The 144,179-nt window shown below is 39.6% G+C and overlaps 1 protein-coding gene across 1 annotated transcript; it reads left to right on the forward strand.

Annotated features, from left to right (window-relative positions):
* Nucleotides 1-1,419: 1,419 nt before the first annotated feature.
* CDH2 (cadherin 2) lies at nt 1,420-116,168 on the forward strand (the record flags this gene model as incomplete). Its single annotated transcript, XM_080339082.1, has 16 exons — nt 1,420-1,494; nt 12,217-12,328; nt 77,697-77,923; nt 79,723-79,869; nt 81,059-81,214; nt 82,951-83,095; nt 84,170-84,342; nt 88,728-88,865; nt 89,229-89,414; nt 91,660-91,916; nt 93,284-93,426; nt 94,533-94,766; nt 95,085-95,318; nt 97,181-97,320; nt 108,582-108,746; nt 115,962-116,168. 16 exons carry the CDS (start codon nt 1,420-1,422, stop codon nt 116,166-116,168), a joined length of 2,739 nt encoding a protein of 912 aa, XP_080195208.1.
* Nucleotides 116,169-144,179: the final 28,011 nt, after the last annotated feature.

Here is a 144,179-nt window from a genome sequence, read left to right on the forward strand (position 1 = left end):
GCTCTGCAAATGACCCAGCACTGATACTTGCTTTTCTGTAACTGTTCACTCAGCAACACTCCTCCCCAGTTCCGTTTGACGTTTTTGGACTCGCGGACCGCAGCCCTGTCCAAGCTTTTGAAAACATTTGCTGATAAAATTCAGCAGGTAGTTTGGGGGGGGGGAAAAAAAAAAAAAAAAAAAAAGAAAAGAAAAGGAGTGAGAGGAGAAGGGTGAGGGGTAAAAGACTGAAGAGAGAAAAAAAAAGAGGGAGGGAGGGAAGAAAAAGATAACCCGCTAAGCTGTAACAGTTAAGCAAAACTTGCCGCACCGCTAGCACTGGCTGGCGGGCAGGGGCGTCCCAGCGCCCCCGGGCTGGGCACAGCTGGCGCCCCCGCAGCTTCTCACTGCATCCACTGTCCCCTACCGAGCACAGCGGGGACGGGTCCTTCCTTCCCCAGTAAGTTCGCCACTCGTCCCTCAAACAACTGCAGCACACCAAGTTAGTGGGCTGGGATTTATTCCTCCCCCAGCCGCCTTGGCTGCTGGCGTTGCAGGGTGAAGTGGTGCTGCCGACTGCCCCAAACGCCGGCTCTCTGGGGACCGCAGAGGGGCAGCACTATTTGCAGGCGGCAGCGATCTCCGCCGCTTGCTGTGCCGTTCTGTTCCCATTGGCCGTGCGGCCGACAGGGAGCGACGGGAGGCGGGGGGGGGAGCTGCCAGCAGCAGGCAGGCACCGGGCGAGCGCATACACACACACACGCACGGCAGGCAGAGGCTGCTGGGGTATTGTTATCATTGTGCTTCAGCGGAGGGTTTTGCGTGCAGGGGGAGGGGTGGAGGGAGGAGAAGAAAGAAGGAGAGAGAAAGTGCGGGGCGAGCATGCAGCAGGGCTGGGGCCGGCGCAGCGGCGGTGCTGGCGTGCCCGGGCTGAGGCGCTGAGAGGAGCCGCCTGCCCAAGCTCGCTGGGGGGCACCGGCGGGAGGAGCGAGGCGGGCACGATCCAGGCGTGGGGAAAGCAGCTAGCCGAGGGGAGCCTCCGCCGCACCGGCCTCGCAGCAGCGACTACTTCATTCTTATCTCCCAGCCTTTTGTTCGCCCATCCTCCTCCTCCTCTTCCCTGCCCACCCTCTGCACCGCGGAGGGGGCTCGGCAGAGAGAAAAGCAGCCTGACCCAGAGCTGAGTTTCACCCATCCTCCGCCCCTCTCTCTCTCCGGGCTCTTTTCTTCCCCCGCTGCATCGCTGCCCATGAGCTAGAGCGGCACCCGGCAGCCAGCGCCGCGGCAGCCGGCTCCGGCAAGGGGGGCAGACGCCGTCCGCAGCCCCCGGCAGCTGCTGCTGCCCGACCCTCTCCGCTGCTCCCCTCGCCCCACTCCGCGGGCTCCAGCCGCGCTCCGGGACTGCTGGGGGCCGCCCTGCCGCCGCCCCTCCTCGCCTCCATGTGCCGGGTAGCGGGAGCGCCGCCGCGGATCCTGCCGCCGCTGGCGCTGATGCTGCTGGCGGCCCTGCAGCAGGTAAGCACCGCCGGCGGGGAGCGGGGCTGGGCTGCGTCTCTTTGTTCCCCTGCGGGCGGCGGTGCCCGGGGAAGGCGGGAGAACCGGGGCGGGGGGGTGGCTCCGCTACCGAGGTTTGGGTCTCGGAGCGGGGCAGTAGGAGAAGGCGGCGGGCGTCGCTGTCCCTATGGCCAGGGTGCCCTGGGGTGGCTTGTGGCCGCTCACGCGGAGCCACCTGCTCGGGGCTGCCCCGCTGCCGGGCGCTGGGTTCTGGGGAGAGGCGAGATGTGCCCGGGGCCGGCCGAGGGAGAGAGAGGGTTCCCCGGGACCTGAGGGGTGGCGGCGCCGCTCATGAGCGAGACGCGGATTTCCCCCCTCGTTCCTGAGAGAGCAGGTGCCGGCGGACGGGATGTGCGGCGCGGCTGTCCGGGATCCGCTCGGCCAGCAGGACAAAGTACCGGAGTGGAGAGAGGGAGGGAGCGGACACCATCTCCTCCGCCCCGCGTGGGGATGGGAGGCTGGTGCTGCCAGAGAGGTGCCGGGCACAGGGCATACCCCGCGCCCCTCCTCGGGCGGGGATAGCAGCCCCTGCGGGCCGCGGCTCGGCCACCCCCGGTTCCCGTGCCCGCTAATCCTTTCCCGGGAATAATTTAATCAGCCTCCGCCTGGGCGCCGGGCTTCCCCACCCCCTGCCGTTAACGGGAATTTCCACTGGGACGGGCTTGTGCTGCGAAGTGTTCAATTTATTATTATCAAAGTCCTGCCGCTGCCTCTCCCCGGCGGCCTCGCCGGGGCGGCCCGAGCGGAGGGTCCCGGGTAGGCAGCCCGGGGGAGCGGGGCAGCGGCGGGCACAGCCGGTGGGAGTGCCCTGGGGAGGGTCTTCGTGGAGAAAGTAGGAGTCTGCGGGCCGGCGCCCCTGCGAGGGGGCGTGTGGGGCGAGATGGGACTAACGGGACGCTGGAGGGAGTGGGGGGGACGGGGACAAAAAAATGGATCCCGGTTGCGGCAGCGCGGGGAGTGTTTGCGGGGCGGTGGTCGGGCTGGGCTCCCCTCTGGAGCCGGGGGCTGTCCGGAGCCGCGGGGACCGCAAGCGCCGACCGGGGACAGGTGGGGAGGGTGGTGGTGGGTTCTCCCCTCGCTTTGTGCTCGCTGAGCTCGTATCCGGCGCGGCGGCGGGGGTGGCGAGGGCGGTAAGTCTGAGGGGACAGATGGCGCAGATCATCGCCTCTTAATGGTATTTACGGTTGGGGCATTTCTGGCGGGCCGGGGGAGTGGGTTAAGGCGGCGACGGGGTGCCGGGGCGGCCGCGGCGCCCTCCCGCAGCGGCTGGCGCAGGGCAGGGGAGGTGGCGGCCACTGTCCATGGTGCAGCGCACTCGCTGCCCCCGCCCGCCCCGCCGCCTCCGCCGCAACGGGGGCAGGAGGAGCCCGCTCGTCCTTCCGTCTCCTCTTCCTCTTGTCTGTGACACCTCGGTACCCTCACGGGGTCCCCGGGCGGTTGAGCCCTTCCCCGCAGTTTCTACGGCATTCTGGGGGGCTGATGGCTTGCACCAGGAGAGCGAGGTGCTGAAACGCTCCTCCACGGCAGCCGGGGATTTTCACTGAGTCTTTAAGAGGACACGGGGCTGATTGGCGTGACACTGGAGCGTCCGGCTGGGCTTCAGCGTCTTCCATGTGAAAGCAGCCACCGTGTTCAGAAACTTGTGATACGCCACTTCCAGACTGCTACTGTGTTGGGTTGTGTTTTGTGTGTTTGTTGTTGTCGTCTTTTTACTGGTTGATTTTTGGTTGGGTTTGGTTTTTGCCTTTTTTTAAAGTCCTTGTGTACTCTTTATTCCATGTGCTTTCTGTTCTGTTTAGTCTTCCTAGCTCAATAAATCTTTGAAGCACAAATTCTGCAATAAGCTTTTATTATTTTTTTTTAACCCAGGACAGTTTTGAAATTAAAGCACAAGCTATGAATTAAAGACAGGAACTAGCCATATTGCTTTTATGTATCACTCAGTGTCACTGGCATGTTACGGTTGGGGAATCCAATTTCCCCTTGTTTGGGTATCCATTAAATCAGGTTAGGGTTGATTTTTAATAGTGTGTAACAAAATTGGAACTTGGGTATGAAATCAGATTTATAGACCTGTGTCTGTACAACACTTTGATTTAAAAAGCTTTTTTTTCCCCCTGCTTCTTTCGTGCATACTGCAAAGAACCCTCACAAGCTGGATGCAGTGCCAACTTTTTTTTTTTCTCCTGTCATCATGCTTACTAGTTTTAGTTTATAGGTCATCTGGATCAGGTTCTTTTGAAATGCTGAACCTTTCCACTTAGTTTTTCCTCTCTGCAACACAAGAGCTCTCTGCCTTTATTTTCAGGAGTTATTGGTGACTTTGCTATTCAGTGGTATAGAAAAGCTGCCATTATGGAATTACTTGAAAGATCATAACTGGAAGCAGGTTTTAAGGCAGATCTGTGGGTTCTGTTTATGTTCAGGAAATAAGGCTTTACATTCTTGGCAATATGTAATATGTATGGGACCTAAGAGAATGAAAACTGCACTTTATTTTGCTGGTTAACAGATCAGTATGAGCCTGGAAGTATTATGTGAAAAAACCTGTCAGAATAGAGGAGAAAAGGAGTGAAGCTTCCTTTTCTGACCAACAGTTCCAGTTTTTGGAATTGGGATAACAACAGAATTGAGGAAGGAATAGGAAAGCTAGCATGAATTTAGAGGGATGAAAGTACTTTTAGTTAGAAATGAACTGGAAAGGGAAGTAGAAATTAAGTGTTTAAAAAGGGATTTTTTTTTTTTTTCAATGTATAAGTTGGTTGGTTCACTCTATGGATGTTGTCCATTTCTAAATCAGAAACAAGTAAACAATAAAGCAGTTTTGGAGCCGTTCGTGCCTAGGTGACTGGTTTGAATTCAAGTTATGATGACAGAGGACGTAAGTTATTACTCTCTGCAGGCAGTTTTGGTCCTATTCCAGGTCTTAGTGAATGCATCCAGGTGATAAAGCTACTACCCTAAATGACAGTCCTGTTAAGCTGCCTCTGCTGAGAATCTGGCGATGGCATTTCTTGCCAACTGCACCCCTCTTGTAATCACCCCCAGCAGCAGTCGCTGGCAGAACCGGGGGTGAGGCGAGGCATATTAATGTGGTTTTGTGCAGAAGTGGCGGTGAGATCTCCTGTTGTGGGATCATCTTCTGTCTCTCATAATACACCTGTGTCTTAGATTATTATTTTAATTTTTTAAATCAGCCTATTTTTAGTAGTATAATAAATAAGTGATTATATAAACACAAAAACAAGTTTCTGAGTGTCTCTGTTTAAGAAATCAGACTCCAACATCATTGACTAATTTCAAAGTGAACTGAATGCATTTTATAACACTTTTCATAAGCCCCTGCACACGATAGGTATGTGAGTGGCTCAGCCTTTTTGGATGTGGATCTTTCTGTTCTGGTTTTGCTTTGTCTTCAAAGAATCCATCTGAAAAGTTAAATGTGGTAGGATATTGCAGCAAAGAGATCTCTAATCCTTGTCTGTCTGGTCTAGGTGATAGTAATACCACTGACACATCCTCAAAATTCAGATAATTGCAGAACTGAAGGAAAAAAAATAGAAGTATCTCTTTGGATGTTAAGCTGGAGATATTTTAAAAATCATTTTATGAAAAGACTTTTTTACAACTGCTTTTTACATCTATTATAGGACAGATAAAGTTGTGTAAGTCAACAATTTATGGAATTTTAAATAATTGGTTGATAAAACAGGAGATAATTTTGTATATTAAACAAGTTCTGACTATCTGAGAAGATATCATAGCAAGGTTAGAGATATATATGCTGCTCATGTAGCAGAAGGTATATATTCTCTTGTATTGTCAAGTTATATATTTTTAATAAACGTTACGTGTTTTCTAGAAAGCCTTCTGCTTGCTCTCCTCGTGGATGGCACTGCTACCTAGGCATGCAGTGTAATGTGCTAGAAAGATGAATGTATAGTTTTTCTGATACCGGTTTTGAAAACATTGTCCAAAATGATAATATTTTTGAACTATATCTAGTCAAGAGTGTGTAATTCAAAAGCCTCCCATCTATTGTTTTTCTTTCTGCTCCCAGAAATTGGAGGAACTCCCAGAAATGTCACTGGAAGAGCCCGTCGTGTCCCATATATATTTGTTTCAATGACACTTTTATGTCAATTTCATTTATTAGTGGTGTGGGGTTTTTTGTTTGTTTGTGTGGGGTTTTTTTTAAATAACTGGACCCTGTAACAGATAAGAAAATTTAGCTGTGACAGAAGGGCATGTGTTTATTTAAAAATAGCTTGAGGAAGTTGTGAGTAAAGTTATTTTTACTCAATCCAGACAGTCTTGCGTAAGGGACTTTTTGTCATGTGGCAAGGAGCAGGAATTGTTGAATGGCTTTTCTTGACTAAGTAAGAGGATGATTTACCAATTAAACGCTCTTTCTGTGTCTCAGTGTTTTTGTAAATGCTTATTTAGGTCAAAAAAAATTGTTCAGAAAGCTTGCAATAGTTTCAGTAGTCCACCAGCCCTCCCATAAGGATGAGAATTTGTTTTAAACAATGTACACGTCCAAAATGTGAGTCTGGTCCTCAAAGGCTGTGCAACCTCTAATATTTCCAGGCATTTTTCTTTTAAATTGCTTTTTCTTACACAGCATAGGAGGAACCTGTAGTGTCCTCACTGAATATGCTGTGTGCTTGCACTAACCCTGTGGCACTAGATGTGCATAAGATGCAACGAGACATATCGGGGTGGAGGGCAATGAAAGCAGAACGAATACTTGACGTTTTTTGCAATAGCAATGGTAATTATAACAGCGCTTCTCCTCACCTGTCACTAAACTGAGACTCACTGGTTGGCCAAGTTAATACTGGCATATGTAGAGGTGAGTCTTGAGAGGAAAAAAGGGTTGTATGTTATTGCAGGTTGAGTTTAAGAAGGATTTGTATTTTGCCAAAGCAGGTTTGTAGTTTGTGAGTGATCTGAGAGGGACCTTTTTTATCTGGGTGGTGGGCCGTGCTGCTGTTCACCTTGAGAGGTATATAACCAAATCTGTGTGATTCATCATTTGATTTGATCCTGCAGTTCTCACTGAAAGATCATGGGAGCTCTGTCTGAATAAAGAGGGGAAATTAGGCTTTCTATTTTTAAGTGGCTAATGAAAACAGATATGGGATCAGCAGCTTTCAAGATGGAAGGTATATCGCTGCCAAATCTTTTCAACGTTTCACTTAAACTATTTGGTTTTAGTCTGTATTCGTGTATTTAATTAAATATCATGTTTCCAAAAGGCACGTTTATCCTCTCCTCTAGGCACTCCTTGACATATTTAAAAAATATATTTTTACCAACAGACTCCTCTAGGGACTCCTCCATTCCTTATAATTAGCATATAATTATCACCCAGCAGCTGAAGACATAGTTAAAATTTTGTGATCCCCCAAAAGAGTTCTTCCAAATAAGTCTTGCAAGGCCTCCCCTGAAGGCCAGGAAAATGCAGCATCCTCCTGTACGCCTGGGCGGAGATATTCCATGTGAGCAATACAATGGCTATTATCGATTCTGAGAGGTGGGGTTTTTTCCCTCTTTTAGAGAAATGAGAATGTATAGTTAAACATAGGGCTGGATTTTTTTTTTTTAAGTGACTTAGATCTACAGAAATTCCTTTTGTTTTGTTTTATAGTTGAGATTTTAAGACGTCCTTCTCTGGTAGGAACTGTGGCTTGTCTGGAAAACGATGTCTTGGAAGATGCAGCACTCTGTGTTCTCCTAGTTGAGAGAAAGGGAAAGTCCAAACTAGGTTGTGGGTGGCTTTGTGCTATGTCAGATATGCCAATAAACATCTCTGTGTTTAGTAAAGCAAATCAACAGAGTCCCTGTTGTCTCAGCTGGGCTTAACAGAAGAGGCTACGAACACGGTTTGTGAGACTCTCTAATCTACGGTAACCTGTGTTAACCAGTGGTTGTTTAAGGCAACTGAATTTAAACCAGATGGTAGCATAAAAGTTGCAGATCCTGTTATTTTGGAAAGTGTTTAAGAGCGTTAAGTGTTGGTTTAAGAAGCTGGATTTTCTGATCTGGAGTCTCCTAGTTCATTAAATAGAGCGCTAATTAGAAGTGAAGATGGTATAATGAAAGCCATTTCTGGCATAACTGAATGACCTCTGTGAGGACGTAGCCTGGCACCTACTTTGGAAACTTTTGGCTTCCAGAACAATTTGAATGAAAGGCACTTTTTCTCCAGTTGCAATCTACGGTTGGAAACAAATTGTACTTGACTACATTTGCTGGAGTACTGGGTACTGTGAGGGTATAAACTGTTGCAGCTCTTCCTTGCCGCAAGTCAGAGATTAAGGAGGAGTTACTGAATGTTTTAAAGTTCAGCATCCAAAGCATTTCAGAGATGTGTCTATCATCCTGCAGAGTATCTTTTGTATGCCTTATGGTAGTAAGTAGAAGCTTGTCATAAAATAAGACCCACCTTGTACAGCATATCTCACTGTGTCAGATGATGCATGTACCCAAAACTGAAAAGAGCGATCCCTAGAGTTACCTAAATTGTGAATGAGTATTTGGGACCATCTTGGCCTTTAAATTAATGAGGAAACACCCAGTCTTTAAACACAGTCACAAATGTTTCAGTGATCTGTGTTTAAGTTCAATATTACTGTTGTAATTGCAAATTAATGTTGGTTATTAAGGAGGGAGAGCTCAGATACCGCGTGCCTGCTCTGTTATACATATAATTATGTCAGACGTTGTTTTGAGCTTCGCAAAATAATGCGCTGTGAATTGGCTGGACTTGGCAACTAGCAGCTGTACCATGTCCAATTATAACTGTATAGTATAATTTTTTCCTCTGCATACCCCTCCTGATACTACCTAGGCCTATTTTCCTATGGGAGTAAGCTACATAGAGCATGAAAAAAAAGCAGTCTTTCAAAAAAAACTTTCCTTGTGTTTTGGTACAATCAATAAGAAATATAATGTAGCAAATGCAGATGCAAACTGGTGAAACAGAGACTTTGATATTTCAGATTAATAGCTACTAGTGAACTCCAGTGGTGTATAGTGTATGCAGAGAGAACAAGATCAGCCCTGTTTGAAAACTGTGTTTAAGAGCCAAATTCTGCAAATTTAGGATGCGTATTGTGATACCAAATTGCTTCTACAGTCATGTGGTGAACTTGCATTTTTAAATAAGTGTTTCTTTACAGAATTGCATTCTAAATGTCGCTACTTTTTAGAAAGTATGGAAATTGGAAAGAAGTATTAGTCCATAACTGTCAACACTAAATCCTGTCTGGCTTTATTCTTGTTTTAATTTACAATCTTTTCACAGGTGTGCGGTCTGTGGTGTTGGAAGACTCTTACTGGTGGCGTTTAGAAAAAGACATAAATACAAATACTTTGGAAACTTGAGGTTGAGATTGTCAACAGGTTGTTGATTGGTTGTTGTTTTGTAAGCTGAGCTGGAATACAACTTGAAAATTAAACCACACGTTTCTAGATACTCAGATATCTAGATATGAAATGAAAGTAACTGAGGAGCAGGACATGAAAACTGCAGGCTTAATTGCCATGAGTTTATCAAAACGGCCAGTTCTTTTAATTGGTTGAATAACTTTGACAGAGAACTTCTAATTTACATCATGTTGCTTCATAATTGCAGTTTGCCTATTGCATTTAATCTGAGATCTACAGTACTGAGTTTATGTGCATGATCTGACACCACATTTTACTAGGTGTTAGCACTTTAGCATCTGGAGATAGTAATGTTGTTACTCATTTTGCAGTTAAAAATGACTGAATAAGCCATAAAGGATGAGGAAGGCAGAATAGTTTTTTGGTAGTAACCCTGTTTTGCTTTAGCAAAGTCTGTTAGTACTGGAGAATTTTCCCAGTGCTGAGCTTGTTCAAAGCTTTGTAACCCCATTAAGTAGGTTTTATATGGGTACAAGCTAAGGTAATTGCTTTCCATCTCAAAAGATAGGGTTTTTTGGTTTGGTTTTTTTTTTTTTTTCCAAGTACTGTCCTTCTGTAGATGAATGTACAAGTAATATTATCTTATGTTTGAAATAATCTTGGGAATTGTACTAATCACACAAAATCCTGTAAATTACAATAATGTTCCCCATAATCTTCACTAGCTTTCCCCTTTTGTCCCAGATAAGAGAACAGAAACATTTCAACATCCTCTTTTGCTTAGTGTTAAAATGGTTTAAGTCTTGCAGTACTCTTAGGCTGAACTTGATGTGACCTAGTGTGTCTGAAGCTACAACTTCTACTTAATTCAAAGTGCTTAACATAGGGTGACTAAGAATTGCTGAAAATTTGAATTCTTCTTTCCCTTGTGTTTTTATTCTCAAACAATCTTTACAAAGGGCTGTTTTTGGAGAGCAGAGTACAGTCTTTTGTTTCCAGATAAAATTGATGGCTGCAAATGAAAGAATAAAGAAGGCTCTCTATTCATGTCCCCCAGCCTTTGTTTCAGTGGGCATTGTTTCAGTTTATAAGCGCTGTTTAGTACATATAGATTGCTGGAAGGTCTGGAAGATTCCCAGGCGCATCAGTGCAGACTTGTTAAAAATCCTGCTATCTCCTCAGCTGCCCACCCAGGACCGTTTTGTTTCAAGGATACCATGAAAGACTTTTTTTTCCTTCTCTATCACATTTGCTTTGAGGTCACCTTTTGTACAGTAGTTTAAACAAGTCTTATTATTATTATTTTGAATTATGGAAACCTCATCCAAACCTGTTCTTTGAGTTCTAAAGCTGAGGAAACTGGCAGTTGGAATGGTAATTATTTTTGATCTACCAACCTTTTATCTTAAAAACTCAATGTGTGAATGGACTGTTTGGGCTTAGATACAGATCCAAGTTCCAGCTTTGCAGGTAACATGGTCCTGCAGTAGCTTAAACTGTTGCTGTATGTTTGTTTTCTCTTTAGGGTCCCAATATAAACTTTTTAAAGTACATAAGTAATTGTACACAGGTGAGATACCCATGTAGTACTTAAGTCACAATTAAATCCACACTGCAGTTTAAGTTAACATGATATTTGATAATTACAGGTTCTCTTACCTGGATAGTCCATTAACTTGGGAATTAGATAGTAATGCGTGTTTTTTTTTTTTCGAGTGGCAATATTGAGCTGCTTAGTTAGGACTTAGTGTAAGTGCAACACAATGTGTTACACATGCCTTCTTGTATTAGTGACAAAGTTATTCTAATAGGGGTAGCATGCTGAGCTTGGCTGTGTGTGTCAGTGGAGAGATGACACTTCTGCCTCATCCTCCTTCCCTGAGGAAACCCTTGTAGTTTTAGGTACTTCTGTCCCATCTCTGCTCCAGTCTTCTCTGTCCCTGAGGCTGCTGTAGTAAATGGGTATAACACCATCACCTCCTGCTTCTCCATCCCTTTTTTTCTTCTTTTTCTGTATGGCTTTCTTTGCCAAGTGTATGCAGACGTGCTCACATGGCCTTGAGTAGATCCACTTGATGGAAGCCCATCTGTGAAAGTAAAAAGGAAAATCTAATTTAAGTCTTGACCAGATTTAGGTACAATATAGCAGCACAGTTGCTCGTGCTGTCAAAGACCATATACTACATCTGGGCATGCAGATGGGTAAGGCCTTCACTTGGCACGTAGGCGTGTTTGAGATTGTGCAAGAGCTCTTGGGATTTCTCGGCTATGTCTGAGCCCAGGCTGGCCTGGGAGCTGGTCTCGCCGCCCTTTGTGGCGTGAAAGGGGTTTTGCCACCTATGGCCGCTTAGCCACATCTAAGGTGGGCTGTTGTCTTGTGCAGCTCTAAAATGAGACAAAACCACCCCACTGAAAATTAATCTTAGTCCTTTGCCACAAAGAATTCGATTTTTAGTTGTGTTTGGTTGGTTTTTTTTGTTTTGTTGGTTTTTTTTTTTCAACCAGGCAACTAACTGTCCTGGAAATGAGCTTAGCTGTCAGATGTATCTTCCGAACAAGGAACACCTCGGAACAAAAAAGTTTCCAAATGCTGTGTTATATTTCTTAATAAAAAGGCATTTATGAAACTTAAAGAATGTGATTTGAGAGGAAACTTTCTTAACAAGTGAGAGAACAAACAGTTTCAGTGGCTCTTCTCTTCCCTTGTTGTGCAAATTTAATAATGAGCTGCTCTCCTTTTAACTTAGCCTGCCTTTGAAATAGGAGGAGATTGAATTGGAAACATTTGGCTTTATATAGTATCCTTTTGAATGCTAACGCAAATATAAGTTCTGCTAAGTTACTGCAAATGTAGCATTTTATCTTAGTTTACTTGTTCTGGTTCAGCCTCACATAGAAATACTCTAAATAAAGCATTTTAAACCAGCAGTTGAAGTCATTCCTCTCAAGTAATCTGCCTATGAAAAAGTTGCCGATGGGTTTTGTGCAACATTTATTTCCAGAGAAAGGAATGCTTTTGTTCCTTCTATCATTCCCCTTCAGTCTCGATGGCTGGTTTAGTGGAAATGTTCGGTTGTCAGAAGAATCAAGATTGTGTATTATTTAGATCTTACCAGACAAGTGGGATTTGTTCCTTCCATTCCAGTTATCAGAAAGATTAACCCTTTGCCCTCGCGGTCCTAATTGCAGTTGTTCAGAAACAAGGATGCTGCTTGTACAAGGCAGCAGCAAAATGGAGTATGTGAATGAAGGTTGCGAGTATTACATAAATTTTGTCTTGCATTTCAGGCACCGATAAAAGCAACCTGTGAAGATATGTCATGCAAGACTGGATTTCCTGAAGATGTTCACAGTGCAGTGGTGTCAAGGAGTGTACATGGAGGACAGCCTCTCCTCAACGGTATGATTAGAAAAGATGTAGCATTGGGGTTTTTAATTTTTTTTTTTTTTAAAGTTTATTTCCTCTGGTTGTAACCATAAATCACTCTGAAGCACTTTCATCCTTAAATAGGGCACAAACTCTTGCAGGAAAGACCATCAGCTGCTCTGTTATTATTTTTTTATTGTCATAGGACTTGGAAAATCTGTTGGCATTAGTGGTAGCACATACACCTGTGACAGTAATTTGAAAATACTGAGTGTTGCGAACCATCCTGTGGTTGTCCACTAATTCTCTTTCTCAGCACAGCACTCACACTGAGGTTCCTTATTACCACTGATGATATGTATGCCATCAGTCTGTACTTAAAGCCCATGTCTGAATGATGAGGAGGTAAAGAAAACTTCCCTTCTGCTTTACATCTCCCACAGAAGTACTGCACCTAGATTTGGTCCTGGAGTTCACATTAATGCGGAGATAGTTCCCTTAACTGCTTTTCCCTGGCAAGCAAGACCCGAAACAGGCAGGAACACCCTCGGTCAGCGATGGCAGCACTGGGGGCTCTGCGAGGAGCAGTGCAGGGAAAGGCAGCACGGTGCCTGTGCTGTCTTGTGGACACCGTGCTGCTCTCTCATCTCACCCTGGCAGCGACCTGCGTCTGAATGGCACAGTGCCCAGGCTGGGGATGGCCCCGCTCCCCAGCTCGCGGCACGCTCGCAAGTACGAGCCCCAGCCTCCACCAGGGATGCACTGTGGCCACCACATCTGCCCACGGGTCATCCAGGCTGGGAATTCAGTTCATTGCTCTCTTTGTGTCTTTATATTTCAGGGATATGAGTAGTCCTCTGTAGGACACAGAGGCACATGCTCTGAATCTTTCCTGGATTTCCCAACCAGTTAAGTTTCAGTATATAAGTTTGTGGAAGTAGAATTTTTTTTTTTTAAGTTTTCTGAACTACTAACATTTTTTTCCCATGTAACGCGGAAATTGTGGAACTAAGAATATCAATTTTAGATGGCTTCAAATACATCTTAAATAAGGACTAATTTAATTTCTTGTTTCCTTTACAAATAAATATGGCTGCACAGATCAAGGTATTTAAATAGAAAAAACCTAATGAATCTGCAAAACAAATGAAGTGAAAGCTGTAGTCTTGATTTTACATGCTGTACATAGCGGTCTTTGGGTAATTATATTTTACAGACCTGTTTTGTGCTTTTTTTAGAAGTATAATGGAAACTTTAATGCAGAGTGAATTGATTAGCTTTAGTGTATTTAAACTTGAGTTATTAAAGCTTTTTCTGTTCAGTTGCAAAGAAGTATTTTTTTACCACCACAGACTTTCCTTTTATTAAAGAATAGCTTAGAAATTTATGTATTAAAGTAAATGTTCTGCCAATTGAGAAAATAAAAAAGAGGAAAGAGAATTTTCCTCACTTTCAAACAGAATGGGAGTTAATAGATGACTCTACTATGAACTCCTCTAGTAGCAGTGCACGCTTAGAACTCCTTTAGGTGATGCACAAACTTGGAGAGAAAGACAGAGCACAGCAGGCAAATGCTTTCCAAAGGGTCTGCCTTCAGACCACCAGATGTTTGTTACTGGTTAATTATCATGCCATCAGTTCATCTTAAAATTGAGATCACAGAGGTTTTGAGATGTACCCTGTCTTGTGAAAGTTCTCTTCACTCTTCAGGGAATCAAGACCCTTTCTGCAATTTCTTCCCCTTTATTTTCCCCCATCAGCTAGAAACCACAACAGGCTGCCCACTAATTCTCTGTTGGCATTGCTGATGTGAATCTGATGATAATGACTGACCCGCCTTAACTGGGTCTGAAGTAGTAACATAGGATGGCAGCCTGGCTTCCTCTTTCATTACTCATCGCATTCACACAGTCCCTTCCCTTGCTTCTCAGAAGTGAGTAAAGCATGACTGTTGGTTTGTCATTGAATGGTATTAAAATGCGTAGCATTTTAGGTAAGTAGGAATTTGAAAAATTGTCTGAGGCATACAGTATGTATCACATCCTATCAGCTGTTTTAAAAATGACCTAGGGGAGTTTGTTTTTTCTTTTCCTTTCACTGTTTCCTCAGTTGAATTACTGCAATGGTTAATTCTTTTGAAAATTCAGACATGCTTAAAAGCATATAATTTGCTGGTTACACATAAACATACAGTCCATCATTGCATAGCTTTGACTTAAATTTAATTACACTGTCATTTTGAAATACTATTGTTGTCAAAAGCCTATTTTCTGGTTATTAAACTGGATTCAGATGACGCTGCAAGTTAAGTATAGTTGTGTGACATTTGCTTCTTGGGGATAACCATGGGCCTGATTCTCATATCAGTTGCCTCGCCTGTTTAACTGCATGCTTATACTGGTATGAGTTCTGAAATGAGGCATATAACTGTAGGTTTTCTATGTGGTGTAGAAGTGAAAGCTTTAATTTTATTTGGTTTTGTGCATTGATACCATAAGCACAGGGGCTTTATGGTCTTTTCAGCTAGCTGCAGAATAGTGTGAACCTGACTTGATGCTTTCTTGACAAGTTACTTCTTAAAATACTGAACAAGAAAATGACCATATGTTTATTATGTCTTGTTCGTTTGCTTTTATCTTACACAGTGGGGGACAAGCCTCTCTTGAGGTCTTCAGTTTCCATCTTACTACTGAATCTTAAATAAAAACAGAGGTATCATATGACTTATTGATCTGTTCCTTTCAGTTTTTACAGTAACATATCTGTTTTAAGAAATATTAATAGCTTAGAAAAAATAATAAATATTGGAGTATGGGGCAGGGTGCCACCATGCAGTACATGATAGTGTATTTTTTGTGGAGGTATTTCTATTTATTTCTGTATTCAGGTGGTGCTTGGCTGTGAGGGAAAGTCAGACTTGGTCCTATAGCATCAAAGAAAAAAACACTTTACAATTCATAATGGTTTTGTTCACTCATATAGCTAGGACAGTATGTCAACATCTACTAATTTCTCCTGTGCATGAGGGCATGAGAGGCCACTACATGTTCAGTTGGTATCCATGTGTTCAGTTGTCACAATATGTGAAAAGTTGGTGGTGCAATGTAACATAAATTGGAAAAGGGGAAAACCGCCACATTTATTAATGTGTCTAGAGGGGAAGAAAGAGAAAGACAGCTGTTTTCGGTTTCAGGATGAGGAGACAGGGAATCCCCTGTGTGGAAAGGATGCAGTTAGTTGGGAAGGCACAGCAAAAGAAGTTGGAAACTACTCCTTTAGTGGGTCATGAGTGAGCTGTGTAGGATGTACCCTGCAGTAAAGGTTGTGTCTTGTTGCCTCCTGGCATGGTGTCACTCATGTCCTGTCCTGCCCTCGTACAGACTTCACTGGTCACAGCCCCAGAGGCTCTTCACAGCTCATGAGCTGAGAAGACACAACTCATCAGATGCTTTGTCTTGCACAAAGTCTGGCAAGTCTGATTTCAAGATGCAATACGCTCAGGTGACTAGCCACATGTAAGCTAACTTCTATAGGTCTAGTTTTGAATTTATTTATAACGTTTTACATGTTGCTCCACTTGGTACCGGTAACTGCAGTGAAACTGGAGTGCTTTTTACCAAGGAACTAGGTGAGCTCAGAACTATTACCTTCCTTTCTCTAAAGGGAGGAAGAAGAAAGCAATAATTTCTGAAACAAAATTAAAAGAAACTTCCAAACTTCTAAAGTGTCTTAACTGGTAAAACTATGGATTTATTTGGGCCTCCAGTTCTTTTAGAATTTAATATGCTTTAAAGTATTTCAGGACTTCAATGTTCCAACATAAAAAAAAAGAAAATAAATCATATGCAGATAACTCACCAGCTATCACCTAGTAGAAGAAGTAGATATCTAACCCAAATTTACAGGCACGGTACTTTGGACTTGTTTCTGTAAATAAAATTTGATTACTGTTTGGAGGACCATTCATAAGATGTAGTATTTGGAGAAGAGGTTAAGTTAAAGAGGGAAGTGTGTTTAATATATTAAATGCCCTTGCTTGTGCTGGGTTTATTGCAGTTTTGTAGTTCATGCAGGAAAAAATACTTGTGGTAGTCTGATATGTGTATCCAGCCTGTTTATCTGATCTTTGTTCTATATCCTGCGAATTTTAAGATACAAGTAATGCATTTCTGCTAAAATCGTTCACCTGGGAAGGTTACTTGAATGGTTATTTGCAGAATCATGTCTTCAAGTTAGAGATTCTTATTCTGCTGATTTATTTTAGCAGTTTCTTATCTTTCAAAGATTTCATTTTAACGTTCTTCTGTTACTCAATACATGATTTTAGTTTTCTGCTAAGCAAATTAATTGTCTAGACAAGATTCTTAAATGTATCCTTCAAGTGTTGTTTAGCTGTAAAATATTTTGCAGCTCTTTGAGTTGCACAGTGATAAAGAAAAAAATGTTTTGGTGTTGATCACTGTGGTAAGTGATGATTATGGATGAGTAATAGCGCAGTTTCATGAGCCATTTCGGCTGGAGGGAGCCGACAGTGTTGCCTAAAGAGGCTCGTTCGCGCCTTCCCTCCTCTCTGAGCCTGGTATCAAGTGCTCATGAAACCATGAAATGAATGAAGTTGGCCACTTTATCTGGGGTAACCTCTCACTCCTACTCCTTTAGGTTTTTGCTGAAAGATCTTGTGTGCTTAAACAGAGCCGTGGTGTCCCTGCTGCCTTTTCTTTTCTTAGCAGTGAAATGCTCGCAAAATAATATTTGTTTTGATGCTTTCAAACTGAGTGACAAAACTTGATTTTGGCATTCCCACTGACTCATTTTTGTAGCATACCATTGAAAACACCAGTCGATCGTGAAACAACCCAGAAACGCATTGCTGGGAATGCAGCGCTCGAGCTTTGCCTGCCATTTAAAAGTAATGTTTCTTCTTGATATCGTGGAGATTTGGTGGGTCCTGTCTGTCCCAGTTGAGGCCACTCAGCTTTTTTTGCCGCTAGTGGTGTTTTATCATTCTGTGTATAAAAAATGCCCATCATCAGCTGAGAATAAAATTCCTTTTTAAAAAACGCATCATGCTTAAAACTGAAGACAGGACAGCAGCACATCTTTTAAGGCTTATGTCTTGTTCCTTTCTATAAACAAATCTTACAAAATTGTATTCTTACTATGGTAGCATGCACTGGTGGTGGATTTGATATTCCAGTGCACATTAACAGTAGAGCCAGGGAAAGTATTTTTAGCAGAATTATATTTTCCAAGAGGGAAATTAGTCTTTCCCCACCAAAAAAAGAAAAAGAAAAAGAAAAAAAAAAAAAAGACTTTTTTCCCCTATATATATAAAAAAATGAAAATAGTAACCACTTTGTTTGAAGTCTCCTTGCCTTAAGCAAAAAGACAAGTTGACAAGTTCCTTCCAGGCAGACAGCCAAAGAATCTCAGATGGATGGGGTCTCTCTCTGAGCTGCTGGCAGGCTGGGGAGAAAAAATGTTTTGATTCTTCCCAAATGTATTGTTTTCTGAAATTCTCTCCCTATACCGTTGCCCTGGTTCTCCCTCCCTTCCCCTGCAAAGGACAGAAGAAGAATTTAAAAAAAAAAAAAAAAAATCAAACCCACAACCATCCTTCTGGTTATTCTTTTAAACCCTAGTGGGAGTGAGAATTGTTTTTGCAGAAGCTTATGTTGGGAATATATTTATATTATTTTCCCCAGTCCTGCCTAATGTTTAGTAGGTTTAGTTTTGTCCTCTTCCATGTGAGGCAGAGTAAATTCTATTGCTGTTGTTTGGTGATGCTTGGCCTTGTTGATTTATATTATTTTGTAGTTGCATTCCAGTTCTCAGTCTCTTGCCTTTTTAATCATTTTCCTTTTATTTTCTTGAACAGTTTTCCTGTTTGTCCTCTTTCCATACCCCGCAGCATCCTAAATTCTCCTGTGTCAGTACTGAGCTTACTAGCCTGGATTGGCAGAGCTGTTTCTGTTTGCTTTAACTCCACTAGCACAGTGCCTGCTCTATGATGCCTGTTGTCTATTCACATTCCAGGCTCTTAATGTATTCTCAGATACTTTTCCCCTGAAAATCAGAGGGTTTTTTGCTGAAGCAAGAGATTGCTTTTCTTGAGATGTTGTTTCCTTACTCCCTTTTCCCCACTCCTCACTTAAACATAGAATGTATCCTAGAGCATACATAACAGGTTCACCTTACTGAAAATAATTTGTGTAAAGTTATACATCTGATTTGTACATGATACCAGATTTTACTCTTTAATATTAGCTACAGATTAGTGTTTGTATTTTCTCATCGCAAGCTTGTATGTAGAACATTATGTATATACATAAATAGAGAATAAATGTAAATAATGAAATTCAGCAATGTTTTGGATGTGCATAAAGGGCAAATGTTTCAGAAACATAGTTCTGTTATCTTTTGGTGGATCCTAAAGCTGTTATGGAATTGTAGTATTTGGATCAATTTGTATATCCAGTATAAAAAAAATTATCACTTGAGTTCTAGATAAGCAATCATTCTAAAAGTAACTTATGAACAGGTGCTAAATAAAATGTTTTCCTTTTGTGGAATATTTGGGTTAGAGGTAAAAATATATTTTTGTAGTTAAAAAAATCCTTAATGCACTATACTGTCTGCCTTTTTGGAGAAGGAACTTGACTCATCCTTATTCCTTGCAAAAGGAAGGCTGCTTCTGTTTCCAGTGTGGACTTCAATAACTAAATTTTGATAAAGATAAAAAGACACTTATGGAGAAATTATAGAAATCTTGAAGGGTTGCAGTGTTCTGGGATGTGTAAATTACTATCTTAATGATTTCAGCTCTGATAGTACTTTCTCTTTGTGGTGCATTTACTTGGAATGCACTGAATCAATTAGTACTTATTCCATTTTCCTATATTCAGGTGGTTACTTATGAGGATCTCAACTGTAGTGACCTTTCTATGTGCAGAAATACAAATTATGAGAGCTGAGTTGTCAGCTGCCCCAGAAAGCTTTGGGCACAGCTCAAGGAGGGGTGGCAAAGGAGGTGTTTGTTTCTGCCTCTGAAGCCAGGTCTAGCTCTATACTGTTTCTAAACACCATTTAGTGTAGCCTTAGCTCAGTTCTAAACTATGCCGTCTGGCCTTGATTCCCACGGGGCCGTTATTTCTGCTGGAATCGCTGTAGTTAGAGCCGTTTCCAAGGCTGACCCGTGCTCTGGGGGAGGCTGGGAGGAGTGATGGTTACAAAGCTGTGCGAAAAGCCTCCCCAGCAGACAAAGGTGCCCTTAGCTATGGGAAATCTATTTAGTGAGAGAAGAAAAGTTGCTGTTGTTTGCAACAGCTGCATTAAAAAAAAAAAAATCTCTATATGGATAGATCAGTATATAGAATACAAATACTCAGGTGAGGCTATCTGTGAGACGCATGGTATGTATAATTATGCGTTCAAATTTTCACTTACAATACATCTTTTGTTGACTTGTCATCTTCTTAACAGTTGGGAAGATGAATTTACTAGAGCGTCCTATTGAACCTATATTATAGGAAAATGCCCTTTATTACAGAACAAATTTGCATACTAAGTAGAGATAAATTCTGGTAGTATTTAAACACTTAATAATTACATTAAATCAGATACTACTGTGTTGAAGACTTGGATGTCAGTCAACAAATCCAAGTACAGTCTGGGCTGCTCTGATTTTGGCTGAATGCAGTGAGGCAGATTCATTGCTTTTGGTTGAATATGTGACACTCAACATGGGGGCATTTTCTTTAATTTGGAAATGATAACTTGTGGAAGAGTTCACTTCCAAACTTCCATGGCATGTCCTAGGCATCAGAGACAGCCCTGCTGAACTGAGAGACAGGAGGGGCTCAAGGAATGTTCAAGGGAACAGTGTCAGAGTTTGGATGGAAGGCAAATGACTAGAGTTTCTATTATCTTCTAATCAGGCTCTAGAAGGAGTAATTGACCATTGGTACCCTGTAAATCTTTCCAGTTTAACACAATGCAGGTGGTTTTCCACTCTTCTCCACATACCCCAGCTGGATGATCTGTCTTCCAGAGGGCAAGGAGAATAAAGCTGGGGACAAGTGGGCTGAAACTCAGGAGTGGAGAGTGGGGCTGAGGCTGGGAAAAGGATGGAAGCAGAAGAATCCAAGAGATGAAAGATGCTTGAATGGGGGGAGGAACAAATAGAGACCCTGGTGTAGTTCAAGGAGGAAAGGAAATCATAAGTCCTCCACAGCTCTAGAAGGAACAGAGAAACTTGGCATTGGTTGAAAGAAGAGGGCAGAAGCAACCTAATGTACAGAAGTATCTTGGAGCACTTTTGGATTTCCTCATCACATGCAGTTTGAGCTGGCCATGGTCATCTGATATCCACCCTAAGGGAAATGCCAGGGACCCAGTGGAGCTCACCAAAGGGAATTAAGTGAGCAGATAGTGCTGAGAAGCTTTTCTAGGAGGAACTGCTTGGCCTTCTCAGCATTAGAATGACAGTAGGGTGCCCACATCTCCCTTTTTTTTTTTCCAATTTTTACTAATATGAAGGAACTTATCTGAGTATTCAGCCAAGATCAGAGCATGCACAAGGAAGAGTCTTTTGAAGATAAATGGATCTTATAGCCAGAATATGAGGTTCACTAAAGAAATACCTATGGCTGCATATCATGGTTTGTCTGGTCTTCTGGAAGCAGCATTGGGTTTGAGCAGAGTCCATCGTGTCTATAGAGTGGTCTCAAAACTCACTGCTGCTTCTTGCTGCAGGTGAATTGGTACCAGTAGCATTTTTTTTGTTGTTGTTTCTCACCTTGATCATAGATGTGCCGTTTTAAGTGCATGTGAAAATACCAGCCTTAAGTAAAGCTAGGAGATGGTATACCAAAAATGGAACTTTCTTACCCGGAGTTATAAATACATCACAGTGATGTGGCTGCAGGATGAAGGAGTTAGATTGGCAAGCTGATCTGACACAAAAATATCCCTGCGTTTCGTGGTGGGCCAGTTCTCCCTTGGGTCAGCTTGCTTTGTCAGTTTACTGGGACCTGCTGTGGAAAAGGAGATAAGTTAATGAGCAAAGAGGTCTGGTAGGGGTGATGAGGGAAAAAGAGGTTACATCTGAATGAGACTCCACTGTTAGGTTTTTGGTTTTGGCTTTTTTCCCCCCTTTTCCTCCCTGCAGTGCAACCAGGAGCTTTCTTCCTGCTGTTTTAATTTATTCCAGGATTGGGCAGCTGAGGATCAGCTCCCTGCCTGCCCCTTGCTGCATCCCAGCCCCGTCCAGGCGTAGCGGTGAATTGTTGCTGGCGGTTCTTAGCCGGGTTGCAGATGACAGCGAGCAATCCCATTAACCCGCCAGCCCGGCTGCGGATTATCCCGGAGAACCAGGGCACCCGGTGCCGCAGCCCCTGCCTGCTGGTGGGCACCGATGCTCTGGGCAGAGGAGCAGCTCAGCACAGCTCGGGTGCATCTCCTCCTCCTCCCAGCTGCCTGCACAGCTTTGGAAACTGGCCCGTTTTGAATTTTTCCTCTTTCACTGTCTGCTGCGTTTTGGCAGACCTGTGAGCAGTGGCAAATATTACGATCTTGTCTGCTCGCCTGCAGGAGCAAGCTGGTTTTTTTGTGTGTGCACTGTGCTGCCTTTTAAGAAGTAGGTTTTGTTTGGTTTTGAAAGTTAATGGCACATGCCTCTCAGGTTGTAGAGAAGAGGAATTATTTAAGACCCTCTGTGAGTTCCAGTTTAACATTCTCTTAAATAGGAAAGTTACGAATCCCTAAAAGCATAATTTGTAACATAAAAGCTATCAAAATAGCAGTACAATCTGTTAAAGCGTTTAAAAATTTGATTCTCTGCAGTTGAAAATGTGAAATAAATGTACACTAATTGTTTTGAATGGAGATGAAGACGATGTTTGAAACCAGTCTTTAAAGGAATTAGTGAGATAGCACTGCAGTTAATGGCGGAGCACTATTTTTCTGTAATGGGCTCAGCAATGTTCTCTAATTAGCTTGCAAATTGATATTCAAATACAAGTAAACTGGCAATCAAATACAAGCAAAACATCTATGTAAACAGACTCTGGTTTCTGCGTTTAGCATACCTGTATCAAAATTATGTGTGGGTGGAGGGTTAGCTCTTAGTTGGTTTTCAGCATGAAGCTTTTATTAATGGTGGCTCACTGGCTATATTAGGTCCATATTTTGGTTCAAGCACGTGAAAAGAGGAAAAAAAATCCCTTCTCTTCCACGAGTGAGTGGCTTTTAAACATTAGTAACATAATACTGAACATGTACGAGGTTTATTTCTGTCTTGATTTCTTTCAGGTTTTGTCAGCTAGTCATGCACATACGATTGAATATGTAGCTGAGTCAGTGGAAGTTATTCTGTTGACTTTTCTGGATTTCAATCATTATTAAAATTATTGCTGTTTGGTACAGCCATTTAACTTTGGTGTCTGTTGTGCAGTATCTTCTTTAATGCTGAAAATTCTTTGGAATGTGCTTTCCTGAACCAAATTCTTATCACTGTGCATTTGTTAAATCCAATTATTGTTTGCACAGATTTCACCTTCAGTGCTGGTTATCGTCTGAGTTCTTCAAGGAAAAAAACCCAAACAAAACCGAAAACCGAAATAGTTGTGTTAAGACTTTTCTGTAAAGCAGCTAGTAGGCTTTTTACATGATAGAAATAATATGACAGTGAGTCTGTGGCTTTCTAATTTGATATGTGCTTTTCTGTTCAAATAACTGCAATTTTCCCTTTACAGCGCTTTAGTGCATATTTGTGCTTTTATAAAAAATTCATTAGTTTGGTTCTCGAGGGATGGCTAATGGGGGAGTGTGGGTCCCTTCGAGGTCACAGGTTCAGAGCCAGTCTGTCATCAGCATCCAGTAGCTGCTAACTGATAGCGGCTTGCTAGGTTATGCAAGGAAAGCCTTGGTTGCTTTGGTTTCTTCTGAAGATGTTTATGCTGGAAAGGGTAACCATTGCATAAGAGCAGAAATAGTGCTGAAATTAGTGGAAACTGGGGCAGCACATGCGGGCAGGGAACGTATGTGTGTATGGAAGTAGCTGGAGAAGGTCAGTATTGCAGTGTTTTCCAGGCGCGAGTAGGGGAGCAATGGAGTGGAACTGTAACCTCTTGGAGTGCATTTATGCGGAGCTGAGACGTATTAAGGCAGGAGCAAAAAGCATATCTAGCATTTCAGGTGTTGGAGGTATTTCTTTCTACCTGTAATTGATTCAACGTATTTCCCAGAACCGGGATGAAGTCTGTATTTTATTGAAACTTAAAAAAAACAAGCAATGACAACAAACCTCTCTAATTCTTATGCTGCATGTCACTATCTGCACTTCTGATTCTGTCAAGTCTCATTTAATTAAAATCCTGTCATTATGGTTGTGTTCAAATTAAATATTTAAGAGTGATACTGTCATTATTTATAGAAATGGATCATTTTCTCTTCAAGAAGGTGATTTTTATCAATTGTTACAACTGCAAGTGATCTGTTAGTTATTTCCTCCTCCTGATTTTTGCGGCAAAGGCTCTGTAATTTACAGATGCTGAACAGCATGAAGAACTAAACAAAATCCCCAACTGAAGTAGTCACTAATATGAAAGATTTTGTTAGCCTTCAGTGAGTTTGTTACTTGAAGGAAGCAAAGCCTGGTGAAATCACAGATGTACCTGGCTTTGGGACCCAGAGAGAAATCTGTGTTTTAGTCCCAGCAAAGCTTCACATGGGTTCTCTGGTCTGCCAGAGCAGGTCATAGTACAAGGGTGAAGCCTGGCTTAAGGTGGCCACCACCTCTGAATGTATGATTCAATAACTTTGCTTTTCATTTGCAGTCATAATAATATTGTGTGTTGCCTCTGGGAAAAAAATACAGAAAGGTGATTTTTGGTTTTTGATGCTAGTTTTATGATGTAGGACATTAACAATAGACTGAAGGATTGTTCCTATAGGTGACCATCAACTTTGTGGTACTTAAACTTTTTGTAGGGTAACCACGTAAGATCCTCAAAAAAGCTGTTTTTGAAGACTGCCTGCTGTCTGCTCGGAGGTGGCTGTGTGACTTCCCTTGCATACAATAGACAAATGCTTTGTCCGGGCCTGGCCAGAGAGGAAAACGTGTTGTGTTACTTGTCTCGTTGAGCGATGCCCAGCTGGGCACCGCACAGGGCTTCGCTGGAGCCGATCGATGGATGCAGCCCCTTCGTTCAGCAGATCAATATGCTGTAATGAACTCAGTGCCTCAGCTCCCCGTGAGGATCACTGTGGGGGATAGGATAGGAAGGTGCTTGTTTTTCTGGAATGAGTCAAAATGAAAATTATGTTTGAAGATTTTTTTTCCTCACATAGGGATTGAATAAAGTCTTATTTTCCCCCACACACTGAAAATCCTATAATATGAACCAAGTTATCTACAAACTGGATGCTACATGTTTTTCATGGTGACTTCTTTTTGAAAATACCATGATATAAATTGATAACCACATTAGTGTTTAAAAAGAAAGCAAGCTAAAAGAGCTTTGGAATACTTAGTTGTTGATTTGTTCCCTGATATTTGTTGTTGGAGGTGGTCTGTGTTTGTTCTTCTGGGTCAGAGTTGTTGTTCGTAATTTGCAAACAATTAAACTGTTATGGATGTGAGCCTAGCACATGAGCAGAGTCTGGTAAGGGTTTTATATAGGTCCCTACATGTATTTTTTTTTTTAATTGCAATACCTTCTTAGAAAACATAATTTTGTAGAAGGTGTTGACATAGATAAATTATTTGATAAGCTCTTACATAGATGTTTTAATAATGTCTGTCAGCCATGTGTATTTATGATGCAGGGAATTTTCCAGGTTATACATAGTGTCAAAATATCACTGAAGGTCAAAAAAAGAGTTTGTTTGCCTAGGGGTCTTTGTTTTTATTTGGTACTAGGCTTCTCAAGTCTCTGTTTTTATTATTGCTTTAGTAAGAATCTTGCTGTCTTTCACTTTAAATTTTTTTGCTAGACATGCACTGATCTGCTACAGGATAAATTGAATTCTGAGACTACTGTGCCATAAACTAAGAGAGGGAAAAGGTCACCTTGGTGGAGTAAATGCTAACTGCGTTGATACCTTATTCATTTTATATCACATACTTTGTTGCTGGTAAAATTAGCAAAGTTAACAAAGGGTAAAATGTTTTCATAAAGAAATACTAGTTCTAGACAAGTCTTTAGAAAGAGCTGGAGATGCCCAGAGGACAGTTGGTTCTGGCAAGTGGTTTTGGTTTGTTTCAGAACCTGCTTAGTTCTGATAAAATTATTGGGGGTCAATACTCATGTATACTCAGTCTCTTCACAGCCTTTCCTAACTCAGGTGCATGCAGACACATGTGGCATTTCTCATCTTTTGAATTTTCTTCAATATAGTGAATATGAAAATTAAAGTTTAGCTTGTAAAATGTTTTTGCTGCAGGCTGCAGAATTTGTAGCCAGTTCCGTGACTTGAATCATCAGGTGTCCTGAGGCCCTCCTAGATGGATGTTGAGCTAACTGTGATTGAAAGACTTAAAGGTGCTGTCATTTGGGGTAATTGACAATGGCCCGGAAGATTAGGAAGCGCATTTAGGAGACTGATAGCCCCAAGCCCCCTCACAATTAGAGGTTCCCCGATCTAGAGCATATAAGAATTGCAGAGCAGCAGCTCCCAAGTAGTGAAGCGTATCTTGCTACTGAGAGACAAACAAAAGTAAAATAAATCAGATGTGCAGTAAAATAAGGTTTGGTGGTGCTACTCCTGCTTGTGCCACACTCTCCCAGACCCAAATTCGCTGAAAGGTGTGGTGCAGAGGCACTTGCGTGGCTGTGGATTAGGTGGGTAAATTAAAGCTTGGTCTCTGTTTTGGTACTGTAAAAGGTAGCAGGACTAAAGGGTGGGGGACAGAGGGAAAGACCTGTTTTGATGAGGGACTGCATGGCACTGCTTTCCTGATGTGAGTCACACTTCAGAGAAGAAGCAAACGCGGTTAATCTTCACTGGTTATAGGAGGAGATCAGGCAGATTTGCCTTCTTACATCCATGGCTGAAATTCTGTATTAAAATGATCTAAGGGTAAATTACCATTGGAGAGGGCAGTTCCACATCTTTTCCTAGGCCTGCCTGGAGTTCCTAATGCTTCTTTTGCATGAGGTATAGTGGTTGTGCAGCCTTAGTATGAATCAATGCATGGGGCCAATCAAACGGCAGGCTTACCCTGGAGCAAAAGAGGAATGATATTCCCTCGGATTGGATGGATTAATCAACTTTTCCTGCGGCTGTGTCCCTGCAGCTTCTGGGAGAAGAGAGAGATAGGACCATGGGCTGTAAGACTACCTTGTTTGGCAGCATCTTCTGCCTAAATCATTTTAATTGTCATACCAGAAGTGCATCCTGGCTATGTCTGTAAATATCTATCGTGCTTTACTGAGGTCTTCATCCTGCATCTCTCACTGGCCAACAGTATTGCTTTGCTGTCATTTTAGATCTACTAAACCAGAATGGTTGATTTGAGCATCTAGTATGCAAATGAGGTGACCTTTTTGCTGTGATTACATTTTGTTTTTTATGAATGTATAAATCATGGATGTTTCACCATTAACTCAAGCCCTTCTGTGAAATATGAGGACAACGTGCCAGCATTTTAATCTTTTCTCCAGTCCGTCCACTCTCTCTCCCTCTGCGGTGACAATCTAGCAGTAAACCCCTGAACATGTTGCAGTCTCTTCAGGCAAGAAGAGCCTCGCTGCAAATCTCTGCAAGACAAAAAGAATTACTGACAACTGACCCCTTGTAAGCCACTTTTGCATGCATCCCCTCTTGAACTCTTTCTTTAGTCACCTGAGTTCATGTAAAACGTGACAGTCTACCTGGAGCTTCAGCAGGATGCTCTTCTATGCGAAGAGCTTTGAGGGACAGCTCTGCTGGAGCAGCTGAGAATGCTGCTGCCTCCCTGTATCTATGCTGTCCCAATGCTGGAGTCATCCAACCCGCAGCAAGGCTGATCATGCAGTCTGCCAGCCCAGGCTTTGCCTCTGTGGGTCAAAGCCTCCTGTGAATCACCAATAAAGATGTACTGGCAGCAGCAGCAGAACTGGAGCAGCAAGAGAAGGATGCATGTGCCTTGCTGTCCAGTCTCGTCAGGCAGTGTCCTCATCAGAGAGGCAAGAAAAGTGGCTGGGGGTGGTAGTGTTTTGTGGGGGGATGGCAGAAGAACCCCAGAGCTCCCCACTGGGCCACAGGGACTTCTGAAAGTGGTCTTCAGAAGTGGTCTACAGGCCTTGTCTGCAGTAATTTCTGATGTTGACAGGGCTTGCTTCTCTTCTGGCACAAAATAGCCAGAGCTATGGTTTGGGTCTTGTTCCAGGTGGTTTTTACTGTGGCAACTGGTGTTGGGGAAAAAAAAAAAAGAAACATTCCTTGTGACCTGTAATAATCAATTTGATTATGTTTGGGTTGAAAGCAACAGGAGTGCTTCCTTTTAAACTAAATGCTGTGATTTGTTGTGAACAGCATTTTTAAAGCTTCCCTTTAAAGGAAAAAAAAAAAAGAAGAAGAAGCAGCCTTTTAAATTTTCTATTCCAAAGTTCTTTATATAGCACAGTCTACTTCTCTTCAATTAGTGGTCAACATAAAAGTAATTCATCAAAACTGCTAGATTTACGTAAGTATAAATGTGGTATAAGCAAGAGGAAAATTAGTTCCAGAGTTTCTGAGAATACTTGAAATTCGAGGCAAATCTGGCTAGTCTCAAATCAACCACAAGCTTAGTAGATTTCCAGTATTTACATTTTTTGCTTTTTTGGAATATCTGAAATGGAAAAGATAGGCTCTGTAGAATCTTCTATAGATCTTATGTTCTGGAAAATATTCAAAAGTTATTTTTGTGTGTTATGTGAATGTTACAGGGAATGACAATGACACTGGTTTCCTCTTAAGGGACATATGGGAATAAGCATATCTCCGGAGACTAATAATTAGGGTGATTTTGTGTATGATGAAGAACCCAATGTATCTGGTGGCATGGGTGTGTTTCTTCAGATAAAGATTTTTTTTGTATTTGGTTTTATTTTAACCTGAACCAGTGGTCAAGAGTTCTGTTGCTTGCTTTTTCTTATGACTTCACTGTTTTCCTAGTATGGATTTTCACTTAAAGTTGGATGTTTGGTAGTACATTTTCTTTTTAATTAGAATACTGATATGCAACTATATAATCTAAACATCCAAAGTTACATTAACATTTCATACTGGCTTACATGGATTATTTTTTTTTATTTGCCCTTGACTTGTAATGAGCCTATTAGCTACAAGCTATCTCCGTGCCCATGGGCAGATCCTGATTCTAAAAGTAAAAGCTGACAGCTGTGGCCAGAGGGGGCTTTTCAATGCAATACAGTGTGGCTTTGCCAATAATTTTAATTTACTAAGCAGACTTTAAAAGGAGGGGTGGCTTTCATTGTTGAGTTAAAAAATTAATGAAAGAGACAGTCATTTTTTTTATAATTTTTGCTTTACATTTGACACATTTTGTGCTTTTATGAGAACATAGTGAAAATAAATCTGCACTATTTAGACAGAAGTATTACAGGATTATTTTCTCATCTGAATTCTGTGACTGCCTGCCTTGTGTGAGTGGACACTTGTCATGGTCCAAAACTTCAGTAGACTGTAATACTGGAAAAAGAAGAGCAATTTCAAGGAGTACTAGAAACATGATAATGTTCAGGTGTTCTGGAATTCTGTACGAGGTCCTGAATGTGAATATTCAAAGATAACAAAAATCAAAGCTTACATTTTAAAAGAATTTTTATATACTTGTTTCTGTGCACCTATTAAGTGGAGGTCAATAAATAGTTCATAACAGTTAATGTACATCTCAACCTTATTGCAAGTATTCTGGAAGAAGCAGGAGGAAAGCATAAGGGGAAAACACTTGGGAAACGAAGTCTCAATGATTTGATTAACTTTACCGTGGTAACTCTTTTAAGTCACAAGTTGGGAAATTCACAGTGAGACAAAACATGGAAATATGTAGTTTAATGTGTGCTTAAAATTGCAGTTTAAAACTCATAGTTACACATTAGTTTTGTAATTTTTTCATATTTCTGTTAAACTGCGATAGATCCGAAAACCAGGGAGTTTTGTTTTTCTCTAACAATAAATGCAGTATGTCAGTGACACTTAAGTTATATATTCTCAGCTTTTGTTAAATGCATAGTTTTGGGTTTTTTTTTTTCTATTTACACTCTCAAAGCAGCAGAAAATAGTAAAATTTCATCATTTTCAGTCAGCATAGCTGTTGCATTCAAAGCTTCAAATTAATTTTACTTTGTAGAGGTTCATGGTTAACACCAAAAAGGTTGTCAGGCATTGGAACAGGCTGCCCAGGGAAGTGGTTGAGTCACCATCCTTGGAGGAGTTTAAAAGGCGCATAGATGAACTTCTTAGGGACATGGTTTAGAGGTGGACTTGATGGTGTTAGGTTGGACTAGATGATCTTAAAATCAGTTTGGTTGGAAAAGACCTTTATGATTCTCTGGTTCTCTTATTGGCCAAGGTAGCTTGTGTCCCATCACTGCTTCTATACCGTATTGGTTTTCTGTCTTACCACCACTGCACTACTGCAGGTCATAGCAAGATTTATTTCAGCAGCGGTCCCATCTGAGTTCACTATTAGTCTGGTAGGCTGATCTAAGAAACCTTTGTACCGTGCACCTGGGAAGGAAAGCCCTGGGATCAGATGGCTCTGAATGGAGCCACACATACTAGTGGGGTCTTGCTGCCCACTGATGGGTGCGATTCCGGAGGCAGAGGCACAGGCAGCCCCCAGGCATGGTGGCATTTGTGTGCCATGGGAGGAAGGGCAGCAGGGCTTGCTGAGGCGCAGCTTGCCACCAGCTCTACCAAGCAAGGCTAATATCTGTCTAAGGAGATTAGACCTGTGCTCCAGCCTTGCACTCGGAATGAAAGCTCAATCACAGTCTTCAAAGTCTTGGGTGACTTGAGATGTGTTTCTTAAAAGTACGTTTAAAAAAAAGAAAAGAATGAATAAAAAACAAGTCTCAAAGAAGACAATCTTTCTATTTAAGAAGGGTCTAGCTATAGAATAACTTCCAGAGACTATCTTGAGTAGAATAGCCTTTAGAGAGGAAAAATAAGTCTTCTCAAGGAACAACTCCCTCTTTCATGCATTGCAGCATAGGAGACAATGTAAGAAAACCTACTATAGTGCCTTTTTAAATGTTTAGCTGAAATAGTCCTTTGTAAAGAAAAAGAAGTAATAAAAATGGGAGAACCTCCCTCACTTCAACAGAGGCTCAGAGTTGAACTTCTCACAGAAGACAGATTTCAGTAACTGCTGACCTTTTGCTGTCAGTATTTTTAGCATGGAGAAAGCTGAGGATGATGGTTTAACCTTTTTTGTTTTTCTTTTTTTTTGTGCCCCTCCTTTTTTTTTCCTCCCTTCTTGTTTTTTAGCCCCTATCTAGTGTTACACTTTGGAGAAAGAAGTTCTTTTTTGCTAACAGTTAGTGTCTGTTCTTTAATACAATTCTTACTCTTTTTAAGTCATGGAAAATGAAGACCAAAAATAAGGTGTTGAGGGAGTGAATTCAGAATGAGACCAGAAAGTGCACGTGCATCAGACTCCTCTTGGAACGCTACAGATACCGAGGCTATTTAAAGCAAGTGACATAAGAGTTGTGGCAGTGAGTTGATGTCTCTTATCTCCAGCCGTCCCCTCGGTGTTGGATATGATGGGACCGTGTGCTGTATGCCCAGCTGCCGTCCTGCCGCAGCTGCACGCAGGTCCCACGCTGGAGGCATCTCTGGTCACCTCCAGGCAGTTCACGGGATGGAAACAGCAGAAAGCAGCTGTCGTTTATTTTGGCCCAGTGACTTTGTCTCTGACCACAGAGCAGAGATATGATATAAAAAGGACTGCGTGCCTCCAGGAGCCTGCAGTGGGTGTGATGTAAGTAGTTATCTGCAGGTGGCAAGGTTTTCCGTAAGTTTCAGATTATGGATATTGGCTGTCCTTTCTGCTAGATCTCTTATTAGTTGGTAGTTACATTTTAACTTTACTTAATGCACAAATACAAAAGTTAAATTTTCAGTCAAAAGTGAAGCAAAAATTAAAACCTCAAGGGAAACAAGCAGGGCTGATTTAAATGCCGAATACTTACAACAGCATAGTGAAGAGCTGAGCATGTTTCTGTGGGCATCCTTTACAGCTAAAAGAGGAAGAAATGGGGTCAAATCCTGCCATGCTGAATGGCAAAGTCATTTGTTTCTCCACTGACACAGTCTGTAAGATAGGACAATCAAACATGCAAAGGTGGCACAAAAAACACTGTTAAAATAAATAACATAATCTTAAAGTGGGAAGAAGAAAACAAAATCATAACAATGTGAGCAAACGTCTTGTGCTTCTCATGTGTTTGTTTGTTTGGCTATGTAAAATAACGTAGATCTAGTAATTCAGAGTTACCAGGCGATAATATGGAGAATCTTTGGTCCCTAGGTGATTAGACCTGACATACAATCCAGCTGTCTGTACTCTTTGCCTGCTGAATTAACCCAGCTTTTAAAATGCCCAAAGGAAACAGTACACTACTCCCCTGTGACTGAGGTGCAGCATCCTGGAATTATTTTTGATGTAGAAAGAACAAAAACTAGAAATTGTGACAGTTCTGGTAGGGAGATCGAACTTTTAAGCAGTTGTTGACAACTGAAGTTTTTGTGGGCGAGGGTTTTTTTGTTTTATTGTTTTTACAGGTACATGTTACTGCTGGAATATATTGACTCAGAGGGGATGGATCCTGTACACTGCTAATTCTGTAGAACTGACCTTGATGTTCCCTGTCCTAAAAGAAGGCTCAAACCCTCCATTTCCCAGCGTTAGACCTGTGAACCACTGGCAGGTGTGGTTCAGAGGTTTGAAACAGAATTAATACATGAGAGAATTAATGAGCCATTGCGTTCAATCAAGGTGGTCTTCTGTCATCTTTTACACTCCCTGAGGGCAAAGAGACTCAAGTTGGCATGCTTATTTGCCAGCTGGAGTCTAAAGAGGGATGTGGTCAAGAAGGAAAGTTGGGAGGAAGATGTCAAGAGTTTAAAGCTCTTTCATATTTTTCCAGGCAAGGTTTTGTTAGCGAGGATTTTTTGGGTGATGTGTTGTGTTTTTTCTTTTTTTTTTTTCCCCACAAAGTTCACTGGCAATGAAAAGCCTTGTGTAGCGCAGGCTATCATTGTCGCTATTTGTGGTCTAACCATTGCACACTACGCATATTTTGTGATGTCTATAATCTTGTGACAGAACAAGGCTTTTGAAATGCCACGTAAAGTTCATTCCATCCTTTTTACCAGTTAGCTAAATTATCTTCAGAAAGCTGGTTTTGCTTCGTGGCAAAGCTTGGAAGACATTCTCTAGGGTTTCCTGTATGTAAGAACTAATGACAGTGTTACAAAAATAGCCTCAAACTTCATGGAGTTGTGTTGCTCTACTCTTGTTGTCAGTGTAGTTGCATGAAGCTGGTAAGGAGCCTGGAGCACAAGCCGTGTGAGGAGCGGTTGAGGGAGCTGGGTATGTTTAGCCTGGAGAAAAGGAGGCTGAGGGGAGACCTTATCGCTGTCTACAGCTACCTGAAAGGAGGTTGTAGCATGGAGGGTGTTGGTCTCTTCTCCCAAGTAGCAAGTGATAGGACAAGAGGAAATGGCCTCAAGTTGCAGCAGGGTAGGTTTAGATTGGATATTAGGAAAAAATTCTTCACATAAAAGGTTGTCAGGTATTGGAACAGGCTGCCAAGGGAAGTGGTGGAGTCACCATCCCTGGAGGTGTTTAAAAGGCGTTTAGGCAAGGTTCTTAGGGACATGGTTATTTAGGTTATGTTATGGTTAGACTTGCTCCTGAGGGTCTTTTCCAGCTGAAATAATTCTATGATTGTACGTAGGCTAAACTGACCTTTTTGACTTCAGCTTGCACCATGCAACAAGAGGCTTGAAGGACCCCCAGATCTGTCTTTCCTATACTCCTGCTATATTCCTACATCCTTTAAAGCAGGACTCAGCCCTGCCCCTCTGCATGTTTTCATCTGGCTTTCCTAAATGCAGACCCCGGCATTGCTTTTTACCACCATTCCTTCCATTGCCCTCATCTGTACCCCCAACATGGCAAACCAGAAAGGCCATCTTTTCAGTGTGTGCATCAAGTGCATCTTTGCTTCAGCATTTTCCTATGGGAACAGGTTACTCTTGTCACCTAGCAGCTGGCAACCTCTTTGGGCATATGCTTGAGTTGTGGCACATCCAGAACGTGGGAAACTGAAAGCTACCATTCATTGCTAGTGTATGCCAAAAACATGGGTAGGTGTAAGGCACATATTTCTAGTGCTGTTGGTTCTAACAAGATCACACTGCGAATCTACCTCTCCTTACTTGTACAGCCTTCTCATCTCTTGTAGCCAGCCCTGTGAACTGTGTGATATTGGGAGCTGGGACATCAAGCCCCCCTCGTGAGGCTTGTGTGCTAAGAACTGATCATCTCATAAGGCTTGTAGCAGAGTAGGGAATGGTTTTTGTTCTTTCTCAAGAGTTATATGTAAATTATATGTTGAATAGTGGTATTATTCTTAACAGGAGATGATGTGCATTCTTGAGAGTGTAATGAAAGACCAGAAGAGCAAGGGTTACATAGCAAAGAGGCATAAATGGTTCTTCAGGAAAAATGAGAAGTTATGCTGCAGTTGCCTCCTGCTCTCCTGGGGTGTGGTGCAAGACCATAGTTAACTTATTTTGTCTTAAAACCCATAATCTGTCAAGTTACTTAAATGTTTGTGGTTTTGTTTTGAAGGAAGCCTTTCCACAAGATGCTGTACTCAAAGGACTCTGTTCATTCTCCAAGCGAGATTACAGGGTGGGGAGAGGTGGTGTCCGCTTAAAAATAGGGAAATTCACTCCCTATTTTAACTTTCTTTGTACCAATGATAAGGTTAACTAGACTTTGAAGTCAGCCTGCATGTTAATTTGGTGATTTGCTGAGGGGAGAAAGTGTGACTTGTTGGCTTTTCTACAAAGGTGTCTGAGATGACCAGGATGCTACAAGTTTTGAAAAGTTTTTATATAAACACTGTACCTTTTTAGAGTACAAATGAAGAGCAGAAGTCCAGCCACATTTCTGCTCAGAGCAAACCCGATTTTTAGTGGCTTTGCCTTTGGCTTTGCTGCTGAGGTCTTCCCAAATGGGCTGGCAGGAGTTGGGATGCAGCCCCGAGCACCTTGGGGTGCACTGGCAGAGCCCCAGGCACGGGCAATGGCATTTCGGCTGCTCGCTACCACAGCAGCTGGACCTCTTCACCTGGGTACTTCCCCTCTGTCCTTTAGCACTGGCTTAAAGAAAAAAAAAAAAAAATGCACTGATTTAGATTGCAATTAGAGGAAAAAGTTAATGAGGGCATATGTTAAGAATGAATAAATGTCCAGAAGTTGTTTATCCTTAGAGATGTTGTGAGTGGTCGGTAGCTTGCAGGGCTTCATTTCCTTGCCTAGAAGGGACCTTTTGGTCAAACGCCAAGACTAAAGTGCTAGAAAATGAGTCTGTTTATCTCTTCAACATTTGTTATGCTCACTGAACATGTAGACTTTTTTTTTTTTTTTAATTAACTGGCTTGCAAGCCCCCTCTCCCCCATATTTCTCACTTTCCAAACTCCTGGCCCCTCCCCACCCGTTGTGCATTATTTTGTTTGTTGACCAAAAGGGCACTAGTGAATTTTTCAACAGTTTCCATTAAAAAAAAAAAAAAGTCTGGATAATTTTGTTTAATTCATGAAAGAATAATATCTGCATTGTAAACAGGAGTTCTTCCAAGATAAATCTTGCCAGTAGCTCCAGGAAGGATACTAAAGGAAAATCACTCTTTAATGCCCAACATGGGTAGATTTTCTTCTGATAGGCAGCAAGGGGTGAGCTACAGAAGATGTTAACAGTTTGTCTTAATCTACTCTGTGGTTTGCAAGCTGCCTAATTAAAATCTTCAAAGAAAGTTTTTTTGCTTATCATTTTCAAGAAAGTGTTGCATTAGAACGAGGCATTTGCAATCAATTTTCTCTATTTTTTTTTTTTTTCTCTGAACAGCTGGGCTAAAGAAGCAAGTTGGTGGTTGAGAGCAGTTTTAGGAACATAAATGAATCAATGTACCTATATAATTGTCAATGGTACATTTTTATACTCGCTTGTAAAACATAAAATGACCAGAAGTAAGCATTTTTGAGTTTCTTTTATAAGTTATGTTTCACAGGTATATTAACTTGAGAAAAGGTAGAAGGTTATAATTTCTTTAATGGCTTGTGTTTGCAAAACTGTTCAAGAGGGCTTTTTTAAACCTAAGTTTATTTGGATTCTCTCATGGCCTTGACACCAAACCATGCTTTCCCCAACATCTCTGTCAGCTGTTTGGGCATAATTTAAAGCTTCCTGGTTTTGAGAAGTTGATCCTTTTAAGGCAGCAGGTGGCTAAAATGCTGTGTGATGTGGTATTAAAATTAGCTTGTTTTTTTTTTGTTTGGTGTTTGTTTTTTGTTTTGTTTTATTCTGTTTTTTTTTCAAAGAGCAAACTTGACATGCATGACGCCAGCTCAAGAAAGCATGGGTCTGTTTGACCCATTGGTCTGTGCTTTCTTCCCTTTTCCATTGCGACTCAGATTATCTCATTTCTGATGCTGCTCAGAGTTCCATAACATAATTCCGAGTAGACTGAATGTTCAGCTTCATTTAATGACTTCCGTGTACTCTTGAACTGACTGCATAAATTATATAGTAGAAGATTCATGCACAAAATATACAAATACTGAGCAGCAGTAAATGGGGCTTGTGGATGAAATCCACTCCATACAGACAACCAATTTCAGATGCTTCTACTTGACAGTCTCTGCCAAAGGTACGTTTGCAGGAGGCAGGAGGATAGTAAAAGGATGAAATGTAATCCTGGCACAGTCTAGCTGTGAGTAAGCATCTTACTTGACAGCCTGTCCAGGATTTGGGGATCAGATAACTTGGGTGCATTTCTTAGTTTTGCATTTGTTTTGGAGACTACAAACAAACAGTATTAGAGTAACAGAATGAAAAGTAAAATAATGTGAGTTTTGCTTAAGAACTTGGTTATTAAGGGGGCAGCAGTCAAATTAAGGAGTGATCACATGGCAGTCTGAATGTCATCCCTCAGACAACGTAAAATCTAATTGCTATCTGGTGTGCAGAGCCAAGGGACGCTATATTGAATAAAGACTTAAAATTAGACTCCAAGAAGGGAAATGTAAATTCTGTGAACTGTGCCTAAGTTACAAGGGAAAATCAGAGGGAACAAAAGAGTCTGAGACGGCTGCTGACAGGGCTGCGGGGGTGCCCCGTGGGACTGCACCCTCCTGTAAAAGGGGTAGGCAAAAATGATTATGTTGCATTGTTAAAATAAAATTGACCTTATTGATAACGTGTGTGGGGTGGGGGGGTTTGTGGAGTTGGTTTGTTTGTTTTGTCTGGGTTGGTTTGTTTTGGTTCTTGAAAAACATCATGTAAATCTGACATTACTTGGGGCTCTTATTTATCTTTACAGCTATTGACAGATAGCTATCACATTTAGAGTTAAGTAATGATGCTTTGCTCCTCCTAAAAGAAAATTACTGCAAGAAGCAAACATCAAAGGTCAGCGTTGCCAGAAAACTCTTAAGGATATTTGAACAAACTATTACCAATTAGGAGGCTATATCCTATACCTAAGGGGTGATTTTTTTAAAAATACAACCCCTTAGGGTGGAGGGAAGTCTAACGAAAGGTATTGTAATAGCCTTTTATCTAAAATAAGAGGCTCTCACAAGCATAGTAACATTTCATAGAATGGGCCTCACTCTAGAAGTTGAATTGAACGCTCTGGTATGTACACGATTCAGCCAGCCAATTAACAAAAAGTCAGCAGAGGATGCTCGGTTCTGTCCTCACCCTAAAATGTGTGTGTTCTGGAAAGCGTGTCTGTAAAAATGTTTTTGTACTTCCCAGTGTATTGTTTGTCAGTGAGATCTACAATCGAATATGCTTACTGTACAAGTTTAATTATGTGCCCTCTAATTGCTAGCATTGCGTTTTCAGTCTGGAACGTAAGTTTAAAGTGCATTTTTCTTTGTCATCTTCAATATTAAAAAATCTGTGGATTCAGCTAAGCCTTTAGTTTTGTAGCTCTGGTTCTGGCAAGATTGCCCAGTGGTGGTGGTGCAGCCGTATTGTTAAGAGACAGACTATATGCTTATAAATAAAATAAGGTGCTTTCTCCTGGTACTTAGACAAACCAACCCATTATGCTCCAAAATTAATTTTACTTACACTCTCATAGGTGTATTAGGTTTTTGCATTTGGCTCACAGTTTATAATCGGTGCATCACTTGTTCAGGAAAGCATGTTTCTAGAAAGCATGCTGTAATGCCATTCTTTGTTTTTCCTTTTGTTTGTATATATATCTATATATGTGTGTGTCTCCTTCATCCCTATGAAGTCTATGTATCCAGTAGTGTTACATTTGTTTGTTTAGTTGTTTAAGGTTGGGATTTTTTTTCCTGGACAATTATGTAACTTTTCTTATTGCCAGATATTTTTGCTAGATTTATTTTGCATATATGCATCTCCCTATTTAGTTCAGTAAAGCTGAGAACCACAGATCCTTTCAAAGACTAGATGTGAATTTGTTCTCCTGGAGTCCCAGTGCTGCTAACCTAGGCCTTAGCAGACATCTCCTTGATCTTGTGGAGTCATGTAGAGGTTTTCATTAGCAAGACATAACCAAAACTGTTGTCTATTTTTTTCCCATCACAGTTTTTCTAAAGTGGTCCCAGTTAGAAAGCCCATGTGAGGAAATTACTACATAGAAGTACCTGAACTGCTGGGATTTAGATGTTGCTGTTATCTGCTCTATCTTATGCTGGCTTGACATGTGCAGGATCAGCAACCCTACTGTTTTGCCTCTGCCCTGTTCAGTGATGTCTCTGCAAGGTGGTTCATAAAACTGTTTTCAGGGATGCTTTTCAGATGTTGATGTAACTGAAAAAAAAAATAGACTGAGATCAGTACATGGTACTCAACACCTGAAGAAGGAAAAGGTAATGTGCTTCTTATTTCTCTGACCCCATTGTCTGTGGTAACGTGTTCATTCCTGGAGCACATCAGTCTTACCTCCAAATTCTTCTGGGGAAGTAGTTGGAGATTTTTTTGCTGTCGTTTTGTGTCTATGGTGGGAATTTTTTCTTCAAAGTTTATGTATTGTGATTTTTTTGTTTGTTTGTTTGGATTTTGTTTGTGTGGGTTTTTGTTTTGTTTTTGTTGGTTTGGGTTTGTCTGGGTTTTGGTTTTTTTTCATTTGTGAGAAAGATTGTTTAAGGGTTTTCTCACTTTGCTATTCCTGTTTATGTTTTTTTACTTAGAAAAAAATAGTGATGATTTAATACCTTCTGTTATTCATCTGGCCAGTGATAGTGCCTTCCAAATCCATATTTTATAATTGCTGCTATATCAGCAAAGCCCATGTGGGAAAACACCAAAACGGCAGAGAAGAAAATAAATTCTGCAGGTGAATGACCCAGATTGGCCGCTATCACATCGCTTGTGAAGAGCCAAGAGCTGGTTTTTTTTCTAGTGATGGTGCAGGGTTTTGAAAGTTAAGGTAGAGTCAAGGGAAGCATCACTTCTCTAAATGCAAATGTGTGGTAACTGATTCTTATTGAAGACTTCTCCCCATACTCTGCTTACGCTGTCCTTATCTGTGCAGGCTGGTGCTCTCCTGGTACCCTCATGCGTTATGCAGCCTTACAAAATTCCTCCTCCTCCCTGTTCTGTGTCCTTCAAATACTTTGCAGATAATTATCATGACTCCCTCATTTGTTGCTTGGCCAAGATGTACAATGCGTTCAGCTCTTTAATCTTGCAATACAATTTGTTCTTGCCAGGCTCCTTTTTTGCTTAACTACTTTGGTTTGTCTTTGTTCTGCTCTTTCTTAGACTTGGACAAACAAAGGGTTTGGAGGACTAGAAAGGGAAGATAATAGAGTAGATTGGGCCTTTATCACAAGTTATCCTGCCTCTGAGCTTCCTGGATGATGGAGCCACACTGTGTGCTACGTTCTTTCTCTCCTGTAGGTCATTAGAGGAAAGTTGTCTCTAGTATTACTGCATTGACTTGGAATGGAGTTTTAGCATCAAGTAGAAAAGATGCAATGAATGCAAGGGTGTTTTTGGTGGAGAGGAGAATGATTTAAAGAAGTGTAGCATCTTATCCATACTCTGGTCATGATGGAGGCTGTAGGCTATATTTTCTTGACCTTCTAACCCTTAGTTGCTTTATATGTTTGAATGGTGTTTTTAAAACAAAAATCAAGGAGCAGTTGACAGAGAAGGGGTTGTTACAGATGTGTAAATGATGACAACTCTTATTCTAGTGAGAACTAGTAGAATTTTTATGACAAGTTACAGAAAAAATATTTATGTCTTACTGCTAGACATTTTATGTCAGACAATTAAAATTATTTAGGAAAGTTGGGCATCTGAAACGGAATCGAAAAGCAGATCAGTCTGGGGAATAGTCCCATCTGGCAGCTGTCTGTGACAGATCACTGCAAGCAAGAATGATCTTTTATTTCCCTCCAATAATACATAATTTTCCAAATTTAACAGCAGCCTTTTAAGAAATGTGTTTGGATTTCATTGTCCTCACTGGGTGGAAGTAAGCAATAGCGAGTAAAGATGGATCTCCAAACTGAAGCAAATAAAAGGATCATTGCCCTCCAGAAGTATTAAATCTCTCAATCTGATACTTTTCTGCCATAGCAGATTTTTTTAAAAACATCTTATGGCAGAGTAAAACAATAAATATCATAGGATTTGAAATGCATTGAGCAACTATGACTTCCTTGTCTCTACAGCCAGCTGCCTCTGTTGTTCCAGATCTCACTTTTAATACAGGTACTTAATTGCCATGTTTTCCATCCGTTTTTTGTAGATTTTGAAAGGTCTGCTAGAGAAGTATTAAGTTCTGGTGTCAGTAGGCTTAGGTTTGTTAGATGGAGATCTGCATGCCCAGTGGAAAATGTCTTAGGCTTCCACAAAAGGAAAAAATGTTTCCAACAGCTCCTTGCTTCCATGTGTTCCTAGCTCTTTTTGATGTCCTGAGGAAGGAGATGATGACTCTGCCCATATTTCTCTCTCTGGAAACTCACTTTTGAATTGGTGGGGGGGAGTGTGTAGAGAAAAAGTCATTGTTCTGGGTATTATTTGTGAATTTTTAACTTCCTGATATTAGTGCCCATTTCCAAATCCCATATTTCCTTTCTTGTGACTTGAAAGAGGCATGTAAGAACATATAATCATTGACAGGTAGGCTTCCCTCTGACAAGCTTGAGTGGGTGGTGTAATACTTTACAAACCTGTTGGTAGTACAATTTTAAGTGTTGTCTTCATCTGTAAATAATTGTTGGATTTTTTTTTTAATGTAATTTGCTGGATATCATGGTTCTATGTTAAGTATTTTTCCCTGTGCTTGGAACAAACTGCCCGAGTGTTAGATGCTGGATATTTATCTATTACTGAAATAGTCTTTATAGATACTGTATCTATAGATACTGTATAACAGTATCTATAGCAAACAGTATTCAGGATAGCAAAGATCTATATGCAAGCACCCCTATTTTCTTTACATGGGAGATATTTTTTATACACACTTTACTTGCCATGTTTTGGCTTTCTCCAGCTCGATTATTTCCTTTTGGAAGTCATCAACAGTCTATTGACTGCCACACATAGAGCAGAGCTATCTTTCATAGTAAGAAGCTAACTGATCAGATTTAAAATTATTTCAGCCAAAAACCTTGTCTTCTCTGTGACTGTATATGTTCATACTCAAAAAGACTCAATACTTAGGGAAATTATATAATAAGAGAAGAACTGTGGGGCAAAGAATTGTGACAAGTGTTTGGGCCACATAAATCAGTACAGTTTCTCTGAAAGTTTGTAGTTCAGTATTTTCAAGACAACAGTTTTTCTTGCTGTTTTTATAACAATCATGAGTGCATTGATTTTTTTCGCTGTGCTCTAACAGCACGGAGGTGGTGTCTTGCGTAGGGAACTGAAGAACTACAAAGATAGAAACCCTCAGCAGAAGTTTAGACTGTTCTCTGCATGTAAAGAACGAATTCTAGTATACATAACTGGTCACTTAACAGCAAGACAAGCTCACCTAATGAAATCATCACCCTGAGATGCTTTTAAAAAAAGGACAAAGAATAATGTAAACTGGAGAAGGATCTTTCTGGAATCCTGATTCTTTTCCTATAAAACAGTTGTGCAATTTTAGAAGTAGTTTATTGTAATCTTGTTCTCATGCTGATGGAAGTTATGCTTAATTTGGGCCAAAATTAAATATTCCTTATTTTTTTGTGTGTGTGTTTTTGATTCTGAAATGAGCTCCAGGGAGAACCATTTATTACGCCGCAAGTTTCTCTGCCTCAATCACATCCACAGTGTTCCTTCCCACCCCAGACGTCCCTTAGTCACGTACCAGCGCTGTACAGTGCAAGTTCATATGAGGAATTTTAGCTGTTGTGATGGAGCCATGGGACACTTTAATTGTGACACAGGATTTATACTGAGGTCTGCAGCACTGTGAAAACGTTATTCAGTGGAGTCCTATACTCATAAAGAAGTGTGTACTGAGGTGCTCTGAAGGGAACAATACATTGCCTTTCAGAAAAGGGGTTTTCTTGTCTCTGTTCATGTAATTATTGAGAAATGAAAAAAAAAAAAAGAACAAAAAGGAAACCCTTCAATTCACTGTGTCCCAAGGTGATAAACTAATGTGTTCTTAAATGCTTTTAGTATTATATTTCAGGCTTTTTCCAATTTTAAGTTGGAGTCCCTTCCAAAGTTGAGAAGATTGGATGGCACAGTGGTCATCATTATGTCCTTAATAAAAGCCTAAGATCTTTAAAGCGATATTTGGGGTTGATACTGGCAAAAAATTACTTTCTTTTTTTTTTTTTTTTTTTAATGTAACCATGATGGTAACCTTTTGATTAAAATTTATTAGTGTTTAACTATCCTTGAACTGAGAGATAATGATAATGTTTTAAAGTTAGATCTGGTATCTCTTTGATATTGGCTTTTTATTTATTATGACTATGCAAACAGCTACAAGGCATTTTCTTGCTGTGTACAGGAAAAGTGTGCATTTCCGTGTTCCCAGAAATGGAAAAATGCATCATCCACAGTTCTACTCTTCAGAGGGTTTGCACTTTTTCTGTTGAAACTGTACTATGCACAGATAATTACCACAAAAAACCACCACTGAACAGATAGCCTTCGCGAAACACTTAAGTGAATCTACTTGAAATGATTTGTGTTTCCTAAACAAAGCCTTATAAAGGCAAAAACTTAAGGGGCTGGAAAACAACGCTGATTTTTTTTTTTTCATTGCAAATCCTGTCCTGTGATGTTTTGGTAATGGTGATGCATACCTTTTGCACTGCTGTAAAAATGTGGCATCCGTTATGTTGTATGAGCTTGACATCAGTGCAGCTGCATTTGGTGTGCAAAAAGAACCACCTCACAGCAATTAAAAGACCTTCCATAGACATGAGGCCTAAACCTAGTTCTCTCCAACCTGGATTTTTGTTGCTGTTATTGTTCCTGTTGGTCGTTCTCTAAGAATAGGAACAAAGGGCTTTTATATCTGAGTAAAGAATAGAGTTTCTAATAAGACTGAACCACTAACTGAGAATTAACCTGATAGTTTGAAGAGCCAGAAGAAGGCGGGGGTGTCTTCCAATTGGGAGACATCTATTAACAAAGCAAAACACACATGGAGACACACATGAGTTTATTAGCATTGTTCCAACCATCTTTATCCCTGTCTTGAAATCTAATTTCCTGTAGATTTGCAAGTTTTGCTTTGGCAGGCTGTTAAATGCATGACTGCTTTGCCACATAAATTAAACAAATTTGAGACTTAAGTTGCAGAAATGAGTCCTATCTGACGTCTTTGTCTAGCATTAAAATTTCATTGACCACTACTGCTAAATTTTAGGAGTAAATTCTTATTATACCCATTTAAACTTTTATCTACATGAGGAAGCAGGCTTTCACATTTAGTTTTCAAACTGGAGGAGACGGTAAAATGTTCTCAGGTCTGGTACATCACACGTTTAAGCAATTTGAGTTTAGCACAAAAATGTCATCCATTGATAGATTGTGAGTCAACCAAGGTTTTTTCATAATTCAGTTTACTTGCATAAACCATGTTAAAAAAATGGATAAAATGGAAGAGTAGAAAATAATATGGAGAAAATGAATGCTAAAGAAACAAAATTGGATGTTATTAAAGTCCTTTGCAAATACTGAAGTAGAGAATTATGTGTAGCTTTGGTCAGGCTTTTTATTTGTTCTTTCAGGGGAAGATTGATGTAATCAGTGATGCACCTTGCGTTTTGTTTTGTGGGTTAGAAACACTGTGTATACTATTTCAAAAATATCTTTTCCAGGCAACTGTGCTCTGGGAACTTCTGAGAAAACGTGGTACACATCAGCCTGAACCTTATGCTCTTAGCAAACAAAGTGGTCTCATCAGCTGTGCTTTAGTTGTGTGCTCATCTGGATTATTGGGGGAAAACAATTCTGAAAATAGTTATGGGGGTTTTTTTAATGTTTGGTGAACGTTTTCATTAGCAGTTGACCTCACCCTTGTCTTTTTATCTGCCCCATGTACTCCTCCAGTAAAAATGCATTTTACATGTGAATGATGATAATCAACCTTTGCAAATCCTTTTGACTCAGTTTTAAAGGAGCAGAACTGGATTGACTGAAGAAAGCAGAGGATCCTTGAGAAACTCACATGTAATTCTTGATATGTTGTCTTTTTTTTGTGTTTTTTAATATAAAAATATATGGGGGGAAAATGGAGAATTACTTATTATGACTTCTGTGCTTGGGTTTAAAGACATTGCAATAATTTTTCTAAGAATATTCATGTTTGATTAACCAATTCTTTAAATGATTGAGAACTCATTGCTTCTGAAAGCAATTCTGCTTATGAACTTACTTCATTATAAGTATTTTTTTTCAAATGAGGATTAGTTTTAATATAGTGTGATATACTTAAATTGGGGTTTTATGTGGTAGTTTTGAAAACTACATTTAATAAGCTATTAACATGGAACACTAGAATAGTACATTAACAAAATGAATGTTTGACAAGCATGATTTTTAAAACATGTTGTTTTTTTCTTTTTATATGATTATAAAATTAGAAGTGCTCTTAGTGTTACAACAAATGGTACTTTTAACCAATTGAAAAATAATCACTTTTTCTTCCTATTAAGTAGTTTATATGTTTTTACCAAGCAACTAGATTATTAGCTTAATGTGTGTCAGTTATTTTGACCAACATAGGAGGAAAAAAAAAGCTGTGTAGTTCTTAATATATCCAGTCCTTTGTAACTAAAAAACCCTAGAAGTTTATGCAGCAAATCAGACTGCATTAATTTCGTAGTATTAAAAATTATAATTTTGTCTTACTAGCACAAGTTTGCATAAAGAGAATGATGTAGAGAGAGTGGGGAGGTAAGTCAGAAGAGCTGAAAACTAAATGCCATGTCTGTTTAAGCTGTTCTTCACTCCATGATGTTTTTGGAGAGGGTGGGTGCAAGGCTAGAGGCATCAATATGTATGGAAATGCAGGTTGCTGCAGGTAAGGTGACCACACTGACACAGTCTAATCTGAGAATGTTTCCATACTAACTTGATTTCAGTTTTAGTAACTTCAGTCTGAGGTATATTTTGCTGTCACAACTTTGCACTTTTGCTTAACTACAGATTAAAATGAGCAGGTGGATGTATAATAAGTATTTACATGTCACTTGACATCAGGCATGATAATTTAACATTAAAGAAGGTACTCTTCTTAAAATTAGTTTCAGAAAAAGTAGTTTTTAAAGCCAGTGTTACAGTCAACAAGTAGAATTATTTAAGTACAAAAGATTAAAAATTTGCAGTCTATTGCATTTAGTAGCTCACAAAAGAGTCTGTCTTTGTAATTCTCTGTCAAATGAAGCAGGGAGGCCCAAGTCTATGAAGCAGCATAGGGATCTCTTCCTTTGTGCATCCATTCAGCATAGTTGAGTGGATTTGTGAGGGATCCACACTGTGAAGGTGGAAGGGCCCATTTGACTTCGCTTCCAAAGTTCTGGTACCTCATGTGGGCATGGAAGAAGGATGATGTCCCAGGTTGTGGGTTGGTTGTCTCTCTGGTGCTGCTTAGGCTGGTTTTTGTCTTCCTGCTTACAGTAATATAGTAGTATCTCTGTAATATATGCACTATTGTTGTTTATGTAACTTAAAACACAATGATGAAAATAGGATACTTCAGAAGAAGAACTTGCCTTGTCTTTTGGGGTGATTGGTTAGTATCTTTAAATGTTTTATTTGTTTAGTATTGGCAGTGGTTTCTTCTTTCCTGGAGTGAGACCCTCAGTTTGGTTTTTGTTATGTTTTTGTGCATGCTTTTGTTCCTGCTTTAGTTGATTTCTTTGATAGCCTTGATTTACCCCGTGACATCTTCATGGTTCATGTCGGATCAGCAGCAGAACTGCTTTGTCGCGCTTTTCTTTGGGCAGATGCGCAGCCCTTTGTGCTCCTGCCTTCCAACTTTTCATCCCGCCTTTTGTCTCTTGGGCATGGAAAATGATTCCCCTTAAAGAGTGCTGCCAAATTCAGCGACTGCTAAAGGGATGCCATCAAAGCTGGGGGAGAAAATCGACAGGTCCCAGAGGACGAGCCTGTCTCAATGTGGTTGCTTAACTAAAATTCTGAAACTGATGGTGGGCAGGGAAACCCCTCCGTACGTGCCATCTTAAGAATTTTTCAGTGTGAATAGGCACCGACCCTCTGACTATATGCAGAGCAAGGAGGCCTGAATAACAGCTTTGTGCTGCACAGAGTAACACAGGGAGCAGGACTAAAAGCCGGGTTTCACTGGCTATTTTGGACATTTAGCATTCAAGTCTAGTAAAAGAAAGAAGCTCATTATGACTCAGTTCCGTTAATTAGACTAAATTACTGTCTTTAATGCCTTAGCATGAAGGTAAGGGGAGTTCTGCAGGACCAGAGGACACAGAAATTGTAATGAGATGAGGACATGGGCTGGGAGGGGGTGGCGGAGCACAAGCCCCCATTGAACTCACATTGAAGTGCCTATGCGAGGACTGAAGTAAGAATAACCAGTTCTTAACCTCTACCCAAATTTGTTGTGTTTTATTCCAAGATGGCCGTGGTGGGTGACTTTAAATTATGTGATAAACAGATGCAGTTCATCTAGTAAAGATTTTATCTACTACAGAAAGCTTTAAGCAGTCTCACTTTTAAAAAGGGGATTAGCCTTTAGTTCTTAAAAGTTCAAAGGGAGATCCAAAATACTTCTGACTTCGCATGGTACTGGAACAGTCCTGGGCTTCTCATAGTATTTAGCATCTCTTTATTATGTATTGGCTAAAAACATTATGCCTGTTACATATTGCATAGCTTACCTTGCCCTATAATTCTTTTTAGAAGCAGAAAAGTTAAACTATTAAGGAAATAAATGAATATACCTGTATCTCTATTCAAGAGGATCGAATAATTTGAGTTGACACTAACAATCGTTACATTACATGCTGGGGATTTTTCCTGTTGTCTGCAAAATTAACCATATATAAAACGTATGACTTAAAAGATGCTTTAATCCACTAAAAAGGATTCCTGAGAAACATTTTGAAGCTTTGATTTTTGGTTGCTTCAAATTCAGAGCTGAAAGGATTGTTTTCTGTAGTGTGAACATAGAGATGTTTCTTGTCCACCTTAATGATAAATAACAATAGCCACAAACTTACCTTTTCACTAGGATTTTGTCTGGTGTAAGCACTAACAGCCCTCTTACTTGTACATTAAACAGTCTTCGTAGTTTTGTCCCACTCTTGAGTTGAATTCAGAAGTAACATATTAGTGTAATGTCTAAAGGATCAGAGGGAAGGCAATGGAGTAGTCATTTTTGAGAGAGTAAAAGAAATAGAAGTACTTAAACCAGCATTTGCTTTGCTATCCGGTGAGGAAAAGCTAGTCTTAGAGACATAATACAAAATGATGCGGCAGCTTCATCACTAGAAGATGGACATGGTGAGCAGTTTTTTTTGTTTTTCTTGCCTTGTTTGCTGTTCAATGAGTAGTTTTTAGGGCCAAACATTAAATCATTCTGGAGCTTTTAGGCTGCTTATCTTAGAATAGTTTTCTGTTACGATAATAAACTGGGATTTGTGGTCTCGCCTCCTGATATTTACACTCTTCAGCAAAAAGCTACTGAAGTATTAATAAAGACACAAAACAGCAGGTTGCTCAGCACCATTCAGAAGCCAGTGTAGCAGGCAGGAGGCAAGAAGAGAACACAGAAGGACTTGCAACTAAATATTAATGAAATGTAAAGTTTCAGGCTTCCTTTGAAAAAGAAGGGACAGAATTAAAAACCTGCGATGAACTGGTCATTTTGGGCAGCCGACACGCAGTGTATTGCAGAATACATAAAAAGGGTACAGAAAATACTAATGTTACATTTCTGTGTAGCTGGCTGTTAAAGCAAAAGTATGATCTGCTCCCCTCATAAGAATTACTTTTGTATTTATTTTTAATTGATACTCATTTTCTAAACCGTAAACTACCTTTGAAGGAACAACCTAAAAAGGACAGAAACAGTTTCACAAATCAAGCAAATCAGACCCTCAGGCACTTACTTCTCTGCAGGCATGTTTGCTACTGGAAGTGCTAAGGGTGACTGAAAGCAGCTGTCTTGTATCTATGCTGTAGGAGAACTATAAAACCTTAACTTGTTCTGAGGTGTCCTAGAAAAAGCAAACAAAGGGATTTCTTTTGTTCTTATCTCAAACTGCTTGGCTTGTAAATCCCATTTCAGCATCGTCAGTTACTTGAGCAAGTTAATAGGGAAATACTATATTCTTCACTATGCAATTTTATTTGTTTAGTGTGGTTGCTGTAAATCATCAACATAGTGATCATTTGTTAGTGATAGGATGGAAGATACCATGTTTGTTTATGCAGCTGGAAGGGCATAACTGTTACCAATAAAGGTCATTTCTGAATGCAGAAAGACTTATGGATATATATTTTAACAATTTTTGCATGGCCAGTGTTATATGTTCCATATATCCAGATTGTGAGACTGTTTTGTACAGACAGCATAGTTTTTTTTGTTCTTTTTCCTCATTGCAGTGCTGCCAGCTGAGAATAGCCTTATAGGTGTTATAGATGTGATTCTTATTTTATGCAGGACAGAATTCTGCACCAGTTCTTTCTGGTCAATCAATTTACCATATAGGCCACTTAATAAAATGCTTATTAAATAATAACTCTTGTGAACTATATAAAAAATTACATAAATCCTGGATCAGACCTAGAAGCCTTGCTGTAACAGCCTGTGTCCCTCATGTCCCAACTTCTGCATTATCTGACACTAATTAATATACAGAAGTACATAAAACATGAGCCTAAAGTCCGTAGTTCTCAGGTTTCTGTTTATGGAAGGACCAGCCTGGTACTTACTCCTGTGTCCTGGCACGTATATCTCTCCCTCCTATTAGTCAGTGGAAGAATGACTTCTGAAGAGGTTGAGTCAAAGTAATTAAAAATATGAATAGAATAAATGAGGAAATAGTCAAACACACATGATTTCTTTCTTAATCTCAAAGCACAAATAGCAGGGACACCTCCCTCATACATAACTGGCACGGACCCCCTTCCAAGCAATGGATCTTTTGCAGTTAGGTATTTGTTAAGAGTGAGTATGTGATCTCTTCTGCCAGCTTGTCTGAAGGGCTCAGCTTCCAGCTCCTAATTTTGTTCCCTTCTGTCTGTGTGCATTTCGTACCTCAAATCTCAGAAATTTTCAAAGAGAATAAATGCTCCTTCTCTAAAAAAAGAAATGTCTTTCTCTAAGGCTGGCTCTTCTAAGACTAGGAGTGCCAGATAGTGGTTCTTCATTAGCCAGTGTTCTGCAGCTGGTACTCTTTTAAACCCGAGTAGGTCCTGATTGGGAAGTACCATGTCGTAGTTGTCCAAATTTATGTTTTGCTTGGTTGCTTGGGCATTTTGAGAGAAACAGTGTATTTTCAGTGGTTGCATAAGTTCTTCCCAACTCAGAGGGAAGAAATATATCCAAAGGTTCTGAAAATTAAGAAAAAAATTACAGGATCTCTTCCATGTCATAGTTGATTTCCCTCTGTAATCATGTCACTTTTTTCCATAAATGGTAAATGTATGAATTGGAAAAGTTTGCACTGTCTTCTAAGGGAACTTCGTTCAATACTCTTTAGTCTTAGTAGCTTCCCTGCCACCGTAGCACTGTGAGGTGGTACCAAGAGCCTCTGCCAAGTGCAGACAGTGCTCTTTGGGAAGGTGTTCTTTCCTGGCCTGTCTGCAGTGCTTAGGAGCATGGTGCCTGATTCTTAAACTTCAGACTTAGGTTTTAGAGGTATACTGTGCAGGTTTTGGAAAGAACAGGAGAAGGTAAAGCCATCGGCAGTCTGTTCTGTTGTGAGCATCCACAAGTTTGAGCATGAGTTTGGGGGGGAGCTGGTGGCACAGCCTATTGCTGTCTGCTGAGGATGAGGTGAGAGGAGCAGAGTGACATGGTGGGGCAGCATCCCTAGACATGCAATGAAGATAAATGCATCACAAGCTAAACATAACGGGAACCTGGTATTTTTTATCTGACTCATTGCTCTAAGAATGGCATTGTGATCTCTCCTTTCCAGCATTAGCTCCTTCCTGCTTCCAGCTGGCACATCTCATACATTAGGCCTTATGCCCTTGTTTTGCAATCTTACGCTATTATTTCTATTGCTGTTTCATACTTAGCTCATCACAGTTTTCTTCAATGGCCTATTAAAGCTTCCCTCCAGATTCTTCCTGCTCAGTTGGGTACAACTCAACAATTTATGGGAAGCTTTTTGTTTGTGCCCATCAACTGCAACACAAACAAGAGAAGTCGTTACTCCTTGTCAAGTGGCCGTGCTAATTGCAACCCACACTGGGTATATGATCAAGGCTATTTCAGATCCGGTGGTAGGAGTATTTGCCAGGCCAGCTGGTATCCATCCAAGGTCAGGACTCGTGTACGAGTCCCCGATGGGCAAGTGCACAGACAGCCAGCTATAGCTCATTGGAAGGGTTATATCAGATCAGAGAATTTTGAAAGGCTGGTCATCCTCAGACACTAATTCTCATCTAGACTCTTTACCTGTAGGCAGTCTCAGCCTCAGAACTGTAAACAGATTTTTCAATAATTTTTTCCCCTCTGGATATCTGTATGTATAAACCACTTCTGATCTGTACTGACTCACTCCTTTACAGAAACGCTGCCTAGAATCAGGCTTTTGTTTCAGTCCAGTTAATCTTGCTAAGAACAAATCTATTATCATTTTTATGAAAAAAACAAACAAAAAAACACACTCAAAACAACAAACAAGCCCTACTTTGTTTCTCCTTGCAGGTGGGTGCTCTTTGTGGAAATAATTGCATAGGTGGATTAGACCATTTTAAAAACATACACAGTATTGGTGGGGCATGATGTTTTCTTGTGACTTGAACTTGTTTCATTTATCATCATCAGCCAATGTATTTGTTTGGATGACACCAAAGTACCATCATGATGTGAATGTACCCTGCAAAAACTCATTTAGGTCATTTTCATGTCCCTTTGTGCAGCACAAGCACTCCAGAGGTAGGAGAGAATTGATGTTAGCTGGGGAAGGAGGTCCCCAAATGTACATCCAGAGCCACTTGATCTTTGATCTTAGTTTGCTGGTGGTTTGTGCAGTAGCCCTGGGCAAATCTTTTGACTTGGTGTGTCTGCTTTCCCTTAGCTCCAAAATAGGAATACTTGCCCAGTTGAGAATAACACTGTGAGGATTTTAAAACAAAAAAGGGTTTGTGTGCCCCGAGTATTGTGTAATTTTTTGAAACTATGCAAGTTGGCTTAATGAAAGATACTTGTTCATGTAAAACTTGTCCTTCATTGTTGGGCATCTAGTGTATGTTGTCTGGGCTTCTGGCCTCTCCAGTGGAGAGGGAGTTATTTTTAGGCGGCAGTCTGCCCAGCCTGTCTTAACCCTTTAGGAAAGCAGTTCATCTTTCAGCTGAGTAGAGAAAGTGTCCAGATGATGAGATGTTTGGACTCACTACAGTGAGTTGAAGTGATTTCCACCATCTTCAGCCAGTCATTGCCATCTTTAAAATGTTTGTATTTATTTGATAAATTGAGTAGAAAATGCAATAAAGAGTGTGCCAAATACTTACTGGCCATCTGGGTTTTTTTGAGGATCAGCTGAGGACATGAGCCTTGACAGGAATACCACAACATCAACACCATCCCTATATCAGGGATTTAAATATACTGTTAACTTAGGCCTGGGATAAGTAGCACTCAGTGTCCTAACACACAGATGTATATCCATGTATATTTATTAGTATGTGTGCATAAGGCATGCCTGTGTATACAGACAATGCAAAAGACCTAAGATACAGGAAAACCTGTTTCACATTCTGAGTATGTTCTGCATTTCTTTTTATCCTCAACTACTAATATTATCAAACTTGTTATGGTTAAGCTGTAATTCTGAAAATATGCTTGTTGATGGTCCTTTTGAATGTTTGTGAAGTTCTCTTATGTATCTAGTACTTGTCTTTGGATAAAGGCCAAAGAGAACATTTTTTTAATGGAAACAAGTTAATACAAAAAGTTTCAGTTCACTGTTGGTCTTTCATTCTTTTGTTATGTTCTCAAAATGGAAATTGATCTTTTAATATCAATTGCAGATAGAGTCTTTGAAAAATCAAATTTTTCAGCGGTGTTAGTAGCAAACTTTGACTCTTTACCAGAGATTTTCTAATGGAGGAATGTGACCATTTTGGAATAAGTGTAGCAATAACCTGTATATTTTGAAGTTTTAAATGTTGTAATGATCTTGAAAATAAGATTTCCATCCATCAGAAACTTTAATGATGCTCCTGTGAGGAATGAAGTTGTTCTGAGTCTTTTCAACAACTTCACAGGCAACCAGATCTCTTCTGTGAAGTGTACTTAGCTGTGTCTTTAGCTGAAAAGGAACTTGTCAGACTCAATGTTATGAATGTTGCATTAGAGGCGAAAAACATTTAATTGTTAATGTATAGTTTATTTGACATTACTGAGTTTAAGCAGTGATTTACCCCCAACTCCATGAGTTATGCACTATACCTATAATTTGGAAGCAAACTGGAAGACGGTTGATTATAGAACTAGCATTCCTGTTGCTTCTGCTTAGCAAGCTGTTATGCACACAGTCAACATCTGTAATATATATTATACACCAGGATTCCCATTTTGCTTTTCCCCACTCATACATATTTGCTGTATGATAGAGCTTTGCATCTCTGTTCCCTCCTGTACAGTAGGACTCTTTGTGAGCATCGATGGGAGTAGAGCAGAGCTGACAGTATATAATTCTAGTGAACTTCCCTCTGCTTCAGTGACACAATCCTACAGCAGGAATACAGGCTCGTTTTGCATTCTTTTGCATCTGCACAATAGAAAAGGTATTTAGCTGGAGAAAATGGGGAAGGGATATAATACACAGATTTTAAAAACTAAGGAGAAAATGAGCTAGAGAAGATAATGTTAAAATATAGTTTTAAGAGTCTGCTCTGATGCATTTGATTTTTTTCCGATTTTGGAAGCAGATAACTAAGTAAAGCAATCAGTCATAGATACCTTTTTACTAGCATCTACCAATTTTTTTATCCTGCCAGTTTCCACCACAGGAACAGCATGGATATAAATACCAGCTAGAGCTATAAAAGTGATCTTAGCAGCAAGAGCATAAAACTTCAGTATTTCAGCTATGTATGAATACAGAGATGTGTTAACAGTCCAGGACTGCATCTCCACAAGAATTTATACATAAGTCCTGTTTGAAGCATATAAATAGTCCTGTTGACTGAGAGCATTTGTATTAATACAAAAACGATTTTGGTGGTTCAGGCTTTGCTTTCCAGTCAATCAGGCAAATCCTACAAATGACCTCATAGTGAGCTGTATTAGCTAGATCTGCAAAATATGCTTTTTGATTGCGTGATATAATACTGTGTATATTTACATTACAAATATCATTCCCCTGTGATCACCCTTTGTTCCTGTGATTCTTACTTTATCTGTTAAGATGGAGGTTTGGCTTTGGAAAATTGGAAACAGACCTGGGTTAGGAATTGTGCCCATAAAACATGCATCCCTTAGTGCTGAAGTCTAAATAAGGAACAGAATTCCCATAAAACAGAGTAATGGAAGCAAGTGGATCCTGCTGCAAAGAATTAGAAGGCTTGTTCTACTTACTAATAAATGTTTCAATATGGTAGTTTGCAAATATTTATTTTGGGCATCAGTCTTGTAAAAATTTAGTCCATTGGCTGGTTGCTGCTGATACAGACAACACAGAGGTTTATTGCCTAGATGTTAATAAGTCCACAGTCTCATTTTCTTCTATGAGCAAAGAAGGGAAGAAAATATTCTAATCTCTAGTTTATACAGTTATGCCCCTTTTTGTTGTTTTTGGTTTTGTTGTGCCAGGACCTAGCAGGTGAGTCAGTGGTTAACTTTGAAAGTTGGCAGGGTGTGTACATCAGGCACGTGGAGCACAGACCCTAACAAAAGGTCTGGGAAACTGGGCTGCAATGATGCTCTAGATTTTGAGGTGGGGCAGAAGGGAATGCTCTAAGGAGCTAGCCTCTAATTTGCTTCTTCCCAGCCTTGCTGTGATGAAATAATTTTAATAGATGTCTGATATGGCATAGGCACAATGGAACAATTCAGCTCTCAGTAAAAGTATGTTATCTTTTCAACTGCATCTGGCTATAAATAGATGTGGTAGAAGATCTTAATTATAGTTTGTCTTAAAGTAGGATTAGAACTTGCAGGGGTTTTTTTTGTTGTTTTGTTTGCTTGGTTTTGTTGTTTTATTTTTTTTTTTTTTTCTTCTGGAAGTCAAGAGGAGACTTCTGTTTGTGGTTTTGAGGTTTCTGAATTGGATGTAGGGAGAGATTAAAGGACGTGCTAAAAGTTTCCTTACCATGGATGCACATTACGGTCATTGTATAATTGTTTTACCAAATGCCCATGGATTCAATGTGTAAAAACATCTTGTGCCCCAGTTCCGTTCAGCATTTGAGAGCATCCTCTGAGAGAGAGAGGCTGTGGATGGGCATCGAACCTAAAAAGTGATTGTGATGCAAAAGCGTATGCAAGCATCTAGTTTGTTAATCCGCTGAGTGATCTGTCTGCCTGCTAGCATGTGTCCTGAGTGCAGTATTGAGAAATTTATGCAATTGCTGTCTATACGAATCACCTGTAATATTTCTTTCATTTATTTGTGAAAAGGAAGTGGATGGAGAAAGAATGTTGTCTAGCGTGTTGTGCCTCATGCATCATCATCAAAACATACGCCTGTGTCTTCTGAGCCTGGTCTCCGCTGTTGGGATCAACATGTGAAACAGAGATAGCCCAGCTTGACTATTTAGTTCTTATTAGCTTTACAACAGGAATCGTGATGAGTGTGAAATTCACCTGTATTCATATCAGAGGACCCCTTTGTGGGAGAGAGGATCTTGCACTATATCACTGATGTTCCCTGTTGGATAGCTGGGTTTTTAATCTTACTAACCGAAGGAATAGAATATTTTTTCCTCATAAATCCTACTGAATTGTACTGCCATGGATGCTTCAGGTACATGAAGTAGCTACACCAAGGAATTGGTCAGCTGTACATGGATCATATCGATTTATTCATCATGAAAGAAACTCTAAATGATGCATCAAAAAGGCATTTTTACTCTGCCAGATTTGTTCAGCCTGGGAAACTAATAGAGTTTTCACATTTATACTTGCACTGCTGAATTTTTTTTAAGGCAGTGGTTGCGGATTTGCATTATATGTAGTAGGTGTACACTGTATGCACCTCTTCAACTTCTGAATGATTGACAAGTCAAAGACTGCACTTTAGAATGAATGACCAAGCACTGGTCATTAGGATGCTGCAACCATAAGTGGTCTGTCCAAATTCCTTAGATTTTTGGCTTGTACCCAAGAAAATGATGGGATGATGAGTAGATCTTGTTTGTTTCAAGAGCCTTGGAAAAGGGTACAGTCAACTGGTGTCTTGAATGTTGTTTGAGGTACACTTTGGAGGAGCAGGATTCCTGGATTTTTTTAACATTGTTAAAATCACAGACTCTACAACTGAGGGGTGTTCTCTTTGATGGCATTTGGCCTGATCTGGATATGCATAAGCTATCTGATGACTGAAGTGAGATTCCAAAATCCATATTGTCATATCTCTAAACAGTTTGACTTTTAGTAGTCCCAAAAAAACACAGCTGCTGTCAACACTTGAGTTAATACAATATACTGGTTTGCATTTAGTAGCAAGACAAATGAGCCAAAATTAAGAGAGGTGGTTATCTTAATACTGCTTTATTGCATGGGCAGATATGATTTGGAAATACACCAGCAGCAGTTGATCCTATCAGGTTGAATACCTTTTGCATCGTTTGACCCAGGTTTTTTGCTATTGCCAGTCACGCTTCTGAGAGGGCAGCAATCACCTGCTACAGATGCGTAGTTTTGCATAAAGATGTTGAGTGGTCTTCTAAGGCGTGATAGTGGCAGCGCTGATTATTCCAATATCTGTTTGTCAGGTACCTATTATGTGTCCGTTTTATAACCCTTCAGAACAGACTGGAAAGGCAAGGAGTTAACCCCTATTTTTGCATAGCCTCAGCCTTTCCTTCCTTTTCAATACACTGTGCAGACAAAAGAGAGGAGCAGCATGAAAGAAGAGGACGTTATGATGTGGAAAATTATCAAATTTTTCCTGTTCGTCTCATCTTCACCCATCCTACTGTCAGTCAGAACTAAATGTTGATATATCATGCACAATTTCTGGTGTACTCACAGAATTTGAAAGCAGGCATATAAAAGCCAGCAGCCTGTGAAATTAGGACATTTATAAACATTCATGCAAGCAGGCGACCTGAGAAAGGGTGAGACTTTCCATCTTTTTTTTTTGGTGAGAAATAGCTACAACCTCTGCACTCTCTTTGCGAGTAAGTGAGTATCACACCTGTCCTACAAGAGGTTTAGATGTGGAGACAGGGTGACAGAACCCTTGCAGCATATATATTTAGGCTTATGTTAATCATGCTGTCCAGCTAGACCTAGCTGTTGTTTAATTCAAGGAGTGATAGGTGCATGTGACAGCGTGTGTCTAAAGCCAGTAGTTACTACTGTTGTCATGACATCCTTTGATGTAGGTCTGAATTACATTATAAATGAAAAGTACTGCAAATTGAAAAGATCCTTGTACACGATGCACATATTTCAGTGCAGCACAGAAGAGGTCCATTCAAAGTGAGTGCTGCTTCAGGGTAATAGCTTTCCTCTACAAGCAGGTTAAAGGGGGACAAAAAATAACATGCTCTGTGTATCTCCTTACAAAGCTAGGATCTGACAGAGTCTGGTATGAAAGTTACACATTGCGGAGTTACAGGAGTTACTCCATAATTAGAATAGGAAGGATTTACTGTTCATAGCCTCTTTAAAAAATAAATTACCATTGACATTCTTTTCCATGTATATCTCAATTGCAGTGAGATAGAAGTTGTTGTTTTCATAGTTACAGCCTAATTTCCACTAGCCATTTCTCTGCTAGCTGCTGAAAACTCGTGGCTCTGTTACCTCAAAGCACATTGCTGGATTTCTGCCTGTACTTTGGAAGAAGCCCAGCAGAAGCCCACTTGGATAAATGGAGAGAGTCCCCAGAGCAGCTCCAAGGCCCTTACACAAACCAGGAGATGCTGCTTGTTTTATTTCTTTTAAAGATCCTTAAGTGGAAGAGTTCAATGATCATGCAGAGCTAAACCCTCAAAGTGAGCAAACCTCAGTCTTGTTTGCTGGAGCTGCCATGTTGCACATTCCCGGAGATAAAGGGTGCTCTGGGGCTGCTCGAAGGGCCATTCGAAGCAAGTGTGGATTTCTACCTCAATGAGCTGGTCCTGCTGCCAGCATTCCCCGCATACCCATCCCAGGGAGGCCCTCCTCCGTAAACTCCACATGAAAGGGAGCAGACTAAAAAGCCTTAGAAAGTGCATCCAGCTTTTTGTTTTCTTTGTCATCAATACAGTGTGTTCTGGTGTCTCCAAGACAACCATGTCTAAAAGGCTGACTGCATCTTTCACTGCTGCTCTATAGCCAGTTTGCTGAGATGGACTGTGAAGGCCAGCCTCTAGCTGTTTTTTTTATCCCACGAGTTTTCTAGGTAGTACCTAAGTATTTCACGTGCTTTCTTTGGTTTCAGTTCTATTGCAAAAATTAAGCTTTGGTTTATCAGTTTTAAAAATATTATTTTGAGGTTGTCTCAGCTCATCTTCGAGTAATTGTAATGAGCGGTTAGGATGTTCCCAGAAGCGCCTGCAACAATGCTGGCTTTCTTCGCATTTCAGGCCCATTCTGCATCTGATAATAGATGCCTTCCTGCCACTGAATAGAGATGTACTGAATCTTTGTTGCCCATGTGTGCTGCCTTCTTGAATGATTGCTAGTTTCAAATTTAAGTTAGATAAAATGCTTACAGTTTTAGGATTTCTGTATAGTTGTCAGTTTGCAGATTTGCAAATGTGCAGAATTGGGGCCGGGAGGAAGGTGTACATTCAAGGTACTTGTTTTCTGAGCAGCAACATCACAATCCTTTTCCAGTGCTCATCTGCCCCAGAACTGTGGCCTTTGTGTCCTCTTTCGTTTAAGGTACTTCTCTGCCACATGCTTAGAGAAAACTGGTGATGAAATACGGTTTCAAGGGCAGCACGTGTTGTCTCCCATGAGGTCAGGGGCTTTGGGAATTACGGTTGTTCTGCTTCTTACAGTTGTCTGGGAGAAGCTGGATCCAAGACTGGTGTCTTTTGACTAAAGTGAAGTCAAAGATAATGTAATTATTTGTGTTTAAAAGCTGTGACAGTAAAGAACACCACCCCATCCCTGCGATGGGCCTTGTCAAGATAGTTAGCATGGGCATCTGTAGGAGGGAAGCAGCTATTTTTCTTGCTGTTACTTTCCAAAATGGCAGAAACCTGTATCCTGAGACAAAATAAAGAAATAAAATTCTCTTCTGGCATATTCCAGCCCGAGTGGTTGCAATTGTGTTCTATTGGCAACCTCAATGTACTGTAAAAATATATAGATAAACATCTAGATAGGTAACAGGTTATATATGTTGGGAAATCTTTATTAAGGATCTTTTGTCATTTCTGCTTGCGTTATATATGCCTTCAAATCCAATTGAGATCCTGATGATACTGCATCCATTTAGTGTTTGTTGTAGACGATTAGTTTATTTGTATGTCAGAACTGAGTATCTTTAGATACAATTGATTTCTGCAAGCATTGTGTTGGTATAGTTGAAAGGATAAGTAAGGATTTGCCTGCAGACAATAAGGAAGGTCTGGGAATATTTCAGTGGAGCTGTAGCCTGCAGTGGAGCTGATCAGAGCCAACCCTGTGTGCTCTGTGTTGAGACCAGTTGTGTATTCCCTTAGCACTGTCTGTTTAGAAATATTTCCTCTGGTTTTCCACCTGTGTCTGCAGAGCAGCCTAATTGAGGGACAAGGGGATATACCATCAAGGAAGGGCCAGACTGGCACATTGCTTCATGCTTTGGTAGCCTTGATTTCCCACCCCGCTCCCTCCGCCTGCCTTTTTCTGTTGGCCATGAGAAATTTTAGGAAAAGCCACAGGAGCAAAAATCCCCCATTTGATGGAAGGATTCCAGGCATCAGAAGCTGTGTTGTAGCTCCTTTTTGTTTCTCTAGGATGCAGTCTTGCAGTTCTCGTGCCTACCAAACTCCCAAATCGATACCAGTGTGTAGTACAGAGATTTCTGGTATCTACTTGTTTCTGTTTAGTGCTCTTTTTGCAAACACAGTGACTTTGCTGTGGAAAAGCTGGTGTTTGAGTGTTGATGTTTTACTTATTTGTTAAGTACCAATTTGAGATGTCAGGAAGGTATTTTTTGTTTAATTTTCAATTGAAATCACAAATGAAAACTTGTGCATTTCTCTTTTCTGTAGCCTCATTTAAGGCGAGTACAAATAATACCAAGATTACTTTAACACTTTCAATCATTGAAAGTTTTTTGGGAAGTAACGTGAACTCAAATTTCAAGTAGACGCCATGCAACAATTTTAACAGAGCAGTGCAGTAAGTAATGCCTAGAAACTGGGATCTAGGCAGGGGAAGGCTTGTTTAAATTTTTGGGGGGTTTCAGAGTTTTATATAGGCTTGTAAGAACTTAAGATTGATTTGATTTTACTTACTACATTAACAGGCTATGACTGGTTGGTTTAGGCTTTTCAGATCTTGCTTAAATCCAGCCTAATATTGTGGCTGCTCTCCTTTAGTTATTCAGTTGCACCATAAATCATTTGTTTCATGTGTGTGTAATGTTTTTAGTAAATTGACTGATGTGGACATTGAGTTACGTAATGATGAAGACCTTAAAACTATAATTAGTTTCAATCTACTGTGCGCTATCAAAATAACCTAAAAGGCAAAGCACTCTTCTCCAAGTTATTGTTGGTAGTTGCAGTTAATAATCAGAATTTATAATCTGTTACATTTTTAATCATTTCAGTGTTTCATGTTGAATGAACATTTTTGGTTTTGAAAGGTGAATTGTTCCTCTCTGTAAACAGATCAGTACTAGCCAAAGTCACCTTCCTATTCGTCAAAGAACGTAATATTTTACAGTTGACGCCAGTTTTGAGATTTTTGGCAAAAATGGCACTTTCTCCTAGATAAGGGTTGGAGGGAAAGATAAAATGATTGTTCAAGCTAATTACTAAAATTCCCTGTTGTCACCAGCTGTGTTGTAATTTCTCATTAAGCATGTGATAGTGGTGCAGCATAAACTACGTAATGGTCCATAAATAAACTTTAAAAATCCATGTTCCTAGTTTTGTCATTTGTATCGCCTGCTTTTGGGTCCTGCCACTTCAGTTCTGCCAAGCTGTAAATAAAATTATTTTTCAACCATTTATTGTGTCCTTCAACTTACCATGCAAATCTTTAGTCTGAGATTTTTCTCACGAGGAATCTGCATGGCATTGTGTTTTCCTGTGAAGCTGAAGGCCAATTCTCTCTCAAATTGTAAACCTTTGCGAAAGCAGCTTGATAAAAACTGAGTATTGGAGGTGGTTTGTTTGCCTGCTTTTTGTTTGCTTTTGGACTGGCATGCTTAATATTTTTCTGGACATGTTATGGGGAATAATTAGGACGAGAGGAGAGAGGAAAAAAAATAAAAGTGTGCCACACGTAGCGTACCACTTGGCAAACTTGATACAGAAACAGACTCAGACTTCAGCCAGTTTTCCCTAGACACCAGTCAAGTACAAATGCTTTTCTAGCTTTCACTGCCCAAGGCAAGCTGGAAAGAATTATTGCCCCTCCTCGTCAAAAGCCGCTTGCACAGTAAACAAAATAGTCACTAGACAATTTGCTGCCCTTGATATTTTGTTGACCTGCCATCACCCCTTGTCCTGCCTGCCTGGCAGAGCTGCCCCTGCAGCCGCATCGCTGGAAAACTCAGGTTCCTGAGCTGTGTGTTTGTGTGTCAGAGCATAAATCCTTGTCTGAGGAGAGGATGAGATGGTTTCTCGTGTCTGGAAAGACAGAGATCTGTAGCAATCACAGAAGGGGTGGTGAGCCCGGGATGGGGCTCACTCTGTGCTATGCAGAGGTGCCTGGCGCAGCACTTGGATCCTCCTCACCTGGGGCTCACCCAGTAAAGCAGCATTAATAGGGGCAGGGATAGACACTATGCACTCTTCCCTGCCTCTTTTACTCCACAGGTTTTTTTTACCTTAGATCTTGTTCCCTAGTAGGTGCATTTGAAGCCCTTAAGAAGTTTGTTGTTTGTTTTTCTTCGCATTTATGACCCGTGGTCAGGAAAGGAAGTAGTCAGATCATTACTGCATGTGTATGCTGTTTATGAGCAGATGAGAAATGTAGACTTGGCCATAGGTCCAGGAAATGTAATAAAGTACTGTGTCAGGAAACATAAATACACCTTTTGACAACTCGGTAAATTTCATTTTGGAAAGCAGCAATATTTTACAACATAGCATTAAACTGTATCAAAACTACGCTGGGGTTTGATGAGCCAGTCTTCTAATTCAAGGTTATATACATTTGTTGACTAGGCCTTCTGAATATATTTCAGGCTTGGATGAAAAAAAGTAAAGGACAAAGCTGTCTTTTCTATATTAATAAATAGCCCACATCTCATCCTTCTGCAGTTGATGACCACAACCAAGAAAAGTACCAAATATTGTTAATAAATATTTTTAAAATAAAATCTGCTACCTGACTGAAAAGACATTTAGGGAAAGGTGAATGTTTCCATTTTTATCTGGAGAAATGGCATAGCTTTTTTTTTTCCTCTTAAATATTCAGTTTTCCCTTCAGGTCAGTGAGCACCACAGACTCGACTGTGCTTCTGACCTGATGAGGCTACAAGGAGAGAATGGTTCTATTTGACAAGAGACAAAACATTTACATGAATCGTACTCGGGGGTTTTTTTTAAGTAACACAAAGATTTCTTATACATAGGTTAAGTGTTGACATGTTTTCAGGACAGTGTTTTGAGAGTGGTGTTTTGTTTTTCCTCATTCATTTTTGATTACTCAGTATTACTTTCCAATTTTTCTTTATAGACCTTTGTGCTGATTTCTGATTCCTGTGTGGATGTCCTGTGAATTTAGGCCGTGACCGTTTGTTACAATGGCTTTAAGAATTGTTTCTGAATCTTTTGTAAAGATAGCATGAGTTACATTAGATCTTCATCGTTAGACAAGAGCATCTCTAGTTTTGATGAGGATAATGTATTTGACGTAATAGTGGAAATGCGATGTGTGCCGTGTTTTAATCTCTTAAAATACCGTGTGGTAAGCCATCCCAGGTGAGGAAGATCAGTTTCCTAAGGCATTGCTGTTTGTCTTGACTCTGCCATTCTGCATCAACATTTTTGGAAGATCACTGTATCTGCCACCTTTGGAGCTGACACTTTTCTTCTCTCCTCGTCTTTCTCATTTGGGAGAATAATAGAAGAGATCTTAAATCCCCTAAGAGACAAGGACCTATGCCCTGAATAACATGGACACATTTTATGGCAAACACCACCTCTTGGAGACATCTAATTGAAAAATGTGAAGGCGGAGGATTGTTAGAGTCACATATAGAAGGCAGGTTAAGAAAAAACATGGTAGAAACAGAATGTATTAAAGAAAAGGAGAGTAAATAATACTAAAACAAGTTAATATTGCAATACTAGGCAAAAGAGCAGAAATCCATCAGATCTGAAAGTAAACCAAAGTAAAAACAAAGCTGTGCAGCTGTACATGAGACAGTTGAATGTGATTTGTAAATGGATTGAATGCAGTTACTGATTTTTATCCTGAGGGCTTTTTGCATACCACAGATATATCACAGTTGCATGACTAAAATATCAGATGTCTTTAAGTTATTCTATTTCCTTGGTGTTCAAAGAAAAAGTTGACTTGTAGTATTTGAGACATCCTGCAACAAAGGAGTTAGGGAAAAAGCATGTAGATTGGTGATACCAGTTTTTTTGGAACAGATAAGTTATGTCTATAATGGGCAAAATGCCAAGAGTTGCACATTAGAAGTGACATCTCTGCATTTTTAAGAAAAAAAGCACTGTAGTGAACTTTATTGGAAGTTAACATTCTGATAAAGAACAGCAGCCATGTTGCGTGCTTGTGAGCCAGAAGTCTTGTTAATTTTACCCAAATGCCTTTCTCCATACCCAAGTTACTCTACATAATTCATTTGTGGTATCACTTTTACGTTACTTGGTAATTTTTCTGATTTAAGACACTACTAAGCATGAATCTATTAAGACCTTTACAGGAGTATTGTTGTTTTATGACATCATAGTCTTGTTGTCTTTTGTGACAGCCTCAAGTTATGTACACAGTATTACAAGGACTATTGAAAAATGGATGTGACTTCTAAATGGAGTTCAATTTTCAGTGGCTCTTTGCTTTCCCTTGGCAGCATATCAAAGCAAAGTAATAATGTCTTGGTGCCCGTATTTTAAAATGTAGCTCAGATGTTTAGTGTAAGGTCAGAACTGTTCAGTTTCACTTGCTGCTTCCTCCTGGTGCTGGCAAGGCTGCTTTTAGTTTGCAGAAATCTCTTTCTCCTGGGAAGGTGAGTTTTAGATATCACGATCTGAGCCCTGAGAGGCAAATCAAAATAACATGTCACTCATTTACTATAGGCGTTGCCCTACTTAATAAGAGTTATTCGGGATTCAGAGCGCTTGGCTGAGACAGCTGCTCAAATTGATTATATTGCTTGCTAACCTGTCTCATTACTTTATCAAATTGTTACGCACCAGCTACGTGGACTCTCTGCTGCGCAGGAACATCTGCAGTACCATCCCTGTGAGCAGCCTGTCCCAACAAAGCTGGAGACGTGTGATGCCACGTGTTTTGGATAGGATCTTTTGGATAACGACTGAGCCTCTGTGTTCAGGCTCTCAGGCTGTGCTCCTTGGGACCCTTCTCCTGAGGGCAACTAATTCCCACCTTCAATACAAAATGAGGTTGGGTGATGTGGATATGGGTCCATTCTCCAATTACAGTGAGCACATTTTAGTGGAAAGTAGATTGTGGTGGAGAAGCACTGAAGTTACTTGAATAGAAGACATTAAGCCTTGGTTTTCTTTTGTTTTGATTTTTCAGGATGTGTGTGTGTGAGGGAGGGGTTGTTTCATGGCTTAGTTGGGTTGGCTTTTTCGTCCATAGATTTTTTGGGGGGTATTTGTTTTCTGTTGTTGCTTTACATTGTTTGGTTTGTTTGGTGTTTTTTTTGTTTTGTGTGGGTTTTTTGGGTTATATATATACACTATTTAGAATACAGTCCTAAACCCCAGTGAAATGGATCCTCAACAGCATGGCAAAAGCCAAAGCTCCAGTCCTTGCCCGCAGGTTGCAGATTGGCCAGACCTGCATGCACATGGCTGTCAATTCCCCCAGACACAGGTGGGAGGAGAGGGTGGTTTTAGCTGCTGCTTATGAACATCAGACTCCCAACATCTGATGACAGGTTGCTATTTCACGCTCTACAGTTTTGTTTCAACAGAAATTCAGTATGCTGTCTCACCGAATGACTTAGTCTTCTCTCAGTAGGTGAAAGTATTTAATTTATGGACCGAAAGCATTTTCATTTGCATGCAAAGACATGGCTTGGTGATAGTGAGTGTCTGAGATTTATTGGAGAAGAGCTGCACAACATGCACCAGGAAAGGAAGGAATTTTGCCAGGAGTAACTTTCACAATCATTTAGATAGATCATGAATCCACTGATATTAGCTATCAAAGTACAGCATTTTGGTGATCTTTGTACAGGATGTTCACGATAATGCTTATCCTAAGGAAAAATATCTCTGCATCATTGGTCATTAATGTAGCACACACTGGGTAGTATTTTCTGAAGTACATAGCAAGTGTAGCATGGCTTTCTTTATTCCCGTTGCAAACTGGTATTGTTTTGGGGGAGAGGAAGTGAAAAGAGATGTTTGTTCTCATGAGTGAATGCCACAGGTGTCTTATTGGGGAATTCAGACATTTGAGGAAAATAGAGAGGAATACAGATGGCAGTTGAAATAACCGTTGACATGTTTAAATGTTTATTACGATGGGGCTTTTCCACTCAGATTCCTTTTGGAAATGAATATTTAGTATTCTGGTAAGCAAAGCAAGGAATGCCTTCCTGTTGGAATAAGACACTACTGGGTTTCTAAAGGCAAATTTAGTTTTCATTTTTGTGATGTGTTGATTCTGCAAGTTACCACAGAATGTTTCCATTATCCAGGTGCTTGGGATGTGTTTGATTCATGTAAATGCTATCAGTTATTATCAATATTTTCATCTAGTACCTAGGACTCTCAGTCAAGGATCAGTCTCATTATACTGGTTGCCATAGGGATAATCCCCAGACACTTTTCAGTCTGGGTGTTTGGAGTGTGATGCTGCATAATCTTTACTAAGAAACTTAGGATGTCGTGACTAATCAATTGAAAAATTCAAGACTACATAGAGTATAATACCTCACTATTTTTCAGCAAAATAGTCTTGACTCAGATAGTAATAGGTTAATTGTCATATCCAGAAATGAATTGTAATGGTTCCCTTTAGGAGCCATTATCGCATGTGAGGTTTTAATTGCGATATTTATAACAGTAATCTTTGGTCTCAAAGCTCATGTAACTTCAAACTAGCAAAAGGGTTCAGAAGGGTAATATCCTGTTCCTGTCCTTAGGCTTTGCTGAAAAGTAGAATTTTCAGATATAGTTCAATTAGTCAAGCCCCTGCCATTTTCAGGCATTATTCTAATATAACACAATTTGAATGCCAAGTGTCTGGTGTTTTCTGCTCAGAAGGCCCACAGGAAAGTCTAGACATGCACACACAAAAAGCTGAATTTATGATAGGAATCATGTCTTCAAATGTATCAGAAGATCTTTTTTTCTTTTCTGTTCTTCTGTGGCTGGACTGAATCACGATTGTTAAATGAGAGTCTGTTCAGCCAGGTCTGTCTATGTCTGTTCCCACCTGGAATAAATTGCATAAATTTGCACAGCATTGTCTTGGCATAAGATCCTAAAATATGTCTTAATTTTGTGGCGGCTGTATTGAAAGTTGCCTCTTGAATAAAGTCTGTCTGTGTCCCTCTCATTTGTCTGCATATTGTATCTGGGGATTACTTTTTCTTTTTCTTCCTGTATTAACCCAGGTACCATGTTGTGCTGCTGTCACCCTTGTCTGCATTTTGTGAAGAACAAAAACAAACAAACAAAAAAACCCCACCAACAGTTTTTACCATCGTTTTTTTTTCCTAGCATAACACCTTTTTTATTCCTGTCAATTTTATTCATAGCAATTTGAATTTAAGTGGATTATTTGAGCCTTGTAATTTTGTAATCCCTAGACAAGGTATGCAAAGAATGGTAAATATTCTTAAAGGAAAGTAGCATCACTTGAATTTTGACTGAAATTGTGTCAGGTGTTACATGAGTGCCCTCACATTGGTCATTGTAAAGAGTTTACACTGCATAGTGCAGTCAGGCATGAAGCAACGATAACTACTGCTTGCAGCTAGTGTTTCTCTAACTTACCTAGAGCCGGGTGGACCTTATATGAAATAAAATATTTGAAAAGACTCAAGTCTGAGGTCCTGAGTCCATAGCTCAGACCCAAGAAGTTAAATTTCTCTTTGTTTTTTTCCTCTTGTGCTGTTGAGATTTGGTAGCCTTGCAATGGTAGACAATTTTCATCTCATTGAGAATATGGTTGAGGTGATCAACCAAGGAGATAAAAGTAATTAATAACCATTTAAGAGTATTCACTAAGTGTTAATCACTTAAAAGTATTCCAGCACTGGCTTTTTTTTTTTCTGATCAAAAGGAAAAACATGTAAAATACGTACTAATTACTTTTCACTATGTGTAGGACTGAATACAAATTCAAGGTTTCACTTATGGTGGTGTAACGTTTTGGGTCAACTTTCATGGTCAGCAGTGTCAAATGATTCCCTCTGTCTTTCTAATTCATTTAATCAGGATGGCTAATACTAACGGTCCTTTGTTTGTTTTTAAGGTATCTATACACATTTATTGCATCTAGGGCGAATATGAGGTGTGTTTGGAAAGATGCAATAACAAGCTGCTGGATGAACAACACAGGTGATAGAGGTACCTTCAGATACATGAAATTAGGCATTATCCTGCCATTTCTCCTGGTATTTCCCTTCTGTAATGATGAAATAATTAATGATTAATTAGCATGTCACCTTTTCAATTTTAAATGGTGACAGCTATACATGGAGGGAGAATACCCATGTAGAGGTTACTTTCACCCACAGGTACTCTCTTATAACGAGACGGACATGTGGCCCTGGCTTTTTGAGTCCTCTGCTTTGTCATGGGATGTACCACTGAGGCCTGGCTGTGAAATACACTGTGCTAGCCTGCACTAGGCACCAAGTGCTTTTTATGATTTTTAAGGTCAGATATCTGTGTTTAATAATAAAAACCTGAGGTCTGACTAGATAACATTAAGCTGCCATGGCAACTAGTTTTCTGCCTGAGGCCTACTGGACATGATCCAGTGATAGTATAATCCCTGGGATTTATGATTTTTATTGCTATCTAACACATCAGTGTAAATACTGCTAGGCTGTCTCTGCTCTTCTTCCACCTCATTTGGCAACCGCTGGGTTTCTTGCCTACAAAAGCACTACAATAAGCAAATAGGATGTTTTTTTCACTGGTATCCATTTGCTAAGGCAATGAGCACCCCTGTATGGATCTGCTCTAAGATCAGCTGTGCCTGCTGTTTGCCGTGGGGACGCCGGTGAAGTTGTGTTTGAGTGTCCATGTCCAGCTGCACTGCCTGGAAGGATCTCCAGATTCCTTCCAGAGGCAGCAGAAATCATCTTTTAGGAAAGAAGTGGCACGCAGAGGTGCCACAGTAACCAGATGTTGACTAAGAACCTTTTAAACATCATTAAAAATAATTGCAGCTTTGGAAAATTTGACTGTAGTGTGCCCAGAGAAATGACCTGTAAGGGAGTGACAAAAGCCACCAACAGCATTGGATAGAGGAGAAGAGAGGCGAAAAGCAGTGCTGGTGTTTGCGGAGGGTCTTCACACTCAAATATGCACTGGCTTATGAAACCGAAGAGCAACTTCAGGGAAAACTGTCCCCTTTCCCCTTGCTGTATCCATAGCCACCTGGGAGGGACTACAAAATGGCTCCCAAATGATGGGTAATATCCTGTGGTATGCAGCAGAACACAAGATATTAAATGGTCCTGTGTCTGTTTTGGGACACTTTTTGGTTTTGTTTAATGGGTAGCAGGGTTGTTGACAGGACCACTATGTTTTTGTCAAAGCTTGGAATTCTTCTATGTTGCATTGCAAAACAAATAGAACACTTCTGCCTGAGCAGTCCTGTAATTTAATGACAAAAATACCTTTATTTTATTTTTATTTCTTTTCATGCTAAGAAATGACATATAGTCTAAACGTGAAAAATGCATGCTTCTCCCCTGTGTTCTGTTGTTCCTAAACCCCTCTTAGTTTGGGGGCTTAAGGCACTGTGGAAAACTGCTGACCAGTTGGATTGCTGAAACAGATCATCAGCTCATTTGAAAGTACGTGCCTGGTTGATATTTCAGCAAGTCCTGGCTCTTTACAGAAACTCCAGGAGCCTGCATTTTTATTTATTTAGTTAGTTAATTTTTTGTTTTAATCAGCCCTCCAGTGAGGGGCCCATTCTGTCTAGGTGTGCTTGAAGCCTCGGTTGTCAGCCTGAAATTCGTAATGCTCTGGCACCTCTGTCGGGAGCAAGGTTGAAGGGGCAGGGGGGGCCAGGAGAAATGGGAGCATCAGGGAATAAAGTAAGTTAAAAAAAAAAATCTAGAAAACAGAATACCTAGGGAGCGGGGGAGGAGAAGCAATACAGAAGAAAGAAGAGCTAGAATAAAACATGAAACCTGAAGCCTAGAAGGACTTTGGGCCAGGAACAGTTCACAAAGAGAACATCTAAAAGCATCTATTCTCTGTTTTCACTCCTTATTTCTAATGGGGGGGGGGGGGAGAATAAGCTACCGTTTTTATTTTTTTTTCTTAATTTTCTAAAGATAGACTAAAAGGCAAAGCTGCTTATCTAGTTTTTACTAGATATTTAAATAATTTACTGTAGCAATAAAACTGCCCTTTAATTGCTGCACCATAATTTTAGGTATTTGTTTCTTACACTGCTTAAGGTCACGTAAAAATGAATAGGTTTGTGTTAACTGCCTGGATTTTGAAACTGTTTTCTGCTAGCTATCTGCAGAGACAGGACTTTTCCTTTAGTCTCTTGGTTTGACTATTCAATAGATATATTTTTTTTAATTACCAAATTGGATTTTACAGGTATAGTCAGTTGATGCATTATGGGTATAAGAGATTAGTGTTTAATCCTTCTTTTTATTACTGTGTAGACTGGTATACTTGGGAAAGTATTAAAGGTGCATTGCATGCTCCCGAGTACAGAAATGACATTTATTACCAAATTCTCTTTCAGCTAGCATCATTTAGAAAAAAAGCTGGTGCAGAACTCTGCAGGGGCCTATAGGCTCATCTGTAGTGAAATTTCCTTTAACAATAAAGAGTAGAGGAAAAGGGAAAGAAACCTTTTTGTGTTTTAAAACAAAAGGAGTTGTCGAAATGTAAGTACTTCCCCTTCTCAAAGATGCTTATTCTCTTTTTCTGCATTTTATTTTTTTCTAAAATAAAGACAAAAGGGGTGTCCAAGCGCAGAAGATCTTTGTGTCAGTGAGTGGTAGAGGCCAGGACTGAAAAGGGTCAGTGAATCAGATATAATTTGGACTCTGTTTGAGATACCAGTCCTGTGTTTTGCTGACGGCTGGTATTCCCGTTTTGAAAAGCTGCAGAGGCATGTCTATCGAATAGAAAGAGCATTATCCCCATTTTCATTCTGGCATGCCTGTTACGACTTTGTTCTGTAAACAAAGAGGATTATGGGAACTGGAAACTAGATGGCATTTTATTAAAGAACTGTGGGAGTCTTTCACTGTGAATGCAAGAATCAGACAGTCTGGTGATAGCTACCTGTGAAACAAAATACTTCAAAAATAGACCTTGGCATGTGTGTTTGAGTTTGGTTTATGAGGAGGCTGTCCTCTAATGTAGAACGGAGTATGCCCTGGGTTTTAATATTTCCTAATTACGTTAGATGAATGTTAGTTGCACTAACCAGCACAAATTATGTTTACCAGCATATCATACAACTTTATAGCTTTTCTCCAGTAGATCACTCACTTAGCATCTTAATTCCATAGAGTAAAGTCATATATTAGTACTAGGTTTTACCTAATGCCTGCTGTAGATCACTCCAGAACTGCTTTCAATTAATAAAATAAGTGTAAAGTATGAATTAAACCATAACTCTTGCAAATCACTTTTCCTTTTAATTATTGTTTTCCTAACCGAATAGACAAATGATTAAGCAAACAGCACAGCATGGAAATATGGGAAGTTAAGCTGCTGTGAGTCAGATTGTGAAGCACCTAAAGTTGATAAATAGCGTGAATATAGCGCCAGTTTTTCTCTCAGTTGAAATATTCTGGTGTAACTTTTTCTCACCTCTTGCAAGCTTCATAGCTTGGCTTTCACGTGGCACGAGTTTGCAAAGCTTGTGAAGTCAAGTGAAAACAGGATTTAGAAGCAAATGGCCATATCTGGCCCTTGGTAAGTGGCAAAGCTCCCATTGGTTTCATATGACCCACTGAAGTAGCCTTCTACTCAGCATGGGCTGAGGGGGGGCAGAATACTCGGCACAAAGGCGGAGGTTTTCGGAAGCAATTACTGAATTAGCAGACTTGCCTTTTACAAAGTGGTAGGCAGCTGCCTTTTGACAGCCAGGCTTTCTTTTAAAGTGTCGCAGGTTTGTTACTCCAAGAAGGCTCAAATTGAGTGGCACTTTGAGATTTCTTCTAGATGGTCTGGAGTATGGGATAAACTTCAGTGCATGAACATAAACATAAAAAAGAAAAGGGAATTAGAAAAAAAAGACTAGAAGAACCCATTAGCGACAACACTGGTGTACTGAAGTATCTCTAAAGGATATAATGGCAAATTGAATTGTACAGGTAAGTAAATGTCGTTGTCTAAAATAACCTAGTTATGTTCCATATTTATTTTGCATCAGCAATTTCTGTAGCTAATTTTTCAACTTACAGGTGAGAAGAAGACATTTTCCTGGCTGCTGTAGACCAACCCATGTATCAAAAAATGAAAAATTAAATAATGTTTTTAAGCTGGTCTCAGGAAGTTCTAAAATCAGACCCACTTTAAAAGTGCTGCTGGTGATAGAAAAGGCAAGTTAGAATGTAGTTCACTTTGTGATTGTAATAGTCCACCATGATGTCAAAACCCTATTTTTCTTGAAGGTTATCTATAATTGTAACGAAGGATGTCTCATGGGCATTTCACATGCCACTCTAACAAGCCATGAGCTGAAATATGAGCATGTGCATTGTGTTAGTAGGACTAATGGATCACCTTACAGATAGAGAAGTAACCAGTCTGAATAAATGACTAATTTATAAAGTAGTTAATTTTTTTAGTGTATTTTAGTGCAGTTTTCTACAGTTTCTCTCTCTGAAAAGTAGGAAGACTTGTTAAATACAGAGTGTTCTTGGAGAAGGTTGTATTCAGATATTAAGTATGCAGATAGCTAGACAGTTCAACCAGAATGTTTCCATATAATTTCTTGTTCTGTCAAAGGTAAAAGTGGTATCTGGCAGGTAGTTGTATGTAAGCTACTTTCTTATTCTATTTATTTTATCTGCTGCAGAGTGATCCTGAATGGATTACATAGACCTGGGTTTTTCATTTTATGATGCATACTCTTAACTGTATTGCTGGAGTGCAGATGATGCTAGCACTGGGAATTTGTTGTGATTTCCATAATGTCCTCTAAGTGAGTCTTAGCCTTGAGGTTGACACTTAGGCATTGAGAATAACATTCAAGGGACTGATCCTGTTCCAGCAAATTCACAGAAGGAAATACACTTTCCTGTTTGTTTGTATGCATGTGGATGTTATCTAGAAGTTAAGTAGGTATTTTCAAAGTGCAGAAACCCAGATGGCAAACTCAATGCAACTGTCTTGGGAGCAAAGCAAGTAATGAAAATTCGGTATTAATATTCCGTATAGTACATTAATATTTTCACCAAAAATGATGTTAATAATATAACCCATTATATTATTCTATGTCCAGGCCTTGGGTCAAGTAATTCTGGTGTTATTTGCCTAAGATAAAAAGAGGAGAAACAGATTGTCAGAGAGTGCAAACCAGCATGAGTAGCTGAAAAATGCTTTTTATTGTCTGAGAAATTATTCTAGGTAGTTGAAGATTACTAGTAAGGTACATGAAGTTAAACGTGTTTTATAGGCATTAAGAATCATTCATCTCGTTAAACCTGAGTGTGATTGGTGTAGCTCTCTAGTGCACTTTAAATTGATTTCCACGTTTAGTTCTTAATGTTTTGTACATCACACATGCATACATACGTTGTAATTACTTCCATACAAGAGTGTTAACTTGAAAGCTTGTTTTAATAGCACAGAGCTGTAGATTTTCATTTTAGAATGTTGTATTCACAGAGGTTCTTTTTCTTTTTTAATAGATTACACTTGTCTTGGTTTTAGGACAAGACTCCTACATTAGGACACTAATAGTCTTTTTTCTAGGCTCTAATCATAGAATCATGCAATGTTTTTTTTTTTGGTAGGGACCTTAAAAGATGATCTAGTTCCAACTGCTGTGCCATGCGCAGGGACACCTTCCACTAAACCAGGTTGCTTAAAGCCCCATCCAGCCTGGCCTGGAACACTCTCAGGGATGAGGCATCCACAGCTTCTCCGGGCAACCTGGTCTGATGTCTCACCACCCTCATAGTGAAGAATTTCTTCCTTATCTGAATCTACCCTCTTTCAGTTTAAAGCCATTGCCCCTTGTCGTATCACTACATGCCTGTGTAAGAAGTCCCTCTCCAGCTTTCTTTTAGCACCCCTATAGGTACTGAAAGGCTGCTATAGGGTTTCCCCAGTGCCTTGTCTTCTCCAGGCTGAAGAACCCCAACTGTCTCAGCCTATCTTCATAGGAGAGGCGCTTCAGCCCTCTGACCATCTTGGTGGCCCTTCTCTAGACTCTCTCTGACAGGTCCCTCTTATGTTGGAATCTCAGAGCTGAACAAAGCACTGAGGGTGGCGTCTCACAAGAAGGGAGTAGAGGGGGAGAATCTCCTTCCACAACCTGCTGGTCACAGTTTGATGCAGCCCAGGATATGGTTGGCTTTCTGGGCTGCAAGCACACATTGCTGGGTTATGTTGAGTTTCTCATCAGCCAGCACCTTCAGGGTCATTCTCCTCAGGGCTTCTGTCAATCCATTGTCTGCTCAGCCTGTGTTTGTGCTTGGAACTGCCCTGACCCATGTGCAGGACCTTGCACTTGGCCTTGTTGAACTTCATGAGGTTCACATGGGCACACCTGTCAAGCCTGTCAAGGCCCCCATCCCTCTGACGTGTCAGCCGCACCACACAGCTTGGTGTTATTGGCAAACTTGCCAATGGTGCGCTCGATCCCACTGTCCGTGTCACCAGTAATGATGTTAAATAGCACCGATCCCAATACCGACCCCTAAGGAACACCACTTGTCACTGGTTGCCACTTGGACATCGAGCTGTTGACCACAGCTCTTTGAGCATGACCATCCAGCCACTTTCTTATCCACTGAGTGGTCCATCCATCAAATCCCTGTTTCTCCAATTTAGAGACAAGGATGTCATGCAAGACAGTGTCAGATGTTTTGCACAGTTCGGGTAGATGACATTTAATAATAATCATACGCTAATACGAAATATGATTTTTCTTCTGTTCAAAGATCTGGTTTTGTAAATCCATGTGCCTGGTCTTGTTTTAAGCATGTGGACTAATTAAACTTACTCCCACGTGTCAAAGCTGGTGTACATATTATTGTTCTGATAGGACAAAATAGTTGTATTTCAGATCATGACTGAATACATCATAGCACTTTCAAATAGTATGCTTAAAAATCTTTTTAAAAAGCAGATACTTTTCAGAAGGTGCAGAATATACTCAGAAATACTTAAAAAGCTGTTTTTACTGATCATGTGATACTCATATCTGGTCATTCATGTGGAGAATGTTATTAAAAAGAAAAATAAGATACTTGCTGATAAAGTGACTAGATGTTCTATAGTGTATCTGGTTAACACTTTTTAAAATGAAAAGAATCTCCACTATTGATGTGTCAACAGAAATTGACTTTTCGAAAGCATACCTTCCTTCCTTGTCATTGTTAGAAAGAACACGGTTGGTGTAAATAGTCATTATTCTCAGTGAAAAAAAAAAAATCACGTCATAGTTTTGCAAAAATATTTGCCTAAAGAACCTGCAGTGAGAAATTGCTCCTTGTTTATGCCAGTTGAACACTGAAAAATGAAGCAAAGTGATTTAAATCGAATTTACAAGACTGATAACCATCCAGTTGGGGGGAGACTAGCTACTGCACAACCTGTACTCTGTCAAGGTAATTTAATTATGGATGGTTATACTTGAATATAATTTGTTAATGTGTGCTCCTTGCAAAGGGAGAATAATTCTCGCAAAGCATTGACAATTTTATACATTTTTACCAGGATACTGTCAAAGGAAAGGGATTTTCATTGAATTTCATGATCTACAGTTGCCTGGAAGAGGAATATCAATGCAGTGGCTAGCAGGGTGTTTTTTCCTTGATTTTTTTTTGGCTACTGGAATCCATATGTAAGAAGATGGGAGGAAAGAAATGTTCTTCTTTGTGGATTTGAATATATAAAAAATGAATATATTATGTTACTGTGCAATAGTTGGGAAATATTTTTTTAGAAAATATTGTTGTGATATATTTGAGTTTTGGGCACTAATGACTGTAATATTCATTTTAAATTTCACTTTTTCGAAAAACAGTAATGCTCAAAGTCTAGATTAATATTAATTCTCTTTCCCACTCCCTGCTTTTCAGAAGTAAGTCTGAGAAGAGCCAGAGGTGAATCTGGCTGGTTCTTTGTCGTTTTGGTCAAGACACACTTTTAAGAGCAGATTTGGAGAGCAGCTGTAGCTGAGATGAGAGGTCAGCAGAGGCACAGAGCTATGGGGTATATTACTGGCTGATTTTTTTTTCCTTTAATCTTTTAACAAGAACTGTTGAGAGTTTTGTTTGTGAACAGCGTTGATGCTTGGAGGAGGCTCAGCGTTCTCCATTCCTGGAGTATGGGCAGTCTGTGCCTTTGAACCTTAGTAAGAGCAGAGCTATTTGGTGGTCCAGTCAGTAAGTTCTTAAATCATTAGATGTAGTGACTTTTGAGTGAACTCTCCTTGGTTATTAAACAATATAGAATATCCAGCTAAACACTATAGAATTTTTAAACAATATAGAATATCCAGCTCTCAAGGTGGGCTAGTCAAAATTACAGAATTAGGACTGTGGTAATGATTTCTGGGGACTGGTATAGTTGCTTTAACTGGTAGTTCTATATCCTTGGCTTAGGATCATGTGTTTTCTCAGTTGACTGTTGTGTTTCAGCATACCATCGTGGTAAGTTGAGTCAACGCGTGAGGCTCTGTATTGAAAAAAGTGGGAGATCATTGGATTGTCAACATCTGGGAAGTGCACCTTCTCCCCGTCAACTTTCTCCTCCCACATGAACAGCAAACCAGAGGTTCTGTCACCTTCTCCAAATTGTTCAGATATGCAGTCTGTAAATCAATAGGAAAGGAAGTCGGTTGTTGTACTTTATGGAGCAGGTGGGATGGACTTGAGGAGCAATATGGATTGCCTAGAGAATAATATATATGTGAAGCAGTCTCACGGCTAATGAGGAAGACCTGAGGCAACGTATACCAGGAGAGCCACCAGAGAAGCCCTAGCACTGAGGCTTCAGCCTTTTACCCAGGCAGATGTGTTCATCCTGGGTTCAGTGCTTTGTGGGACATAGCCAGCTCTTCTCCTTGAGGTGAGGCTGGTGTTTCACAGGGGGAGAACTTCAAACTCTGTGAGCCATCTGGCAAGAGCATTATCCCTGCCCAGCCCAGGAAGATCACTTTTGAGAAGGTTGACGTCTTACCATTTATTTTGAGGCATGCTGTGCTTTGTTTCATTCTTGTACGTGATGGTCCCTTTCAAAGAAGTATTTTGTACAGTCTTTTCTGTCGGAGGAGGGAAGAGGGGGATTCTGGATAGCTAAAAGGCTGCAATAAGGAAACAAATTTCATATGCCATCTGAACATTAGCTTGATCCTTGGAGTTCAAATACAAAAAGGTATGATTCTTCTTCTCAGTACCTTCCTGGAAACAGTGCATTACAGAAAAAAGCATATGATCCATGACATTTACTAGTGATTTTTCTTGAGAGGGACCTTTGGGTTTGGAAGCTAAATAGTTTGTGCGTGGTTTAGCACAATGTATAAAGTCCAATAACTGATACAAGGAATAAGGCCTCATTTCATCTTCACTGTGGGCATTTCAGCACAGCCTTCATAATGATATTTTGCACTTCTGTTGCCCATAGAATCAAAATATTTCATAATGCTTAAAGAACGATCAATGGTTATAAAAGCACACTTTCATTTTTTTACCTACTATTATTTAAAGTAACCCTGAAGATAAGTGGAATTGAAAGCAACTGCGTAAAGAAAGCAGCAACCTGTTAGCAGTTCTGGTTTGCGCACTTCGTATCATTGTCTATACAATTGGTTTTACTGACTTCTTGTTCCAATGTATGTCTTTCAGACAGAACAAAAGGAAGGAGGGGGGAATTAAACAAGAAGGAGTAACTCCTAAGTAGATGAATGGATGTGTGTGGTACATGAAATAGCATTAGGGAAAAAAAAAAAAAATCAAGTATTTAGCTTTTTTCTCCATGAGGTATTTACTACTGCCTCCATCTTGTAGATGAGGGATGAGGAAGCTCAGGGCCAGAGCTCGTAAGTGACCTACCTGCGATGATACAGCTGAATTGCATGCTGAGCTGAGCACAGAAGTTAATCTCTTAAAGGACTTCTGGGTTTCTGCCTTTCCCCTGTTGGCAGAGAAGGAGCTGGAAGCACAGTTACGTTTGTGATTATAGTTGCAGCATAATCAAATTTGTTGAGTGTTTTTAATTAATTGACTTGCCTGGATCTTCGTGAGGCCTTGAGGTTCAAATCCCTGCAGCTGTTGCACTGGAAACTGGCTGAAATGTAGTGTAGGATGTAGAGGGAAGTGGTTTTCTTGCTGAGGGGACAGGTCTTTGGGAGCGAGGCAGTCTATTTAGGGTGAAAACTCTGCCTGGCACTCCACAGGATATCGCTTTTATGTGGACTGACCCTTGAAGTACAACTCTTAACTCATAATTGCGTGTGATAATAGCAGCAACAAGTTAAGTCTTTCTGCTGTTGAATATTTCCTCTTAATGCATTTTATGTCAGGCTGAGGTCAAGTGGGCTGCTTTTTCATATTTTTTTTTGTTCTTCATTTTGTGTCTGTTTTACAGTGAGGTTTCGAAGCTGTGATGGAAACAAAAAAATACACTTTGGAAGCAGCGAGCCAGAAGATTTCAGGGTAGACGAAGATGGTGTGGTCTATGCAGAGCGAAGCTTCCAACTTTCAGCAGAGCCCACAGAGTTCATCGTGTCTGCTCAAGACAAGGAAACCCAGGAAGAATGGCAAATGAGAGTGAAGCTAACCCCTGAACCAGCCTTCACAGGGACTTCAGAAAAGGTAAAACAACAACTAAATGCATCCTGGAGAAATGTATCTCAGCAACAGGCCTAAAAATGGGGACTTTATTCTGTCTGTCATGTACCTCTTCATGAGGTATTTTATTAATTAATAACTAGTGCATGCAAAGCTGGAGCCTCAGGAAGGATGTTTTTCTAGCCTGTTGTTCAGTACCTTTGCTAAGGCATGGAAAAGCATGCCTGTATAAGTATACAGGTTTCATTTATGTTAAAGCTATTTGTTTGTGTAGTTCGAGATTTATACCTGAATTTAAGTCGGACATGGTCATTTCTTTATTTTAAATTGCTTAAAAGTGTTACAGTAGTTACTCAAGCGGTTAAATATAACCACGAAATAAACAAATTTGTGCTAGAATGCATCAGTCATGTTTATTAGATGGGAGCTGTGGATTTACAGCAGTAGTAAGAAAGCATTTCTGGCAGGGAATATTGGCTTTGTCTTGTCCCTTCATAATCAAATGGAGATTGTAAATTATTCATTATTCCAGCACTACTTGCTAAGGAAGATAGTCTCCCTCTGCTGGAAGCTGGCATAGGATAAACCATGTACTATAACAAAAATCAAACCTAGCAATATCCAAATAACAATGTGTTTACTTTAGGAAAACAGTATTAGGTCTACTACTTTGTTATATTGCTGCCTGCTGTTTCTTACTTTCTCTTATAAAGTGCTGAGTTTACAAATACAGAACCAAATTTATTCATAGATTAACATACCTGTAATAGGCACGTATTAAAGATTTAAGCATAATGTCAGAATAGGCAGTATGGTTATGCAAGACGCATTTCCTAAGAACACACTGGAGACCCAAGTCGCGTAAGCCTCAGTTTTTCTGCTTACTTGATGATTGTTTTACATCTTTTAAGGCATGTTTTTAACAAAGGAAATGTCATTTTGTCTGTAGAGGTCTAGTAAAAGAGCAGATGCTTAGGTATGCTAGGGCATGCCCTGTTCTTGCCAAAGATCCAGTTCAGGCATCCTTGCCATTAACAGAATGTAAAGTCATGGAACCTGAGTATCTGTTTTTACTCTGTGGCATATTTAATTAGAGCTTTTAAAAAAGTTTTTCTCTTAAAAGAATTGGAAAACGTTTTTGTCACCCTGTCTCCCCCCTTAAGCCAAGCTAGCATGACTATATGTGTACTGGCATCCAAAGGCTGAAATGAGTGCAGATATAGAAGGGAATAGAAAGGGAATGTTGACACCCAGCAGGGATTAATGCCCAATGTGTAAAGTGGGTCATCTACTGCATCCATCATGGCTGACATAGGTTTAAAATAATTATGGCATTAATTCTATGGGATTTAATGGGGTCATAAATATTTGAGACATTCCTTACCAGTATGTATTAGACTTCTCTTGGAACTCAAATTATATTTTAGTACACCCAGATCTAAATTTAATGTACAGTAGCACATTACCTGAACTGAAGTTCTAGCTAATGAGAAATACATAAAGGCATACTATTAAATTTTGCAAAATATTAACTACTTTTCAGAAAGTGCAGAATAGTTTACACAGTAGTACCATGTTATAAATGGTTTGTAATTCCATTTCTCCTCCAACTTGAATAAGGAAAACAGGAAAAGTATGCAGTGCAGTAGTAAATAATAATGGTTATTTTCATACTGCGCTGTGAATGCAAATAAAACAGTTCTATGAGCACAGAGGAAAGACAACCTTTCAGTCAGTTATGTAATCGTATCTGAGTTATTTTATAATGTCTGCTAGTAATTTTTTTCTAACATGTACTTAATTTTATCTTGTACATGGGAAAGGACCAAAAGAAAATTGAAGACATTGTATTTCCATGGCAACAATCCAAGCAGAACAGCCCTCTGAAGAGGCAGAAGAGAGACTGGGTTATTCCTCCAATCAACCTACCAGAAAATTCCAGAGGACCTTTTCCTCAGGAATTAGTTAGGGTAAGTGAGTTAATACAAATGTGGTTTCAGTATCCCTTGGAGAGGTCTTGAAGAGGTTTTGTGTATAATAAATGATGCCTTGTTCGTTGTCCAAGCAAGGCTGGGCTGCACTTACTAAGGTTTTTTATTAAGTTGTCCCTATGGTCCTGTACTGGTGGAAGGTGACCTTGGTTCAGGTGGTGAGTGCTGTGATGACTTCCTTAAGTGGTTAAGGAGGATCTCGGCTGGATCAGAAGTTCTCCAGTCTTCTGCACTGGAATTTTCTACCTGGAAAAGGTGTGGGGGTGAGCAGGAGGAATGCACCAGGAGGCAGGAGGAAGCGAGATGTGGAGGGGTGAAAACACCATAGAATCATAGAATGTCCTGAGTTGGAAAGGACCCACAAGGATCATCAAGTCCAAATCTTGTCCCTGCATGTGACAACCCCACAGTTCACACCATGTGTCTGAGGATGTTGTCCAGTCTCTTCTTCAACACTGTCAGGCTTGGGGCTGTGACACCTCCCTGGGGAGCCTGTTCCAGTGCTCCTCCAACAGCTGCTCCACAGGAGAGACTTTCCAGCTGTGTTACTGGTTGACGATAATCAACATCTACAAGGATTTGTTGGAACTTGGTAGAGCATTAGCCCAAGTTGATAGTACAGTTTTGCTCTGCTTTGTTGATGTGTATGCTGGTGATTCACTTGATCCTCACAGATGAACTGCCCTTCTATTTTTTTCCTTGGAAGATGAGACCAAAGTTCATTCTTGGGGAAAAAAAAAAAAAGGTGAATTTCTAAAGGGCTTCTGTCAGTAATGGAATAGAGTCTGTGGCTGGTCTGGGAAGATATAGGAGGTGGAGGGGAACCAAAACAGATTTTTAAATTTTATTTTATTATTTTATTTAGTATATGCTTTCTCTAGGCTCTAAACAATTCTGCTTAAGGTAAGAATAGTTATTTTTTTCGGTTTCATACAATTTATCCTATTATGAGAAACAAGCAGGGACATTTTTATGTTCCTGAAAATGTATTGACGAGCCTTGTGACAATGAGTGCAATTGAAAACTTCAGGCTTTACACTAAGTTTTTACTATTTCCAGAATAATTACTTTTACAAGTTTAGAAAAAGGAGCTGCTGATTGTTTCAGCAGCAGTCCCATCTGCTGGTTGTTTGTAGCTAATGTAAATATTATCTTTTTTGACACATAGATTAGGTCCGATCGTGATAAAAGCCTCTCACTACGGTACAGTGTGACTGGCCCAGGAGCTGACCAACCTCCAACAGGCATCTTCATCATCAACCCTATCTCAGGACAGCTGTCTGTGACGAAGCCTTTAGACCGGGAGCAGATTGCTTCTTTTCATGTAAGAGTTTAATTTACCATAAATCAGATTATCAAATTGAAGATTAACATCTGCTTCAAACATGACTTGAGCAGCCAGCATTTAGTTTTCTATGAGATATGATTTGAAGAGTTTGTAGCAGATTTGTATTTATTGTACTTAAAAAGGCTAACTCTTACTGTGTTTAAGCAGCTTAAATACATTAACGTACGTAAACAGTGATTAAATGTATTTAGATAAAGTAATGTTGAAAGATTGAAATATGGATACTGTAGCTTATATTTCAAATACAGACCATTGATCATAGTCTCCACTGTATTGTATGTTGTTCAAAAGTTTACTTTTAATTCAGCAACTTAAATTAGGACATGACTGCTATTAGAATTGCAGCAGCTGCGATTTGAGAAATGGATGGGAAGAATAACCTACTGATTTTCATTTTCAGGGGCAAATCTAAGCATTTTAATGGAATTGCAAATTAGCTCTGTCAGCTTATGAAAATGATATTCTTTGCTCTAAAGAAATTGCCAGAGTAGACCACTGATTCCAGTATTAGTGGAAAAGAAAGGTTTGAAGGAAAGGGGGAGACCAGGCTGTAACTAAAACTTGCCTCTGCTTTTGAGAGGCCATGCTGAAATCATTACGGAAGTCTCTCAGCTCCTAGTGAGGGTTTCCAGCATGTCATGGATTAAAACATTCCTTGCCTGGTGTTCCAAGAAGCCCTTCGAGTGCTGCTCCAGAACAGAGGAGGCAGCAGGAGCATCTAGGGGAAAGCGAGGGGGAATGACTCTCACAGGAGCACAGCAGCTCCGACATCCATAAGATTTTTACAGAGAATTTGGCATTGGCATTCAAGATTTACTGACTTAGGAATTTACATTTAAATGAGTCATTTCCAGAGTGGTGAGTTAATAATGCCCTCTTGCTCCATTCTAGTAGGTTTGTAGCCAGAAGATATATGCGTATAGATATAATGGGCTTCAGCAAGACCGCTATGGGAGAAACTTGCTCTTTTGCTTAACAGTTGCCAGGCTCTGACCTGGATACAGAGGTTTATGTTTTCAGAAAGTTCTGTGTTCCTTTTTTTTGACTGTCCAATTTAAGATGATTTAGGTAAACCTTAACTGTCAAAGGTAGTTACTCAGTCCTTTTTGACAATCAGGGCATTAAATTTAAGTGTCTCAGTATCTTTGAAACTCAGTCCATAAACTTTAGCTTAATTTATCCTGGAATTTCAGTGTGTTTACTGGCAGTGATTTATCACAAGCTTTACCTTCCTGTTCCAGTTAACGTAAATCTATCCTGTATGCTTTTCCTATGCATTCATGTCTATTCCATATCCATGCTATCAGTAAAGAATATTTGGAAGGGGTGCCAGTGTTCATTCCGTATGGATTGTTAATAAGTTGCTGTCTGTTTGATATAAATCTGCATATTTCTAGAGTCTGTTTTCTAACAGTCATTATTAAAGAGGTTTGTATATGACAGAAGGCATTGGTATTAATTGAAATTACATGACTCAAAATCATTTTCAGCAAATCAAAGAAATAAATTTGCAACTTAGAATAGTTTCGAAGCCTGAAAAGCGGTTCCATTAGCAACCCGAAGACTCAAATGGTCAATATGAGGGAGCAGTGGCAGATAACAAAATGCACTGAGCTAAAAATGTCTGTCCTGAAACTTCCTGTCACAATTATCGTATCTATTTGTGCCTGTATTTTGTGCAAATTTTAATACTTCAATGATTTTTTTTGTAGCTGAGAGCACACGCAGTGGATGTAAATGGAAACCAGGTGGAAAATCCTATTGACATTGTTATTAATGTCATTGATATGAACGACAATAGACCCGAATTCTTACATCAGGTTTGGAATGGGACAGTCCCTGAAGGATCAAAGCCAGGTAATACATGGGCTATCAAAATGTGTGTGTGGGGGAAGGTATGCAGTAACCTTTTGAAGGTGATGAAGGGGGTACCTTTAGACCTTGTAACACTTTCAGAGGTGTCTTTAATAACGTGATGACCAAAATCTCAGATACTGTCTTATTATTTCACCTTATTTTTAATTCACTTTTTAACATGGTAGAATTACTTCCAAAAGAAGAAAGTATTATGTACATAAACTGAAACAGAGAAGTCTTTCAGAATATGACTTTTAGGTTCCTGGTTTTGAAAATTCTATTTATAGTGTCACAGTACTTACAGTTATGTTCATGATAGCCACTGATGTTCATTTAATTGACAGCTCAGGGTATAAGAAACTTCCAAAATATCAGCAGGTCCAGTTCTAGTTCTGATCTCAGAGGCTTTGGAAACACTGGGATTTGAAATGAAACGGTTTCATTTGAATTCTCAAGAAAACACTAAATGCTGTTAACATCTCATTAAAATTTTAATCAGCTCAAACTAAAGTTTGCGGTATGGCTGAAACCACTTTTTTAATTTGTCAGTAGTGCAAAATGAATTTTTAGAAAGGTTAGCACAAAAAATATTTTTTTTCTCACTTTGCAGTGTTGACTTGGCATTTGAGATGGAAAGAACATGCGTCTCAAAGGCCTTTGTAAAAGAGTATTATTTACATTGATTTTCAATCACTATCAGTATGTGCATGATTTCTGAAAATTAAGTGTATTTCCTTTGGCCCAATTAATAATGTTTTTATCTAAATGCGAAGAGCTCTGTTGTTACAGAAATGTTATTTATGGCAGAATTGTAGGATTTTATTGTTTATGGAGCTTCTTCAGTTAAAAGCAGATGTCATATTTTATAAACACAAAGTATTTTTATCTCCTCTTATGTATTTTAATTACTCTGTTGGTGACTCTTAGATTTAACCAGTTTGTTTTAAGTAAGAAGGAATGTGCAGAGTTTACCAAAAGAAATATTAATACATGCTTTGACCAATGCTTGTAAGTGATCTTGTGTAATCTGAGTAAACTGTTTATATAAACTTCAATTATTTATCCTGCTGCTAGGAACCTACGTGATGACCGTTACTGCCATCGATGCTGACGATCCCAATACACAGAACGGGATGCTGAGATACAGGATCTTGTCGCAGGCTCCGAGCAGCCCCTCTCCAAACATGTTTACAATCAACAATGAGACTGGTGACATTATCACTGTAGCAGCTGGGCTTGACAGAGAGGTACGGCAAGTCCTAATTCCATTGGCTGGGTTGTACTTAATATTGTGAAGAAGCGCATTTTTGCTAGTAACTTGCAAATACTTCTCTCGCTCCGTGGTTTGAACTTTCTCCTCAGAGAAGAGGAAGAAAGCATGGGGATGAAAATTGGAGCCATGTGTTCGTACATGTCATCGCTCCTGGTTTCACGTGCTCGTGGAAAGGATTTTGGTTCCTAAGCCTGTTTGCTTTTAAGGAACAGGTACACACTAAAGCAGAGTGATGCAGATGATAACCTCAGGTGCTCGGCCTGGGTGCTGAGATGGGAGGCAGTCCTCAGCTCCAGCACTTTCCTCTTGCTGAGCTTTGTGGGAAAAGACTAAATGGAAAATAGAATTGGCTGTACATTTTATTTCTATTGGAAGCTCCGGGAGAGCTTCTCTCCTCCCTCTGTCTTCTTTCTTGCTGTTCACAGCGAGGTGGTAAATATTTGAAAGCTTCTGGATGCTCTGTGCTAAATTTACAATAATTCCCTGACCTGAATTTTGCTTATTAAAATAAACCAGGTTTATTAAAATAAACCATTTTAAACTTTGAAAAGCACATTTCTAAGAAATAAAACGGTGAGTATTGGAAACTATAGATAGGTCTCAAGGCCTGGACACACATTCAAAAACTTAAATAATAAAGTGACTGTCAGTAGTTCCGTGCAAGTCGCATTTCATCTAGGCAGTTCTTCGCTGTACCCATCACCAGAGAAGGAGGCTGCCAGATCCTATGCTCTGCTTCACCCATCTGTGAGGTGGGAATAAAAATATTTCCCTCCTAGCTGCAGATCTGTCACATGGACTAACTGTGATTTTGAACCACTTCAAAACTTCGCAAGAGATAAGCAATATTTTATAAACAAACTATAAAATCCAAACAACTCTTATTTCAACACGTCTTGTTTCAACTTCTGTTTTACTAACCTCATTTTTAGCTCATTAAATCTGAAGAGGTTTTTTTTTTTAAACTGGATTTGCTGCTCAGCTTTTAGTTGTTTGCTTACACTTATTTAAAATGGAGAAGAAAAATACATTCTGATGCTCTGGGTTGGCTATTAATATTCTGGTGCATTTCAGTTTGAAAGTGGCTAAACAGACTGTTAGATATTGCAATTAATTTTTAAAGTTTTATTAACATTCATTCTATTTAAGTTGAAGAGAATGTATTTGAGAAAAGGAAAACCCTGAACTTTACAGTATTGCCCGATTAAATTAAAAGAATGATGGGCAGCTTTGCCCTTGTTTTTAAAATCCCTTGGTCATCTTTGACAGGTGAACTTTCAGAAGGACATAGTGATAACTCTTGACTTTTATTACTTAGTGACTAGCTGTACCGGAGTGATTTAACTTGGAAGAAACCAGCTGTCTGTGGAGCTTAGAGCCTTTTATTAACAGCTGGAAAAGGCCTGTCATTTGCCATCAGTTTTCCTGATGGATCACTGTACTGATACCCAAATGAGTATTTATAAACATTTCTTGCACATGTTGAATATTAATGATGAATGTTAAATCATTCAAATATTAAATTAGACTAATATGAGATAAAATGGTTTCCTTCCCAAGCCATTCCTCTGCTTCCTTCATTTCCTGAGTCATTTTGTGAAAGTCAATTAAAGTAAACTAACCAGGAATCTAGGAAGCCAGATCTAAATCTAAATCTGGCAGGTCTTCTGACAGTGGGCTGGGGAGTGCCTGTTTGCACAAGATTCATTGTTGCCCAGGAACCTCAGCTGATCTACCTGCTTCTGCCATTCCACTGTTTTCTCTAAGTCTTGACTCTCTTTGTAAAGCTCTAATTAGACTTATAAAAGACTAGGCACAATTTTCAGTTCTTAAACTATGTGGCACATTATTTATGGAAGTGTAAGTATTGCAGGCATTCAAAAAAGTGTGGTTCCTCTGATAGTATTCCTCATCTGCTAGTATTTTACGTTAACATGCAGAGTGCATTATCTATGCTAACATGGGAGGAGAGTTGCTTAAATAGGGGACTAAGCTAAAGGCAGAAGTCTTTCACTTTCATGAGATCCAGCTGTTCTTATTTCTTCTGCTGTCACTGGGGAATTCACGTCAGTGTTAAAACATCTGCCTTACTGCTGGAGGTGCCAAAGAAGTCAGGCAGTTTACTTAAATTTACACACTGACATTCCTACCTCACATGAGGCTAATTCAGTGAAGTGTTCTTTTATTTGGCTTGTGTTGAAATGGAAAGATGTGACCTGATGAGGTCAGCATTCTTTCTTGAAGCTGCCAGTTCATTTTTGGGTGTGTTACTGCAAAGTCTCCGTGCAGGCTGCTGACACATGCTCTACAACTTATTCCTGGCTGCTTCTCAGCCTGCAGTAAAAAGAGGAGAACCACCTCCCCCAATTTGTATGCTTGTTGATTTCTGAAATTTAATTCTCAGCAGTTGATCGTTGGTATGAAAAACAAGCAAAACCACATATATGCTTATCTTTTGGGGCACTTTTTAGAGGAAGTTTCTAGTACGCTTCTGCTGTTTGAATTAAATAACCAGATTGTGCAGAAGTTGAGTGTCCATGTAATAATAATGGAGTTTACTTAATGAAATTTGCTTCTTGAGATCAGTGTGTTAAGACCAGGATGAATCAGGAGCACCTGCTGTTTTGCTAGCATAGAATCATCTGGCTGCAAGATTTGCTTCCATACTGCTCTAGGTTTTATCGCTTAACAATAAGTAAAGTATATCTTTTTTTCCTGCATGAAGATGGTAGAAGTATTTATTTGATTCCCTTGGCACTGCTTCTCTTGTTGGTGTTGTGAGAGAAACATTTAGGGTATTTATTTAAGCCTTTTGAAGGTCACTTTGCAAGTATGTTTTCCAAGCCAGAATGTGTATACATAATTATGCATTATTAAACATATATATTGCATTTCTGTATAAATAGTATTAGTCTTGCTTTTTTTAAAGAACTGTGGGATGCATATGGAGTAATACGTATTTGGTGTGTTGCAAGGGTTCCTTTGTGAAAAAGGACATGAGCATCTTCAGTGGGAGATAAAGATTCATACAGCATATTTCAAATACCTTTTTTTTAATTCAATGGGTAATATTTGCTGCTTGGAAGTGTGCACAACTATTAGATCTCTAATGTCTGTCATAGTGTCTGGCCAAAACTTGAAAGTAAGTTTGACATTTCCAGTGGAATTGTCCTTGCTTATTTCGTGTATCAGTACCCTTTTTGTAAACACTTTCCATGAGAAGTCATCTGTCATATACCCCAGTCTTTAAGCAGTGGGAGAAAATAAGGTACTGAGTGGAAAAAAATGTGCTTTTCTTTAAGCATTTTTATTTTGCCAGAAGGTTTTTTTGCCAGTGTTAGTAAACCATTCATGAAAGTGATATTTCAGAGTAATAGCAGCTTCTTATGTTTGTGCGTTTTCTTTTGGAAAGAACTGAATGATAACACCTAGCATTTCCCAGCTCGGAGAGACCTAAATTTGAAACCAAACTGGTAAATGAAAAATCATGCACAATATTTGCCTTTCACGGTAGAAAGTGTTGATGAGTTAAAATCAACTTCTCAGCAACTCAATACAAAAAACATCTTTCTAGGTGATTTTTTTTTTTAACATAACCTTGCCGACTTTGTTTTTTAAACAGCTCACCAGTCTGAGGTCAGGTCTCCATTGGACATTTTTTTGGGCCTGAGGGAGCCCTGGCCCCGCACCAGCCCTGAGGGGAGAGTGGAGCGTGGGGCGCAGAGGAGGCCTTTAGGGCGGGAAAGGGCGGCCATTTTCAGCTGGGGTGTTTAACGTTTCTGGAAATAGCCCTTGTGGTTATTCCCTCCTCCTTTCTACCAGTGCCCTTACTAGTCTCTGTTAGCCTCGACATCTTCAGTTTCCATAGAGATCGTAAGAAGTTTCAACAGTGGTTTTATACTTGGGCTCGGCTGAAGCAAAACCTTGGCAGTTGTGGCTGTTTGGCCAACAAACCTACCTTGGCTCAGTTCTCTTAAATGCTTTTGAGGACTTAGCCGGTTTCAGGATAAACTGCACTCTTGATTTTTATTTTTCTCCATTTGAAAAGCATTGTTACATCTGTTGTAAAAGCATTAACTGTATAAAGTGGTTTTGATTTTGAGAGTAGGAAACAGGCAGGCTGTCCTCATCTCAGTGATATTTGAAGAAAACAAAGCAGTAGTTCAATATAGCTGGATGCAACCTGGTGCTGTATTCCTGTGGCACAAACTTTGCTCCTGTCATTTCAGGTGATGCTAACTAGAATAAACAGTACGACAGGCTCCATTGCTTAGCGAAGTGCAATTTCAGACGCACCTGCTGTCCTGCGGTAATGTTAGTGTTGTCTAAAACTTATGTTGATGTCATTTTGTGTTTTAGAAAGTACAACAATATACATTAATAATTCAAGCTACGGACATGGAAGGAAACCCAACATATGGTCTTTCAAACACAGCAACTGCTGTCATCACTGTGACAGATGTCAATGACAATCCTCCAGAGTTCACTGCCATGACTGTAAGTACACGGTGGGAGTAACTGAAGAATGTGCATATTTATAACTGTTCAACACTTTTCTCATTATATTCACAGATGGTAAATATTTATTACTTATTAAATAGCGTACTGGCAGGCAGGATTGATATATGTGCAGAACAAATATCCCTTAGGTGCAGTGTTCTGCTTAGGCCAAAAGGCAAAAGCTGACAAGGGAATAAAACCATCAGTTTTCTGGGTGGCCTGAGGTAAACTTCGTTAGATAAATTGTCAGAGCTCCCGTGAAGAGAGATGCGCTCCCTAATGTTGATGGAATGTTCAGTATGGCATGGCTCTTCCATGCCTCTGCAGCTGAGGTGAAATGTTTTCTCCTTTTTTCCCCAGTTCTACGGGGAAGTACCAGAAAACAGGGTGGATGTGATCGTAGCAAATCTGACGGTAACGGATAAAGACCAGCCTCACACGCCTGCATGGAATGCGATGTATCGAATGACCGGAGGAGACCCAACAGGTCGATTTACCATCCTGACCGATCCCAATAGCAATGATGGGTTGGTGACTGTTGTGAAGGTAAGAGATGCTTGTGCTTCAGAGAATTAAGCAGAGATGGATCAAGTGGGAGACCACTGAGGGGGGAAAAATGTGACCTCCTGAGGCCAGCAGAAGTCTGGAGAGCAAAATGGATGGGCACCGTCTGTCTTGTGGAAGTAGGCCATCCATCTCTTGGAGCATTTTCTTGCTTATACTATCAATAGTATTCCAACCAATCCGTTTTTTAAATCAGGCGAGGTTGTTGAAAATGACAGATTTTGAAGCTTTATTTGCCAAAAGATAGAAATTAGTCTGTGAAAAAGCACTTGTTTAGTATCTGTTGCTTGTATAAAGGAACAGCTTCCTGCCTCCTGGCCTCCTTTGGTAGTCACGCTTGTTGTCTGCGGTTTTTATGTCAACATGTTTCCATTAAGGAACAGATACAGGCAGTCAAGGCACAGTCGGAGAGGATAAAGTGATAGATGGGAGGCTACTTCTACAAGGTGCTTTTAAAGACTGGCTATTTTTAAAAGTGCATTTAAATACCATTTATAGAATAACCAGTCTGTCTTCATTCTCTAGCCAACACAGCTCTGTGTTGAGTGGTGGCTTACTTCAAGTGATAATAACAGTGTTGTTCTATAATTAAACCGGCCTAGGCAGTAGCCATCTTTCCTCATGGCCCTCTGATAAGTGTCTTGTGTCTGAGTTGGCCTGCTCTGGTTTTGGCTGATCCACTTACAAAGTCAAATGTGAGATGTCAGTGTTCCCATTTGGAAATTACAAAATCACTTTTTTATTTTCTTAGTTCTTTTTCTTTTTTTTCCTTATATCTTCTCAGTATCTAGGTGATAAAAAAGTACAATTTTTGTACAGCTACAGTGGTAATTCACACTAGATTTTTTTTTTAAGAACTGTGTCTGTTCTATAACTGCACTTCCCCAGAGGTACCAATTGTTCTATTGCAGTCTTCCAGCAAGAATTATGTGAGTGTCTGTGCTTTGTAATTAGGCACATAAGCATCTTTTTCAGACCTAGGAATGGTATCAAACTAGAAAAGTCTGGAAAAGTGAATTGTAAAAATGTACAAGTTTAAACTAAAATATTATAAAGGGAAACAAGACTAACATTCCAGATATCTAACTTGTTTGAAATAGGTTAGCTCACTTAAAAAATTATTTTTAACAAATTCTATGCCCTCTTCTGCCAGAGTATTTGAGTGCTTTACTACATCTGACCTGGTTTAACAACAGAGTAGCAGCATGTGGGTGCCTCATTGGAAAGGAACTTTTTCCTACAAATGCAAGGGAATGATGGGGCTCCTCAGAGCGGGGCTAGCTATACTATCTGAAATCAGAGGCTCTTAAACAGCACAGGAGAACCAGCCTGAGGTGGTAAATGGCAGTTCTGCAGCCTAGCCAGCAGCACTCCTTTAAGCAGCCAGACATGGGAACGGCTGGAAGCCTGCCTGCAGTTTTTATTGGCAGTGCAATGAGTTGATCTCTCAAGCTGTAAGGAACATTGGATTGTCTCTTGTCACTGACTTCATACTATCAGGTGCCAACTGCCCCTGTAAGGTACAGGATTCCTTCAAGTCTGAAATCGGTGCAAGGAGTACAGTCCATAGTGCTAAGGCTAATCAGCTCTTGGGAAATGCTTCACCCCTGTGGAGCACGGCAGAGGAACCCTCACCTCAGAATGGTTTTACTTCTCCTTAAATTGGACTTCTGGCTCAGTGAAGAAGTTCCCAAACTGAAGGCTGCCTGGACTGTGAAGTTGGGAGCTGTCAGTATACCAGCAGTGGAATTAGCTGAGATTATAAAGTCTTTCTAATGAAACATCAAGAGCATGGGAGTCTCCGATCTATGGGGCTAGATACGGTCATAATCTTGTTTGAAGGAAACCTTCGTCCTCATAATAGAGATAGACAGGTTTCTCTCCTCAGGAAGCACGTCTGCTCATGTGAGTGCCTGGCACAAAGCTGGGGGTTTCTACATCGTTTTCTGATGAAACTACCTCTTTCCTCAGTTAGTGCTAGTGGCAGTACTGGAGTAAGTTAAATCCAAGAATTACAAAGTTTCTAGCTGTTCTGACTTCAAAACTGCGTAGCAGCTGCTAAGCAACACCTAAACTCAGTCTTGTGTTGAGCTGTTACATTGATTAAGTTCTCTTTAGGATCTGTGCTCATTTTTGAGAAAAGCACTGCAAATGATGTTTGAAAATGTGCTTTAAAGTGCTTTATTCTGAATTAATGTTAACACTTCCTGCTCTTTGCTTTTCCCAGCCTATTGACTTCGAGACCAACAGGATGTTTGTGCTTACTGTAGCTGCGGAAAATCAAGTGCCTTTGGCTAAGGGGATTCAGCATCCTCCTCAGTCAACAGCAACCGTGTCTATTACAGTCATCGATGTGAATGAGAGCCCATATTTTGTTCCAAACCCTAAGCTTATACGTCAAGAAGAAGGGCTACTACCTGGTAGCATGTTGACAACTTTCACTGCTCAGGACCCGGATCGTTACATGCAGCAAACCTCTCTGAGGTCTGTATAAACATTTTACAGTTATTTAATAATTAAAATGCAATAATTGTGTTATAGAATGGGTAAAGGAGCAAAGAGACTGTATATGAGATGACCGCATTTACTGTAGCACACAGCTATACCAGTATCTCCCATGTGGCTCTCTTCAAAGGGATCTTTGGCTGTAGGGAAGGTGACCTGACCAGCATTCATACATGCATAAACTGGGTCATCTTCTAATGCTGAGTCTCACTTCATCGAGGTAGAATGAAGTTATGCACCTGTGTTACGTGCCATCGCAGTAAATTCAGTCAGAGCAGGCACATGCTTGTGTGAACTAAGATCGTTTGCGATGTAAATTAACCAATAATTTTGATATGGCAGCAAAACCACATCAGGTTGTTGACCAGATTTTAAGGGTTTTATGCTCCAGCAATACAAAGTGCTGTTGTTGCCCATCTGTGAACTCTTGTACTGATAGCTATGATTGTAATTTGATCATAATTTGTGTAATGTGTAAAACTATGCTAAATGAGAAGAGTGAATACAATATGGAAATCTTGAAGCATATTTTCACGTACCTCGTTTAACACATGGTCATTGACCACAAAGCTAAAGCACAGTAAATAGCCTTGGGACAGAACTCGGGTTCCTAGCCTATCCAACAGCATTTTTAGGTCATGTGGAAGAAATTCCAGAACTAACTTTCTGTCTTTCCTTTCAATATCAAGGTTCTTACAATTATATTTTATCTTAATTTTGGCTAACTCTTGCTAGTATTTTGCTCATTTCTGGACATAACCATAATAGACATGATAGCATAAGGGCTTCAAGATATATACATTTTTAATGACTTAAGATGGTTTGCACTTGGTTAATGTCAAAGGGCAAACTGGTCAGACAAAAGGATGATTTTGAAAGACACTTCTCTTTCAAATTAAGATGAGAAGCATGCAGTAAAACTGGGGCCTCTAAAAAATTAAATAATATTGCAAGTGCCAGAATAACATGAGTTAGTGCTACTCTAACACTCTTCATCCATTGTTACTCTGATAAGATAAAAGTTGGTATGAACAGTTCTGTAGGTAGAGAAGAAGCAAGAGGGGTCCTTAATGAAGTACTTTAATTGACTCTGAATATTAATGTTATGTAGCTTATGGTAACTGAATGATTTAACTTGCATGACAGGGCTCTTCAAGAATCTAAATGTAGGACTGTTTTTAATGTATTCTCAAGAATTTTAGCAAGAAGGATAAATACATGGAAATTTGTGAAATATTGTCTCCAAATTCCAAATATAATTTAAAGAAACCAAAATACTAATACTGTCTTTGTTGTCAGTATTTACGTTGGCAGAAAAATAACACATCTTGTCATCAAATACACAGGTACTCAAAACTTTCAGATCCTGCAAACTGGCTGAAAATTGACCCTGTTAATGGGCAAATAACTACTACAGCTGTTTTGGACAGAGAGTCAATATATGTGCAAAACAATATGTACAATGCAACATTTCTTGCTTCTGATAATGGTATGTATCAACATTGTATTTGTTTTCAAAATGTTTTCTTCTTTGTAATTGTATGGTATTCAGTTTTACTGGCTCAGTAAAGAAAATGCTATTAGAATACATCCACTTGGAAGTCTTTGTTAGCGTCAGACTTTTTATGTTTCAGAGCTACTTGGGAAATGGGCTGAAAAATAATTCTATGTGACTGAAGAAAGGCACTGGTTTAGTTATAATACCTTAGTGCTACAGCACTGGAGAGGGAAAAGTGTCTTTTCATTGTCAGTTGGTTAATGACAATTAACAGTCTCTGCTCAGAAACAAATGCTTTGAGTTTGGCTGGAGTGCTGTCCTGTTGATAGCTGATACCAGCAAGATACGTGCAGTTAGGAATGTTCTTGCATTAGAGAGGAAAACTGAAGCACTGGGCTTATTTACTTTGGAAGCAAGACAAATGGTAAAATTTTGCGAACTGATACAGTATAACAGACATAGATCAACTACTTCTGTCCTTCTGGCTCTCTTCTGGAGAACAAAATCAAATGGAACTGGAAGGTTATGGGTGGTGGTGGAATAAGAACTATTGCTAATTACACTGAGAAATTCAGTGCCACATGTTCACATAAATGTGTGACTTTAGCAAGGTTTATGGAAGCATCACACATTCAATATGGATAGCAAGAATGTCTAGAAGTAGCATGCTGAAAGTCAGCATTAGAAAGAATTTAAATAGTGCACTGTAGTAAAGGATGATCATAAGTCTTCAAAGTTATAAAATCATTTATTCAGAGCATAAAATGCCTCCATTTTGCACCTTTTTCTCTGAAGCATTCAATGTGGACTGTGTCTGTAGAGGAACTGGTGGTCTAGTCAGTAAAGTCACTGAGTCCATGTTATGGGGATCTGCAGTTATTTCCTGATTCTTGTTAAGTAGGGCAGTTTTTCTGAGGACAGACTACATAAGAATTTGTGTGTTAGCAAGAGCAGTGACAGTGTTAGATTGGCTTGTAAAGACAGAATCCCCAAACTAAGTGAACACATTTACGTGGTAATTGAAAAGCGTTAGTACGATTTCAGTTAAGTAACTTCCCAACTGAAAACAGGCTCAATACCATTTTCTTTTCTTTAAGGAATCCCCCCGATGAGTGGAACTGGCACACTTCAGATACACCTGCTGGACATCAATGATAATGCCCCCCAAGTGAACCCGAAAGAAGCCACGACTTGTGAAACACTACAGCCTAATGCTATTAACATCACTGCTGTAGACCCCGACATAGATCCAAATGCAGGCCCCTTTGCCTTTGAGCTGCCTGACACACCTGCTAGCATTAAGAGGAATTGGACTATTGTGCGAATCAGTGGTAATTAACGTTCTAGAAGTCTTAATCATTTTAAAGCAACTCTTGCTTATTCTTTTCTGTATTTTACTTCTGTGTTATTTTCCAACATACATCAGTTTGGTCGATGTGAATAGGAAAGGACCTTACTGTAAGTAAGAACAAGAAGTTTTAAGAAACTAAAGATCTTCATAGTAATGAAGAAGTCAGTTATCCTGGGTGTCATATAGTGGGTTGAACAATTAATTTAATGGCTCAAGGATGAGCCATTTTTCCAGTACTGTTTTAAACCCATATGAGCAATACGTTACTTTTTAACCAGTGCCTTATTTTCACACACAGGTGATCATGCCCAGCTCTCTTTAAGGATCAGGTTCCTGGAGGCTGGTATCTATGATGTGCCCATAGTAATTACAGATTCTGGAAATCCACATGCATCCAGCACTTCCGTGCTGAAAGTGAAAGTTTGCCAATGTGACATAAACGGAGACTGCACTGACGTTGACCGGATTGTTGGCACAGGGCTGGGCACTGGTGCCATCATCGCAATTCTGCTTTGTATCATCATCCTGCTCAGTAAGTAGATAGATATCTTACTCCTAACTTTTTTTCTTTTGCAAGTACCATCTTAAGTTTTAGTCCCATGTACTTTGACAAAGACAGGGCGGTGATTAAAGGCTAAAGTCCAAGAGTTGTTGCTGCTTAGTTTAATGTCTTGGACAAGTATGAAAACTTTCTGATGGTAAAGGATTGGGAGTCTTTGACACAGATCGTAACTAGCACTTGCATGGCAGTTAAGCCCCACAGTGGATTTGTGAAAGAGGTTTTCCATCTATGCCCATGGGCACTTGTTATGCTGCATCACCAGTGACCAGGTTGAAGATGTGAGTATCCCCTAGACCATCTGGTCTCTCTTGTGGTTCTGGAAACATGTGATTTGATGCCACCCACAGCAGGTAATGGTGCCTTTAGGGAGTGCTCTGGTGTTACTACTGTTGTGCTTCAGATTAATATAAGTAGGCTATTTGATGATTTTGGAAAGTAATATATCATAGCCCTTCATCTAAGGCCTGACAAGCAGGCAGCCATGCAGGAACAGAGATGTGTGTGTGTTTAAGTATTACATAAAGCTGTGCTAGTATTTTATTTTTGTGTCAAGTTCATTCAATAGGGGCAATGACTAAACATCATGACTAAGTGTTTGTCGAGTATAGTAAATTAGATGCTAGCTCTCCTACACATTATGGTTAACTGATTTCTGATTGTGGTGGAACACAAGAAGGGGATTAATCTGTTCAGAGTATGCTGAGATCCAGTCTAGAACATACAAAATGATGGAAAGGGGTAATTGGAAAAAAAAAAAAAAAAGGGAGTATTTGAGCCTGCCTAAGCCCATGACTGTACACAAGTGCAGTACAATTATTTTCCTGATACAAAATACTCTTAAAATGTTAGATATTGAATTAACAGAGCCTTATTGAAACTATCAAATCATTTAAGATATTCTTCATGTATTGACATTCTAGATACGTTGGAACTTCTTTCCATTAAGATGATTGTAATTGGAAACATGCCTATTGTATTAGAAATTCATTTACTCACGTTTATCCTGGTTTGTTTCTCTTTTGTTTTTCTTTAACAAGCTCTAGTTTGTAAACAGTGTAACTTTAAATTGTTAAGATTAAAGATTAACAATATATGGTTATAAATGCCACTGTATTTTCCTCAGTCTAGATTCATCTTCCTTCTAAACATGAATCTAGACTTAGACAACAATATGGTCTGTTCTCTGATCTGCTGAGTTGCATGCCAAAATGGCCTAAGCTTGGCAATGTTCAAACATCAAAGCTACTTAAACTGTCTGAATTGCTATACATTCTTGGGACATAGCAGAAAAAAATATAAATAATATAGTTTTTCAGAATTCTTGCCACTACTGGAGAAGATTCCCTTCTGAAGCCACTGGTTTATGAAGCTTGACCTTTCTTTCTTCTTTTCATTACAAGTTTATTTTGCAGATGTGGGATAGATTTGTGACTTACGACCTTGAATATGTGATTGATTTCCAAATCAAATTGCCTCTAGTAGCCTGAGTTTAAACTTCTTTTGCTTAAGCTGCCTTCTATGATTTTTTCTTTTTAATTTAAAAGAACCAAGCACATCCAGAACAGTTAAAACCAACTTTCTTGGCTTTTTTCTTTTTTTTTTTCCCTTGTTTTCTTCTTTTCCTTTTTCTCTCTTTTTTTTTTCTTTTCATATTTTTTGTTCTATTTTTTCTCTTTTTCTGTTTTTTCTCTTTATTTCCTTTTTTCTTTCTTTTATTTTCCTTTTTTTTTTTTTTTTTTTTTTTAAAAAATCTTGGTGTTAAATATGTACAATTTCCCATGGCTTTACTTCAGAATCAAAATGTGGTTTTGTCTTCTCTTTTTGCAATGTAGTTTTAGTTTTAATGTTCGTGGTATGGATGAAACGCCGTGATAAAGAACGTCAGGCAAAGCAGCTCTTGATTGATCCAGAAGATGATGTGAGGGACAACATTCTGAAATACGATGAAGAAGGTGGTGGAGAAGAAGATCAGGTGAGGAATGATTAATGGTTTGCACTTTACTCTGCACTTTATTTTTTTTCCAATGACACGTTACGATAGGTAGGTAATTATTGCATTAAATACTGAAGGCGCTGAGTAATATTTTAAAAACCTGAAATATAACGTTGCTTTCTCCTTGGGTTTTTTTTTTGCAATTCCAGAAAGACCAATTGCTTGCCTTTTGGATGAGATATAAAACCAGTATCTGGTCCACTTGCAGTGGCAGCATTTTGTCCATATTCTAACTAAGGCTGTTGTATTTAAATGAAAATTAATTTTCACTCTCATTGCAGTTTGTAAAACTTCTTCACTCCTTGTCTGAGATCCTGTTGTACATAATCACCAGTGCAGAGTGCCTAATATAGTCTATTCCAAATATGACCTTTTTTTTAGTGGTGGCTGGATGCCTTTCTAGGTACATAGTAATGTTGGCTATTGACAGATTGGCCACTACAGGGATTTCAGCTTGGAAACTATTTATGTTACAAGTAGCTGTCAGGGCACATCTGTGTTCATTCAAATACCTTCCCAGGCAGGTGCCATATGCATTTACTCTCATGTCACCTCTGGTTGAACCAGTGCTGATAAGTCAGAGGACTAGGAGTGATGTGTATATGCTAAGAATAGCTTGTGTTTCCCTCTCTCTCCAAGTCAGTGAATTTCCAAGCAGTGTGATTTCCTTCCTTCAGAGGAGGTTTATTAAGTGCTTTATGGACGTGACAAACACTAGACTTATGCACATTATTAGTGGTAGAATTGTAATAATTATGAAGGGAATAGTGCATATAATAGAGCCTAGGAAATTTTCCAGTAAAAAGCCTTGAAAAATTTAGTGTAATTCTTCCACATGTCCCCAGTCACAGTCATCTGGCACTTGAGTTGTCTGAAAAGTGTCTCCCTTCACTGGTACAGACATTTATAGCTTCCCTCTGCTTGTTTGTTTGTCTGAAATTTGTGTTCCTGTTAGTAATTTCCGTGCTTCCTACATTTCCCCAAGTACCGTTCTACTTCCTGGCATTTCTGCGTAACTCTTTTTAAGCAATTTACAAAGGAAACTTCAGTTTATGCAGTTATGGAAAATTGCTGATGTTACTGAATAAATTGATGACAACCCTTTGAGTCTATGTATGTATTCCAGTTGTTTGTAGACAGATAGTTTGAATACAAGAATTGCATCCTGTTTGTACATCTGTTATTGCATCAAGAGTTACATGCTTAAAAAAATATCAAGGAATCTCAGTCCTGTGAGAACTAATTTTCCAGTTCACATATCCCCAGCTCTTCACCCACAATTCTCTGGAGGATCTGTTTAGCAATTTTCATGTGGGTTTTTTTAATTATTATTATTATTTTTAATTGTTGTCCACACAACCCTCAGGACAGAGTCAGTGAAGTTCTCAGAGCATGTACTGTTCATTGGGAAATCGTAAGTGATGCTAGAGTAGTATTGGGAGAGGTTGAGCTGCAGATCAGAAACTGTAAGCATAGTTGTAACGGTACAATGAGAGTAAAATACTAAATAGTTTATAAATGGTACTGAAGTCACTTCTGTCCAGCTTGTACTGTGCTCCTCTCCTGTGAAAGTGCTCTCTTTGTGAGAGGTGTAGTCAGGGTAGTACAGCAGGAGGTAACATTGTGTGAGTGCCATAAAGATTAGCAGGATGTAAACCATCCATAAGTGCAGCCTTTCACCAGCAGTGAATGAGTGTAGCGTATCCAATGAAAGGAAAAACTCTCAGTGGGTGAAGTAGCAGTAGAATGGTAAGAAATGTGAAATTAGGGTCATTTCCTCTTACAGTGAGCAGAGGAAGCACCTAGACATGGTGAGGTTTAAGGGCTTTGTAGAAACTTGAATGATTTTTAGCCACAAATCCCCTGTTTGATTTCTTAAGACAAATTGTAAGGCTGCTATTGCAAATTAATTATCTGAGCTGCCAGCAACATAGTGCAGGTACTCTGGTCCCTTTCCTGATCCAGTCAGCAGTAGACCATAGTGTCTGAGGATCTAAAGGGTCTTTATACATTCCAAACATAACAAACATTGCAGGAAGAGAAAATAAAAGCTTATACAAAGTATAGCAAGTTTTTATAACCATTTCTATGGCGAGAGTTTTAGACTACTGTGTAGGCAAAAAGGGAGTAGGTAGATTCTCCCACAGCTCCAAAGTTAAGAATTTGTTGCTGTCCAAAATGGCTGAAAAGAGAGCAGAAACCTTTCATGTAGGCACTTAATTTTCTATCTACAATGGATAATGAAAATAAGTTCTGTCTTGCTTTTCAGGGAGATGATTTTACTTTATGTTGGTCTGATGTTTTGTAAAATCTAGTTTCCACTGATGCTTAGCTAGATGATAATAGTTCCTGGGTTCATTTCTTCTTGGTTTCTTCCTTGCCCCCTCACCTCCTGTGCCTGGGGGAAAGAGGGAAGATTGTATTTGCTTGGGTTATATTTGGTCTTGCATGCATTTTATGTGAGATTTAAGAACTTGGAATTCTAAGCTTCTGAAATGTCCCAGCAAGTTCTTTACAAGTAGTCATCTCATTTTTGCAAACAGCGGCTTAGCAAAGTCCTGTACGGGCAAAGCTGTGTGCAGAACATCGTGGGCAAAAGGCATTGGCCATAAAGGTCTTTAGATTTTTGTCAAAGTTAAAGTAAGCATTAAAGTGTCGAAGTTGAAGTGTTCTAAAAAAGTATGAGACTGTTATCATAAATCTGTTTTCAGAATGAGGCCTCATAGGATAAAACTGACACTGTTTTATTAAAATCAAGAAAAATTATTTCATGTCAACCTTGCATGCACAAGTCATCAGCAAATGACAGAGGAAAATACATCAATATTAACTTTTTATGGTGCACTCTCCGCAAAACCGCCAGGATTGATTGAACAAGCAGTTTTAGTAGAAGGCAGTGTACAAGGTGACTCAGAAACACAGAACCAGCCATCCCAAGGTGCATCTCATGCAGCAAAATAGAAGAGAATGCTCAAAGCTTCATGTGAATCTCAGTGAAAACAGGATTTTAGAAGCTTCAGATATTTTCATAATCTGTACCTTTTAAAATTACTTACTTCAATTTATAACAAGCAAATTACTTAGACCTTTTTACAATCATCTGCTTTTCGGGGTGAATACTTAGAAGGTTTACCCTGTTTGGCCTCATATATGTCTTGTTTATCCCAGATGTTTCAGTGACTTGAAAACATGGCTGGCAGGGTTTGAAGGGCTAGAACTTAGGATTCTTTACAATCTGAACCAAACTACTTTTAGACTTGTGGTTTTGTTTTTGGAGTAGTTTATTTATTTAAGAGGGTTTGTTTATTTATTTATTTGGAAGCTATGCAGTTGCATTTCTTAGCTGTCACAGCAGACCCAGAAACTCCTAAAGCATGCTTAGCTTGTTCCTTTCAAACTCTTTGTACATTCCATCAGAGTAATGTCTCCTGCAACAAATTTGGTGAGTTCCGAATTCCAGCTAGTTCCTCTGAGTCATAGCAGCTGTCAGCAACAAGGTGGGATTCCTGCTTGGTGCTTGGCGTTTTTTTGTTTTGTTTTGTTGTTGTGTTTTTCTTTTTTTTCCTCCTGTGCTAGCATTTCCAAGGAATTATGATGTGAAGTCTGTCATAGAAGAACAGTTTATTCCATTGTGAAGGTCTCCTGTTAATCCCATCTGAGACCATCCTGGCCTGCTTTGTTCACTCTGCTAGACTGGCTGCTTGTAAAGAAAATTAAGGTTTTTGAATGATTCATAGTCTTCCTCTAGCCTGACATGAGGTACACAGGGTCATGTGATCTCCACAGCAGCTGAGAAAAACACTTTTAATTCCCTAAGCCAGAAAAGCTCTTGAGTTGTGGGTCATAACTGAAGTCAATCTGCCCCCCACTGAAGAGCGTTGTGAACACCGGGAATGTTCTGGACTCTTTTCACCTGAACTTTTGTTTTTCAGAAATTGGGCTGAAAAACTGGCTCTGAAAGCTGTATAGCACTCTGGTTGTCCAGGCAGAAACACTTTTTCCAGGTATCAGGAAAGATCACCGTACTAGCAGAAGCTGGGGACAGGAGAGGAAGGAGAGAGGGCAGAGGTATTCCAGATAGCATGTCTGTGATTCTTCTCAGGATTTTGTTTAAGAATTTGGCTACCTGACTTACAGGGGCTGGGCCATGAGAGGTTTTAAGTCAGCATCATTCCACAGAAGTCAATGAGACTGGTTTAGTTACTAGCTTGGGAAGAGGGTAGATGTTGTGGAATTCTTTTGTTTGCTTTGGGACTTCTTAAAATTCCACCTGCAAGTTTAACCCAGCAGTTCTGGGAGGATGACACACTACAGTTTGCTATATTCTAAAATAGATGTACCTAGTTTAATTACAAATTATGAAGCTGGTGGTGACTGTCTCGATTATTAATGAACCGCATGATCTAGAGCTTGTAGTTCTTTAGTGGACGGGAGGTACGAGATACAAATGATGGATATTCTTCCCTGACATGATGTGCTCCTAACTTGTAGCACTATTCTCAGTTCAAAATACCAAAACCTCATGTTGGCTGAGTGTTAAAACATTTAGCACGTGTTTGCAGCACAGTTCACACGCATAGCAGATCACAGCCCATAAGCATCACTAATTCGTTTTTATCGCATATCTCAGGCTATTCGTGTGATTTACAGCAAGGCAGTGAGTGCTCAACTGGGATACATGCAGCATATGTCAGCCTGATAACTGTGATATGGTTTTTTTTTTCCATTGAACTGCTTTTGTATACATCTCATTGCAGATGATCTTCTCATCTCCTTTGAGCCCACTTCTGTAGTGTATTCTGAATTTTAGTAGTACATGCTCACTCAGGTGGTCCAGTTGAAGCAAGTTGCCCAAGGAAGTGGGTGGTATTCTTCAAAAGTATTGCACATCAGCTCTTTTGAACCTGTATTTTAATATTGCTCTCAGATTTCTTCAGCACCAGACTTTCTAATGCAATTATTTTACTCCTATTCAAAGTATTATTCTTTGTAGCGATTCTGCTTGTTCCTTTGTACATCACCTTTTCTTACAAGCATATTCATACATTAGTCAATAGCTTGCATTTGTCATGTTTTTATTACGCATTTATATAAAGACAAAAAAAGTAGAATTTATTTTAAAGATTATAATAGCATTAAAAATAAAAGTAATGGTTTATTTTTTTATGTGTACAGGATCTAAATTTGAATTCTAAGCAGAAATTGTTCCTTTGTAGAAGGGGTAGCTTTGTTCCACCATTTGTGTGTCGTTGATAAAAATTAATTGCGTAATCCTTTGAAATTTTTTTTATTATTATCATAAGTTTCTGTATGCCTACATCTTAACATTGCACTGGTCTTGTGTGCTGTTCATAACCTCGGTTAGAAACATGACAGTGGTCCTTACCTACTTGATGATCTTTATAAATCCACTTGATTATTTTTTATTTTCACCAGCCTATCTGAATGTTATTCTGATCACTTACTCTCACTTTCTAACTGTTATTTTGCATTGCATTATTGAATGAAATAATGAATGAAATAATTATTGCTAAGATATTCCTAGGAATATACAATATGATAATTAGAAGGTAGTTATTTTGGATATTGTGTTTGTTTACTAAGACATTAACTTCATTTTTTTTGTATGAGTGACTCGTGCAGTGCTCCTGTGGAGGAATTACTGTCATTCCATGGTGAATCTTTATCTTATCGTCCAAAAAGTAATGTTTCCATAATTCCATTACAAAATTGTGTTGTGTTTTATTTTATCCTATCTAGAACTGATGCATGTTACTGTGTTTTATCGGCAGCTGGAGTTTAACCTTTTTATTATTAAAAAAGATAAGCTAGCTTCTTGGTTATCTTAAAAATTATTAACTTGTAATACTCCAGATGCATCTATCATAAAAAAATGGGAAAAGTAATATGGCAGAAAGTAATCAAAAAGTGAGTGGCAAAGAAAGAGTGACTGTTAGCGCAGGCATTTTAACCTGCAGCCTACATCTAGTCAGTCCTCTGTGCTTTGCCTTTTTTGGAGTCTCATTATTTCAGCAGATACAGGATTTAGGGCAAGTTGGAACATTTTGCAGAACTTGAACAATATTTTATGTGCAAATTTCTCATAGCTTTTAGGGTGATGTTTAGTGGGTTTGGGGGTAGAATGGTAAGAAGTTAGCAGGATTGTTTTTCACTTCAGTTTTTGCTGTTTTTAGAAGACCTTGGCAGATGGGAACAGTCAGCTGTGTAAAATATTTCTTCCCTTGCTTCCCCATCCCATTTCTCTATTGGAGTTGACATTAATTGTCTTTGGAACACAAAGGCAAAGCAGAACATGTGTTTTATCCATAGGTCCATCGTCATAGTTTGCTCTGTTCTCTTAAGCTAACAAAAAAATTGAGCACCATCCTGTAAAAGGGGTGGGTGAAATACGAACTTCTGCCAATGCTGCTTTCAGTGCAGCTGATTTTGTTCAGTGAATGACACTTCCAGCTCTCACCATCAAATTAAGTGATCTTGTGACAATTAAATTGATTATTTCTTGCACGGGGATAGATTCAAACTTTCATATTCCTTTGCAAAGGCTACATCCTTTGAAAATGAGAAACAATTATAGTGCTTTTGTTATATTACTCATCTGTCCAGGCCTATATTCATACATTGCCAAAGCTTTAGTTCTGTACAAAGTAAAAAAAAACCAAGTCATTCCAAAAAGTGTATGACACAGTCTAATGAATGGCCATGAAATATGATGAGAGCTCTGAGATAACAGAGAAACCTGATTCATAAATCGTTAATGAATACGTCACTCAGGTCGCGTGTACTATGTGTCAGTGTTATTGAAAACACTCGTGGAAAGCTCAGTTGAGATATAATTCCAATATTTTCAGAGTTTTCCTATGTGGAGCAGTCAGTCCTGTATATGTGTAGCAAATTATACTTCTACTGAGCTGTGGTTTGAGTCTGCTGTTCACAGTTGTGCTCTATAATACTCCAGTATGTGTTCATATAAGGCAAGTCCAGTTACTGTAAGGTTTTTTTACTTTATTCAGCTTTTGCCAAGAACTTAAGTACATCTTCTAAAATGCAAACACAACCAGAACAGCTAATCCAGTGGGGGGGTGAGGGGGGTGTTAGCTTTATAAAACCAGAAGCTTCCTAGAAACTCTTATTTCCTGGCCTGTTGCCTCAGGTTTGGTGGTTGTTTTTTGGTGTTTTTTTTTTCAGTGATTGTAGAATCTGGTAACTGTCAGTCAGAAAGCAAGGTACTTTTTTAAAGAAATCTCTCCTACTGCTGTAACTGCTGACTGCTGTATGAGAGATTATTACTTAAGTGCTGCTAAATGAATAGCTGCCTTGCACAAGAGGAAGTTGTTTAAGGGAAGAGATTTTGAAGGCTGCATTATCTTGTTTCTCTGTAAATCAACAATTACTGTGAAATATAAAATGGCAGTTTCTTCTCTTCTGGATGTTTCTTCTGTTCAAGTTGAGATACTTGCACTATGCTTCCAACTACTCTGTAGATGTTCTTAAAGAAGTGCTTTGGGGGATTTTGGACCCTTCTGCCTCCACATCTGTTCAGGTGATTAATTTGTACGGCTTGGGTAGCTGTTTCTGACATTTAGCACTGTCTCACTGGGATCTCACGTTTCAGGAATGTGAGGTGGGAACTAGTAGTGGTCTCAGTCTTTGCTTAAAGCTGTCTAGAAGTAAGCGAATAGCTAATAAAGTCAGTATAATCAGCTTGGAGGAGGTTGGTGCTGTTTTGTGGGGGGTTTTTTTGGATTATTTAATTTCACAAGATGCAAATTCTGATAAAATGTCCTTTTAGTACATCATGACTTTATTTTTTCTTAAAAGCAAATCAAAAGCAGAACTTTTTCTGCTTCAATGCAGATGTCAGGGCTTTTTTTGGTAAGACCAAATAGTGATGCCAGAACCAGAGACAGAGAAGTACTGGTGGTTACATAAAGAAAAGTATAGAATAAAGCATTAAAGTTGTCATCTCTTCAACCACCAGTTATCTAAAAAGTAGCTGTACGGTCTCATCCAGTGAAATCAGATCCTTTTATAAACCAGGGGAAAGACAAGAGATCATTCAGCTCGCTTCACTTAGGTCCCTGTACTAGAATGGGGCATTTCTGTTTCCCTGTTGACTGCAGGCTTGGACAATCAGACTAATTTAAATTTTTGGTTTCTAAAGGCCTGAGTTTTTGTTAAATGCAAAATGAGGGTAAACTAATATGTTTTAGCAACCTTCCAGTAGAGAAGAACTAATGCTAAGTTCTCCCTTCCATCAGCAATCTAAACTTGTCGAGAAGTTTGAGAAAACTCAAACCCTTTGTTTGGATTTGCTTAAATCCAAATTGAAGGAAGAGAAAGAGGTATTTGTTCTGAAATTGCTGGAGTTAGGGCTAAACAGTGTAAATAAATAAATCTGTCAAAAAATGGCAGCCATGTGAATTAGATACTCAGAGCTTTTGTTCAAGTACATTTTGAATTGAGGGCTTAATCTTATTCCTTGTTAGTCCCTCAGCAGGTTGTAATTATGAACAGGTTAAATGGAAAACAACTGGAGCAGAGACAATACTTTGTTGACTTGTGGTCCTGAAACGAGAGAGTAAAAATAATTACCCAGAGTGTTGCTCCAAGCTGGCTATCCTAACCTACCCCAGCATGTCTTGTTCTCTCTCTGATGTGCCATAGTTTTCCATTTAGTTGTCACTTTTGCAGTTAACTATCATAACGTACTCTGCTTAGACTAACTGTAAAGTGTGTTCAGGAACTTCAGGTAATTACATTAAAAGGTAATAACATTAAAAGTTTTCCTGTTTTTCTAGCTGTGAATGCAGTATTGAGTGAAGAGACAGAATTTCAGCAGCACTGAACAGCTTATACCCTGGCTCTTTAGAACATTTTTCTTTCTTTTACTTTACATGAATTGAGTAGACTTGACTTTAGACAGAATGTTGAAGCAGGTGGCGTTGTTTCATGATGCTGTGTTTGTACGGCACTGAGCCAGTTTGGGGAGATGTTGGATGACTTGCCATACCTGACTGATGTACAGTTACTATTGATTTTAATGATAAGAGAGATTTGAGAGTCTGGTGTAATAAACACAATGTATCTTTTCTTCCTGTCCAGACACTAATAGACCTGCAAAATAAATTTTGCCTGATAGAAGGCTAGATGGCAGTGTCATAAATTATCCTAGAAAATAAACCAAAGTGGGGGTCCACATCAGGAAACATTCTGCATTGCTGTTGCCTTGCAGATGGCAATCTTCACTGTCTTTGTTCCTGTAGAGCCTGGAGGTGACTCAAACTGTACATACTCAAAAGCGGATGGCCTTAGATGAGAAGACATTAGGGTGACTGACTTGATTCATATTGCATTTCTATATGACCACTAATCAGAAACAAGTGTATGCATATGCGAGCGGGTGGAAAAAACATTTATCTTTATAAAAATTTAATGACCAGAGAGGTTTTCCTGGATTTAATACCTTGTTATTTAACTAACCATACCTATTTGAATTCCTCTATAATGAAATGCTTAGTTATAAAAGAAAAAAGATACTTTTTATTTCTGCCTGTTGATGGTTTTTACCTTCATCTTTCGGGTGGATATGAAAAGCGCTCTCGTGTTACATATTTATAAATTCTAAAAAGTACATCCTTCTCTGTTTAATAGGATTTTCTGATAGCACTTCTCTAAACTACCTTGATTTATTTTATGTAATATAAAGGGAAAGGATAAAACATTCTGTTCTGTTTACTTTTCTCCAGTGCATACTGCTTCATGGAGATCACTTATTTTTCTGTTTGGTACATGAAGAACCGAAGGGTAGAAGTTACAACTCTGCCCCAAGGAATTTGTAATCTAATTAAAGCATATGAAACTGCATTCTCAGATCTCAGTGGAGCTGTTCCACCTTTTTTGACTGTATGTTTGTGTGCAGTCAGCTGTGGACCCAAGTAACAAATTAGAAGGTGTAGTGGATTTTGACAGTCAGTTACAGTTCTTCCAACAAACTACCTTCACTGCTGTCAGACCCCTCCTCCTGTTGAAAAATCTGGTTTGGGGGTCACAGGAGGTAATACTCTCAAAAAGAACCTACCTCCTGTGACAGCAGAAGTAAACGCTTTCCTTCCCTTAGCAGACAGTTAGGAATCGAAGAAAAAGTAATTGTCTGCACAGCCAGATTTCAGCAAGTTGAGATTATAAGTAAGATTTTTACCAGAGCAACACTGTTGAAAAATAGAGACTGATGATAAAGGAGCTTATTTAGGATGTTCCTCAACTGCTTGGATTATTTGTGGGGCAGGGTATCTGGCATATAGTAGAGCTGACGTGAGCCTCAGTCTACTGATAGTTCATGAATGGCTTTAGTTTAAGCCTTTAAGCCCAGTTCTTTATTCTGCTTTTCTACCGGTGCCTTATGCGAAGGAATCCTAGAGTACGAGTGCTTTCTAGACATGACAACAGTGAGGTGAATGACAATGCTGAAATGGATCACACTGTTCAAATAGTATTCAGGCATATCTGTCTAAAGTACATAAACATTCATCTAATTAAAATTTTTCTATACATACATATTGCTTATTGGAATTCATAGTGCTATGCTAGCTTCATCAGTCTGCCAGAATTTGAAAATGCGGCATCAAGTACTTAATGCACAGATACACAAGTAATCTTGAGAAAGTGCTTAGAATTAAGGCCAAATCTGATAAGCTTTGTACTTATGACATTTTTCCCCCCTTTGGCTTGCATATTAGGGAAGCCACATGAAATCCGCAAGGAGTCTTAAATTCATTCTTTGAAGGTATTATAAAACACTGCAGAGCAGTGCGCTTGCCTCTTTCTCAGAATGAGAATTTCTGGCATTTATTTGCTTAGAAAAAGAAGAGTTGGATTTGGCGTCTTTGCTTCATGCAGTAAATCATCATTACTAGGCAAAGTGTTTAGTCTCTTAATAGTACTACTCAAATCCTTGCTTCTCAATGGAAAACATGAGAAGCTCTACAAATCTGATGGAATAGAATCAAAATGGTAGATTCAGGGAGTATAAATCAAATAACATCCTGTTGGTATGCAAATAACAATGTTATTGCCTTACTGTCAGTAAGCGTTACGGTCCTGAAAATAGGACTTCTGGTGACATGATACTTTACATCTTCCCTTTTTTCCTCCTCGCATTTCCCCCAACAGATATTGTTTGAAATTCTCCTGACGTACTGCTTCTGTTTCATATTTTGCAGGATTATGACTTGAGCCAGCTCCAGCAGCCTGACACTGTGGAACCAGATGCCATCAAACCTGTTGGAATCAGACGTCTTGATGAAAGGCCAATCCATGCAGAACCTCAGTATCCAGTCAGATCAGCTGCTCCTCATCCTGGGGACATTGGGGACTTCATTAATGAGGTAAAGGAGAGAAAAAGTTTCCTCCTAAGATCTGATAAGCTTTTATATTTTGCTAATTGTACTCTGCATGAGTAGCTGTTATGTTTGAACATAATAACTTCTAAAAACTTACTTAGACAATTGAAATTGTCTTGCTAGATAGAAGTAAATATGTTCTTTTAAAGTACAGACAAATCTAATTAACTCATTCAAACAGAAAGGGAAGATGTATCAATTAACTTCTGTATGTTTATATTAATTGCATTCATAATACGTTATCAGCTGCAACCACAGTATCTCCAAGCAGGATTATTCTATGGGTTCCAAGTAATAAATAGACTAACAAAATTATAGTGCAGCCTAAATTCATTTATTAATTCACAGTAATTTAATAATGGGAGAAGTTCATTTTCATTTCCCTCATACATTACCCTTTGAATCCAGATAATAGTGGGAATTGAGTACCTTCAATAAGACCGAAAGAATTCCATCAAATACGATTAGTGAGCAGGGCAGCTAAATTAAATGTTATGTAAGTGCTTTTAATACTTGTCATAGAGCTTTAAAAGTCTTTGCATGATCTTTGATTCTTCAGTCTAATGAAGATAAATGTAAGTAAGATTCATATTACAGTTCTGGAAGAAATGCTCCAAATATTTGTTTCATTATTTCTCTCCCTGGTCAGTCGTAAATAATTTGTTTTGTGGAACTTAAGATAGAATGTGTTTCTTGTGCTTCCTGGTTATAGGAAAACAAATACTAAACCAAAATTTACCACTTAAAAATAAGCTGTATTCTGTAGATGAATAGTGGTAGTTAATTATTTTCTCTAATTTTCTTATCTCTTCCTTGGCAATTACAGCTGGACAAATATTGCAGAACTGTTTTTACAAATGTGTTTATTCTTGTTTGCTTTAAAGAAAAGTCAGGCTAATATACTGGAGGCTTTTGTGTTAGCAAGCTGTAGAAAATTAAATTTGCTCCTGTTAAGGTATAGAGTGATACAATTATAAGAAAAACTACAGGAAGGTGACTAGCAGGAGACATTAAAATATTGTCATAACACATTGTATTTTAAGAGGCTCCAGGTTTGGGAAAGAGCTGTATTAGAAAGAGATGTCTCAACGAAGAGGATTTTTTTAATGCCTTATACTTCTAAATATTACAATTAAAATCAGCTTCTGGAAAATAGACATGGGACAATACAAGGCCCGCATTGCCAGCCAAGGCAACATGCACAAGAACTTCCTTATGCTCCCTCACCTTCTGCCAGTTTCCCATCCTGTTCTCACACAGCTGTCACCAGACACCCCCCACCTGGCATGCAGTCAGGAAGAACCCATGATCCTCAATACTCTGATTTTTTTTTTTGTCCTCAAAGCAGCTATCAAGCTCTACAGAGCCAACAAAAGGAAGGAGTGTAGTTCTCCTGGAAAGCCAGAAAGAGGATGAAGTTGTCCAGCTTCCTACAATTTTTAAATTACTTAGTAAGCTTTTCTTGCAATACTATTTTTCAGTAGGTTATCACTCTTGAAGATTATAGCATCAATGTGTACACATGGAGCTGTAGAAACAGTACTTGCTGTCCTGATTAAACCCAGTAAGTTTATATCGCAGTACAGATGAGCATGGAGTCTATTGCGTTAAATCAATACTTTATGATTCCCCTTGCCATCCACCAAAAGAGAAAGCTTTTCACAGCTATTCTTACACGGTAGAATATTGTCAATAATATTGTCTCTGAAATAAAATTAACTTTAGAGGTATATGTGAAATTAAACAAAACATGGCAATTTTCTTGTCTGCAAGGTAGCTCAGAATTAATTATACGCTCTGATTGAGAGGAACTGCATGACGTTGTTTCTAGGTTTCAAGTATTTCTATATTTAGCTTCTTTTTCTTTGAAAGGTATTTCTTCCTTAGGATTTCACAGCAATGTATCATTTTACTACAGGGCATTCCACCTAACCCTGTCTCTAGCAGACAGCCACTCAAAAGTTGGGCATGCTCCGTCTGTTTTGCCAGAAGTCTGAGCAAAATCGAGATTTTATTTCTCCAAAACAGTTTCTTAATCTTAATTAATGTTTTATGTTAAAATTTCCCATGGCAAAAGTGATTGTAGAAAGGCTTATTGGGGGGAAAAAAAAAGTCAGTCTTTCACAGTAGTACTCACTATTATAGTTAAATTCCCAAATTATCATCATCTAGAACATAAGTATTCAGGCTGCACAGGTTTTCAGACTTTCTTCAGAGAATTCTACCTGCAGTCCTGGCAAGGTTATACCCAGACAAATTGTTTAGTTCCTTTTAGTTTGACCTGGAGTAAATGGAAGAAATACCTTGGGTAAAACCCATACCAGACGTTCTTAGGGTAGTTCATACAGAAGATGTGCTGAGCTGTGAAAACAACATAGCGAGATAAGAAAGGGCAGAGTTCATGTCTCTTCACATCCAGCTTCAACATCATTGAGCAAACAACTTTTCCCTTGGGCAGCCCTAACCCAAACTGCCTGCAAAACCAGCGCAGTCACTAGCTGAGCAGGGAGAGGCTTTGGTACCTCTGTACCAAAGTCTGCATTACCCCATTGGTCTGAAAAGAGGCAGCACTTCTGGAGGTCAGTCTGGTCTTTTGCAGGATTTGGCCCTATTCCCAGAGATGCTGATCAGCATGATCCTTTGGGATGCTGGCCCATATGTGGGAATTAATTTAGTCTGTTGAATGCTTAGCAGCACTTCAGACACACGGCCGGCATTGTTCAGATTAGCCTGTGAATTATTCCCAACTTTTGACAAAAAAGAACAATAGGTCATTGATTTCAGATATTGGAGGATATAGGTACCATCAGTGAGCAAGCATGGGGTGGGGTTTTTTTCTTTTTTTCCTTTTATATTACAGAGCTGTAGAAATAAAAAGTTAAAAAGATCTAGTGGGTCACTGTGTCTCTTTCCTTTTGGCAGTACTCTGTTTCTTCTGGTATGTTATTTTCTAACTGTTATCAGTTGTATTATTTCTACTTAATTCAATAAGAAATACATAAGTGTGAGTGTTTTATAGTGTTCTAATGACTTCTCAGTTGAAAAACAAGTTACAAGTATGATAAAAACTTCAAATACTTTTATAACACATATAAAGTTAAGATAACACTTACTGAGCGATGAACTTTCTAAAATAAGAAGGTTCCAGAGGTGCCTTATAATCAAAATATGTTTTGCAGGCATAAGCTAAATGACCTTGGGGATTTTCTTGTTTTGTCTGTTTCAATGGATAGATGAATCTCTTATTTAAGGAGGGAAGGGAAAAAACCTCCTTTTCTTCCAGTCCAGTGTACAAACAAGTCAGTGAAATAAGTCATGTGTTATTAAGAATCCTCTGTAGACCTTGTTTTCCATTTTGAGCCTTTTAAAACACAACGTGCAGAGTGTGGAGCGTAATTAACACTTAGAATAGTCAGGATTTGCAAGACAGTATACATTAGGCCTGTTTGAAGTAGCTTTGTTAATCTTGTTTTCAGGAACCACCTATGCTGTCCCTAGAAACCTTAAACAAATTATATTGTGGTGGAGAATTTGTGGCTAAGAATATATTTCTAATCAATAGAGGACATAGCCTGAGGTAAATTAAATTTAAATTACAAACTACAGGTCTCATCCCATGAGGACATGGAGGACCCTCAATTCATTCTTAGTAAATGGTTATCGATACAGTGCCACCTCCAAGCAGAACAGAGTCCCTTGATGTTTTCTCTTTTTCTCTTGCAAAGTAGAAAAGCAGTTCCAGGTTTAAGCAATTTTCATATTTCCCTGTAGGGCTCTGTTCTTCCTTTCCTTCTCATCAAAAGTCAGCTGAATCTGATTAAGTAGTAGGATTAATGAAAATAAAAGCATTAGATTTTTGTGATGTTTCATGTTAGCTCATGATTTTGAGGGGTTTTCTTTCCCTTGATTTGAAACAAATTGAGAATGCTGCACATACTGAGGAAAGTATAACTTCAGGTTACCATTGTTTCTCAGTCAAGGCACTGTAGTTTCTCCTCTTCTGCCCCTTATCTCCTTAGTGAAAAGTTACCATGACATATATAAAAGAGGAAGAAAAATGAGATTGCCACACAGTCTGTGCTAGGTCTCAAGGTAACCTTTGTATTGTCATGGTTCTTCTGCGACTGCTGTTTGTGTGTTGGTGATATGGCAAATGCAAGATGTGACTTCGTTCACTGTCTCCCAGCGGGATCACCTGGTCCCAAGTGTGTGCCCCAGCAATTCTGGCATTGAATAAGCTTTTCTATCTAGTAACAACTTTGGACTTCCAGATCAGGAAACTGTAAACCAAATAACTATAACAACTCTGCTGCTCTGAGATTCTTGAACACATCTGGGAAAAACTGAGAGATCTCTTCAGAAGCGGTCGACAATAACCATGGCAGTAAAAGCAGTTCTTGGCAGCCAGTTGTTGTCTTTTACTTGTGCCAATACAACAGGTTGTGGTACCACCCACTGAAAGGGATGGCATAAAAAGCAAAGAAGGTGTCAATACTGAAACCAGAGGGAGCTTCATAAGCCAGTTTCACTGCCAAAGCTGACATCCAGTAACTCCAGTTTAGGCCATGCTGGAGAACCCAACAGCAAAGTGGAGCAGTGCACTTCATAGGTTCAGAGAACATGCTTAGCAGAGGAAAAGGGAAAAAATGATGGTAGTTCTTTGTCATTTTAGTATGTAACTTGCAACACAAATATAGCAGAAAACTTGGTAGCCGTTTGAAGAGTTAGAGACCAAGTTCAGTCATTATACTGTGAATCTGAGGAATTTTTAAATAGAAGATAAGTGGATAGGTACAAATACCAGTGTAGCTTGGGCTGTGCAGTTGAGTCAATACCTGTATAACATGGCCCATAGATACCTTCTCTGAATTAAATGGATTACACAGTAAGCACAACCTTTGAAACAGTGAATTTGTTAGTGAGATGCTATCTTGTAAGTCTGTAGCTCAAAACCAGTTCTCTTTTTAAAAGCTATCGTGATACCAGCAACAAATCACAAAAAAAAAAAAACAAAACAACAAACTTCCCCTTTGGAAAAAAGGATGGAAGGAGGCTCCCTTCTGCCTTGCTATGGGTGGTATCAGAATTTCTGCGGTGATGAAGTCAATTGTTCTGTTCACTGATTTTTAATAAATTAGTATCTCCTTTGGCTGGCTGTTACTAGGCAGAATTGCAGGGAAATAACATTTCTTCTCCAAGCTGACTTTGTAAATGACTCTAACACACTGATACCTGGGATTCCTACCTCAGCACTCCGTAAGCTCAAATGGTATTTATTCTTCTGCCCTGTCACCTGTTTTTGAAAAGCATGGGTGTCTGTCACCCCAAGCAGTCTTAAGGGAAGATGTAAATACTGAAAGGCTGGTTACTGCCTGAGAAGTAAAGTTGTATTTCTGCTTCAGAATCAGAAATTGAGAAAAAGCCTTAGAACTGTTCCAGCTTTGAAGCTGGATAAAGGAAGTCTTCCAACACTTGCTGTTGCCTTTTTGGAATCTTAAATCTTTTGTCCTAAATATGGCCATCAGGATGGAAAACTCCAAAGAGAGAGATAACAAACATCACCAATTATTCTTATCAGATAATACAAAATAGCGCTTCTAATGCAGGCTATTAATAACCTGCTTGATGTTGTACTACATGAAACGATCATTTTAAGTCCAAAATGTGTTCTTGATTAGAGGTCATTAGTTTGGTAAATGTGCTGGCCCTTTCCACCACTGATTAGCAAAATTATTTGAGGTTCATTTTGCACACTTCTGAATGATTTTGGATAGGCAATAGAATTTTCTTCTACCTTATCATTGCCATATGCTTTAATTAATGGGTTTAGCTACTTAGGCATTTCTAGAAGAAAAATCAACATACGTTTCCATTATGTCACATTTAGACTAAACATACTTGAGAGTAAAACATACTTTTCTAAAAAGAGAATATGTTAAATAATTTGAAGGAGGCACACTCAATCCTTCAAATAATTTGGAGTATAATAAAGCCGTTCTTTAAATAAACACTAAAAATGAAAAATAAAACTGATTTAAAAAAAAACCAACAACTGGTTAGAATTAACAGTGAGCAATTTACAATCTCAGCCTTACAGAATTCTGGAAGATATATTATCCCTTGTCAGTGGCTGCCAGGGTAGATCCTATTCAAAGTAGAAGATCTTGAAAAGGCATCACTAATCCTGTGGAAGAAACTGTGAGGCTGAAAAATCGAAAACACAAGAGGGCTTTTAACTTCAGGCTTCAGCCTTTTATATTCAACTTGTAAATCTTCCCAGGATAAGCACAGAGCAACTGTCTCATATTCTAAAATTAAACTTACTGTTTAGGTTTGAACCTGTGTAAGAAAACAGGGAGGGAAGAGACTTTTCTCTGAAAGAAGTGTGGTTCTTTTCCTACTTTCCTCTCATTCAGTTTGTTTTGGTTTTATTTTGGGTTATTCAGCTCTAGAGAGTAGGAATTGAAAATTACTGAAGACCCAATATTTGTGTGTTCATAACTTGAATACTTCAAAGTAAGGAAACAAAAATAGTTGTAATTATGTGTTTAGTTTTGATGTCATTGTTTGTGTGTGTCTTCTGAAGAGCAGGTGAAATCTTATGGATGATTATGGCAAAGCACATAAGGCTTAAGCCAACATCCTGTATCTTTTTCTCCCAGCAACCAACAGAGGTACAGGCATTTTACAGAACTAAATATGGCTTTTGGCACACACAGATGGACTGCAGGCCAGCAATGTCAGTGGATATGTTATTGGCCATGCGAGATGGCTGCTGAAGGGAATCTTTGCAAACATGCCTCTTTCTCTCTCCCCATCTGTCTGTTTAACCAGTCCCATATTGCTCATGCTGCAGGTTGTGAGCTGCGTAGCTCTGAAACTGTATGTTTATTAGCATCGGTCCTAGTGCCACAATGTTCTCTTAAGGTTTTGTTGGAACTGTATTTGCAGCTACATTCAAAATGGCCAGTGCTGTAGTGCTGGTAACCTGGCCATTCTAAAGGGAATTTAAATAAGTTCTTGCTGGAGTTACAGAAACATTAATCCTGTTTTGAATTGAGTTGCAGAAGAACTGGAACGTGGTTTTCTGAAGTGGCAGTGGATATATATATAACAACACTGTGATATTCCAGTTATGTTTTGCCTCTCAGATACAGAAATTGATTTTTATTTCTTATTTTCTCCCTCTCCTTCTTGCAGGGACTTAAAGCAGCTGACAATGACCCCACAGCCCCGCCATACGATTCCCTCTTAGTCTTTGACTATGAAGGAAGTGGCTCCACTGCTGGATCCTTGAGCTCCCTTAACTCCTCAAGTAGTGGTGGTGAGCAAGACTATGACTACCTAAATGACTGGGGCCCGCGTTTCAAGAAACTTGCTGATATGTACGGCGGAGGTGATGACTGAACTTCAAAGTGGACTTTGTTTTTGGACAAGTACAAACATTTCAACTGATATTCCCCAAAAGCATACAGAAGCTAGGCTTTAACTTTGTAGTCTACTAGCACAAGTGCTTGCTGAAGGCTTTGGCTTAGGCTGCAAACCAATTTGGGCTCCGTGGAATATCAGTGATCCAATGCTGTTTGGAAAAAAATATTGAGCTCAGTTACACTTGAATTTTACAGTACAGAAGCACTGGGATTTTATGTGCCTTTTTGTACCTTTTTCAGATCGGAATTAGTTTTATGTTTAAGGCTTTAATGGTACTGATTTATGAAATGATGCATTAAAGAGACAAAATATGTTGGGGTGGGGAGGAGTAAGGTGAAACACAATATGCTTCAACATGCTTTTGTTACATCGCATTGCTTTTATTAAAATAAGGAGATTAAAAATAAACAAAAAAATCCTCATGGAACAATTTTATTATCTGGGAGAGAAGACCATGAGGTGGAACAATGTACATTACTTCTAGTTTTAGATGTTAGGGTTTTTTTTCACTAAAATTCTAAAACTTATGCAGCTGGTTGCAAATAAAGGGAGTTTTCATATCACCAGTTTGTAGCAGAATTGATTTTTTTTCTTATGCTAGAATGTTAGACACATTTTGGTCTTAATCCATGTACACTTTTTTTTTTAATTTCTAGTATTTTTTTTCCCACTTCACTGTAAAAAAAAAATTGTATGTGTACATAATGTTTTATTGGCATAGTCTGTGGAGAAGTGCAGAAACTTCAGAACACGTGTATGTATTATTTGGACTATGGATTCAGGTTTTTGCATGTTTATATCTTTCGTTATGGATAAAGTATTTACAAAACAGGTTGCAAACAAGTGACATTGATTCAATTGTTGAACTGTAGTTAGAGTACTCAATATTTTTTTTATTTTTATTTTTATTATTTTTTTTTTGTTTGGGGAGGGAGAAAAGTTCTTAGCACAAAAGTTTTACATAATTTGTACCAAAAAAAGGGCGGGGGGGCAGTTGGCCTGATACTGGTGGCACGAGTAAATATACAGTATGTTTTGGGGGTGGGGAGGGAAAGGGGAAGAAGCTTTCAAACTGGAGAGACTTCTGAGAACAGCTTTGCCTCTGTATTGTGTACCAGAATATGAATGATACACCTCTGACCCCAACGTTCTGAATAAAATGCTAATTTTGGATCTGGTGCTTGGTTTGGCTCTTTTTTTTGTCCTACCTGGACTGCCCTGACTGTAGTAAATAAAAACACAGAAACTTTTGTGAGAAGCTACGTGCACTGCTTTAGCATTTGATACTGTTGGACTGAAAATAAGCTGCGTATAGAATTTGGCACAAATTTGGAAGGGAGGTGTCCAGGCAAAACTGACATGGTCTGTGCCATTTCTGGGAATTCAACATCTTCGATTCCACATCAATGGCTAAGTCTTTGGTTTAATGTAGATTATCTAAATAACAGAGCTTGCATCATTTTTGCCTCTTTTCTAGACTGACAGTTCGATGATTATGTGATTATGCTGCGGGTTGCATAAATAAATTGCAGATTCTGGCAGTCATGTACTGCCTGGACGTGCTTATGCTGAAGACAAGCCCCTGTTAACTTCAGTGAGCATTGAATCCTGTCCTTCAGGGAGGTGCTCATGATCATGGAACTTCACCAAAAAGCCCCATTAGGAGATCAGTTATCACTAAACATGTTTCTGAGTTGTTACAATGGTTTATTTGCAAACAAAGGAAGCGCAGCAGTTCTGCCTTCTTTCACTTGCAGGAATCTGCTCAGGTTTCATGTCTACATTTACACTCATTAAGGACCTAATTGTGAACAGTGTGAAGCTTAAACTCAGCAGAAACGCCCCAGTTTCACAGTCTGTTGGAGCACTGGAGCGGGAGGGGACGTGGATCCCGGGACTGGCACAGCTGCTTTCTGCACTGGGAGTTGGTCTGTGGGGATGCTCCTCAGCCTGGTGCCACTTCAGCACTTCGTCAGCACTCAAACCATCAGTAACATAATTTGACTCTGACTTTCAGGGGTGAATCCTGAAATATGAGCTGGTGAGGTGTCTCCTCTCAGCTGTGCTTTTCATGGGCATGTCTCCTTGTCTTCTTCATGTTCTGATGATGCTTGTGAAAGCTGAGAGGTAGCAATCCTCTTGGGCTGGGATACGTCATTCCTATGGCTGCATATCTGGCTGTTACTTATCTCATGCATTTTCACCTGTAGCCTGACACTGTAACAAAGCCTTGCTTTTTCAGTAATGTGTCAAAATCATCAGTGACCCTCCTTGAGCTATTTCCATGTTAGCATGGGGGAAAAAGAGAGCAGGACATGAAAATCTGCCTATGTGTAGTTAAGTAAGGTAAACATCTATAAAGGGCATTTATAATTTCTTTGAACTGTAAATGCCCGTTAAATAAGCAAAAGGCCACTTTTAGCACATTGATTTTCCTGTCTTCTGTAATTTATGCAAAAATGTATTTTAACCATAATAATTCTATTGCTGGAACAAACATACTGGAAATGCTAGATGAATTTTATTTACTTGACGTTCTATCCTAAAAGATACGGAGGTGAGGGAGGATTTGTGAAAGGTTTCCCATTTTGGCTATAGCACATTTTTTTGTTAGAATGAAGCAGAGGTCATCTTTTATGAGCGTTCAGCTCTTTTGCTCAGCAATAGGAGCTTTATCTTGATCAGACGATCTTCCAGCTCTATCTGCAGCTGCTTTGAAATGGTAGCAACAGTTCTCAAACCTAGTGCTAGGTCAGCATTAGGTCTACTGAACAGAACAAAGGGTAAATCATTTTTGCACATCTCAAATGCTTTCACAAGAAAAAATACGTTTGAACTAGTCCTCTTCTATCAAGCTTCAGGTTGGTTCGTATTCTAGAAATGTGCAGCCAGGTTTTGTACCCTTCATATGTGCTTAAATCCCTGTCAGTGGACTGAACTGAGAGGAAGAGGATGGCTGACCTTTAGACCCTACAGTTGTCTTGGGGAATTCTGGCAGCCCGTTTTGGAAATGGGATTTGGCAGTGAAATACATTATCTCTGCCTTGCAGACACTGTATCCAAGAGAAGTCACTGGCAAGAAATACAGCCTTAGGAACTTTCCCATCTCAGTCTTTCTGCAATTTGTATTTCTTTTTAGTGATAGTCCTTCATATAGCCTATGTCCTTCTGAACCTCAGGGGCTAAACAGATGAGGAGAAGGGTGTTTTTGGGGAATAAACATCCTAATGGATGCACAAGGCCTTACACATGGATGGATGTAGGTTCCTGTGTTTCCTCTGGGACTGCAAAGTATTGGTGGAAGATGTTAATACTCATCCCATAACACTCTAAAACACACTTTTTATGTTCCCTCTAAGCAGTTGAACCAAGCAATGTCTGAGTTCTCACCTGGTGATTTTACTGGTGGTGATGTTTTCTCAGCTGTGCTGTAGCATTTTTACAAGCCCAGTGATCTTTCTCAGTACAAACCCCCCTATTAGTTTGATAGGGCAGAGAATGGGCACTGACTTCTTCCCCTTACTCTGAGTTCGATTGTCTTGCTCGACTCACTTTTATGAATTGTTTCTAAATCTGTGTATATTTTAAATGGAAGGTGTTTGTCTATTGTACTGGTTTGCAGGCAGAAGATATTTCTCAGTTGTGAAGAAAAAATATTTCAAATAGCCACTTATTTTCTTCTGGTGCCCAACTAGCAACATCACTCTGATGCTAAAAGCCATATGAAGTCTGCTTCTTCATAGTTCTGTTTCTTTGTACACAGTATTTCTGGAACCCTACCAAATTCCATACCCTGAAGAAAGTTTATTTCTACTCTGCCATGATCCCATCCACCTTAACACACATGGGAAAACGTCTTCTGACAGGTGACGGGACACACATCCCCAACAAGGTCCCTCAAACCTGTCTGTAGTAATTCCAAATGTTTCAGGGAAGCCACTGCCAATTCTTATCTTACACAACTACTCCCACCTTCCTAAGGAGCCTTCCTTCTAGCATGAGTAGCATGGTTTTGGCAGATTTACCTTTCTGGATCAGGAAAGTGAAAGCAAAGTCCCTGCTTTTACCTCAGCCAATATTAATTATTTGGATAAAACTCAGAAAAGCCACTCAAGTGCCTTGAATACCTGATCTACAATGGTATATTTTATTCAGTTTTCCTCGTTCAGCCAGAGATGATCTATATTTGTATTACATCCTTACTTTTTCTATTTCCTTGACATTTCTTTACATAAGCTTTACTTTTACTCTAGGCAAGGATCTTTCCTAAGAGTTTTTCTAAAGCATAGGATAGTTGCCCTTTATTTAATATATGTCACAGAAATAATGAGGACTTCTCAGGAATAATGAGAATTTTTCCCCTTAGCAACAAAGCCCAGGTGGGAAATAGAAGTGGAGAACAATGGCTAAGGAAAAAAGGATAAGTGCTTCCCACAGAGACTCAAGGTGCTTTCTACCCTATAGATAGGGAAAGATATGTTCCCATTTGTTAGGGAACCTTTGATCAATGTATGCAAGGCACTCTCCAGCCAACCTGCTGCTTCTATACTGGCCAAAAAGCCTTTTTTGGTGTAATGGAGAACTTGGAGCTCTTCTCTGGAGCTTCTGATGCCATGCTGCTTCCTTTCCCGCTGAGGCACCTTCCACCAATGAGCCTTACCGATTTTCCCCCTTAGTTCACTGAGAGAATTGAAGAGTGCCAAATACCAAATCAAGCTGTACTTATTCTTCAGTTTATAGCATCAAAGAATCAGGGACTCAGTCTTGGTTTGGTTTGGTTGCTTTGCTGTACGCTTGAGGCTGGGTTCTCAACATAGTAATAGCTGGGAAGACTCCACTTCCTTTTCAAAATTTAGTGTCCCAAACAGTATTTTTGCCCTGCAACCTCTGTGGATTTCTAGAACATCTAAAAATGCAGCAATTGCCAGAGATACAGTAGTTACTTATAATCAGATTTTGTATCTGTATGCTCTTTTGATTTTTCTGTCACAGAAGGGCATACACTAATGTGACAATGTGAAGCTGCAACCCTCATAGAGCTCTTTGGAAAGATCAGTCAGGGTGAGGCAGTCGGCATGTGCTCTCTGAACCGCTCTCCATGTAGCTCTGGCTGTAGAGAATCCATCCACTTGTGTCTAATGAACTGTTGGCACTGAGAGGATTTCAGCGTAGTCACAGATATCTTGCCCCTCTTCCCTGAGCACACGAAAGCAACCCATATATGACCCCTGGAATGCAAAAGCTGGAGTTCGTGAACACCTACATCTCATTCTTCTCCACTGTTTCCTTATGACCTTCACTATCAGCCACTGCCTGGACAAGGTGGTCCTTATTTTCTCATTGCATCCATCTTTCTTCTCCCCCTACCTTGTGAGAAACTAATTTTTAGGAAGTACTTAGGACTCTTTGTCTGTTATTAGCAAAGGGAATGCTCTCTGGTTTATGAATTGCTGTTGTTGCTTGCTTCATTTCCCACTCCTAGTATATGCTTTTAAAACCTGTTTGAGTTTGGTTTGCGTTAACAAATTCTGTTTTCCTAGTTCTCTTGGCAAGCCTGAGAGGATGTTTCTGGTTTCCCCTTCCACATTTTCAGTTTGTGTAACCAGCTCTTTTGCTGTTGTTTTCAGACCTTTGATCAGTCTCCTGTAAATGAACTAAATGGTCAACCTCCTCTTCCCTGAAGTGGCTGATGGTTTTCTTTTCCTTCTAGTGGGGAGCATTCTTGTTGACTTCATATTTTCTTGTGTGGTACCCAGAAAAAAAAAATAGATTTTGCATCTTTCACCATGGTTTATATTTATTATTATTTCTTAAAATACATTTATTTTGAGAGGCTTTTTTTTTTTTTTTAACACTAATGGATTTGTAAATCTCATAGTGGTAAGCATTTATGTAATTTCATGAAACCACCTTCAGGTGGTTCACCTGCCAAAGAGCCTAAATACTGGTTCTGAAAGCAACATATTTCGCTCTGGGTATGAATAATGCATAGTGGCATTGTGCAAATTACATTTATGCTCCTGCTTCTGAAGATAAAATTTGTTGATGTGGTATATACAGATAGACAGATCTCTGGGCCCACCCTTTCTGTGTTCCATGTTACAGAAGTTTGATTATTACACTACCTTTGTTATCTGCAGTGCTGCAGGGCAAGCTTATAAAAACCCAGCTGTCTCTGTGTTCCATAAATCAAAAGTAATGGCCAGATAATCAAAATTATGTTCCAATTCTAGAACATTCATTACTGGTGGCATTGTATAAAGCAGATATAAAAAAAAGCAGAGTTTTTGTGCTAGGATGATTAGAGAGAATTACGCTAAAAATGTAGAATTGTTACTGGTATGTTTTGACTTGAAGTTAATAAAAAGCAGTTTGCTCAGAAAGGTTATTTTAAGATAAACTGAGAAATAAACAAAAATGAATCTTTCAGCCTGACCTACTCAGGAAGCAATATCCAGTTATCCAGTGCGCTATCGTTCTCAAAAGTGATTTTTCCTCATTTGGGCAGAGTGAAGACAGCAGAGAAAAACAACCAAAAAAGTGAACCCAACCCTTAAAAACTCCTCATGAACCGGGAGAGGCACCTTCAAAGACCTACTCTGATCTTGAGTCTCATAACAGAAGAATTCTGGGCTATTGCTGAGTTTTTCCATCTTCCCATTTTTCTGTGCAGCAAGAATTCACACTGACTAGAGCCTGAATGATCTAACTGCAGAACGTCTACATCCAAGCTCTAATTTTGAGTTAGCTGCTTTGGTGTTTCCTGTTGCTCCCTCTTGGTGTGGCTAATTAGATATTTGCTGTTCCTGAGAACAGACTTAAAAGCCTAAACTACAGTTTGGGGTGTAAAAAGTTCTAGTTCATGTTCAGGAGCAGGGAATTTTGACTTGGTATTTTATATGCTGAGTGAATCCCCCAACCATTATTGTGAAAACAGTCTGTTGAATTTTGCCGCAAAAGTCTCTAGAAAGCTCTAAATTTTGTCCTGAAGGAAAGAGATCTCAAACCCTTTGCATTTATTCACAAAACAAATTGTTTTCTGGACATTTGCCCTCAGTGTGCAGTTCTTTGAAGGCAAGAGTTAAGTTGTAACAGAGTTTTCATATGGGTTGAGGACCACAAATAAACATTTTGGGCACAAGCCTTCAGGATTGTCCTTCAGAGACTGGAAGGCAATTCTTTGCTGAAGAGAAGTCCATCAGGTCAAGTCCTCATGAAAAATTTTGCTGCTTTGAAACTCAGTAGTGTCAACATGTCTACTGGAGCGATGAATTGCAGAACGTAAACAAGAGTGGCGGAATACAGCACTACAGAAGTGGGTTCAGGCACAAAGCTCCTGAGTCAATGGAGATGCTCCCATTGCGGATGCCCTCAAAGCAGCATTGAACTCAAAGAAAAAATTTACATCTGTAATATTCCTGCAGCCATATATGGTAGTGTATGAAGCTGAACAACCTTGAATAACAATACAACCATGAATACATTTGTTTCAGAAAATAGATACTGACATAACAGTTCCATGTAGTTATGAATTGTCAGTTGACTTATTTTTGAAAAATGTCCTTTAATGACTTCGTGTTTATTACAGATCATTGTGTTCACTAAGGCACTATGTTTGCTGAACTTTGGACCATGCTGTGATGACAGGTGACCCTGTTTAAATGAGCTTTTACAGAAATCTGTTTCAGAACGGAGTATTTAGAAGATAATTTTGATGGCAATTTTGCTGGTTGATGGTCTTAGAGACCACTAGACACTCAGGCCTCTAGTAGCTGTCACAGGAATATCAGATCAGCTGCCATTCTACAGGAGAGAGAAAAGATCACTCCGTGAAATTAGATTTCAGTACTGCTCCACTCATACATACAGTAGTAAAAAAGCATAAAGTCCTGGGTCATGAGCTATATGCTCGATATGTATTTATTGTAGGTCTGTGGGCCACAGTCCCTGATAATTCAATACAACTGCACAGTCATGGTGATTTTACAAGGACAGTATTCATAATCAGTGTCAAATAAAACATCAGTCTTCTCTGAAGATCATCACAAAGTAATTTGTCCCTCTCAACTCACATGAATGTGCCGTACTTGTGCATCTTTGTGCATCTTATAGCAGGGGAGATTTTCCTCCATCACTGAAAATCTTTACAAGTCTTAGGAGTGCTGATTTTTGTTACTTCGATATAACACTGTGTGGGATCCCACACACAAACAAAAAGCAGTTGTGAATGTCCATTTAATAGAGAGAATAATGAAATTAGAGTAGAAAAGGGTAGATTATAATAGTACCTTGTTGACAACAGTATGTACATTTGCCCATTGCAGACAATTAAAGAGGTGTTTCATGATGGCAACATTTTGATGCGACCTGTTTTTTCAGTTCTAAAACAGAGGAGCATTGTTTCAGAACTAGAGAAGCAGGGAAAGAATGGGCACTTATTCTGCAGTCATGAAGAAGTGGGACTTGTGACCCCCCTCAGTGAAAATTAAATTGCTAATGTCAACCCATCTCTGGCAGACAGCACCTCACATTGATTTTATACATAATTCAGCACAAATGACAGCCTTTTTCAGGACAAGCTGGAGACTGATATGTTATGGAGGCTAAATTGCTTATCCCTTCTGGAAAAGAGGGTCCCTTGAGGCCATAATTTATGTTTACTGGTGTGACAGTGGGGACTGGGAAGAAGCAGGACTACGTTGTAGCTGATGTGAAGATACTCACAGTGCAGTAGTGGCACAGTAAAAAACTGACATCATGGTAATTGTTCCCATCATAAGATGTTCAAAACTCCCTTTTTCTCCCTCTGTCTTGCCCCAAACTGTAGTAAAAAAAAAAAAAAAAATTAGAGCACCTTACCCATGTTTAGTTTTACATGTGGAGTACCAGATATAATGTCCGTGCAATCAGCTGGCAGGCCAGCCACGGTAACCATCAGCAGCAGAAAATAAAAGCTGATGGGAAAACCATGCAGCTTCCTTGCTGATGCTCTTCTACCTTTGTCACTGGTTGTATTGCTCAGACAAATGACCAGCTGTGGGATAAACCTGGGTGTGAAACCAGAATGTGTCCATTTTCTTCAGCTGTCCAAGTCTGAGCTTCCACTGTGGGTCCTGGATGGTTGTGGTGGGATCTGCCCAGGGTAAGAGCAAATGCACAAGCATTTCTTATGAAGCAGCTGTGGTGCTTCACACCACACAAATTTGTTTATTGGCCTCACAGTGCCAGTGGCAGACAAATGTGAAATAATACGCCTAAGGATACATATTTTTTTTTCTTTGCCATCTCGTAGCAAATATTTTTACTCCAAGAAGCACCACCTCTGCCAAACAGCCGGTGTGCAGCTCTCAACATGGTGCCCTGGTTTTGGCCAGGTAGATGGCCAAGCTGTGGCCACCACACACCTCAAGTGGGGTCAGAACTGGAACTGAACAAACTTCTGTTCCTGAGCTGGACATGCCTAGAATTCCCACTTCGCTGGAAAAGTCTGTTGTTTCAAAGTACTAGCAAAAATATATCTGCTCTTTGGGAACAATAGTAGATGAAACCCATTGTTCTATTTTGTTTTCTCGTTTTGTTGTTGTTTTGGTTTTGTTTTTGTGAGTCAGTGATGAACACAGTCTGTATTTGTTGATGGTATGCAAAATTCAGTACATATAAGAAACTATTCTTACACCATAATCAGACAATTAGATGTTTTGTCACTGTCTTGCATTGTTTAGTATAAAGCACTTTGAACGACAATATGGCACCTCGTTCCAGCAAACTTTATAGGCTGCTTGTTGCAAGCTGTGAGTTAAATTGGGTGTCCTGGGATTTACTACAAGGAAGGTAATAACCTCAGTACAATAGAAAGAAACTACATCTTTTCACTGTTGTCAGTGTTGTAGATAAAGACTAATTTTCCAACAAACTCACTCTTTCTCCAGTGATCAGTTTTACCAAAAGAGGTATAACCTGATCCCATAATTTCTGTAGACTCTGTAATATGCAAACACATCAGTGGCACCGTGTATGAATGAGCACACGGGGGTGGGGGCTGACAAAGGAGAACTACATTTTGAAATAACAACATGAATTTTATTTAAACAGCAATGAGTTGTTTGCCCTTTTATTTAGCCTTTATGACAGCAAATAGAAATGATTTGGCTTGCCAGTCAGACCTAGAAATTGGGAAGGGAAAAAAAACAGCTCAAAACCTCAGTGTAATTTTGAGTCAAATGATGTTTGGATCAAACTCAATGCAATTTATTTTTATATACTGTCCTCCATACAGAGTATTACAAAGCTGTTTACAGGGAGAGTCAATCATCAGAAGCTAAAGGGAAAAGGAAGGTTTTAAAAGCAAGAATAATTCGGTAGCTGTGAGGATTTTTTTTTTTAATGGAGTTCTGAGAGAAATGAGAAAAGGTCTAGGTAAAACATTATTTTTTCTGTCTTTTGGTATGCAAAGTACTATATTCAATTGTGTTAGAAAATGGCACATTCTTTTTAATGACACCACCTCTGAATGGCTTATCTTGTCATAGGCATGTCAGTGTCACCCAACCTCAGATCTGTTCCAGTTCAGCTCTGAATAATAGCCGCATGGACTTCTTGCCATGGTTAGGAAACAGTAATACTGAGGTAGAGCTTCATGCATTACAAGCCTTTTTTGCCTTTTTTTTTTTTTTTTTTTTTAAATAAAACCTGGTATCCTCAAAATGTGATCAGCTTGGTCCATTTTGAGGTTGAGCTTAAAAAAGGTTAGAACAGAATGCTGTGATAGTATTCTGGTTATATGGGTCTGAACACACACACACACACACACACACACACACACACACACACACACACACACATGTAATATATTCTACTGTTTAATATTTGGTATATTAGGGCAGCTTCCCCTATCTCTTGTTTTGGTTTTCTGTAGCTTCTGAAACCCTCCAGGCTAGGCTAATTTACACTAGCTGATAATTTTATCAGTTAAACTTGCATTTTATTTACAGGTATCAATCAAATAGTAGTTCTGAGTGTGTGGTTTTAGTGATGCTAAAGGGCCATCATGGTAACCGAGTCCAGCCCTAGGATGACGGGTACCCATGGAGCCAGCATTCCCAAGGTGAATTGCCCCTCTAGACTCTCATCGGCACACCACCAGACAAAGTGCTTTCCAGACCTTCAAAACACTCCAGGCAAAACAGAATTCCACCTGATGGCTCTTCTTCTTCAGCTGAGACAGCCCTTCCCTCAGAAAGCAAAGTAGTCCCTACTGCCCTGTGTTATATTCACTGTGGGGGTCTTTACCTTAATGTCTTACACTGACAGCTCAGCCTGGACTATAGCTCAAGAAACAAGAGGGAAATACATGTGATTTTTTGTGGTTGTTCAGCTTGCACTGGGCATGGAATAGCCCCAAAACTCCCAAGCAGCACCTCAGTGGACCGTAACTCCCAGCTTAAAAGCTTAACCAAGCCAATCATTTGCTGCTGGTCAAATTCTTCCAATTCTTCCAACAGTTGTGTGTATGAAGCGTTCTGTCAAAGAATTTGATGCATGAGTGTCAGCCTGGTGGGGAGACAGACAGGGTCCTACCATAGCCTGGACGCTGTTCAGCCACTTTCAGAAAGAGAAAGGAGGTGTGAATTAGTAGGGGTCAATTACTACCCCACTGCAAAAAGAGAAGAGGAAAGTGTGTAAAGCTCTATACACTGATGGGTGTATAGCGAGGCAGGGTGCTGCCTCTTAGCAGCTGTGAGGGGTCAGCCCTCCATGCTGCACCTGGTGAGCTGCTTTATTTCAACATGTGAGTCGGAATGTGCTTTATTCTCACCAACTAGAAGTATGTCGAAGGATATTGCAACAGAAAACTATTAGTCTAGCTCACGGAAGAGGTAAGAAGATGAAAAAAGCTTTTTCTTTTATGTGGGTGATATGGAATGCTTTTGTCATGCATTCATTAACAGTACCATTTTAGGAAGCACTGAGTCTAGGAGATGCTATGCCTCAAGCTCCCTTCAAGAATACTTCTAAAGATTATTGTGATTCCACTCATTGCTTTACTAAATGATAACTTCTAGCCACACAGTTTTTACACAAGTATAACTTCACAGACCTTGTTATTCATTTTTATTACTGCAAGGCAAAAATTGAGCCTATGACTGTCCATGTACAAGAATGATGGTGACCCAGGGCTTAGATAGTATGTGATATTGTGTTACAACACTCACGGGTCCAAACACTTTCTAGTTCAAACACTTCTTTCTGCTGAAAGCAATGCTTGCCTCACCCTCCAAATTGCTATTCCCCCTGAAGGTGCTAAGCTTTTTTTTCATTCACACATTTTTACTTAAAAATATGGGTATCCATTGCAGAAGTTTGCAGTGCCTGGGAAATACAAATATTTGACTGTAAAAATCAAATAAGAGTGTGCTTACAATGAACTTTCTAGTTCAGAAACTTCAGAAATTTATCGCTGCCTCATTTGTGCTCTGTGACTACCCAGTTCTTCTTGTAAGGCCAAAGATGCACAAATAAACACTTCTGCTGCCTGCTTACTCCTCTGAGGTTTTAGTCTTCACTTCTCTGTGTCCTATGACTTTTTTGTTTTTCATACTTGTGAACTTTCAGCTTCACCTGATGCATCCAGTACAAACAGGTCTTTAGGAAGCTGATAGGGCTATGAATTACTTATTCAGGAGTCCAATCCTTTTCTTTCACAAGAAAACAAGACATTAGTGAACTGGCTCTTGTTCTCAGCCTGCTACTTCTCTCTTAAGATTCAGCTCACAGTATTTTGATACCAATGACCAAAAAAAAATCAGATTTCTAAGATTTTCAAAGGTGTACTTGATGGCTGCTACATTTCAAGCTAAATACTCTTTCGAAAAAACAAACAAAAAATGCATTTTATTTGTGTGTCATGGTTTTGATAGCAGGGAGGCTGCAAGGGTGGCGTCTGTGAGACGACACCAGGAGTTGCCCCTGTGTCAGACAGAGATGTTTCCAGCTGGTTCCAAAACAGACCCGCTGCTGCCAAAAGCTGAGCCCCTCAGCAGCGCTGTTGGCACCTCTGTGATAACACATTTAAGAACAGCAAAAAAACACTGTGCAGCAGCTGTGAGAGACAGAAGAGTGTGAAAAATGTGAAAGAAACAGCCCTGCAGACACCAAGGTGAGAGAGGAAGGAAGGGGAGGAGGCAAAGAGTGGAGATTGCCCTGAGCCCCTGGAGAAGACCGTGCTGAAGCAGATTGTTGCCCCAGCAGCCCATGGAGGACCACAGCAGAGCAGCTGAACATGCCCTGAAGGAAGCTGCTGTCTAGTGGAGAGGATCCCTTGCAGGAGCATGTGTTCTGGCAGGAGCTGTGGCCCATGGGGCACCCATGCTGGAGCAGTTCTTGAAGAACTGCAGCCCATGGCTGGGAGCTGACACCAGAGAAGGGGAAGGCTGCAGAGGAAGGAGCAGCGGAGATCAAATGTTATGGACTGATCACAACCCTCACTCCTCATTCCTGTCTCCCCACCTCCTCCAGTAGAAGAGTCAGGAGTGAAGAAGTGAAATTGAGCCTGGGAAGAAGAGGGGATGGGGGAAAGTGTTTTAGTTTTGTCCTTGTTTCTTACTATCCTACTCTATTTTTAATTGGCAACAAATTAAATTCATTTTCCCCAAGCTGAGTCTGTTTTGCCCATGACAGTGACTGGTGAGTGATCTCCCTGTCTGTGTCCCAACCTGGTCCTATTTTCTCCCCCATCTGTTGAGAAAGGAGAGTGAAAGAGCAGCTGGGTGGGCACCTGGTGAGCAGTCAAGATCAACCCACCACAAAAGCCTGTAACTGGCAATATTTTAATGGCAGTATCACTGCATCACTAAGTTTTCAAAGCAAATATAGAAACACACTCATCTCTTTGTTTTCTCAGGTTTGTGCAGCACAAATAATGAAATGCCATAGGAATTTTGCAACTTGAAAGATTTGAGAGAGGAGAGGCCAAAAAAAAACAACAACCCAAACCAACCCTGAAGGAAAGCTGATGAAACAGAACCAGAGGATTGAATAGGTTTAAAAAACAGCTAGTGGTTTAGAGCTGTAATGAGGAAAACAAGCCTCTGGTTCAAAAGCAACTGCTTTCTTGTCCGTTTACAGGATAATCAATATCTCATCCTATAACATCTGTGAATTATATATAAAAAAAAGAAAGAATGCTTTATTCTAGAAAAGACTTGCTGACCAAGCCCAAGCTACATCAGAAATGGAAGCATAAATAACTACAGAATATTGATAATGATTCTTTGGGAAAAGAGCTGAATAAACAGCACTGAATAAAATGTAAAATTGCATTTTATCTTTCTGTTTTCTTGTAAACCTCTGTGCCAGCAGACATGAACACTGTCTGCCTCTAGCATTTGATCAGAATTCTTTCTCAGTCAGCCTTTTTTAGTTTCCATCCCTTATTTTAAGCATAATTATCAGATTGATAAATATGTCCATCAAGCATAACATTAGCAGAGCCTTCGTTCTGAATTACTGTGGGACTGGTGCTTTTAGGGAACAGAAACAATTTAGGACCAGAAAATGAACATGTTTCACTGAACAGATTACCTTTTTCAGCTAATAATAGTTCATATCAAATACCATTTTGTGAAAGATAGAGACCAACTTGCACACTCTCTGTAAAAAAAGAGTCGAAAATGTTCCCTACAGTACATGCACATTATGAAATCAATTTTGCCTTAAAGGGCATTTTTCAGAGGAGTTACAATCTTTAAATAGGTCTGCATGTTGCTGTGCTCCTTATATATTGATATCGCAGTGAGCAATACAAGGACCCATCAGTGCTCCCATTTCAGGCCCTGTGTAAAATTAGACTTAAACTCACAGTAATGATAATGGACAGAGAATTGTTCAGATCTGGAGACTTTTTGTCTTGAAAGTTCCAGTTAAACCCTATGATACATACAAGGGCTTAAGCCAAGCATCTAACTCTTTCAGTAGGTCAAGGTGCTCTCTCTCTTTGCAGCTCCATTACAGAGTGCTGGTCAATCTACTTTTCTGCTCCACAATCCGAGGCTCACCTTCCATACCAACACACTTCAAAAGTACCTTCTCCTCCCTAGTACAGACTTTCCTGAAGGCAAGCTTACCTTTGGCACCTTTAGGAAAAGTTCAGCCTCTCAGAGAGTGACAACTTCATTGCCAAGAGAAAAAGATGAACTGTTTGAAACAACATGTTTCACTCAATGAGCTCAAATCCTGTACACAGCCTGAGGCTGGACACCATGGTGGGATAGCAGGGTGGCAATCAACCAAGCAGCAGCTAGCTCTGTGTTTCTCATGTAGTGCTCCTTTCCTCTGTTTTTTCATCCTGTCAGCCTGTCAGTGACACCAGCTGCTCAGTAGTGCCTCCCAGCCCCCTTGGTGCCTGCAGCACAGAGCTGGCTGAGCACTGGTGCGGGATGCTGAGGCTGAGGGGCTCGTAGGTGGTGAGAGCGCTGAACTGAAGGCTACCTAACACACATGAGGACAATGAGTTTCTGGAAGGAAGCTGTTTTGGCTACTCACAGGTCCCCTTTGGGTCTCAAAAACCAGTGGTCTTAAGCTGCTTGCTCTAAGGAGTACAGCATTTTCAGCCTAAGTCTTTCACAAGGCTATTACGCTCATATATTACACAAAGAATCACAGAAAGGCTGGGGTTGGAAGGGACCTCTGGAGATCATCTGGCCCAACCCCCCTGCTAGAGCAGATTCATCCAAAGCAGGCTGCATAGGAATGCATCCAGGTGGGTTTTGAATGTCTCCAGAGAAGGAGACTCCACAACCTCTATGAGCAGCCTGTCCCAGTGCTCTGTCACCCTCAAAGTAAAGAAGTTTCTCCTCACGTTTAGATGGCACCTCCTGTGCTTCAATCTGTGCCTGTTGCTCCTCATCCTGTTGCTGGACACCACTGAAAAGAGTCTGGTCCCATCCTCTTGACACCCACCCTTGAGATATTTATAAGTATAAACAAGATTCCCCTCTCAGTCTTCTCTTCTCCAGGCTGAACAGACCCAGCTCTATCAACCTTTCCTCATAAGATGCTCCAGACCCCTGATCATCTTTGTGGTTCTCTGCTGGACAGTATCTAGTAATTCTTTGTCCTTCTTAAACTGAGGAGCCCAGAACTGGACACAGTACTCCAGATGCTACCTCATCAGGGCAGAATAAAGGAGTAGTCAAAAACCATCACATACAATAGGTGCTCATTCTATTCAAATAAATCTTTCTCTCTGTTGAGAGCCAGGAGTGCAAGACAACATCAGCCTGCAAAAACGTTATTCATGATGCCTTGTGCCATTTCTCATCCAGGGCTGAGGTTCATTAGTGCTATGCAGAAAATCCTAACAGTGCCGGAATCACTGCACATTTTGAAGATTAATAAATAATCCAGAAGAGAGGATAAACAGATTGAAGTTTTTATTGTGTCTAGAGGATTTAAATGGTTCAGATACAAAGCCTTGGACAGGTCCAAGTTGCAAGATTGGGAAAAAAAAATGTATTTTTTATCTACTCAAGTCACATACAGGACTGTCTTTTGGAAGGTTTTCGTTTCTCCTTTGGATAGGTAAGGACATGAGGTATTTTAGCAAAGAAAGACCGTGCATTCCCAGCCACCGGAAAACTGCCCACAAGCTTGTATACCTAATTTAAAGCACTGTAGTGTGTTACAGAAAAGAGGAAAATACACAGCAATGCTGTCCCTGCTTCAAAAGTTTTTTTCAGTCTATGTAGGTTATATTCAGAAGCTGTACACACTTTTATTGCTGGTGCAACCATACAGACTATGTTACTGGACATTTTCCAATTATCCAGTTTCTGTGGGAACAGAAGGTCAGCAGACCATTCTAGATAAATATTTTTGTCACCTCATGCTTGATAACCAAGCTTGCCAAAGGGTAAACAGCCATGATTTCATCATCAATCTTGGAATGACAAGGTTCTCAAGTGCATGGAGTTCATGGCGTGCTGCTTCAGGGATAGGGGCAGAAGACGAGCATTGACAGACGTAGTAGAGGGTGATATTTTGATTGATTGCTTGCATTGGAGCTTATTGGTGAGGCCTGGGACATTTGATAAGATGGAATGATGAAAATACAGAATTTCAACTCAAAAATTAATGTTTCTGTGGCAGCTCTGGGGAAATGTGTGGATGGCAGAGTGTTTTGAACAGCACAAAAACTTTAAAGTGTCTAAGAAAAGGGTAGTTCCAAATGCAATAATAAACTAATTAAGCACTATTAGAAATACAATGAAACTAGCACTATGCACTGCCTCCCACAGGCAACCCACTGTCTTAAATAAGCACTTAAATAATGCTCAAATGGATTTCAGTACAATTTTGTATGACCTTTTTTTAAAGACCACTAACAGGGCAATTGATTATGGATGTGAGCTGGCTCTAACCTAGAGTCAGTTCTCCTTATTTCTTTGCCTATGTTATTACTCCTTATTTTTAAACACAGTCATCCTTTTAGGGATTTTGTTTCTTCATCAAAATCTGCTGTGTTTTTCTATCCCCCTGTGGCTATTGGTCTCTTGTTTTGTTCTCCCCAAAGATTTTGTAGCCAGCTCTCAATATTTAGAGTTCTTTTCTTTGTGTGAATCAGCTTTTAAACCCAAAACCTTTGCTAGCTCTCCTAAAAAATCAGTCTAATACCTCTTCAAAAAATTCAGGATGGGATTCACTCCCTGTATGGCTGCAATAACATTCAATGTATTCTTGGGGTAGAATTTTTTTAATATATTCTGTCTTACCCTGGAACTGCTGCCGTATCTGGGCCAAGAGTTGAGTATCTGTACAGAGATCGATTGAGATAAGGGATTTCATCCTTGAATGCACAGCTCTTCCTTTTAAAGCCTGCGAGATCTGTGCTGTTGAATAAGGACTGCAAGATCAGATCAGTGAAACTGAAAACATAGGCATGGCCAGGGAAGTCATTCTCTTCCTGGATTTCCCCCTTCTTTAAAAAAAATAAAAAAAGATAGTCCTTCCCTCCAATATCAAACGTTCTTACAAACTTAACAAACTGCTGCTGACAACCATAGCCGCCACATGCGAAAAAGATCTGTCGAAAGGTAAGAGATTTTGGAATAGTAGTTTTTCAGTTCTAATTCATACCTGTAAAGAAGAGAGATATATACAGCTGCTTTGCTGTCAAAGACACAAAGATTTGGAAGGTTCTTTTTTTTCCTCCCACATTTAGCATATGCTTTAGCTATGCAAAAGACTTTTCCAGAGTGGAGGGAACAAGAGAGGAGGAGGAGGGGCAGGGAGGAGGCAAAATTGTCTTCCTTTCTAAGCTGCAATCTGAAGTGATTATAGAAATACTCATGTTCGCTATACATATTTTTGAAGATAAGACTTGCTCATATCAATCAAAACAGAGTGACAGCAGCAGAGTGAATTTGCTTCGAGTAGCTCTGCTTTGCAGAGTCTGATGCAGCCCTTTGATAACGTTTGTTCGATTGTAGAAGAGCCCTAATGTCACAGGCACAGCTGGTTTCCCACTCGGCTGTCACACGCAACAGTGGGGGGCTCTCCTCCACTGCAGGTGCCTCTAACATCAGTACTACAGGTCTTCCAAAGGCCACCGCTTTCCTGCTGCCCATGGCCTGTCCCATTTTACCTCTGTCTTACTGAGCTGATAAATAAACTGTTCTTAAGGTTTATTTTTTAAACCTAGGTACTAACTTCCAGCAGCTGGTGATTTCAAACAAATAACACCTTGGGAACTAGCCCTTTTGAAGGAAGATGGTGCAAACCTACTAATGGTTGGGGTAAGTAAAGAGTAGTGGTGGAACCAGGAGAGAACTGGCCAAAGAGGCGAAGGCACTATATGACAACCAGGTGGAAAGTGCTGCAGAGTTAGTTATCTGCAGAAGCAGAGTGGTGGGAGAGGCATGGGAAATTCAAATCTTCTGCTTTCTGAGCTACTCTTATCCTGTTATACCCAGCATTAGACATACTAAAACATTTCTGCTGACACCAATGCTAACCATTGCATTGCCTTCTAGTGAGAATACAGCTGGGCTGATACTGAACACGTTTGAAAATCTTGCCTCAGAAAGTAACATTTTGAAGCACTTCATTTTGATTTTTAAAAGTGTGTTTTATGGCTGAGCAGTCTTTATTTGCAGCTCTTTGGGTTGCATCTGTCTAAAATGGAAGCATTGCTAGTTTTCCAATAAGAGATTTGTGACTGCCTTCTTTTTAGGTTAACTGTAAAACATCAGGAGAATTTTGGTATCATTTTTCTTCCTTGAGTAAAACAGAAAACATAGAAATGAATATTTTTAAAGTTGCCTTTTTAATTTAAAAATTATGCTTATTGCAGGTTTGGGGACTTTTTTGACAAGTTCTGACTGTACATGAATTTTTTTGCACCTCCTTGTGTAGTATAAGGCAAATTAAGAGATGGGTGTATATACTTTTTATCTATAGATCCTGATGGTCAATAGTTGCCATAGAAAATAGTTTGTTTATATGTATGTGACAAATGTTAAATGTTCTCTGTACCCACCAGAAGCAGTGCTGGTCATTCTCCAATGTTTGAATATTTAACAGCTTAGTGCAGAGCCAAACTATCCTAGATTGGCTCTGTCTTGGCTTGGAGATAATGGACTTCAGCCTTCCAATGCAGGATCCACTCTCTCTTGACCACTGCTAAAATTCCATAAGGAGGGAGCTAGGGACCACTGTCACTTGTGATAAAGAGCGGTAACCTCAGGTGGCTAAGTTAAGTGCAGCATGCAGAAATAGCAGTGTGGAGAGTCTGTCAGTTGATAAAGAGCTCTGAAGCACTATCAGATACCATGTGCAAATTAGCCCCTATAAGCATATAAAGGCAGAAATCAAGGACTAACCTAGAAGAGAGCCTGGGACATGCTCAAAGCAGGACTTTCAGACTCAAGAAGGACAATAGGGTCTATTTTCTGAAAAGTATTGTAGATTCTCTAAATATAGTGTGGCATCGTTGTCAACTAGGTACATCGAAGAGTGTGTTCAACACCACATTTAGCAAGAGAAGATTCTGCATGCCATGTAGCCATACTCTCACAGACTGCTCATACCTTCCCACCTGAAAGCTGCTCTTTGGAGTGTTGTTTTATCACTTTCTCTCAGCAGCTGTGTAAATCCCACAGTCTGGTGTTCCAGCATAGGAGAGACGACTTGAAGAAGAGGCGGTGTGGAGCACACTAGTCATTCAGTAGATAAATGTGTCAGCAGTGGAGTGCATTGAAAATTATCTGTCTGGGAAGAGCCCTAAGAAAAATAGAGATGCTCAGGTGGTCTGCAGCTCCTCATAAAGCTCTTCAGTCCTCTCCTCAAGGTGCTGCAAGACAAAGAAGTCTCATCCTTGGAATACGAACTTGGGAATGAAGTATGCTCAGGGCAAAAGGTTACAGAAGCCCACACTGTTGTTTCCAGCCTCAACATGAAATACATCACGTGGTTTTAGCAAGCAGCGAGAGCGAGCTCGTTTGTATTCCACCTTTCTTGACACTCAGAGGCAAGACCCAGATTGTGACTGCCATTCTAAAATGCTGCAACACATAATAATAAATCTTAAGCACCGAAAAACTGCAGTAATCCGTATTCCTTGTGTCACTCATATAATGGCCACTCACAAAACCAGAGAAATTGTAGTAAAGATAACACGTTTGACAAGCTGTTCAGAATTGAAATCCACGTATTCTTAACTCTCAGACATAGAAAAAAACATCATATATGGCAAAAAGTATAAATAGATACATTGCACTGAAAAATTGTCATCAGCTTCTCTAGGAGCAGTTCAGGCTAAATTCAAGATGCAGATGGTATCATCTTCACTAAGGCCAATAGTGAAATTCACATATAGGACTTAAGCTGGGTATAGCAAAACTTTCTGTGTGCTCCTAATGTTTACAGATGTTATTATTACAGTGGATCAAACTGTAACAAAGAGATGTGGGGTTTTTTTAACTTAAAAGTCACCTGTGATTTATAGTGATATCCTAGCTAATGACCTGACAGTCAGGATGGGAATATCTGTGGAAAAGATAATATGTTTGAACCAGACAGCTAGAAAGGTTTAGCAGAGGGGTAAGGTACTTTGCTGACTGTCCTTGCTTTTGTTAAGTTCAAATCAAGAGAGATGCATCAGGTGATAGAGCTGATTGTGTGCTGTTAACATCATTGTAACAGAAGTGGATCAGACAGAAAGGCAGGCTTCACATGACTTTCTCAGCCACCTACCCAATTAAAACTGGGCTAGTTAAAAAATAATCAGATGTTCACCCCAAAAGCTATAGATACTTGGAAAAAATTCAGAGTGATACTAGTACTTTAATCATACTATTTATCTCCCTTTATCTATGTCATTTTTGTATTTTGGACTCTTTTTTTTTTCCCTACAACTTGCTAAGTGATTACATTCAGCCTTTGCATGAAATACAGAGGGCCAACTCTATGCCCTTTTGTACAGCTACAGACAGCCCATGCAGCATTAAAATGACCGTCATTTTGCTGGTCAAGTCATGTGTGGGTGGCAAGATGTAGAAATATCCCTTAAAGGGCATTCTTCTTAAGTCAACACAGGATGGAACAGGAGACCAAAATAAATAGATAAATTCTATCTAACATTCCTGAGAAAACAAAAAAAATCCAAAAACAAACAAAAAAAAAGGCAAAAAACCCCAACTACAATAAATTGTAAAAATGACATCACAAGAATGAAGATAGCAAGTGAATAACTGAAATAAATTGGTTTAGTGCAACTGATTTATATTTCTAAAGAAGAACTATTTCACTATTTCACCTTTTTGGCACAACGAAGTCTCTTTTAAACACCCAGATCACCTGTTTCTTCAATTAAGATCTGAGATCTAGCAGTACATATTTTGTGGCATTTTTAATTAATCCTTTACAGACCACAAAAGATCAAAACCAACAAGTAAGATAGTTTTACATGGAAACTGTTCTGGCATTTATACCTTATGCAGAAGACATCAGAAAACAAAGACAATTTAAGAACAGTTCTCCTCCTCTTAATGCACCAAACAGGGCCTGAAATTATTCACTTTAAACTCCGTAAAAAAGCCTCATTACCTTTAATGAGTTGCGTCAAGTTCCCAGTGTGGTAGTCACTAAAATGTCAATATTTACAGTTGCCACCAAGAAACATGAAACTGTCACAGCAATCCCCTTTTGATAACGCAAAACTAGCTCTCCTTGGTTAACACCACATGGTAAGTACAGGGAATAGCAGTCACAGTAGGAGTAACAAAACGTTTGATGAAATCCAGGCACTGAAATCCACAGTGCTTTTCTCTTCAGAGGCACTCTAAAACGCGATGAGTCTACGGTGGCGCAGTAACTCCCACATCAACCTCCATTAGATAAAATAATTAAGTCTACATCAATGATTTGGAATAACAGACCATTGTCACAGGATCAGTGTTGTGCGCTTTGAAGAAGAAAGGATCTGAGCTGCACCATGCCATTTATTTTCCATAAATGCTTTGGCTTTGCCGTGCTATTCTTGCATCTGCAGGAGCCTATTATCCTGGAGAATATTCTGTTCCATTCACAATTATCTCCTAATTATTTTTGTCCTTTAAGTAGCCACTACTTTGAGGATTTTTCATTATGTGATGCAATTTTCATCACTGAAGCTCCTTGAACTTTCACTGGTAGGAGTGCATTTTTACATTAACCCTTGCAAGTACCCAGCAATATCAACCAGGAGCCAACAATCTGGTAGAGTTTCGATGGCTGCAATGAGATGATCCCTGTACGGAGCCAGAGCTTGGGAACCAAGTGATTCGTATTTAAGCAGTCAAGAGGGACAATAGAAATCCCAGGATTCAGAAGAAATTAGTAGATTGAGGCTTTTCCCACATGCTGTGCTCTGAATAAGACGAGCTTTCACTGAAAGAAAACAAAACAAAACAAAAACTTCTAGCCCTTCCAATTGCAAAAAACAGTCTTCGCTATGTAAATCCCATCACTGTTGTTTTGTGGAGTCTGCAGCCAGCCAGACTGAAACAATGGCACCCAAAGAGCCCACAAACTCCCCGGGTGCATCTTAATGGGCTGTTTGTTAACTTCAAAGCTGACCATTTAAATTCTAACATTATTAGGCAAGTAATCCAAAACATAAGCACCCAGCTTGAATCATTAGCATTTAATTACCTAACATTTTCTCTTGTTTAATCTACAGTGCTGTGCAAACCGGTCTTAATTTTTGTTTTGAACAGTGGAGCACTCAGGTTTATGTCTCCCTATGTTGAGAGCCATAGTCTGGTGAAGAAAAAGAAATATTTAAGCTTGCAAGTACATGGGTCTTTCAATGCCACGAACAATGCAGTTTTACTCTGAGGTTTTCTCCAAATTTATTTGATTTATTTAGGTTATTTCTATTGACTGGGGTCCTTGTTACCTGCTCTGGACAAGGGCTGTTGTTAAGAGGTAAGTGAAGATTTAGCTGCTAATGAAAGTTTTCGTTTCCCCTCTTCTTTCTTTGACCAAATAGGAAAAAAAAAAAGTTGTTTCTATTGCTTTTTCATGGTAGTGTAAAGGTCACTGACAATAGCTCCCCTATAGACGCCAATGTGTGACATTTCGCCTGAATACAACAGAAACGTGATAAGCTACAAAAAAATTCAAATTTCGTTCTAGATAAAGCTGTTTCTCAAACGTGATTTGTTCCTTAAAATAAAGTACAGCAATTTAACTCTTATCTTACGAATCTTACCCGAAACTTAGAGCATGTTTCCTGAATGTAAAAATCTACAAAAAGATGAAGTAACACTATTCATGTAAAATACCTAGAACAAGACCTGGACAAAAACAATGCGATGTGTATGCACTGATGATTAAACTAAACAGATGATTCAAAATTGCAGTTTTTATCAGTTAAATTCAAGCTTGGAGTATGAGGCTGGATATTCCATCCAAATCCACAGAGAGTTGCCCCCTCACCAAAGAATAATCCCTAAAGTCCTTTTTTATTACTGAGAGGCTCCTTGTTGTACATTTCCAGATGGTTGTGACCCCCAGCAGCCCTGGAAGGGTCAACACTAACCTCGGGCACAGCAGCTTCACCACTTGCCCCAAATAATTATTCTGTTTTTCCTGGGCAAAGATTCACATTTGCGGCACTACTACTCAAAAGTGTTCTTATTTATGTTGTTGTCAGAAACACAGAAGCTGTGGCTCTTTAATTCAGTTATACTTCAGAGACCCTAACCCGAGTAAGTTTTGCCGGAAACCTAAGCAATTACCAGTTTTGTGGAAAAAAGAGGTGGTGGTGATAGCAGAAGATGAGGAATGTGACAAAACCAATTGTGGTGTATTTTTGACATTTTGTCCTCTGAAATTTCTGCTCTGCTATTCAATTCCTTTCTTTTTTTTTTTTCTTTTTTTTTCATCTCTGAGGTCTGGTCTAAACAAGCAGTGTTTTTTACCTTGGTCTAAGAGGTATTGTCTGTCTCGAAGAAAAAGCATAATAAAAACAACATACCAAAGTTTCATTTCAAGGTAAATTCACCTGAACCAACCCCATTCCCCATTTGAAGTTAAGCTTGGAGTAAGTTTAACTGAAATGAAATGTAACAGAATTTGTCCTCACTATATTTTTTACCTCAGGGTGGCCCATTTTTATTCATTTGACTGCAATTACACATGCAGCTTTTTGGCTGTGAAGAGAAGACCTGAAATAGATGGACATATCAAACCTATGTATGCAGGAGAACAAAGCTGCCATGAGGCATTTTTACATAATTTTTTTCACATGATATTTTTTTACAGAGATTTATTTATGGAGGATTATTTTATAGAGATCCTGTTAAAACTCCCTGGATTCACCATTATACAGTGTTAGCCTGTGAGCACTGAACTGATCCATGGTGAAGAATTGGATAAAAGACTGTTCTCATCTCTGGATGAAGAAAGCATTACTAGGCAGATTCACCATACAAAAGAGTTACAAAGTCGAGCTGCCAACTGTTCTTTAAGATTGCGCCCTCAAAAAGCTGAAAAAGATCACTTAAAAAAAAAAAAATTGATAAAAAAGACATTGAAATTAGTGACTGCAGGACTGGAGTTTGGACACGAGCTCAAGCTCAAGCAAAAAGGATGGAAAGACACAAACTAGGGTCCTAAACACTGGACAGGAAGCTGATTAAAGTGCTGCTTTATCCCTGACTGCCTGTAGATCTTTTCCTTCCTCTTATCCATAACAAGCAATCAAAAAATCCCTCTGTCATTCTGTAGGAAGTTACTCTGTGTCCTTTTCCCCATTCCCAAGCATGTCTTTCTAAAACCCCTTGGGTGGTTTTCCAGGTAAAAATACAGGCTGAACTTTGCAAACTTCTCTCAAGCTCTGGTGGTTTCACACCAGTTTGGGAATTTCCATTACAGTATCATCTTCAATCCACTCTGTTCTAAACACAATCATGGGAATTTTATGAATCATCTTGTTGTAGAGTAACAAAGTATTGCAATGCAGTAATGGAGGGTACCAGCAGATGGTGACGTATGTAAATTGCTATAAAGATTCTGTGCAACAAAGGAGTCTTCAGAATATGCAGACATTCAACGTACTCCTGCTCTCATATATGGCAATGCTCAGAAAAAAAAAAAATCTTCTTTTCATTATTTCTAACTTGGTCTGCTACAGCTGGTGGCAGCTGTTTGGGGACTTTTTTCTGCCACTCAGATAATTTTGTTTGGCATTGATGCCTGAGTAGCTGCTGCAAACCATCTTGGAAACTCCTACAGAGTGTGTCTACATTATGATTTTCTGCTGAGTATTTTTTTTTCCTTTGGAGAAGTTATTACCAAGTGCACTGTTTACTGTTTATTGTTGATATCACAGGGGAACCAGAATGCAAAATAGATGGCTTTAATAGCCACAGGGTAGCATACAGGGGGCTAGCAGAGGGGAAATGCTAATTCCCATTACCATTTCCTGGCCCAGATGGTCAGGACTTCAGTACACGATGGTTTGAAATGCTATTATGAGTACGAGCTAATATCGATTCTACAGAGAAGGCTTTGGCAAATCTGTTACCAGCTCTTTTAAATTGCACCTCACTAACAATTTAGGGTAGCCATTCATCCAGAGAAAAGAAATACAGCTCTGGGCTTGCTGAACTCTTCTCTGAGTTGACCTTAGGAGGGAAAAACTTTGCAAAGTCACATTAGTGCTTTTTCTTGGCAAGAATGAACTGCAGATCTGTTCTGCAGAAATCACTTGCTCAAGCAATAGCCCTGTTCTTGTACCCCATACAGATCCAGCTCACTTGTTCCATGAGAAAACACTTGTGGCTGCTGAAGGTGTTATTGCCCCCGATGTTTATTGTAGGTGATCCACCAGAGGCTTTCACTTCAAAATAGAAAGGACCATGTGTTGTTGCTCCAGTCATGTCCAGCCATCATTGCAATCTTTCCTCTCTGGTGGATCAGAGGGACATGTAGTACTGTGAAGTGGGTGCCACTGAGGCACAGGAATGTTCTCTGAGCCCTCAGGGTTGGACAGCTGGAGTACAGGATGGGCAAAACTGATCCCATCTCATCTACTGGAGTTTTGCAAGGCTGTGGTGTTTCTGCCCATGGGGTTTGTTCTTTTGTGTTAGCAACTGGTGCCATTCAGAAACAGTGAAGAAAATAAAACAACTAGACTGTGGTAGTTGAGGAACCAATAAGGTTTGCTGAGCCAAAGAAAAGTTTGTATTCCTACCAAGCGTTATCTCACATATTCAGGCCAGGAAGAAGAAGAAATTGAGGACAATCAATAAACAATGGAAATAGGTTAAAGCAGTACAAAACATTAAAGCAACAAGAATGGAGACAATATTGTTCTCAGACATGGTCACATTCATTGATGCACTAAACATATGCAGAACCCTAATGTGATTTAGTCTGTTCAGAGTTTGCTTTTCCCTAGCCAGGCCAGCTTTCACTACGCCAAAAGGTGGTCCTTTCCTAGTACTAACCTATATTAAGCCCACAGTTGAAAACTATAAGCAAGAAGTACTATCAAAGCTCCTCTTCTTTCTCTCTAAGGTTCCTAAATCGTGCAGTCTCCTTCAGGTTGCACTTTATTTGGTCAGACTATGTGAAGACCTGGTCTCTTTCATGTCTAGGTAGCCCTAGAAGCTGCAGGTGTTTCTCCATTCAAGAGCAGGAATGAGCTGACCACTGCTGTCACTTTAGCAGTGTTAACTGGTAACCATTTTATTGTAGAGGAGATTCAGTTTGAAAACAGTCTTAAATGCTTGTATGTTGTGAGGAAACGCAAGTTTAGAAGCAAGCACGGTCATCTAAAGTCAACCCTTCTATTTTGGAATGAGTAATTTTTCATTCTCTGAGTTAAATTTTTTCTTACTAATCCAAAGTGTATACTTGCAGTTCTGGGATTGTTCTGTCAATGAAGATGTTTCTGTGCAATACAATCGTTTCTTAATGCCTACAAACTTTTCATCTCTAGTTTGACTCTCCCTAATGCCATTCACTTGTGAGGCCATTGCTACATAACAAGTGTTCTTCTGCATCGCAAGCTATGTGTCCATTATCTCTGATATTTTTATACCACTCATCATGATTCAAGCAGCTCTAGATTATCCTGAGCTTTTGCCTGAGTATATAATTTTCCCGCATCAAAGGCTTGTTGTTTTCCATTTGTGGCCCTTACGGTGCATTTTGGGGTTGAGGTTTTTTGCTTCATAGCCTTGGGAACAAAGACACATACATAAGCAACAGGCAGGTCATTGAAGAGAGACATATCCTGTTATGAGGTTATGGAACACTACACTGTGGTCATCATGTTGCCCTGTTCAGAATAAATCAGAGAGGAAAGGATATAATTAGGAGCCCTGAGTGTATTCGGATGACTGTGCATCGATACTGATGCTGGAAAGCCTTGCAGAATGCGTTGTGTGAGTAGGAGTGTACTCTTCCCTTCAGATTTACCCTTCTTACTTGGTAGGA

The sequence above is a fragment of the Nesoenas mayeri genome (assembly GCF_963082525.1).
Source record: "Nesoenas mayeri genome assembly, chromosome: 2".
NCBI lineage: Eukaryota > Metazoa > Chordata > Aves > Columbiformes > Columbidae > Nesoenas > Nesoenas mayeri.